The sequence below is a fragment of the Heptranchias perlo genome, chromosome 15 (genome assembly GCF_035084215.1).
Source record: "Heptranchias perlo isolate sHepPer1 chromosome 15, sHepPer1.hap1, whole genome shotgun sequence".
NCBI classification, from domain to species: Eukaryota; Metazoa; Chordata; class Chondrichthyes; order Hexanchiformes; family Hexanchidae; genus Heptranchias; species Heptranchias perlo.
Window position 1 is genome coordinate 45291781 of NC_090339.1, and position 144179 is coordinate 45435959.

General features: G+C 43.0%; 2 protein-coding genes across 2 annotated transcripts; one reads left to right on the forward strand and one right to left on the reverse strand.

Moving 5' to 3' along the window:
• Positions 1–14878: 14878 nt before the first annotated feature.
• On the reverse strand, positions 14879–36253 carry LOC137333044 (ras-like protein family member 11A-like). Its single transcript, XM_067997140.1, has 4 exons — positions 35870–36253; positions 29795–29851; positions 29623–29702; positions 14879–16630 (listed from the first exon to the last, which is right to left on the reverse strand). The coding sequence occupies exons 1-4, from the start codon at positions 36009–36011 to the stop codon at positions 16163–16165; spliced, it is 747 nt and encodes a 248-aa protein (XP_067853241.1). The 5' UTR covers positions 36012–36253; the 3' UTR covers positions 14879–16162.
• Positions 36254–40463: 4210 nt separating this feature from the next.
• LOC137333045 (ubiquitin carboxyl-terminal hydrolase 12) lies at positions 40464–101098 on the forward strand. Its single transcript, XM_067997141.1, has 9 exons — positions 40464–40607; positions 70861–70941; positions 72095–72308; positions 73313–73539; positions 79219–79295; positions 92248–92331; positions 92742–92939; positions 93855–93933; positions 95561–101098. The coding sequence occupies exons 1-9, from the start codon at positions 40560–40562 to the stop codon at positions 95660–95662; spliced, it is 1110 nt and encodes a 369-aa protein (XP_067853242.1). The 5' UTR covers positions 40464–40559; the 3' UTR covers positions 95663–101098.
• The last annotated feature ends 43081 nt before the right edge of the window (positions 101099–144179 follow it).

Sequence of the window (144179 nt, forward strand, 5' to 3'; positions counted from 1 at the left end):
TGTCTGTTTCCGCCTCTGCCTCAGCTCACCTGCAGCTGAAACCCTCATCCATGCCTTTGTTATCTCTAGACTCAACTATTCCAATGTTCCCCTAGCTGGCCTCGCATCTTCCACCCTCTGTAAACTTGAGCTCATCCAAAACTCTGCTGTCCGTATCCTAACTCGCACCAAGTCCCGTTCACCCATCACCCCTGAGCTTGCTGACCTACATTGGCTCCCGGTCTGGCAACTCTTCGACTTTAAAATTCTCATCCTTGTTTTCAAATTCCTCCAGGGCCTCACCCCTCCCTAACTCTGAAACCTCCTCCAGCGCTAGAGCCCTCAGAAATCTCTGTGCTCCTCCAATTCTGGCCTCTTGCGCATCCCCTATTTTTCTTTGCTCCACCATTGGCAGCCATGCCTTCAGCTCTGGAATTCCCTCCATAAACCTCTCTGCCATTTTACCTCTCTCTCCTCCTTTAAGACACTCCTTAAAACCTACCTCTTTGAGCAGTGGGTGCGGTAGCATAGTGGTTAGGTTACTGAACTAGTAATCCAGATGCCTAGACTAACAATCTGGAGATATGAGTACAAATCCTGCTTTGACAGCTGGGGAATTTAAATTCAGTTAATTGAATAAAAAGCTAGTATCAGTAATGGTGACCATAAAACTACTGGATTGTCATAAAACCCTATCTGGTTCACTAATGCCCTTTAGGGAAGGAAACCTGCTATCCTTGTCTGGTCTATAAGTGACTCCAGACCCACAGCAATGTGATTGATTCTGAAATGGCCTAGCAAGCCACTCCATTCAGGAAGTGTAGCTCACCTGATGGGCAATAAACACTGGCCTTGCTAGTGATGCCCACATCTAATGAATAAAAAATAGCTTTTGGTCACCTGTCCTAATACCTCCTTATGTGGCTTGATCTCAAATTTTGTTTGATAATTGCTCCTGTGAAGCGCCTTCAACGTATTTGAAGGTGCTATATAAATGCAAGTTGTTGTTATTGTTGTTGTTGCTAGCTTATGGGGGAAGTAACTCATGGGGAAAGTAAGACTTAAAATGAAAAGCATGACTCAATGATAAGAAACTGACAGAGTCTAAAGGAGCACAAGATAGATATGGTGGAGAGGTAAGTGGTTCCATCACCTCAGGTGCTGTCCCTCTCCCTTTCAAAACTGCCATCATCACATCACTCCTCAAAAAAAACACCCTCGATCCCTCCATTCTTGCAAACTTCTTTCTCACTTCCTTTTTTAAGCCACAAAACACAATATGGCCGATTTGCGGCTGTGTACCACTTTGCTCATGCTTACAAATGGGGCACTAGGTTGACGAAATGTTTTTTTTAATCTACTGCCCAAGGCCCACCTGAATCAACTTTTGAGTGGGCCTTGAAATGGGAAACCAATGCTCCCACCCAAAACAAGCAGGAGCCTTATTAAAATATTTAAATCAAGGTCCTACATCATTTGTAAGTTCCCAATACAATTTTGGTGTTCCACTGGACGAAGAGCCGCTTTTCCCAGCAGAACTGAGCGTTGAGCGGCTGAACTAATGGTCCTTAAAGGGACCACTGAGAGCCACACCAAAACACTCCCCCCAAAAAAGCTGCAACACTGATTTTCGTGGGGCCAAAAAAAAATGAATGCTCCTTTTAGCCCCATATAAATCTGTCCTCCTACTGCTAGTTGGTTGGTGCTCCCCCGGGGATTCCCCCCCCCTCACCCCCGCCAAAATCTTACTTCTGGCTCGGCTCAGCAGAAGAGCCATCGGATTTCTTGCCTCCCCGATCGGCTAGTTGCCTGTCAGTGCTCGTTGAGCTCCAGCAGCTTGCTGATCAATTTAAAATGAGGTCCAACCACAAAAATGCTTCTGGCTTCCCACTCATGCCATTGAGTGGATGTAGTGGATGCCCTGCCTACTTCAATTTGCACTGTTGTTGAAAATCAGCCACAATATTATTTCCTCTTTGCCTGTTACCAGAATAATTGGAATATTTTCATTAATGCACTATAGAGTTTTGGAATTCCATTATCTTGGAATGCTCTTGCTATGACTGTTTTTTTCTAACTCAACATTGAGTAACATGCATTGGATGTCCTCCCCATCCCCCCCAAACTTTGACCCTTTCTACTTCCTGCTTGTCTGTCGATTGTTTATACTACCAGTTAATTTATGCCAGTAACACACACTGGAATGCCTTCTTTCATTGCTTCTTGATCTTTTATAATGTATTTTCAACAATTTATTTTCCTAAATATATTCTATGAAGCCATGTTGTTTGCTTAGTTTTTACAGGAGGATTACGTTGATATATTAAGTTTTTTTGGCATGGTTGTGCTTGAGTTTGGAGCAATGCAGGTTTGAGGATTGAACTAATTTGTTTCTTCCAGCTCCTTGGGTTCAGTTGGGTTGAGGGACAAGGGTGGCCTGTCTACTAACGCTGCATGGATTTCACCCACATTCATTATAAATATCCAATAAATTAATCACACTTTTATCTTATGATTGTCTATTCATTAAAAATTCACTGTCTTGTCAGTTTGTAAGCTGAAGTACAAGAGGTAGCACATTAGTGGCATGGCCAAGGGTAGAATTTGAGCTCTTGCCCATAATTTCTCACATACTGAGTTCCTGCCCTTATCTATGCTGTAATGGGGAGATACCAGGCAGAGTCCAAGTGACACTCCATTGGGAGTAGAGGGACATTGGAGAACTAGTCACTTAGGGCTGCTCGTATTGAAGGATACCTGGGAGCAGGGCTCTGGACAGTCTTTCCTGCTGAGAAAAGGATGTGATGGAGGGAGCTTTAAGGAGGGAAGAAAGAGGGGGAAATGTATGTTATAGTCCTATTTAATGGCAGTCTTTTCACTAAATGCTGTATAAATATCATTGGTTTAGAAGTTACACCCTTATATTTAGGATGAATAAAGCATGTGCTAGAGGATAAAATAAACCCCTATAATGATTTTAAAAAGTAATGTTTTGAGATGGCAATCAAATTTTAGGCTTCAAACACTGTAAAGCAAGGCCGACATATAAAGTATCATTTGCAGCCAATCAGTAAGTAAGGTTAGCTGAATTCTGTATGCTCTAGCCATGGTTCTGTTTGACCACCAAGCCGAAGTCCATGATCAACTTGAATAATGCTCCTATTATCTGTTGAGCGTTCTTGGTCTTCTGTCACATTTCTGGGCAGAATATAAGAAAAAGCTTGCTGTCTGATAGGTGATTCTTTTCTAACCTTTAGCTTACAACTTTTCTCTTGCTCTGCATCACAACTTTTCTTGTTTCTCTCTATTTTATCTATACTATTATGGTCACTGTTCCCCTGAATTTTTCTCTATAGTTCCTGCAGAAGTCAAAAAAATCCATCCCACACACTCACCTGCCTTCCCTTGCATTTTCACTACATTGAAATCAAGACTCAATGCACTGTCGTGTATTCTAACTCATTATTTCCCAGGACCCTAAAACTGGGGAACTCTTATTTCTCAGTCCTGTGTCCCTCCTACAACATAAAGGCTTTTAAAACCCAAGCTAGTTGACAACTAACCACTACTTCTTGATTTAGCTTAGCTCGGAAATTAAGCTGAGCGGCAAACAAACCTCACCTGCCGCTGGTTAGTTATAAACTCACCCACAAACTATTCGCAGGGCTTCTGGGCCTCAACTTGCTTCAAAGGCGAGCTGCAAGAAGTGCAGCAGTCTTTCCCAGGCTTCTGTGAGCTGTGAGAGCAGGGAAAGGATCGCTCTATCCCCTCAAACAATCAGCTTTGAAGCATCCTTCACAAGCTGCGCAGACTAAGAACCAGGAAGTGTCAGATAGATTAGTAAATAAATTAGTAAATAAAAATGTTAAATTAATTTTCTTTTAAATGTCCAACAACAACCAATATCAGGAAGAAAGAGACTTCACATTTTTAAAAGTTAATTTTCAGTGCCAGAGAGATTGTTTTGCAGTCATTAGTACTTACCACACCGTTAAAAGTTAGTTTAGACCTAAAAAATTCAGCGTTCCATTTTTCTGGAGAGATTACTTAGTTTCCAGTTGGGCAGTGCAGCAAGTTTGCGCTGGTCCATTCATTCAGCCAGTGAGCTGTCCTTCCCGCGCAGCTTTCAAACGAGCAAGGCAAATGGTAGAGCAATTTCCGAGTTTCCACATTTGACAGTGCATGTGTGTTCACCAGAACTTGTTCTTCCATTTGCCCTGAAATAACGATGAGCCCTGTTAGCCTCGCCGTTATTTCATGAGCAATTTCCGGGCCCATGTCTTTTCTTTGATTCCTTTCCATCTTGATGGTATCCTACTCAATGAGCCTTAGTCATTCATCAAAGATTCTCAATAAAATAAAACAGTCGTGACATATATATATATATAGGCCAGAAGTTGCTTTCAAAATAACAGCGAGCCTAATGGCGCTCACCGTTATTAATGGTGAAATCGAACATCAAGTTCTGGTGAACATACATGCGCAGTCAAACGTGGAAACCCGGAACTTTCTCTTCCTCGTTCGTCGGTGATCTGAAAGCTTCGCATTAAAGGGACCTCGCCGGCTGCAATTAATAGACCAGCGCCAACTTGCTCTCCTGCCCTCTGGAAACAAACTAATCTCACCACGAAACAGGTACACTGAGTTTTTTAGGTCTAAACTAAGTTTTATCAGTGTGGTAAGTATTAATGACTGCCTCTATGGCACTAAAAATTAACTTTTTTAAAATGTGGAGTCTCATTACTCCCGATTTTAAAAATTAAAAAAAATCTTTTCTTTAAACTTTTTCTTTCTGTCTCTTCTTTTTGAGTCTTTTAATCTTACGCTCTCTTTGGCCCCGATATTACCAGGGAGGCGGGTTGGCAGCAGGGCGGGGGGGGGGGGGGGGGGGGTCGGCTGGGTGCGTGGGTAACCCGCCCAGTAAAATCCGTCCATTCCCCACGCGATCTCGAGCAAATTGAAGCCACTTAACGTGGCTTCCGAGTTTCCCGTCGGAAACGTGCACAGTGGGCGGACTGCGCACCCGTATCACAGGCTGTCAGCTGGAGGAGCCCTATTTAAAGGGGCACTCCTCCAATGACTGATCCTGCAGCAAAGATCCACACAGCATCATGGAGCAGCTGAGGGGAAAGGCTGCCCCCAGGTTTAATGATGGTTCACTCCAGGATTTACTGGATGGGGTGAGGAGGAGGAGGGAGATCTTCTACCCAGACGGGAGGAAGTGGCCTGCCTCTGCCACCAAAAAGGTGTGGCTCGATATGGCAGAGGTTAGCAGCAGCAGCAACGTCTCCCGCACCTGGATACAGTTCAGGAAGCGCTTCAATGACCTAACCAGGTCAGCCAAAGTGAGTACACTTACTCATTCTTCTACACTCCGTCTTCCACATCACCGCCCCCACCCCACACTCCTTCGGCACTGCCAACACTACTCTATCACATCACTCCTCACAGCCACTCAAACCTCATCCTCAACTTATCTGCACTTACTCACCTCCCCAGTACTCATCCCACCACTACCACTCAACCCAATCCTCATACAATGTCATGGCTCTGTCTCATACTCACCCTCTGATACATCTCTTTCAAGGTCAGCCTCACCCAAACCAATGCATTCAGCGGTTGGCCATGTCACCGTCCCTCAATCACGCCTCTCTACTTTCTTCCCTTATAGGAGAAGAGAGCCAAGAATGCACACGAGAGGGCAACATCAGGTCATCCTCACGGACGTGGAGCAGGAGGCTCTTGAATTGAGCCGCACCCTTGAGTGCCTGTCCGTCGGGGGCGCCGAGACTGCCACCCGACAAATGGCTGGTGACAGAACTTTAACATTCAGCACTCGCAATAGCAAATGATGTTAACATGCCTTGCCATCTTCAGCACCTCAACATCTGTCATCATGCTTAATCTTACAGGGCCTTCAGCGACCGCTGAGATGGCGGAGGGCAATTCCTCAGGGGACCTGCCGGCCTCTGAGGGGGCACCGTCACATCTGAGCGAGCCGTCCACCAGCGCAGATACACACACCTTGGTGGATCCCTGTCCTCAATTAGTTGGGGTTGCACATGGTGAGTCACCACACACATGTGAGCACGAGCAGACACTGGTGGCAGGGGCAGCTGTGGAGAGTCTGCCTCGGTGGGAGCATTCTTCTCCAGGCTCTGCTCAGCTGGACACAGAAGCTGAACCCTGGGAGCCATCCTTTAAAAGGAGAATTATTAAGGGGCAGCAGCACATTTGCGAGGTGCTGGAACAGGTACCACGCGCACTCTCCACAATTACGCAGAGGATGGAGGAGTCCAACTCCTGCATGAGTGGAATGGTGGCACAGGTACAGGAGGGGATCTCCGAGATACTGTCACAGGGACATGAGGGCATCTCTGAGATAGTGTCGCGGGTAAATGCGGGAATGTCTGCGATGGAGGGAAGGCTAGCCTCCATCGAGCTTCAAGCACGGCTCAACAATGAGTCCATTGAGGCCCTCACAACAGCCGTTCGGACTCAGGGTGAGCAACTTTCTGCCGCCTTAAACAGGCAGGCAGATACACTAGCACTGGCCTTACAAGGCTTCACACATGTCCTCCAAACTGTCGTTCAGCAGGGTGGTAGGAGTGATGTGGGCCTAGCCCAGGAGAGGGATGATGGCGAAAGGGGGCATTGAAATGGGGACGCCACTCAAAGCGCTTCCACGTCTCACCCGTTGCCCCCCTCTCAACCAGTACCCGCAATGCTGCCTCCTTTCCAGGTGGTCGAGTCTGCCCCTGCACAGGTGCAGGTGGAGCAGTCTTTGGAGGGGCCCTCACGGGCACCGGAACCCAGTGGGCGTCGGCCCAAAGCATCTAATCGGTCAAGGCATAAACAAGAGCAACCTGCCACTACCTCTGCTGCAGCCACAGAGGAATCACCACGTAGGAGTAGTCGGAAGCGTAAGGCAAAGGTTTTGTGAGCACAAACGGGATGCACAAGGGTGTTTGACGGTTTGTCATGTTTTTTACTTATATTTGATTTTTGTTCAACTCATATTAAATATTATATTGTTACTACTGCCACGTCTTGGCCATTCTTGACTGGCTTGTGTAATAAGTCCCTTTCATGAGGTTCACCATGAACACCCACACTTGATGCCACCCATTGGGTCACCCTACAGTGGGTGTATGTGTAGTTGCACAACTATTTTGTGCAGGTGCCTGTGGCACAGCACTGTGTTGTGGAGCTCCACGTGGCGGAGGTGGATGGCGTGCCTGGCGAGGCTGGTGATGTTGCTCGTCCTCGGATGAAGTGGTGAATGCAGCCATGGCGCCCCCCATCCTGAAGGTGTGAGTTTGAGGGGGTCCGCAAAGTAGGTAAATGTGTTTGCACAGCAGAGTTTCGGGTATAAATTAATAATTTTGAGTGGAAAGACAAAGGTGTTGCAGCCAAAACTTTGTCTGAAGTGACAGAGTGCCCTGCTGCAATAAATGAGGTATTCCCCCCAACTGTCAAAAAATCCTTTGCATCTCCCACTGGCTGCTGGCCAAAACACGTCTGCTCCAACAGGAAGTGTTTCCCACAGCATGGGAAACACGCTGAGGATCCTTCAAAATTGCACCCCTGCCAAAATCTCCTGTCAATGAGGTCTGTAAAGTACCTCAACTAGCTATTTAAGTATCTAAATGATCATCCCGCCGGCTTTAATTGCCGGTGGGAGTCCTGCATGCGGGAACTGCGCGCGCACCCGAACACGTCATTGGGGAACCCAGAAGTGAACGGGTTGGAGCCGGGCTCTGAACCCGCTCTGGGATTCCGCCATTTTCGGAGTCCCCCCATCCCCAACGCACCCGCTCGGCCATCTGAAAATCGGCCCCTTTATTTCACTTTCTCTATCTCATTTTACATTAAATTTACTAATCTTATCTAGCACTTCCTGGTTGTTAGTCTGCGCGGCTTGTGAATGAACTGCACTTCCTGGTTCTCACAGCGTGGCTTGCTTCAAACTGATTGGGGGAGGGAACATAGAGATCCTTCCCTCCTCTCACAGCTCAGAGAGGCCCAGTTGCCTCCTCTGCACCTCTTGCAGCTCTCAATTAAAGCAGAGTTGACGCCCAGAAGAGCATGAAAAGTTTGTGGCTGAGTTAGTTACTTATCAGCGGCAGGCGACATGTGTTCGCCGCTCAGAGCAATTTCCGGCCCATTGTGATAATCTGTGAAGCTGCCTATGAACTCACATCTAATAAACAATCTTTTAAACAAACCCTAAAACATTTAAATTCATACAAAAATAATAAAGATAACGTTCAGATAAAATCCTCATGGAAGTCTTAAGAACTCGTGTAGTACTCCAGGGCACTGTTGACTGGCCAAGTAGCCTAGCTTTTTGATGGGATCTGGAGGAACGGATTTGTTACTGGGGTTCCTTGCCACTCAGCTCCAGGTAACCATGCAAACCAATACCCTGATTCTAGTTGGGCAAGTAGCAGGATGCTTACCAGATTTCTGTGCTAATCGGCAGTTTTAGCCAGTTAAACTGTAGCAGTGCTCTGATGTACACTTGGGGTCCCTAAGCCATGGGTCTTGTCAACCTGCACCAACATTCTCTAGGACTAGGTAAATAAGGAGAGTATGTGCACTCTGGCAAATGAAAATTCTACTTTTGTGGATTTTTCAGTAATTTGGTTTGGTGACTCTTAAACATGTATTTCCATATGTCAGCCAATTGCCCAACCCAATCAAAAAATTCCTAAGAGAATAAGAAAGTGTGAAATGAGAAAAGGCCATTCAGTCGTCAAATTCTTATCCTCCACAAATAGTATAATAGTATCGTAGTATGTTACAGCACAGAAGGAGGCCATTCGGCTCATCGTACCTGTGCCGGCTCCTTGAAAGAGCTATCCAATTAATCCAACTCCCCTGCTTTGGCATTGTAGTATGATGTGTAACTGTGCTATCAAGGACTCTACTCAATCATCCAATTCTCCTGAGAAAAGGTTCTGCAAGTTTTTCCCTGCTCCCATCAAGGATAAATTGAACAAAACTCCCCAATGTATCGATCTAATTTTACGTCCTACATTAGTTATCTTAGATCCAGCACCTCAGAACCCATTGTGTTCCTGGAGACCAAATATGAAAAGTTTCCTGAAACTTTTTAGGAGGAAAATTGTGGAACTGGACATGCCATGGCATGGTAGGGCATGACTTCACACCCATATTTCTGGTTGGCGATCTTGTGGGATGTGCGTTTTTGGCCAATTAGCCCATGACGGCTCGTACTTTCTCAAAGAGTTTTCTAGAATTTTGACAGTCACCATCTTAAAGTTTTAGTTACTGATTCAAGTATGAAAAAATACCAGAATTGGGGACTTCCTGTAATTGACAGAGGCAAGTCAGAAATTCAAGAGTTTCTCCCCAAAAATTGGATTAATTGGTAATTATAACAAGCACAGTGTCTGGTGAAGAAGTTAAATATTTAGGGACTAAATTTATTCAGCACACTGGTGATTTATATCTCTTTAAAACTAAAGAAGACCTGCCAATTCCAGTGAGTGTGCATTAAATAGAATCAAGTGACCTGTTCGTTTTGGACCTTGGAGGAACTCACTGTTCAAATAGTTTTGCAGGTGGTTTTTATTTCAAAACCATTTGCTTTTTAACAGCTGTAAAAAGTCTGAAATATCAGAGGCCCTCAGCTGAGAGGCTGAAATTGGAATTGTGCAAGTTTGATAAACCATTGGAGGTTGAAAAAATATTTTAGAAGCCTATTAATAAACGGAATTATTTTACTATACTTGGATAAGATGTGTGACTAAAGAAAATGAGTTTATATGAAGCCTTCGCTAAAGTGGGATGAATTATTTTGTCTCTCAGAAACAATGCCAAAGTGCTTTACCTGCAAAGACATTACTTTTGTTGTCATGTGGGCAAATATAACATCCAATTTGCATACAGCAAAATCCGACAAACAGCAATTAGATGAATGAGCAGTCAGCAGGGGTAATTTTCACTTTTGGCAATAGTGTAAAATGGGCGATGGATTGACCGTCGATTATACATCTCTCCCGATTTTCATTTCCAGAGTGATGTATAACAGGTGGCCAATCCAATATCACCCGTTTTACACTATCGGCAAAAGTTAAAGTTACCCCCAATCTGTTTTTGGTGAAGGGAGAAATGTTGTTTCGAACATCTCCATGTTCTTCTTCAAATAGTGTCATGGGATCTTTAAAATCTACCTGAAAGTGCAGACAGTATTTTATCAGAAGGACACTTTCAACAATGCAGCATTTTCCCCAATATTCCACTGGAGTGTGACTTTAGTCTAATTTACTCAAGTCCGGGAGTGAGGCTTGAACGCACAGGCCAACGCAAGAGGTGAGAGTGCCACCAAAGGAGCTATGCTGACACTTAACAGTTGAACTGGTTAGAATTCTCTTGGTACTCAGGAACAGTCTGCCCTAAAAGTGCTGTCGGAATGTTGCTGTGTAGGCTGCCAGAGGAAGTTTGCTCTGAAACAGTTGTATCAATACAAGCTTTTTTCCATTTTTCCCTAATTTCTCTTCTAATTTTTAGGTGAAACTTTACAAAATGAAATCCACCCCCCCCCGCCCCCCCACCTCACCTCACACCTTCTAGCTACAAGATGCTGACTATTTCTGGGATACAATTCCAATGGATGTTATAGTAGTATGATCTTAGAACTGTACAGTGTAACTCCATTTTTTTCTGCCTGGGACACCTCACTGCACATTGCACTGAGGCCAGTGACAAAGAGCACTCCTCATGTATGCTTCAACACATGGACAGTTTTGCTACCTGGTGTTTAATTGGTAATGTTAGGAAAGCCTGCACACTTCTAATATGCAGCTTTGCACTAGTCTAATGTTATACTACACCTGATGCGGACTGATGGTCTGAGACTACCTGCTGGAGGAGATGTCACCTCCCAGATTAAGTACGCTCAAGTCAGATCAGGCCCTGGCTTTTGAGTTATGCTGCCATATTTGCATCGTTGCACATTCAAAACCATTTCACATGAACACAAGAAGTGGCAGTGTACCTGCACCCTAAAGTATGTCACCAAAATGAAGGCTTCCACCTAAAATTAACCCTCCCTTCTGTTTACAGATGCTGACCAACCTACTGTGATTTTCCATCTTTTTCTATTTTTTTTGGATTCCCAGCATATGTGGGTTTTTTTCATGTTCACTGGCACTAATAGTTATTCCTGTCTTGCAATGAAAATGGGCTTAGACTATCTCTACATTGCTGTTAAAACCAATATTAAACTCAGTTTCTGTATAGGTTTTGCAACAAAATATTTTATTTTTGGTAGGACTTACACCAGGAGGATTGAAAATCTACGTTGGGTTTTTTGCAGATGCAAACATCCATGGCAGGAGGGAATTTTAATCATGTGAGAACCCGTCCTGCATGGAAACTGGAAAAGATGCCAAGCAGACCAATGGGGCATTGCCAATGGATCCCTGGGAGTATTCTCAAAAGTTCATAGACTGCAAGAGAAAGTATGAGGAGGGTGGAACTGTCAAACTAAACCAGAGATTAAATTACTGCCTCAAAAATAACTCTGCTGTTACTTTTTCCTTGGATACTGTTTTTTTTAATCAGATAGTTTTATTGGGCCTGAATTTGCACCGTAGTAATAACTTATTAATGGTGCACGCCGTTGTTAATATGTAAAAGTTCCAGGAAATAATGGAGTGAGTTACACCATGAGTTGCGTTGCGCCCTTGTTTGCTGGCACATTTGCGCCGCTCTGCTGTTAGCCTTGCCAAAGTCAATAAAAGTCTGTTCTTGCCGCTCAGCGCTCCAATGTAGACAATGGCGATTAACAATTTGCTGGATTTACGCCATTAATAACACCGCAGCCAATTAGACTGAAAAAGAATTGAGTGAGTGACCTGGTAATGACATGATTTATGGCCAGCACATGACTGTCAGCCTGGGAGGCCAACAAAAGGATCATTAAAGCTGTGGAGCCTCACACCAGCAGTCTGAAAATTGTTCCAAGGCAATTCTTTATTAAAGCTCTCATTTCTGGCAGTTTATGCTTGCTGGCTTTGCCATCCAGAGTGCTATTAGTGTCTAAAGGCAATTACTTTCAGGGTCCCCACCTATTTCTATGTGTAAAGAAGGTGAAAGCATTGTAATGGCCTATCCACTGGGCAATACCCTGTTCCTGATTATTATGGATGACCTAGAGGAGGAGCATAGGAAGCAGGCGCACCATGGCTGGAGACTGAACCGATCTCACTACTATCCCCCACAGAGAGTGTGCAGAGGACAGATGTCATTTGAGGCACTAATTTGATCATCAATTCCCCAAAAGCTATCTCTTAAGTCACTCTTCCCCTGTCATCAAGGCATTCTCCCCTCCCTTCACAGAGACAATCTTCCCTTTCCTTACCTTCACAGAGGCACTTCTCACAGCTGGGCCTGCTTCAGCAACTAGCTGATGCTTTTGTTTCACTCTGGGATCAGTCTGTGCCATGCATTATGGCTGAGAATTCCTGATCTATCAGAAACTATCAACTAGGCGAGCGAAGTGGTGTTCCAAATCCATATCTATCTTGTGATCTTATGAAACAGAGAACAAGGAATGTCTGGGGATGTGTTCTAAGAGCATAACTCACTTTAGGGGCTCTGATGACATCGTGATCAATGTAATAGAACTTACAAAGTCATTCCATTACTGAGATTTTTACTCATTAACATTGATTATTTTTTAAGATGTGTACAGATTAGGATCAATTTCCCTTTTCAAAGCTTTCCTGTTGCTGATTTAATTTGTTTAGAAATTAGGTGATGGGTAAATACACAGCATCATGAAGTATTGAATGGTGCAGACTAGATCCCTAGTATGCGCTGAGATAGCACACCTCAGCCAGAATAGCAGTGCAGACACGGCAATTGGTCTTTCTCAACCAAGGAGAGGAAAATTTAGCCAGAGTTTTCACTCATAACTGCTATGCAGTGAATCCTGTCAGAAAATGCCTGTGTGTGGATGTCACATGAGGGCAGGATCAGGCTCAGCAGTGATGCTCCACACTTACTCTTCAGGTTCACACATTAATAATAGCCACTGACCTAAAGTAGCAAAGGACTTAGCGCACATAGTTCCATACTGAGCATGCGTAAGTGCCTTCAGGAGAAGAAGTGGAAATGAAGCCTAAAAATCACATTTCCATTTTAATGGGACTGACTAAGGGTTTGCTTGTGTTGGACTTTATTTTTTTGTACATTGGGTGACAAAACAGTGCAGGAAAACTCTGTTCCCAACCTCTCCAAAGGAGTACACGATGAAATTTCTGAACCACTACTAACTGGGGGAATTAAATTTACTGCTGTGGTTGTATTTTGATAAATAGTCTCAGCACTACAGAGCACAGCAGTAAGCTATGGAATTGGAATAAAATATCACTCAAGTTCTTTTTGATGGTTTACAATAATTAACTTAGCTGATTTCTGGGTTTTATTTTTTCCAGAATTCAGTTGAAAAATTGGCTGCGAGGTTTTCCGGGCAGAAATAAAAATTAATGTTTGAATAACAAAGCTTTAGGTGTGCATTGGCAAAATAATTTTGGAAGGAACAAATAAAACACGTTAATAATGAACACTTACAACTAACTGTCTTCTTAAGTATAGTGCTACAAGTAGCTATTGTGCATCATTAACTGCATCTTCTCCCCATGGAACTTTGTTCAGTAATCTGTACATAACATAGGTGACCAAAGGTATTGCTCTATGTCTATGATGCCTGTTGGTAATAGAGATGAAGTGCTCCCTGAGCCAAACGAGGAAAGTGGTTGCATGCGTCCTATCAGAACTGCAGTATGTCAATGTTGACATCACCATGTTTTACAGGACTCAATCTTTGGAATTCATATTTTGGAAGGTAATTATTTGGTGTAATCAGGTTCCCCAGGGCCACACTTGTGCAGCCTTCTCAGATACTGCCTATCCAGATAGGTCCTCTGTGGTCTGAAGACCCTGTGGCACGGATATCTGCATGTCAGGTGTTGCCTGCCTGTATGCTGCTGCACTTTCCTGGTTTTCATCTTTCCTGCTCCATGTCCTCATCCTCCTCCTCCTCCTCAAAGCACAAGAACAATGAAATCCCCATAGGGAAATCCATTATTTCACTTTGCAGAAGTCCCTATAAATTCTCAAAAAGTTTCACAAAGTATCTTCAAATGCTCAGAAAATGAAGCTTCAAAATAATGGAAGTGACTGCCAGCCAAAACAGCATTGCAGAATCACACACCTGTGTGATCTTTAATCTTCTCAAACTCTTCCTACCTCTGGGCCACCATGCAGATTCAGCATCACCACCTTTACAATGGTGGTGATTTTCAGGGGTGGTAAGTGGGCAGAAACACAGGAAAATCTCTGGCTGCACTTGACCATGCCCCCATGCTTCATTTAAATGCAGTCGGGCATGTTTCTGAGGGGCTGATCAGAGTCACAGTAGGGTCACAAGGGGGAAATCGCAGCTTCTCTGCCCCATTGCCCCAGTGCCATCTGTGCCCGTTGGGCAGAAAACCAAGACAGGTAGGAGGAGGACCTGGAACTTCTCTGATGAAGACCTACAACTTGCCATGATGGGATTTCAATTCCGGGTTGCTAGTCCATAACATAACCACTAAGCTACCATATCCTATTAGTACCAGTGGTTATAGGTCTGTCACTGGTGATGGCAATAGTGGGAAAAATTTGAGGTGATGAATTAAGAGTATCATATAAGAGAGGAACTTGAATAAGCTGTAGTGGTTTAAGTGTAATTTTTCTTATAGAGTATTCATACCAATATGCTAAATATGCCTAGTGACAACATTTAATGTTAATGTAAACAAACCAAATAAATGATTGACTCAGTATTCTTGCAGGTCAAATTCAAATAAAATAGCAAAGCTTCTGGTTAAAATAGCCAACATTCTTTTACGTATAAAACAAGTACGTAAAGTTAAACTTTATGGTTCAATGACGGCCAGTCTACCAAATCATTTTGAACACACAGTATCATGATAAACAGGCATCACGAGAAGGCATTTTCCATCTCCTATCCTGAAGTACATTTGATCTTGGGTCCTAAGTAAAGGCAATTATTTAAATTAAAACAATATTCATACGCATTGGTTTATCCAGTCCAATTTTTTTGTCTCTAATTTTTTTTTAAAATGACACCATTTTATTTTATTATTTGGGCTCAGATGTCCAAAACTTGGCCTTAAAAGAGTTTAAATTGTAGTTTTTAACAAATAGTCATTTTTTCCCCATAAATAATCTTTTTTTATATAACATTGTACTTATCAGCAGTTCATAATTGAATATCAATAAACAGTTTCTGTTGGGCAATTTTCTCTGCTCCTTTCCCTGGAGGTGTTGCCTTGTGCTGGGCTATCATTCCATATACATTGGTAACCCTTGTCCAAGTAACCATTATTCATGAGGGAACCTGGGCAGTAAGTGACATTGAGCTATTCAACTACTGGGGCAACACAGGCAAGCACAATCCTGTCGTGACCAGACATATACACATGCATACTTTTCAGCAGGAGTCACTGGATAGTGATCAGGAGTGGAGAATGTAGCTGATTTTTCCTTTTCCTAGCCCAAGAGCACTGAGGTCAATTGTAGAAGCTCTATAGCCGCTCCAGCTGAGGTCAGCTAAATAGGCACAAATAGAACCAGAAACTTTTCTGATCTGTATGGTTCAATTTCACATTTGGCAGTGTATTTACCACTTAAAGGCATCAGGGGAACCCCCAGTGGATACTTTAATAATAATGTAAAATTTTCCAGAATTTTAAATTGTTTCAGGCTCGAAATGATTTTTACTTGATGTAATGGAATCTTAACGTAATTTTGTTAAATTAGTGACGCAAAACAAGCTCCTACTGCAGGTGATTGTGTGCAGTTTGTACCGTAAACCTCACAACATGTGTAAACACAATTATGCATAATCTGGGAGAAAAAGGACTCACTTAACAGTAATTACAGCTAAAATTATGTAATTAAGAGTAAGGTGAGGATAGAAGCTGAAAATCCCATATTACTTTCTATTTACATTTGCTGGTCTTTAGAACATCTTGGAGTATTCATTTCAATGGGGTCATCTAAACTCAATTCTCATTCATCCCCAAGGTAAACAAGAAATGTTTGACATGAAGCTTGGAACTTGCCCAAAAAACTGATCTTAAACAGAAGTATTGGACTTTACTTTAGAAGAAAGAGCCTGTTTTAATCGTCTTCCAAGGTCTTGCATGTTTGGTGATTTGGGCCTAGCTAAAAGCAGACCTCTTCTCTTCTCTCCATTGCTGCTTCCAATTACTTTACTGGCTTCTTGACAGACTTGGTGGAAAGCGTCATAGACCTCATTATAATTTTCCCTGGCAGAAACTTCAAAATAAGCTCCTCCTATCTCATTTGCCAACTGGATCCCTTCATTGGTTTCCACTTGCCGTGCATGGGGTAAATCAGCCTTGTTTCCTATCAGCACAAATGGAAGCCTGGTGTTTGGATAGATTTTCCTGATTTGCTGATGCAGTGGACGGATAACTTTCCAGCTTTCAGGGTCCGTAAGTGAAAAGACGAAAACAAAACCATCTGCCCAGTGAAGTGAACGGGTTATAACATCTTGACTGCGAGGATCGTCTCCATCTCCCTGTCACAGGAACACAAGGATATTATTTAAAGGCAGCCCCTATTGTTTTTGGTTAACTAAATTCATATTGCAATTCTTGTGTCAAATCAAATCTGCACAACATATCTTTGAACGCACTTCTGCTTTCAGTAAAGGCTTCCAAAGCGTTTTCTTTCTCCAAATGTAACCCTTTGGATACTGAATTCTCTGTACCTCTCGTAATATTAGCAGGTTTTGTATCCTTTACCATCTACTTAACTCACTGAAAATTTCTAGCGATGAATATCAGAAAACAAAAAATTGTAGCAATGAAATATGATATTTTCTCTGTACGATTATTTTATGATTTTTTAAAATCAATTCTCTCTTTTACTGAAAGCACATACTCACGCTGGTATGGTTCCATCAGCACCAGCTCTATGGTATCTTGCCAATGGAACCCTGCCCCAAAGAGGAGAATCCCACCCCCACCCACCCCCAGATGTTGTCAAAACATATTATCAAGTCACTCTCAGTGATGACAAGGAAGCATGTATCTTCTCACTCCCCAAGCAAAACTAAGGTTTATCGAACACTTTGGGGTAGAAATTGGACTTCGTTGCGGGTGTAAAACGGGCGTAACAAGGCTCAATTTCAGCGACCAACATCCTACGCCCAGGGAAGCCTGAAAAACATCCGACCCGAAATTGGGTTGAGCCATTTTTCAGGCACCTGTGGTGGCTGCCTAAATCAGGCGTTAGGTCCCTTGCATATGCTAATGAAAGGCCGAATGCCTGTTTTAGGACCTCTTAGGGAAATTGGACTGCCCTGGAGGAGCAGGCATTGGCTCAGCTTTTCCAGGCATGGATGCAGCCGAGCAAGTCGGACCGCCACCAAAAAGGTAAGTTTAATATTTTCTTTTAAAATTCATGTGGAGCTGCTGCCAGCCACAATTGGTCCCCTTCTGGCAAGGCAGGCGGCCCGAAATTCACTTATTCAATTTGGCGAGCTGCCTGTGGAGGTGCAACAGGCACCAGCAGATCTCTGTGATCATTTAGGTAAGGCCCGAGGAACAATTTTTCGCAATCTTCAGGCCTCCATCTTCGAACAATCCCTGTGTCCATTTAGCATTTGAAAACTGGCCTAAATGAATTTCTAGGCCTTTTTCATAAGGATGACAGACGCTTAGAGAGAGAAAATACACATTAAAGTCTGAAGGAGATGAATATCTCTGAGTGCCGTACCACTGTTTCCATTGCTAAAGAGCCAGGATTATTGGACAACAGATATTGTGACTGTGTAGTAAGTACCATGCACAATCTTCTGCTTTCTCCATACAGGCTAAAATATGGTACTCATTTTGCCCAATTTAGATGAATCAAATGCTGAATGGACCATATTGGGATTCAAATCAGGACCTATTGGTCTTGCATCCAGTGTTTAGACTGGATTAGCATAACATGCCGCTGAATGCGCACTATACCGTTGGGTCATTGTTTACATCAAGTTACATTGAAGCCACAGCACAGAAATAGGCCATTCGACCCAACTGGTCTATGCCGGCATTTATGCTCCACACGAGCCTCCTCTCTCCCTACTTCATCTAGCCTTATCAGGATATCCTTCTATTCCTTTCTCCCTCATGTGGCTTGTCTAGCTTCCCCTTAAATGCATCTATTCTATTTGCCTCAACTACTCCTCCGTCGTAGCACATTCCACATTCTTACCACTCTTCGGGTAAAGAAGTTTCTCCTGAATTCCTTATGGATTTATTAGCAGCTAATTTATTTTTATTACCTCCAGTTTTGGACTCCCCACAAGTGGAAACATTTTCTCTACATCTACCCTATCATTATCTAAAAGACCTCTATTAAGTCACCCCTCAGCCTTCTCTTTTCTAGAGAAAAGAGTCCCAGCCTGTTCAACCTATCCTGATAAGGATATCCTCTCAATTCTGGTATCATTCTTGTGAATCTTTTTGCACTCTCTCCAATGCCTTTATATCCTTTCTATAATATGAAGACCAGAACTGTGCACAATACTCCAAATGCAGTCTAACCAAGGTTCTATACAAGTTTATCATAACTTCTTCACTTTTCAATTCTATTCCTCTAGAAATGAACCCTGGTGCTTGATTTGCCTTTTTTATGGCCTTATTAATAGCATCACTACTTTTAGTGATTTGTGTATCTGTAACCCTAGACTCCTTTGCTTTTCTATCCCGTTTAGACTCTTATTATCCAAGCAGTATGTGGCCTACCAAAATGCACCACCTCACACTTATCTATATTGAAATTCATTTGCCAATTACACACCCATTCTGCAAATTTATTAATGTCCTCTTGCATTTTGATGCATTCTTCCTTTGTATTAACTATACCCCCCAATTTGGTGTCATCCACAAATTTTGAAATTGTACTTCTGATTCCCAAATCCAAATTGTGAATATAAATTGTGAACAACAGTGGTCCCAGGACCAATCCCTGTGGAACACCACTTCCAAACTTTTGCCAGTCTGAGTAACTACCCTTAACCCCTACTTTCTGTTTTCCGCTTTGTAGCCAATTTGCTATCCATTCCGCTACTTGTCCCCTGACTCCACATGCTCTGAACTTAGCCATGAGTGTACAATGCGGTACCTTATCGAAGGCCTTTTGAAAATCCAAATATATTGGGCCCGATTTTAGCACCCGGTTCCGGGTGCGTTCTCGGCGGGGGGGCCTCTAAAATCCCGGTTTCGAGGAGCGGGACCGGATCGCGCCTCGATCCCGCCCACTTCCTGGTTGCGCGCTGACGTGCGGGGGTGCGTGCGTTGGCCCCGCTGGTGGGAATCCCGCAGGCAATTAAAGCCAGCGGGGTTCCACTTGAGTGTATTTATCTTGGTATTTCAGGTCATTAAATGACCTGATTGAGCTGTTTATTTAACAGGTGTCGGATTTTACAGTGAAATGAGACTGTTTCCCATACTGGGGGAAACACTCACACTCTCAACGGACGTGTTGCAGCCAGCAGCCTGTGGCAGCTGCCAAGGTGCATTCCACAGGTGGGGGGGGGGGGAGAGCCTTCACCAACGCAGGAGGACACTCCGTAACATTGGGCAACGCCTGCCCTCCACCACCCTCCTCCAAGCAAGAAGATTCACCGGCGTGGAAGTCCAACCCCTGTGCGAGGACACACTTTTCTAGCGTGCACAACCCCGCAAACCTAAACCTGCCAGATGGGTGCTGCGTTGACATCCTCGGAGGACGAACAGGATGACCAGCCTCAGCAGCCTCGCAGTCCACGCCGTCCGCCTCAGAGACATGCATCCCCACAACACGGTGCTGCGGCACATCCACCTGCACAGCAGGATGGAGGGCATCCGCAGAGAGAGATGCGTCGCAGGAGGCACTACCCTCCGCACAGGGTCTACAGACCGAGGCTCAGCTTCATGGACCTCTCTGAGCAGCAGTGCATACGGAGGCTCAGAGTCACTCGCCAGGTAGTCGCCGACATCTGCAGCCTCCTCAATGACGAGCTGCTCCCGGATGGACCAAGCAGCATCTTCTTACCCGTCGCCGTCAAAGTCACCACTGCCCTCAACTTCTTCGCCTCCGGATCCTTCCAGGGTGCCACGGGGGACATCACCGGGGTCTGTCAGTCGTCTGCACACAAGTGCATAAGGCAGGTCACCGATGGGTTGTTCCGCAGGGCCTCGACCTACATCAACTTCGCCATGGATGAGCGCAGCCAGACGGAGAGGGCGGTTGGATTCCATGCTGTGGCTGGCTTCCCACGGGTGCAGGGTGTAATCGATTGCACCCACATAGCAATACGGGCACCTCCACATGAGCCAGGGCTGTTTATCAACAGGAAAGGGTATCACTCCATGAACGCCCAGCTCATTTGTGACCACCGCCAGAGATTCCTACACGTGTGCGCCAGATACCCTGGCAGCTGCCACGATGCCTTCGTCCTCAGGGAGTCCACCGTCCCGCCCCTCTTCCACGCACCCAACGCCGGCAACGGCTGGCTCCTCGGCGACAAGGGATATCCCCTGCACACGTGGCTTATGACACCTCTGAGGAACCCCATTACCGAGCCACAGCGTCGGTATAATGACAGCCACATTGCTACCAGGTCTACAATTGAGCAGGCTATAGGGCTGCTCAAGATGCGCTTCAGGTGCCTTGATCGTTCCGGGGGAGCGCTCCAATACACGCCATTCAGAGTGGGACGAATTATAGTTGTCTGCTGTGCCCTGCATAACATGGCACTACAGAGAGGGGTGCCGCTGGAGGAGGCCCCATGCACACCCGCCACCCACATTGAGGACGACAATGAGGAGGAGGTGGAGGAGGAAGAGGAGGAGGAGGAAGAGGGAGAGGAGGAGGAACGACCCATGCGCCGAACACCGGCTCACCTGCGTGCTCGTCAGGCCAGGGAGGCACTCATATGCCAACGGTTCTCCTAACATCACACTGTGTGAGGCGTTCACATGTCATAACGTGCACAGACGAGGGTCCATACAGGCTCCCTCCACAGAAGAGTGGTGCCTGTACACCTGCACCCACTGGATTATGCTCAATGGGTGGGACGGGGTGGTCGTCGTCATGATGAGGCGCAGGGAAGGGACATATTGCACAAGCCGCAGAATTATGGACAAGAGGTGGCAGCATTGGTGAGAAAAAGTGAGTTTATTTTGTGGTGACATTCAAAGAGTAGAAAATTAAAAAAAAACGACAAACACCCTGTTGCAATCCCTGTGTGCTCACGGAACTTTAGGCGTTCGTTTTCGGGACCCCCTACGTGGTGCTACCCCTGTGGCTCCAGCAGAGGTGGTGGCAGGTTGCTCCTGTTCGTGCCCTGACCGGGTAGATGCTTTGGGCCGACGCCCCCTGGGTTTCGGTGCCCGTGAGGGCACCTCCACAGACTGCTCCTCCTGCACCTGTGCAGGGGCAGACTCGGCCACCTGGAGAGGATGGACTATTGCGGGCACTGGTTGAGAGGGGGGCAACGGGTGAGACTTGGGGGCGCCTTGAGTAGCGTCCACACTTCCATTTCCCCGTTCACCATCTTCCCTCTCATGGCCAAGGCCCACATCACCCCTTCCACCCTGCTGGACGGCAGTTTGGATGACGTGGGTGAGACCTTGCAAGGCCACCTCCAATGTATCTGTCAACCTGTTGATGGCGGCAGAATGTTGTTCACCCTGAATCCGAACAGCCGTTGTGAGGGCCTGGATGGACTCATTGGTGAGCTGTGCGTGACGCTCGAGGGAGGCTAGCCTGTCCTCCACCGCAGACGTTCCCACACCTACCCGCGACACTATCTCAGAGATGCCTTCACGTCCCTGCGACACTATCTCGGCGATACCCTCCTGCACCTGTGCCACCATTCCCCTCATGCAGGAGTTGGACTCCTCCATCCTCCGTGCGATTGTGGAGAGTGCGCGTGGCACCTCTCCCAGTACCTCAGCAATGTTCTGGTGCCCCTCGACGACTCTCCTTTTGACAGGTGGCCCCCTGGGTTCAGCATCTGGGTCCGGCTGAGCAAAGCCTGGAGAAGAGTGCTCCCACCGACGCGGACCCTCCGCGGCTGACCCTGCCACCAGGGTCTGCTCATGCTCATGTGTGCGCGGTGACTCACCATGTGCAATCCCAACTAGCTGAGGGGGGGGACCCACCGAGGTGTGTGTATCTGCGCTGGTGGATGCAAGGCTCATGTGTGACGATGCACCCTCAGAGACGGGCATGTCCTCTGAGGAATCGCCCTCAACCGAGACGTCGATCGCAGACGGTCCTGGAAGAGAACAGAGGGAAATATCAGGCATGTGACCAAATGTGGCGGTGCGGCATATGCCATGTGATGCTACGATCATTCACGATCATGAGTGATGAGTGCCAGCTTTCCCTTACCGGCCGTTTCGCCAGAACCAGACTCGCCATCCGCCATCGACAGGCAATGCAGCGTGCGGCTGATCTCCAGTGCCTCGACCTCGGCGTCTGTCAGGGCCATCTCGTGTGGCGGGCCCCCTCCGGTGCATGCCCTATCGCGTGCGTTCCTGGCCCTCTTCTCCTGTGAGGGCAAAACACAAAAACGTTATTGAGTGATGATTACAATGTGAGACGCTTCAAGCATTGGTGTGATTGGGTTGAACGTGTGCCAGATGGATGGGAGGATGCGTGTGCCACATGGCCATCCCATTGTATGGGCATTGGGGTGTGTGGTAGTGGTCGAGTGGGGACAGGGACGGTGGGTACGTGCAGGCACTGTGAGGATGATAGTTGGGTGGCTGTGAGGATTGGTGCGGGAGCGCAGTACTGTCAGTGGAGATGGGGTTGTGAGGTGTTTGAGGTGATGTGGAAGACGGAGTGATGCAGAATGCGTTAGTGTACTCACTTTTCCGGACCTGGTGAGGTCATTGAATCTCTTGCGGCACTGAATCCAAGTGCGGGTGGTGTTTCCCCTGCTTGTGACCTCCGCGGCCACCTCCTCCCATGCCCTCTTGGTGGCGCTGGCAGGGCACCTCCTTCCATCCGTGGGGAACAGCGTCTCCCTCCTCATGCGGACCCCGTCCAGCAGCACCTGGAGGGCGTGGTCCGTGAAACGGGGAGCAGCCTTACCCCTGTGCTCCTCCATCCTTGATGGAGTGTAGTTTGTGGCTGGAGGGGCTTTGGTGGACTGCCCCTTTAAATAGAGCGCAACCATCGCTCAGACGTCAATGCGCATGCGCAGGCCGCCGGCACGCAGCTGAGAAGCGCGGAACCCGTAACTGCCGGCTAATCACATCAATCATCCCGCGATCGCGTGCGCAACGCACTCAATTTGGCCGGCGCGTTTTCCTCGAGCCCGCCCGACCACCCGCTGCCAACCCGCACCCCTGGTAAAATCGGGCCCATTATATCTAAGGTATTTCCCTTTTCTATTTTTTCTGTTACTTCTTCAAAGAATTCAATAAGGTTGGTCAAGCATGACCTTCCCTTCTGAAATCCGTGCTGACTATTCTTTCCTATATTTTCGTTCTCTAGATGTCTTTCTCACATCTTTGAGTAAAGATTCCATTATCTTTCCTACCACCGACGTTAAGCTAACTGATCTATTATTCCCTGGACTTCTTCTATCTCCCTTTTTAAATATAGGAATAACACTAGCTGTCCTCCAATCCTCTGGCACTATTCCCCTTTCTAGTGAATTTTTAATCTCTGTGTAATAGTGCCTCTGCTATCTCTAGCCGTAACTTATTTTAATGTTCGGTGGTTGCAATCCATCTGGCCCAGGAATATTATCCTCCCTTAGTTTGATTAGTTTATCAATTATCTCCCCACCTTTCTATCTTAAATGTTTTAATATCTTTTTCAGTCTCTTCTTCTAATGTGCTGTCCACCTTGTTAGTCTCCCTGGTAAATATGGAGACAAAGTATCTATTCAATATTTTGTCACACTATATCACATCAGCACAAATCTGCCAGAAAATCAGATACTGTATAAACAGGAGCCAGAACATATCATTCAATGACTCACAAAGAGAAATCAACGTGTTACCACTTTGCAGATCTTCTAACTTGGTTGAGATCTTAATCTATGGTTTATTGTTGGGATTGGCTTTTGGGATCACTGTAGTCCAATGTCTCAGTCGATATAGACTGTCTTTCTGATGGCTTTCGGTGTATGTTGTTATGATCTATTGCGTGTATTGCAATTTGTGAGTTTCCCAACTCTAAAATCAATAGGTGTTCAGGGGACCGTGACAAGGACAGTAACCAAAGCTCCAATCAGTAAGACAGACTTGATGCTGTGCTCACAGTCAGATAGACATGCAAGCAAACAGAATGGTTTCATAGACTCTTGCTTATATTTACAGCTATTACTTTTAGGTTAACATTGAACTTAATGTTAATATATATTTTATAAAATAATAGAATTAAATGCAACAGGTTTCTGATCGATAGACTTGTCTACAATATAGGGTGCAGCTCCAGTTGGTGTCTAAATAACTCTGTTTGAAAATACCCTTGTGTGCATCTCAGTTCCCCCCCACGCTATAAGGAAAGTCACTGTATTTAATAAAAATTGGTTGAAAGTAGAAAATATTAATGGAACGTGCAGCTAAAACAAAACTGAAAATTAACTGCTATAACAAAGTAACAGATTCCAGCCTTTTTTGGCCAGTTTTTTCCCTTTCTTTCTTGAAAATACTAACTCGTTCTGGCATATGGTCCACAGGTGCTGGTAGCCTAACCCAATAACTAACCCAGGTGGTCATTCTTCATGTGTGACCTTTGACAGATGAGGCTGGAAATGACTGTTTAGGCATTGCTTAAGCTTTTCAACTATAAATAAGTGTGTCATGAACTCACAATTTTACTGCTAACTTGTCTACAATATAGCATGCACTATAATGAGCACACAACAGGGCTGTGATGAAATAGGATCTGTTCAGTTTCAAGTCATAAGAATTTCGATATTGTATAATTTTATATGAATTGTGTAACTAAGCTGAGGTACTGGGATTATAAAAATGGAAGCCATGGCTGTTACTGCAGCTGTTAAAAATTCCTTTGCTTTGATGTGAAGACCTGTGTGTAATATAATCTACACTGCCTGTCTGGAGGGGATTTCAATATTCGGAGGATGATATTCCTTTGGTTATGACTTTTATCTGTAAACAGTCCATCATTAGGTCAAAACTGGTTTCATTAATTCCTCAGGTGCATATAGTCGCTATTTGTATTCCTTAACAAGTATTAGAAAACCTACTCAGGTGATCGAAGTAATTAATATTGATCCTAGGCTTCTAGTCTATTGCGTTTCCCATTATTAAAAGCCTCTGAAATGCTAAATACAGACTCATATTGGTGCTTGATGTCTGTGTGTGATAAAACAAGCCATTGACTGTAATGGTTGTCCAACTAAGACTCTTACCTATTGTGACAGTTTTACATTGTTGTGTAGGTGTGAGAATTGCTTGAAGCAGATACCTGAGACGCAACCTTTGGCTCCTTGAAAGCTGACTTGATTGACAGTTCTGTATCCAGAGGCAATTCAGGCTCAGAATAAATATGACAAGCTTTCACTATTGCTTAGTTCACCTAGTTCACTGGTTGCCCCGCATGTCTGAGTCACTGTAGCAAGATGCAGGTCAGCAATGCCAACCTCCTCATCTTTTCCTGCTTCCCCATGCAAATCAGAATGTTAAACAGTGCAGTGCGGGTCTGAGAGAACCATACATGCATGAATTGGAATACTTATGAATGGAAAGATATAATTATGAAGTGTATATACTAACATGTGTACAATTCCAAAGAGTCACACAATGAGTGCTTGCAGGTAAACTTAGTAAAGTAATGTCTGTTAAATTAAAGCATTAAGCATGCCACTGAAACTGTGCAGTTGCATGACATTATCAGTGCTCTATGTACTGACATATCAATAATAATTCTAATTCTACTTTCAGTAAATAGATTGCCTTTAACTGGAGGGAGCAGTTCCAAACTGGTGGGGATTCTAAACTATAAAAGCCCCTGACCCCACTAAGGAAGCCACTTTAGACATTGTTGGGAGGAGAGCATCAATAGAGTGGGGGTTTCTCTTGAGCTTGTGGTTAGCACTATGATGTTCAAGTGATGTAATATTGTTCTATCGAGTAACTGTCATCATAGTGCGATCTCGTTGGAGGGCAAAATAAAGCAACATACAACATATGCTGATTATTCGTGAGACCATATAGTCTAGTTGTACTATAAAATGGCCCAGATCAGCCGAGACATCTGAAGCACTACTTCAGGATCCTATTGGTGTGTTCAATAGTCTAGCTGTAGCATGAGCTTTGTTGTACCTACGCTCTGGATCTGTCAATAGTTGCTGCAAGGGTGCCACTGCAATAACTGCAGAGGACACCCTTGGACTCCCAGTAGTCATCTTTACACTCTTCCATCCACTTCAAATAAGAATATCAGCAATGACTCCCTTAAAATGAAAGCATTACTTGAGCTCCAGGAGAAGCAGCACGAACCTGTGTTATTTTGTACTGATGTTAGCTACACATTGATGAAAAATACGCTCTTATAGTTTGTACAGAGTATTGCATTGGACAAAAGGGCCCAAATAACAGCATACATGCAGTCAATGACTCTCTAGATTCTCCAGCAGACTAGTGGAGATGTGCTGCCCTCTTATGCTGCTTTATCATTAGACAGCAGCAAAAGCTACTAAGTTGTTGGCCTTGCTGACTAATGCATCTGTGACACCCTTGATACATCCATGGCCTGGGAAGGAGCTTCCTTGGAAATAACGGACACATGGTAGCAGATTATGCTCTTTGGGGCTGAGTTCCAGTTTCCACCCAACCTCAACCTCGGTCAGGATTCATTGCATATGCACGGCAGGCTCCCGGCTCGAGTCCCCATCATGAAGGAGCCCGCAGGTGCAAACTTCAGCAGTGCCACAGCAGGGATGCCGTTGCAGCACCAGGATCAGCGGCAAGGGACCTTAAAGGCGCAAAAGTGCTCCAAAGATCAGAATTAAGGCTTCCACTGACGGCTACAAGACATCCTCCTTTCACAAGGAGAGCTCAGGGTTTTTACTGATGCTTCCCCGGCCTCCTGCCACTTTCCACATAACGGCAGTAATTCCCAGGGCTTCCTGCCACCTTCCACATAATGGCAGTAATTCCTAGAGCCTACTGCCACCTTTCACGTAATGGCAGCAATTCCCAGAGCCTATTGCCACCTTCCGCAGAAGCAGCAGTAATTGGGGTGGAAAGGAGGAAAATCCATTGGGAACCCAGACCACTCCCCCCACCCCGCCCACCCCCATTGCCATTTGCATGCGGTGGAGCAGGCGGTGGCAGGGACAACATGAGAGCAGGGATAATAAGGCGACAGTAGGCCTGAATTTTATGATATTCTCCACTGCGATTCCACCCAATTTCCGGTGGGATCACAGAGAATAATTCTCCTTATGGTGTCTTTCAGGATCACTGGCAATGCCTTACGGATGTTTGATCATGCTGTAGGTCTCCATTGAGGAAATGGTATAGCTAGGTCGCAGCCTCTCTGTTTAGCCTCCGCCTCCTAAGACAATGTTCTCCAGTCCTTTCTTTCTATATTTTTATTCCCATAGGAACAAACTTAACCCTGTTGTTCCCTATCTATCTCTTTTCTTTCAAACAGAATATTAATTGAAATATATAAGGAATTTGCAGCAAAGGATTTATGTTTATTCTACAGCATTGTTGCTCTCATGTTTTAACTCTTTATTGCTGATTCTCATTAACAATTTAAATTTGCTCAACAATTTATCAGATCCTCAAAGCACTTGATTCAATTGCTGCCCTGTAATTCCTTGTCTTTACTGGATGCAGGAATTCCTGGTAAACAGACTCAATGAATCCTGCAGTAAAATCATCATGAGTCATCAATTTACTTGGGCGATCATCACACATGAAAGACAGGGAGCATGCTCACAGACAGCATCTGTAAAGTCTCCATGCTCAGTCGGTATCTGTAAAGTCACCATGCTCGCAGTCAGCATCTGTAAAGTCGCCATGCTCACAGTCGGCATCTGTAAAGTCGCCATGCTCAGTTGGTATCTGTAAAGTCACCATGCTCGCAGTCAGCATCTGTAAAGTCGCCTTGCTCACAGTCGGCATCTGTAAAGTCACCATGCTCAGTCGGTATCTGTGAAGTCACCATGCTCGCAGTCAGCATCTGTAAAGTCACCATGCTCGCAGTCAGCATCTGTAATGTCGTTCTGCTCACAGTCAGCATCTGTAATTATGCCATTGCTTTCACAAAACTAATAATCAAAGAAAGCCCCACACAAGACTGAAATGGTTTATATTACAAGGAAAAAGAAATAGAATTCACAGTGACCTTCAAGCTATAATTTAATCTCTGGGTTCAAATGACAGAAGCTTAAAATTATTTATGCTTAAAGAGTGAGACATTGGGGAACTGCATTGGAAGGAGACACTGTAACTTCCACCTAATTTGTTATATCTAATGTATATTTAATATATCTAACTCCTTCAGCACCCTCCCATCCCGCCACCTGTCCCCCAAATGGTTGGTGCAGCAATCCAGCACTACTACTGCATACAGATTGATGGCAGGTGGGTTTTACTTCAATAATCCCACACATGATGGTTTCATGAAGGAAAAACTGGAGACATCCAACAGCTGCTCTCCTGTGGCAACTGGTCTATACTGGGGGTGCTTGCTGGAGATTGGAGTAAAGCACATTGTCAGAGAAGAGTAAAGGGAATTTTATTTTGCATCTTGTTATACTATTTCTGGCTTTGGAATGTTCAATGCTGATAATGGATAACAGAAGTAAGAAAAGTAGTTTTTAATAATGACATCCTTCAACAAGTTGAGTCCAAAAAATCTTTTTTAAAAAAGAGGAAAATATGGCCCTTTAACATTAATCACAATTCTTTGAAATTGTTTGATCTTCTTTAAGGATGACTAATGGCAAGATTCCATCTTTAAACAAGCCATTAATAATAAATTTATGACCAATCAAATAGTTGTTTTCTGGATGAAAGACACAAAAGGCCACAGGAGGATTAGCACAATGCCTTTTCTTTCATTATTATTCAATGCACCTCAATCCTTTGTCTACATAAAACCTGATATGAATTTTCTGCTCTGGTAATGGTTCAAATCCAGTTGAAGGAAAAAAAGGTTTCCTCTGTTCGCTGTGAGGGCTCCATATAAACTGAGTTTAGGTAATCTCAATCTAGTGGATATGCGCCATAAAACTGCCTCAGTTCATCACTAAATGGCACTCTCGTTAACAAAAGCCACAGATCGGCGGATGCGTGAAATGGAAAAAATATCATACTTGTGTTGTCTTTTGAGGTTGGGGCTGAGGCACATTGTGGGGGCAAAGTAGAGGGAGTTCTACTCTGCGTCTAATCTTGCTATACTTGACTGTAATGCTGCAACTGTATGCCTAAATGGAAAGTGTTACATTTCCAGTAATAATAACGCACATCTTGATGAGTGTAAAATTCACATAAAAGGGAAAAATACAGATATGGATTCTACCTGATTAGCATAGGGAGTGTCTTGCACTTGCAGTGAAATTTGATCTCCATCGATGCTAATCTGTCTTGAGTATAGAGCTCCTGAAATTTAAAGAATACGTTCAAGTAAGTACTAAAAAACAGCTACCATTGCTTTGATTTGACAACTAGAAAGCACCTAGTGTAACACTTACCTGTGTTTGGCTCATAATCCCCAATGAATCGTTTTGTGAGAAACCGTACAATCAAAGCTGCAAGGAATTTAGAAAAATATGAAATGCAACTTTTCATTCAAGTTTAGGAAAAAAGTAGGCTTTTCTGCTCAACATTCACAAGTTTATACCTCAGATCTATCCCTATATCTATTTATAGCTACATAATACTATCTATCTACCTATAATAAAGATTTGAGTCTTCCTGTTTGTGACACACTTCCACTGTCATGATTTTGGATGTCATGCTTGGATGTCATATTTACCTCTCGTTTATTCTGTTATACTTACGTTTCAGTACTCCCTAAAGTAGAACTACGCACCACAGTGCCACCCACTTTATGTTCTCTCTCCAATACAGCCTTGGCTGGATCCACTCCCAGAGATATGACCTGAAACTTGAGCCTCCGAGCACTGATCTGAGAAACCAACACTAACAATTGTAAAAAACTTAAAGTGGTTATATCATACAAATATATTGTATTAACTCCAAAAACTTTAAAAACTAAAAGCCTGTTTCCTAGTCCAGTGCTGGGAAATGGCTTTAAATCTATTCAACCTGCAAGTGTATAGGACATAGAATCGTAGAATCATAGAATGGTTACGGCACAGAAGGAGGCCATTCGGCCCATCGAGCCTGCGCCGGCTCTCTGCAAGAGCAATCCAGCTAGTCCCACTACTCCGCTCTTTCCCTATAGCCCTGCAACTTTTTCTCCTTCAGGTACCTATCTAATTCCTTTTTGAAAGCTACAATTGACCCTGCTTCCACCACCCTTTCAGGCACTGTATTCCAGATCGCAACCACTCACTGCATAAAAAAGGTTTTCCTCATGTCGTCATTGGTTCTTTTGTCAATCACCTTAAACCTATGTCCTCTGGTTCGTGACCCTTCCGCCAGTGGGAACAATTTTTCTTTATTTACTTTGTCTAGAACCTTCATGATTTTGAACACCTCTATCAAATCTCCTCTCAATCTTCTCTGCTCTAAGGAGAACAATCCCAGCCTTTCCAGTCCAACCATGTAACTGAGGTCCCTCAGCTCTGGAATCATTCTAGTAAATCTTTTCTGCACCCTCTCGAAGGCCTTCACATCCTTCCTAAAGTGCGGTGCCCAGAATTGGACACAATACTCCAATTGTGGCCATACCAGTGTTTTATAAAGGTTCAACATAACATCCTCGCTTTTGTACTCTATGCCTATATTTATAAAGCCCAGGATTCCATATGCTTTCTTAACTGCCTTCTCAACCTGTCCTGCCACCTTCAACGACCTGTGTACATATACCCCCAGGTCTCTCTGTTCTTGCACCCCCTTTAGAGTTGTACCCTTTAGTTTATACTGCCTCTCCTCGTTCTTCCTATCAAAATGTATCACCTCACACTTCTCAGCATTAAATTTCATCTGCTACATGTCCGCCCATTCCACCAGCCTGTCTATGTCCTCTTGAATTCTATCACTATCCTCCTCACTATTTACTACACTTCCAAGTTTTGTGTCATCCACAAATTTTGAAATTTTGTCCAGTACACCCAAGTTCAAATCATTAATATACATCAAGAAAAGCAGTGGTCCCAGTATCGACCCCTGGGGAACACCACTGCATACCTTCTTCCAGTCTGAAAAACAGCCGTTCACCACTACCCTCTGTTTCCTATTACCTAGCCAATTTCACATCCATGTTGCCACTGCCCCTTTTACTCCGTGGGCTCCAATTTTATTGACAAGCCGACTATGTGGCACTTTATCAAACATCTTTTGGAAGTCCAGATACACATCAACCGCATTGCCCTCATCAACCCTCTCTGTTACCTCATCAAAAAACTCAATCAAGTTAGTCAAACACGATTTGCCTTTAATAAATCATACGAACATACGAATTAAAAGCAGAGTAGGTCATTCAGCCCCTCAAGCCTGCTCTGCCATTTGATAAGATCATTGCTGATCTGATTGCGACCTCAACCCTACTTTCCCATCTACTTACTATAACCTTTGACTCCCTTGTTAGGAATCTATCTAACTCAGCCTTAAAAATATTTAATAACTCTGCCTCCACCGCTCTCTGGGGAAGGGAGTTCCACAGACTCATGGTCCTCTGAGAGAAAAAAAATTCTCCTCATCTCCGTCTTAAATGGGAGACCCCTTATTTTTAAACTGTGGCCCCTAGTTCTAGACTCTCCCACAAGGGGAAACATCCTCTCAGCATCTACTCCTTCTAGTCCCCTCAGAATCTTACATGTTTCAATAAGATCATCTCTCATCTGACTTATCTATTTTAAGTACAGTCAGCCTTTCTAGTACCTCCTCTGTATCAATTTTTATCCCATACAGTTTCTCAACTACCTCTTCTTTTACTGAGGCTTTGGCCGTATCTTCTTCCTTGGTAAAGACAGATGCAAAGTACTCAATTAGTGACTCTGACATGCCCTCTGCCTCCATGCGTGTATCCGCTTTTTGGTCCCTAATCGGCCTCACCCCTCCTCTTACTACCCATTTACTACTTATATGCCTATAGAAGACTTTTGGATTCCCTTTTATGTTTGCTGCCAGTCTATTCTCATACTCTCTCTTTGCCCCTCTTATTACTGACCCAATCTATATTAGGGTAGTTGAAGTCCCCCATTATCACTACTCTATGGTTCTTGCACCTCTCTGTAACTTCCCTGTAAATTTGTTCCTCTATATCCTTCCCACTAGTTGATGATCTATAGAACACACCCAGTAATGTAACGGCACCTCTATTGTTTCTTAACTCTAACCAAATAGATTCTGTCCTTGACCCCTCAAGGGCATCCTCTCTCTCCAGCACTGTAATATTCTCCTTAATCATTACTGCCACCCCCTCCTTTCTTTCCTTCCCTATCTTTCCTGAACACCTTGCATTCAGGGATATTTAGTACCCAATCCTGCCATTTTTTGAGCCAGGTCTCAGTTATTGCCACAACATCATATTCCCATGTGGCTATTTGCACCTGCAGCTCACCAACCTTATTTACCACACTTCGTACACACATGCACTGTAAGCCTATCTTAGACCTTCTCATATTCTCCCTTAGTCTGACCCCACTTAATACTAAACTATTTCTTACTCTAGTGCTATCTGTCTCTCCCAATCCTTTGTGCATCTTGTTTCTCCTTTCTAATGCTGCATCCTGGTGCCCATCCTCCTGCCAAATTAGTTTAAAACCTCCCCCACAGCACTAGTGAGCCTCCCCGCGAGGACATTGGTCCCAGCTCTGTTGAGGTGCAACCCGTCCGGCTTGTACAAATCCCACCTCCCCCAGGACTGGTCCTAATGCCCCAGGAATTTAAAGCCCTCCCTCCTACACCATCCCTGCAGTCACGCATTCATCTGCTCTATCCTTCTATTTCTAGACTCACTAGCGCATGGCACCAGGAGTAATCCTGAGATTACTACCCTTGAGGTCCTGTTCTTTAATCTTTTTCCTAGCTCCCTAAAATCTACCTATATCGTTGGTACTGATGTGGACCACAACCTCTGGCTGTTCACCATCCCCCTTTAGAATGTTCTGCAGCCACTCAGTGACATCCTTGACCTTGGCACCAGGGAGGCAACATACCATCCTGGAATGTCTGCGGCTGCAGAAACACCTGTCTGTTCCCCTAACTATTGAATCCTCTATCACTATGCTTTCTTGACCTTCCTCCTCCCCACGCCCCCCCCCCCCGCCCCCTGTTCAGGTGAGCCACCTGTGGTGCCCTGGATTTGGTTCTGGCTGTACTCCCCAGACATGGAACAAAATCCGACACAGGGAGATTGTGTACTTGATCTCGAGGGAGGAGGCACCCGTATATAAAATGCATAAGACTGTATGAATCATAGTTAATAACAACATAAGAAATAGGAGCAGGAGTAGGCCATCTGGCCCCTCGAGCCTGCTCCGCCATTCAACAAGATCATGGCTGATCTTCAACCTCAATGCCATTTTCCTGCACTATCCCCATATCCCTTGATGCCTTTAATATCTAGAAATCTATCGATCTCTGTTTTGAATGTACTCAATGACTGAGCCTCCACAGCCCTCTGGGGTAGAGAATTCCAAAGATTCACCACCCTCTGAGTGAAGAAATTTCTCCTCATCTCAGTCCTAAATAGCCTACCCCTTATTCTGAGACTGTGACCCCTGGTTCTAGACTCCCCAGCCAGGGGAAATATCCTCCCTTGCATCTACCCTGTTGAGCCCTGTAAGAATTTTGTATGTTTCAATGAGATCACCTCTCATTCTTCTAAACGCTAGAGAATACAGGCCTAGTCTACTCAATCTCTCTCATATGATAATCCCGCCATCCCAGGAATCAGTTTAGTGAACCTTTGTTGCACTCCTCCTATGGCAAGTATATCCTCTCTTAGGTAAGGAGACCAAAATTGTACACAATACTCCAGATGCGGTCTCACCAAGGCCCTATATAATTGCAGTAATGAGCAGACACCAGAAAGCACCTGCGCTGCTCATGGATGACATGGGGGACTAAGAAGGATGATATGCTTTGATGGGATGTGCAAGGTATGTGACTGAATACAGTGTTACATCTTTAAAAAAACATAAGTCCTGTATCCCAAGTCAGTGCTTGGAAAGAAGTTTTCATTATTTAAAACTACAATGTTCAGGTAGGGAAAATGTGCAGAGTGCCCAGCACAATCTATGAGGTGAGCAGCGTGGAGGCATCAATGCGGGAAGGTGTAGGTGTAGGCAGGGCAATAGGAGCAGAAAGCAGAGAAAAAATTGATAAAGGTGACAAGAGAGGAGACGGAGCAGAGAGGACAGTACAACGTGTGGAGTGACTTGTGAGATCAATATGTCTTGCTTCTAGTACGTATAGGGAGGGTAAGGAGCTAACAATGTGGGGATAGGGATAATAGGAAGAAGTTCTAATGCTGATCATGGTGCAAACTCTTCGATGGCTAAAATACCATCTCTTCCAACTCACCTTGCCATATGAGATCTCAACATGCCTTGCTTCTAGCACACATAGGTCACACTGTAACCATCATACTTTGTTACAAATGCAAAGCAATCTCAGAAATAAAGCCAGGCATTTCATCCTGGGTTCTTCCTATCTGAAGTCTGAAATACACAAGCAATTTACTGACCTCTAATTTACCTCTGGAATTTACAAGCTGCTACAATTACCTGGGTTCCCATGGGGAGCACTTGAAAAAGGGGCCTTAAATGGATGTGCCAGGTTAGCAGCTAAACATCACAACCCTATTACTGAGCCACTGGTATATATTTATTTTAAAATATTTGTCATTGGCAATGTGAGAATGTCGAGTTACTGTTTTGCTCTTTCCTAATGAAAAGATTGGATTTTTGACAGAAATGTAAAGTCCACTCTATGTTCTTATCTAATCATTTAACGTCAAGTTTATGTCCCCATCAATTTCACTGTCACAAAGTCAATGATGATCACACAGAGCTCTTTCTGTTGTCACCCTTGACAACATATTTGTGCTGAACCTAAGAAAATCAATTTTAAAATTGAAATTGCATCAATTTTCGAAGTGGGTATCAGTACAGCTGCTGTCTCAATGACATCGTAAAGTTAGTGCAAACAACGTTTTATGAGGTTAAGGTTAAGTTAAACGATAGATTTACTTTATGGTTTGGAAAAACGGCAGCTCAACTGTTAGGGGCAGTGTTTAGAGAAACAGCCCTCTAAATTTGGGGAAATCGGAAGTTTATTTTGCGGTTAGAGTTTGAGAAAATAGCAGCTTAATTTGTTAGGGTTCGCTACAACGGCAGTTCAAAGATTAGGGGAGAGGATAATTTCATCAATGTGGTTAGAGATTAAAGTTAACGGCAGGTTTTCTGTTAGTATCAGGGCAGCAGAGGTAGCAGCTTTACAATCAGTGCTGGGATTGAGGGAATATTGCAAAAAATACTCCCTTCTTCTCGGATCAGGATAAGTGGAATGGGGAAGTCTGGTCTATACTGCGAAGCCTATATTTGTGAGTACGAACATGAATTTCCGAGTGCTGGGAGGCGCTTGAAATGAACTATCCTGGGTTTTACCCGATTTTCCTTTCTCTTTCTTACCAGTCTTTCCAACGCTCCTTGCTCCTAGCACCACGATCTTCACGTATCTGTTATGCAGACAGTCGAGCACCGGGACCTCCGGTATGGGAACCAGTAGGAAGTTACTCGAATTGTTTGACATGGTGTTCTGGAGGAGACGCATTTATGACACTGCACACAATCCCCTTAAGACGAGCGAAAAAAGAAAACTGGCAAAATGGAAAGTTTAGGAACTGCCGCGACCCCCTGCTTTACGCCTTTGTGTAGAGTTGAACCCTTCTGATTGTATACGGACTTAGATCGCTCCTGGTTACCCCGGCGGGCTCCTCCCATGCCCTGAGCCACGATCGAAGTGGTATTTTCCCAGTTTTCATCAAGAATGAAACTTCCCCCCTCTCCTCTCAAACTTGCAGCAAATATTCTGGCTGCAGTAGCCAATGAGAAATTGAAACAAACAGCCAATCGCGTACTCATTTGAACTCTTCCAACACGGGTTGTTATGATCTGGAATGCACTCCCTGAAAGGGTGGAAGAAGCAGATTCAGTAAGAACAATTTTCAAAAGGGAATTGGATATATACTTGAAGGGGAAAAATTGCAGGGCTCAGGAGAAGGGGAATGGGACTAATCGGATAGCTCTTTGAAAGAGCAGGCACCAGCACGATGGGCCGAATGGCCTCTTTCTGTGCCGTATCATTCTATGATTCTATGAACAACTTCAACAAATGATGTCCTTTTTGAAACAGGAATGGGTGGAACGCAATCCCAGTCTGTGCACATTGATGTGGTTGACATATGCCAAGGGATTTATACTGAAGACTGGAAGGTGAAACGAATTGTGATAAGTGGGTTATGGTTTGTGAGGTAAAATCCAGAAAATACTGGAAATACATAGCAGGTTGGCCAGCACCCAAAAAAAGGAAAAGACAGGTTAAATTATGGGATGGAGATTCTTCCTCACAAATGGGCTTTCGGGGAAAAGTGAATTCTATCACTAAGTGGAATCACCAATACACCAGTAAACATCATGGAATCCCATGTCATAAAAAATGGAATTTGACTTATTCATTGATGTAAATCAGTGGCCCTAGTTAGGCTGACACTCTTCACATCTGTGACATTAGCTGTATCTGTGGTAAAAAAAAATGTATTGCAACTATGGACAATTAAATCTCAAGAATTTAAGAATAAAGCAATTAGAAAAGAATATTCAGCCCATTCAGCTGCCTCTGTCATTCAGAATCTGAGCTGACTATTTTCACCTTTTTTAAACTCATATTCCCCAATTTCCGACTGATTCAAGCATCCATTCAATTTCCCTTTGAATGCTTGTATTAAATCTGTACATTACAGTCTATTCCATCAGGAGCACTTGGTTAGATATTATTTTGAAAGAAAATTACAAGATTTGCAAATGTTATATTCAATAAAAAGTCAAGTAAATCAATATGTGGTCAACACCTCTTACTCCTGCCCACTTGTGCTCTGTGTGTTACCCAGTATATACAAATCTTCCTCACTATCTAACTTCTCCTTCCCTGGAGTGACTACCTGGGCTGGTGTTTGGGAGGGATAGTGTAAGTGAGGGTGCATGCTGCAAAGTGCTGGCATTGCTGTATTCGGAGGGGCCTGTTTCTTCATCATATTGCAGCATATCTAGAGGAGAGAAAAGAGGAAGAAAGATTAGAATGGTTTTCTGAGGAGTGCAGCTCATGTCATTTTCATTCAAGTGAGGGAAGAGGGTTTCATGATATGGTTCACTGTTAATTAATGAATGATACAATAAAAGGAAAATATCCTGACAAACCCTCAGTTGTCACATACCCTCCTACTGCCCCATCTCCACCACCACCACCCCCTCCCCCCCATGGATTCTCTCTCTGCAGGATCTGTAAAGCTTCCTTCTCATATGGGAAAGTTATCTCTTCTTTACAAAGTGAGAATTTCTTTTGGATACCACGACATATACTAAAATCCAGGTGTCTGTATGCAGCCATAAAGGTTGGGGTGGGGGGTAGGGGAGGATAGGTGAATGCAATAAGTAATTACAGTCCATGCAAGGATTTTTGTAGGATTTGAGTGAAGGAAATTTCCAGTTGAAAGTTGGGGTTGTAAAGGGCACCCTGCTGCTTCTTGGGCATTAATGATAAGCACTTCAACACATTTTAAGGGAAGATCATCGTAAGTGGCTAATCTGCTTAATATAGTGCGTTCTTAGAAGAAGTGGTTGACCTCTTTTAACTTGCTAACCTGTTGTGGTCATAACGCTTCGTCCCACACCAACTGACTGTCCTGGCCATTTCCCACCACTGGCCCTAAGCCACTCTATTTGGGGCCCTCCAATCTGCAAATCTGGGGGTGCTGTTTCCTGCTGCTGTCCTCTCTGACATTGCCAGATTAAGCAATTTTAGCTCTGCCTCCAAAATAAAGTTCTGGGCTATGGCTCCTTTAAGTTGCTTCAGGCCCTTACAACTTCAGCTGCATGCTAATTCCCACCCCAAGTTGATAAGTCTCCAAAGCGATATATTTTCAATATCTGAATTATGCAAATGATGCTGATCCCAGAAACTATGATAGGGTCATGATGTGGAGATGCCGGTGATGGACTGGGGTTGACAATTGTAAACAATTTTACAACACCAAGTTATAGTCCAGCAATTTTATTTTAAATTCACAAGCTTTCGGAGGCTTCCTCCTTCCTCAGGTGAACGTTGTTGGAAATGAAATCCTCGAAATGAAATCGCATTTATAAATCACAGAACAATGCTTGGTGATTACAGACAGTTCATTACAGACATTACAGACATTCAGCCACCGACCTTTGGGTAAGCGTACTCCAAGGCGGCCTTCAAGACACACGACAACGCAAAATCGTCGAGCAGAAACCGACAGCCAAGTTCCGCACCCATGAGGACGGCCTCAACCGGGATCTTGGGTTCATGTCACGCTACACATTACCCCACCAGCGAACCTTTATGGCTGAATGTCTGTAATGTCTGTAATGAACTGTCTGTAATCACCAAGCATTGTTCTGTGATTTATAAATGCGATTTCATTTCGAGGATTTCATTTCCAACAACGTTCACCTGAGGAAGGAGGAAGCCTCCGAAAGCTTGTGAATTTAAAATAAAATTGCTGGACTATAATTTGGTGTTGTTAAATTGTTTACAATTATGATAGGGTCAGCATTAGTGCCATTGGGCAGGTGGAAATCCTGCCCTGCCAAACTTCCAGCAGGGATTACACCCACGTGGAAAATCCAGGCAAGCCCTCACAAGTTCTGGAGAGTGTCCAGTGTCTATGGAACTGTATTCTCTTGTGTCCCAGCAAAAGTTTGTGTTTTCAGGACACAAAAGAGGGCAGCAAATATGTTGAAATTGTCAAAAAAGTTCTTAAAATACATATTTTAAAAATCTGGCTTTTACCTTGAGAAAGAGGAGTATGACAGTTATTGATGTTAAGATGTCATAGCAGATGATGCATTATTTATAAATGGGTCAGAGAAAATTATATCTGATGGGTGTTAACTCACGTCTAAACAATGTAACATATACACACATCAACTGTACAGATGTGAATATCCATAGAATAGTTCTGGAAAAGCCAAAACCATATCCTTTATAGCAGTAGCAGTTAATTAAGCAATTTTAGCTGCAAGGACAATAGTTTTCAAACTTTCCTTTGTGGGGAATTCCCTTCAAACATTGAACTAAAACTGCTGAGAGCATCAGCGACCCAAAGGCAGCCAGTGCTATTACAGCAGAAAGTGTATTTTATTAGTATATAAACAGAAACATTGTATCAGTGTTGAAATTGCAGGTGCATTGACAGAAATCCAGATTCCCCTGGCAACCCTTCACAGATCTCCAAATGCAGTCTTGTGTTAGGGGAATACTTTGGAACACAATTTGCCTCTGTGAAACATGTGACATAACGAGTTATTTCTACAATCTACTAAATTGCAGTAAATTGAAATTAATAGTACAAAGCAAGTGATATTTTGGAGTGGTTGCAGTACAGTCAGAGAAGTATGCTAGAAATTGTGCCATACACAATTCTTACTGTAAATTCCTAACAAAGAAATTAAAATGGTTAAATGGACTACCCTATTACTACAAGTAAACATACATATATAGGTGTTTCAATAAAAAGGCGATTGTGTGTACTTATATGAATTTAAGTGCATTTCAGATTACTGATTTCCATTCCCAGACCTGTCAAATCTCACTGATTATGACTGACATAGTTTGATTTTAAAACGTGATCTATTTTGATGAAATCTCTCTCACGACATAAAGCGTTTCATTTGTTCAAATGCTTTTACAATTAATGGTTCTCTTAGTGAGCATAATTTTTAAAAATATATCTTCTCGATGTTGACTGACCCCTGCATATGTAAATATTTGGACACGACCAGAATAATCAGCAAACACTGGCCGTTCGCACGGCTGGTGATGTATTTTTAGTACGCAGACAGAAATCTCCTCCCTCTCTCAGTGGCTTCCAGTGATAGTTTGTCCAGCGCAGTACAGTAGCAGAGGAACGCAGAGGAACGCATCTGCAGCGGAACAGCTGTCGGGGGCACGTGGTGTGCTGCCGGTGCTGTTTGGGCGGCGGCGGCGGCGACGACGACGACGGCGGCTGAGCCGGGGGGACGGTTGCGGAGCCGGTTCGGTTGCGGGGTACGGTTCGGGCAACATGGCGGCGGACGGATGGAAATACTGATGACTGTCAGAAAAATCGCCTCGATTTGTACGATGGTGAGTGCGAGCAGCCCCGCATCTCCTCCCCGTCTGCAGCCTATGGCCCACGCATCTGCTTGCTGTCCGGTGAACTGGGCCTCGGGGATGCGGCGGAGACACCCCGGGCTCAGGATAAGAATGATTAAATACAACGCTCTCTCCCCGCCGCCCCCCCCCCCCCCCATATCCAGGACCAGAGACATTTAGTTATTTGCTGCAAATAAAGCCAGGAAACATTTTAACAGAAAATGTTTCAAAAATTGTAAATGAAAAAAAAATCTGCGATAAAACGCTCGATGTGGATAAACGGGTCTGTGTTTATAATATCGCCCAATTCCAGGGTACCTGCATTTCTCATTTTAAAACTTTTTAATATTTATTTAAGAAAACATTCCAATCATAATTCGTTAGGATTTCAAATTTGGTTATTTTTTTGCTGAAGTGTTTCTGTCTGTATAAAATGGGTCCTTATTTGGGGTTAGTCTGTTTAAATTGGTCCTGCTGGTCGAATCTCCCAATTTTTTTTTGTATTCGTTCATTCCAGGGGAATAATTTGTCACTTCTCCCCGCTCCCCTCTTTCTCTTTTGGTTAAATGGAGGTCATGCATAGCTTTACGAAATACTTCAAGGACGTATGCTGCTAACCTGGAAGGAAAACAGTCGGCTAGACAGTCACCATGAATTAATGCAAGTATTCAAAATATTTATCTGTGCTCAACAATGTTTGCGCCTGTGCATTATACAGTACGATTATTCAGGAATTTGGAGAAATGGATGTTAGTAGTGGATCCAGCCAGAGCAGTGATGTGTGCAAATGACAATTGCATTTTATGAAATACATTTACCACCTCTAATGATAGGAACTTTTACCTGAGGATAGGTTCTTGACAAATTAGGTATTTTTTTGATATTCAACTGTACAATTTTTGCAACTGAACTTGAAATAATGTAATTTTGGTTGTAGTTTTGATTGAAGAATGATTGTGTTGCCTCAGTGATTACCTACTGCGAAAGCAATGGGTTGCAATCTTTTGTGGTTGCAGCATCTGTTTCCCAATTACATTATAAAAGTGTTAGTTAGGCTTAGTAGTTCTAGAATAATATTTTTAATGTAATTATGTTTTTGCACCCAGGATTTGTGCTGGAACATGCTGCAGATCTCACTTTAGCAACAAATTGCAGTTTGGGTTGACTTTAGTAGAAGATGGAGCAAATCCAGCTCATGTTTCTGCTTGTTTTTAAGCTCTGATTCTTATTGAGAGCTCCAGGGCATGTATATAGCAAAACCAAAGTATAATTAGCTACATTTTAAAATAAGATTTCTGCTGTTACCCATTTAAATAAATGGGATTCATCCAGCATAGTAAATTGTGATAATTTGGCCACTGCAGGGTCTTTCAACTAAAACACCTTTATGATATTAATTCTTATCTACAACAATTTGCATTATATAACACTGTTAACGTAGAAAATGCCTGAAGGCATCACAGGTGTGTGATGTTTCTGATTTCTGTATATATAATTTCTTTTCTTAATTCTAAATGTAACAGTGCAATGAAAGGTTTGACCCTTAGTCAACAGTTTTCTACTTATATTATGTGTTATGTATAGAACTTCCCAGCAATGAACTTCAGATTATTTCTTGATGAACTTGCAGTGATGAGGCCATAAATTTTGTCAAAATGGCATTTTAGGCCAAAGATGTATGGAACCTGCTGATCAGCATCCACAATTGTTGCAAATTGCACAAAAATAGAATAAAAGCCCACATAAAATTGGAATTCATACATATTCTAAATAACAGTTACCATTGGATCTAGCCACATGTGTAAATGTTCATTGGATGGCTGCTATTATTAGGAAGAATAAAAGGTGTCCAATTAAGTATTGGCTGTACAAAGGATACCTGGTTATAACACTGTACTGGGAATGGCTATGAGACAGTATTTTTAATCCTGCATAAAGAAAATGGTTATAAATTAATTAAGTTTCACTGTCACAGTTTAAGATGGATAAACTCCTAGGTAGATACTTTGTTTAACCAGTGGCAGAGCTCATTGTAACTGGAAGGGTTGCAAACTTGAATTTGACAGCAAGATGGAAAGTTCGTGAAAATCCTTGTGTCTTCAGTTCACTTCATTTTGTGACTGACTACTGGAGAGTTACATTGAACTGCATCTATTTGTACTGAATGTTACTGTGATGAATACAGTTGGCATTCAATCTATAAGTAATGTGCTGATTATTTTTGTTGTAAATGAAAGATGAAAGGCTTTTTTCATTTTCTTATAAATTTTACTTTGAAACTGAACTATACCCTCCTGTGAATCATATTATTCTGCAGTCGTGACCTTCTAAAAGTCTTAGTTATAGTTAAAATATTGAAAATATATTTAATACTTATTGTTTTATCTATAGCAAAGTACATATTTCTCATTTTTAGCAAACAACTTGTAGATGATGGTGAGAACAAGGCTTTAATTTAATCTTTGGGCTCAAATGATGCTCATTAACCATTTGAACTTTGCTTTTATTGGCTTATCGCATCCTTCAAATTCCTTGGGTAAATTATAGCCTTATTTCTTACAGCTTTCCACCCATAGATTTACATGCAATTGTTGCAGTACTTGATTTATATTTATAGTACAATTCTGGCACATGCATTAAATGGAGGAAGACTAAATGTTTATAACTAGGTACTGACCAAACCTGTTAAAGCCTGTTAAAAGGTTGCTCACACTGGATTTTTCTTGCACTCCTCTCATCCCTGCTATTGTTCCTTCCTGCTTATCTTGAAACATTTGCCTGAGGAAGGAGAAAATCTCCGAAAGCTTGTGAATTTAAAATAAAATTGCTGGACTATAACTTGGTGTTGTAAAATTGTTTACTATTTTCATGATAGAATGGAATAGAAGTCAGAGGAAGTCATCCAAGTGCTGGAGATAGTGCAGACAAGAGCCATGAGGCTGATCCCTAGGGGCTCGATTTTACCAGGCCTGCGGGTTTCCGGCGGGTTGGGTTTCGGGAGCGTGGTCAACACGCTCGGTGAAATTAGTGGGTTGCCCGCGCGATCGTAGCAGGCAACACACTGATTGGATCCACTTACCTGCTCTTCCGGGCTCCGCGCTGCTGGTCTGCGCGTCGGGCGGGCTGCGCATGTGCAGTACGATCTGTCAGCTGGAGGCTCTCTAGTTAAAGGGGCAGTCCTCCACTGACAGATGCTGCAACCAATAGAACAAATTACAGCATGGAGCAGCCCAGGGGGAAGGCTGCTCCGAGTTTAATGATGCCTCACCCCAGGTATCATCAGACGGGGTGAGGAGGAGGAGGAGGGGGAGGACAGAGCTCTTCCACCCGGCGGGCGGGAGGAAGCGGCCTGCCTCTACCACCAAGAAGGCCTGGCTCGAGGTGGCAGAGGAGGTCACCTGCACCACCAACATATCGCCCACCTGCACACAGTGCAGGAGGCACTCCAATGACCGCAGTAGGTCAGCCACAGTGAGAACACGTAGTCTTTCCCCTACACTCCGTCTGCCACAACGCTGCCCCCACCCCACATCTCCTTCGGCACCGCCAACACTACTCTGTCACATCACCCCTCATACCCACTCAAACCCCATCCTCATCTTACCTGCACCTACTCACCTCGTGAGTACTCACCCCGCCACTAACACGCAACCCAATCCTCATATAATCTCATGGCTCTATCCCATACTCACCCTCTCGTGCATCTCCCTCACGGCCAGCCTCACTCAACCTGCCACCACCTGTGCTGCAGCCACAGGGCATGCATCACACATGTGCAGTAGGCAGCGTAAGGCAAACGTGTCGTGAGCATGAAGGGGATGCACAAGGGTGTTTGAGGGTTTGTCATGGATGTTACCTATATTGAATTTCAGAACAACTCACATCACACATTATATTGGCACCACCACTGCCATGTCTCCGCGAATCCTGTCTGTTTTGTGCAATAATGCCCGCTCCTGGGTGTCACTATGAGGACCCACCACTGATGCCACCTATTGTGTTACTGCAGAGTAGGTGCAGGTGTATTTGCAGGGCTCCTCCGCGCAGACGACTGAGAGACATCGGCAGTGTACCCGGCTGCACCCTGGAAGGATGCGGAGGAGAAGTTGTGGAGGGCAGTGGTGACTTTGGCAGCGACAGGTAAGCAGATGGTGCTGGGGCCAGCCAGGAGCAGCTCGTCATGAAAGAGGCTGCAGACTACATGTCGAGTGAATCTGCGCCTCCATGTGCACTGCTGCTCAGAGAGGTCCGGGGAGCTGCGCCTCGGTCTGTGGACCCTGTGGCGAGGGTAGTGCCCTCTGCGACGCGTCTCTCTCTGCGGTAGCCCTCCCTCCTGCTGTACAGGTGGATGTGTCACAGCACTCTGTTGTGGAGCTCCACGTGTCAGAGGTGGACGGCGTGGATGGCGAGGCTGGCGATGTTGTGCGCCCTCCGAGGAGGTCATGACTGCAGCTACGGCGGCCCCCATCCGCAATATGTACATTTGAGGGGGTCCGCAAGGTAGGCACATGTCTCCGGACCCCGGGGTGAGTGTGCAGGTTGGTGACTTTGACCGTCAGGAGGTGGGTGGTGGAGGCCACACTTTGTCCCAAGTGACAGAGCGGCCTCCTGCAATGGGTGAGGGTCTCCCCCCTCCCACCTGTCAAATGGACCTTTGCAGCTGCCACAGGCTGACGGCTGCAACACGTCCAGTTCAACTAGGACTGTTTCCCCCAGTGTGTGAAACAGTCCCATGTTTCTCCAAAATCACACACAGTCCCTTAATCAGGTCAGTTAATGACCTGAACAAGCAAAATAAATACACTCAAGTGGCATCCCGCTGGCTTTAATTGCCTGCGGGATTCCCACCAGCGGGGGCTGCGCACGCACCCCCGCACGTCATCGGGGAACCCGGAAGTGGGCGGGATCGTGGCGCGATCTGGTCACGTGCCTGGATATCGGGATTTTCGGGGCCCCCCCGCTGGAAACGCACACGAAACCCGCTGGTAAAATCGAGCCCCTAGTGTCAGGGGTTTGAGTTATGAGGAAAGGTTGAAGAGACTTCGGCTTTTCACTTTAGTAAGGAGATGTCCTGAGAGTTGATCTTATAGATGTATGTAACACACTTAAGGGAATGGAAAAGGTAAATCAGAAAACTACTTTAAATTAAATTGCAAGAGTAGGGTAAGCAGAAACTGGTTCAAAGTAATAAAAGGTAAATTTAAGACTGATTTTAGGAAGTTCTTCACACAGAGTGATCGATACTTGGAATGGATTTCCAGATGGAGTAGAGGTGGGGAAAAACATCTTGGAATCATTTAAGAAATAATTAGATGCAGCAACATAGGAACTATATGGTCTTTCTGGATGGATGAATGGCACCATCATCCATAAATCATGTGATTTTTAAAATTCTAACTACCATACTTTTTTACGCGCATGTGCGCGCACACATGGTATACACATATTATGTTAAGTGTCACATTCATTATGTTGATCAGGTATTAAGTTGATCAAGTTTAACACAAATCTATTTACCTATTTGAATGTTTTTATGTCAAAGTCAATGAAACTTTCTTATTGAAAACACAAAATGACTGTCTCCTAAACTATCATAAGTCATTAGCTTTAAAGAACCATAGCTCTATGAACATACAAAAAGATGGGCAGGAAAAGACCTGCTGGTCCATCAGGCCTATCCCGTCCTGACATCGTGCAGTCTACACACGCCATTAAAACCATACCGCACCGCTTTTCCCCCATCCAGCAGTTGCACAACCTCCTAGGCGAGGCAAAACGCCAGAGAAAAAAAGTTTAAGTAAGTTATGTGAATTTTTCCATTTCCCACACCAATCACGTTACTAGTCTCTGAGACCAACAAATTGTGCTGAATCCTGGTCCTTAGTTTTAATGCTCAGAGATAAAAGGGACAGCGTGTTTAAAGTGATTTTTTTTGGTTGAGCGGAAGCAATTTTTAATTTCACAAGAGTACTCTGATGATTGTTGGTGCTTTATTTTATAATATACTAGTGGCTCTCCCATGGCATTGTTTATGGTTTGAACATAGGTGCACCAATGGGAAGTTTCAGTCATGCTCAACAGGCATCTCAGGAAGATTTGCCTGTTGAAGCAGTTGGTCTGCCAGTAAGGAATAAAATAAAGAAATGGACAGAGTTCTCTTTCGACCATCTCAGCGGGTGTGTATGAGACCTCCATTAGTGCTGTTGTGCACATCCAATCAGAACCTGTAGTCTGAGTTAAATTAAATTATCTATTTTAGTGAGACACTAGTGTTCGTGCCAGTAAATATAATGACTCCTTTTTTGGTTTTGTAATCTACTTGTTGCTAAGCATATGATCAATAATTAGAAAGCCATCAGGAACTCTTCATTCTTACAAATGCAACATTTGCATAAATGCAATATTTGTGTAGCGTGCTTTTGGGTGTCGGATGGTAATCCAATCCTTGAACCCCAGGCAACTCAGTCATTTGGGCTTATATTTCTTACTCTGTTGCTGTTTGAATATTGTGGGCCTGTAGGTTTGGCAAAGGCTATGCATAGTGCTGTTGTCTCATTGGTGGTTAAATTCAAAATCAAAACACCAAGCTATGTTGGTATTAGCAACTTGAAATATATACAAATTAATGGTAAAATTGATTTCAACTTTATAAGTGGCCCCTGTGGCTCCATGGTATGCAACTCTGCTGCACAACGACAAATAGCTTGGACATTCCTCACCTAAAGGGATTTGTGGAAGACACTAGCAGGGCAGATCACTGAAATGGTTAGTGTAAATGGAGTTCTCATTCTTGAGAGACAGGATCAAGGGATATGATGTGAAAAAGGGTTACAGAGGCTAACCTTTGGAAAAGGGCCAGGTTTGCTGGGCCTAATGTGGCCGTATCCTGTTTCTTAAAAGTCATGTGATTTATTCTGTTGTGATTTCATTGCTCATTAACTCCAGAAGCAAGAAAAGGCTCTAACTTAATATTAAATATATGTCATTGAAGGAAGATTTATTTGTTTAGTCTTGTGGGGTCTGTCAGAAAATGCACAAAACAACAATGAATAAAGAGCTCAAGACTTGGTTAACTTTGGGGTTTGTGTGTTTATAGGTTGTTTATAGCAGTCAGATGAATTCATTGGCAATCATGAAAAGGCAGTTTTTATGTTGCCAGTTTTCTCTTTCTCATTTTTCTCATTTCCTGGAACCATCGAGTTTTGCTGGAGTGCAGTCCACGAGCAAGTATTGTCCTCTACTAACTAGCCCAAATGATTGTTCTTCATAGACAGTTACATCACAGCTAGCCAAATCCATCCTTCCTTCATCTGATTTCCATCTTCCACTAAGGGGTCACTGGATAGCGATCAGGAGCAGGAATGCTTCCTTTACCAGTTCGGCGCACTGACGCTAATACGGTCACTGAGATCATCTGTCTCAGCACAGACTTGGGCTCTAACCTGGAATCCTCTCCCCTATATATGGTTCGGAAAAGACAAATTCATGACTCTTGGCCTGAATAAAAGGGGTTGTTGCAACATCTATAAATGTCCTGTAATGCAGTTTGCAGAAAAGCGCTATGTCAGTGATTCACTACGGATGGTTATGCAGCCATGTAAGCAGCAAGCTTCATCTGTGTTTTACTTCAATTGACTGATCACAGAGCGGTATGCACGATAATGGTGAAGTCCTGACTTGTGAGATATGAATTGGCAAGTGGTATTCAAAGGGAAGAATAGAAGAGCAGGGAGATTGTGATGCTGGAGAATATATATATGTAATGAGAATGACAGCAGGAGGGATGGGGTGGGAGGTAGAATTTCTTAATCATTTCCCTAACTGACCTGGAGAAGCTTGTGTTAATTAAAATAAATATGTAGCAGTGTATCTATTTTAAATAATACAAATTTTTTAGGTTACTGATGGAAGTGGGAATAAATTCTTCCCCCATTCATATCCCCGCTCATTTCAAGTGCCTGTACCTTCCTCCTCCCTCCCTATTACCACCACTGCCACCTTGAACACCTGAACCTTCCCCTCTTCTCCATTGCCTTGTGCCGCCTCTCGCCATTCCTCCACCCCACTCCGAGCTGTAACCCTTCCCTTCCCCATTCCCAGCTGCCTCAGAGAAAACTCCAATTGCTATGCGTTCGCCACCAAGAAAATCCCATGGACTTTTTCAAAATCCATTTTTTTCCATTCCTGACTGGATAAGTATAAGAGTAGCACCATTACAGGATTACTCATTTGATTTTAAAACCTGAATAAGGTTATTTTTGATACATAATTGCATTGTGATAGATCAAAAAAGCATTTCACTGGCTTGGATTGCATGATCTAGTGTTAGTTCAATGATTTTTTAAATTTCCTGAAAAGACTGACTATTGCTGTGTTGTCGGCTTTCGCTTACCTCAACCTGGCTGCCATTCTTCATTATATGCATACACAATGAATGTTAACTTACTGCGAGGCTCAGCTGAGCCAGTCCTTGTGCACTTCCTAGTGGAAGAGAAAAGGGATAAAGAGCTAAACCAAAAAGGACAAGCTAAAGTGGAATTTAGATCATTCAAACGTTTAAAATATGGGAGGAATCTTATATTGCTGGGAAAGACCAGATTAAAAGTCCAGTAATAGAATTCCACAAGAGTTGACATTAACCTAGGCTCATTTATACTTGTATTTATTAATATATCTATTCTTTCCCTGTCCCAAAATAAAACAAAATCAATCCCTTTTGGATCCTCAATCCCTTTTTTAAAAATCATTCTATCTCCTCCGCTCCCCAAAGTGTATGTGTTTAAATGAGTTGCAGTATGTTTTTGTCAAAGCAGCCTCATATTTACTTTGAGTCCTTTTGCTCCCTTTTGTTTTGATTCGCTCTTTTCCTAGATGCATTGTGTTGAGAAATCTCATTGCCTGTTGTCACAAATACCAACCTGCACTTTTGTAGACATTTCTTTATTAGAAATCATTTGTAAAAATAAAAATGAAAAAATCGTTAGTTACTCTTTCCAAGGAGATCGCGAGCCCCTGAATTACCATCTGTCCCCTCCAAGCTGCCATAAATATTCAGCTTTACATCTGACTTGTGTTGCCACAGTTCTGTGCAATCAGCAGGTATTTATATTTGAGTATAGTTTTTAATGGTTATTAGAGCTTTTTATTTTGAGGCTTACAGTCATGCCAGGCAATTACTAGGAAGTCCGCTGCCTATTTGTGTGATCGCTTCTCAATTTCTCTTCCCCCTGCTGAGCAGAGTTGCTTCTCTATAGTGATGAGGACAAACCAGCAACCGAGCCTGGTTTTGTGCACTTTAGTGATGCGTTACAGAGCTACACTGGGGGCATAATGAGAAATAGCAAAACACATTAAAAGGAATGTTCAATATTTTTTATGCTGGTTGCCTGCACCAGTTATCCTGTTGCCCTGTAAATTAATGTTAATTTTGGCTCTGTACTCAGAGGGGATTCTATGACACTTCTCCAAAGATCATTTTTAAATTTCAGATCTTAGTATTGACTACATAAGAAATAGGAGCAGGAGTAGGCCATGCGACCCCCCCGAGCCTGCTCCGCCATTCAGTAAAATCGTGGCTGATCATCTACCTCAACTCCACTTTCCTGCCCGATCCCCATATCCCTTGATTTCCTTTAGAGTCCAAAAATCTATCGATCTCAGCCTTGAATATACTCAACGACTGAGCATCCACAGCCCTCTGGGGTAGAGAATTCCAAATATTCACAACCCTTTGGGTGAAAAAAATTCTCCTCATCTCAGTCCTAAATGGCTAATCCCTTACCCTGAGACTATGCCCCCTGGTTCTAGACTCTCCAGCCAGGGGAAACAGCCTCTCAGTATCTACCCTGTCAAGCCCTCTCAGAATCTTATACGTTTCAATGAGATCACCTCTCGTTTTTCTAAACTCCAGAGAGGATGGGCCCATTCTACTCAATCTCTCCTCATAGGACAACCCTCTCATCCCAGGAATCAATCTAGTGAACCTTTGTTGCACTGCCTCTAAGTCAAATATATCCTTCCTTACAGTTCCAAAACTGTACATACTACTCCAGGTATGGTCTCACCAAAGCCTTGTATAATTTTTTTTTTATTCGTTCACGGGATGTGGGCGTCGCTGGCAAGGCCGGCATTTATTGCCCATCCTTAATTGCCCTCGAGAAGGTGGTGGTGAGCCGCCTTCTTGAACCGCTGCAGTCCGTGTGGTGACGGTTCTCCCACAGTGCTGTTAGGAAGGGAGTTCCAGGATTTTGACCCAGCGACAATGAAGGAACGGCGATATATTTCCAAGTCGGGATGGTGTGTGACTTGGAGGGGAACGTGCAGGTGGTGTTGTTCCCATGCTCCTGCTGCCCTTGTCCTTCTAGGTGGTAGAGGTCGTGGGTTTGGGAGCAAGACTTCCTTACTCTTGTACTCCAACCCCCTTGCAATAAAGGCCAACATACCATTTGCCTTCTGAATTGCTTGCTGTACCTGCATGTTAACTTTTTGTGATTGATGTACAAGGACACCTAAAATTCTCTGACTACCAACATTTAATAATTCCTCACCATTTAAAAAATACTCTTTTTTTCTATTCTTCCTACCAAAGTGAATAACCTCACATTTCTCCACATTATACACCATCTGCCATCTTCTTGCCCACTCACTTAACCTGTCTATATACCTTTGCAATCTATTTGTGTCCTCCTCACAACTTACTTTCCCACCTAGCTTTGTATTGTCAGCAAACGTAGATACATTACACTTGGTCCCTTCATCTCAGTCATTAATCTAGATTGTAAATAGCTGAGGCCCCAGCACTGATCCCTGCGGGACCCCACTAGTTACAGATTGCAATTTTGAAAATGACCCTTTTATCCTGTCTCTTTGTTTTCTGTTAATTAGCCAATCCTCTATCCGTGCCAGTATATTGCACCATGAGCTCTTGTGCAGTAACCTTTTATGTGGTACCTTATCGAATGCCTTTTGGAAATCCAAATATACTTCATCCGTTGGTTTCCCTTTATCCACCCTGCACGTTATTTCCTCAAAGAACTCTAATTAATTTGTCAGACATGATTTCCCCTTCATAAAACCATGTTGACTCTCTTTGATTGTATTATGAGTCTCCAAATGTCCTGCTACTACTTCCTTAATAATGGATTCTAGCATTTTCCTAATGACAGATGTTAGGCTAACTGGTCTATAGTTACTTGCTTTCTGTCTCACTCCCTTCTTGAATAGGGATATTACGTTTGCGGTTTTCCAATCCACTGGGACCTTTCCAGAATCTAGTGAATCCTGGAAGATTACAACCAATGCATCCACTATCTCTGAAGCCACTTCCTTTAAGACCCTCGGATGCGAGCCATCAGGTCCAGGGGACTTGTCAGCCTTTGGTCCCATAAGTTTACCTAGTACTTTTTCTCTAGTGATAGTGATTGTTTTTAGTTCCTCCCTCCCCTTTGCCCCTTGATTATCTACTGTTATTGGTCTCTTATTAGTGTCTTCTACTGTGAAGACAGATACAAAATATCTGTTCAATTCCTCTGCCATTTCCTTGTTTTCCATTATTATTTCCCCAGTCTCATCCTCTAAGGGACCAATGTTTACTTTAGCTACGCTCTTCCTTTTTATATACTTGTAGAAGCTTTTACTGTTAGTTTTTATATTTCTTGCTAGTTTACTCTCATAATTTATTTTTTTCCTTCTTTATTATTCTTTTAGTCATCCTTTGCTGGTTTTTAAAGTTTTCCCAATCTTCGGGCTTACCAGTAATCTTTGCCGCGTTGTATGCTTTTTCTTTTAACCTGATACCACCCTTGACTTCATTAGTTAACCATGGTTAATTCACTTTTTTTGTGGAGTCTTTCCTCCTCACAGGGATATATTTTTGTTGTGAGTCATAAAATATCTTTTTAAATGTTTGCCACTGCTTATCCACCATCATGCTGTAACCATAATGTGTTTACCCAGTCCACTTTAGCCAATTCCGCCCTCATTCCTTTGTAATTGCCCTTATTTAAGTTTAATACAGTAGTTTCAGACCCAAGATCCTTGCTCTCAAACTGGATGTGAAATTCTATCATGTTATGATCACTGCTTCCCAAGGGATCCTTTACTTTGAGATCATTAATTAATCTTGTTTCGTTACGCATTACCAGATCCAAAATGGACTGTTCTCTGTTTGGTTCCCCAACGTATTGGTCTAGGAAACAGTCCCTAATACACTCTATGAACTCCTCCTCAGGGCTGCTTTTGCCAATTTGATTTGTCCAATCTATGTGAAAGTTAAAATCGCCCATTATAAAATTCCACCTTCTAATTTCTCCTGCATCAGCCTTTAAGGGACCCTCGTTTACTTTCGCTACGCTCTTCCTTTTTACATACTTGTAGAAGCTCTTACAATCTGTTTTTATATTTCTTGCTAGTTTACTCACAATCTGTTTTCACCCTCTTTATCAATTTTCTGGTCATCCTTTGCTAGTTTCTAAAACTCTCCCAATCCTCAGGCTTACTACTCTTCTTGGCAACATTATAAGCCTCTTCTTTTAATCTAATACTATCCTTAACTTCTTTAGTTAGCCACAGATGGATAATTTTTCCCATGGAATTTTTATTTCTCAATGGAATGTATATTCATTGAAAATTTTGAGATATTTCTTTAAATGTTCACCATTGCTTATCTACCATCATATCTTTTAATCTAATTTCCCAATCTACTTTAGCCAGCTCGCCCCTCATCCCTATATAGTTGGCTCTGTTTAAGTTTAAGACTCTAGTTTCGGACTTAAGTACGTCACTCTTGAACTCAGTGTGAAATTCTATCATATGATCATTCTTCCCCAGAGGATCCCTTACTGTGACATTGATAATTAACCCTGTCTCATTACACGAGACAAGAGCTAAAATAGCCTGTTTCTTGGTTGTTCCACAACGTATTGTTCTAGGAAACTATCTCGAATGCATTTCATGAACTTGTCGTCCAAACTACTTTTGCCAATTTGATTTGCCCACTCTATATGAAGATTAAAGTCCCCCACGATTATTGCATTACCTTTGTTACAAGCTGCTCTTATTTCTTGATTAATACTCTGTCCAACAGTATAACTACTATTATGGAGCCTATAAACTACTCCGATCAGTGTTTTCTGCCTCTTGTTATTTCTCATCTCTACCCATACTGATTCTACTTCCTGATTTTCCAAGCCAAGATCCTTTCTCACTACTGTCCTTACGTCATCCTTTATTATCAGGGCTACCTCCCCCCCCCCCCCCCCCCAGTATTTTGAAATATTTTCTTTACCTTTTTGATCCTCGTGTTATTTGTCCCTTTTACAATTACTGTTGGTGTAATAATTAATGTTTGAGACACAAAAACGTGAGTATCATAAGTTTTAAATTTGGTTGAGTGTATCAAAATAGCTTTTTATCTTTCGTTTTAGTCTTCATTCCAGTAGACAATGCTCGTTTGCCATTAATGCAATGTACAGTTGACACTAAAATTGCAAGTGTCAAAGTGGATGCAGATGTAATCCTAGAAAGAAGGGGGTCTTAAATCCGATTGGGCTGCTGGTCCTGGTGCTCGAAGACATGGGAGCTGTGCTAAGTAAGCCCTTTGCTTATATACGTAACAGCTTGCTAGAGTCAGGGATTGTTCCCATTTACTGGAGGGAGGCAAATGTACCAATATTCAAAAAGGGCAACAAGTCAGAACCGGAGAATTACAGGCCATTAACTTGACTTCAGAATAGGTAAGTTGCTAAAAGGGGTCATTAGGGATACTCTGTATGACCACCTGGACAGAGAAGGGGTTGTCAGTGACACTTAACATGATTTCGAGAAAAGGAGGTCATGTCTCACCAACTTGGTTGAATTTTTTTAAGGAGATTACTGGGTTGGCGGATGAAGGTAGCCTGGTAGATATAGTATATTTGGATTTTCAAAAAACTTTTGACAAGGTGCCACACAATAGGTTAATTTATAAGGTAGAGACCTGTGGGATTGGAGGGTAGATCCTTGGGCGGATAAGGAATTGGTTGCAATCTTGTAGATAGATTGTTGTTATTAATGGTAGTGGTTCTATGTGGAGATAGGTTATTAGTGGATTCTCTCAGGGATCGTGTTAGGACCGTTAATCTTCAAAATCTATATTAATAATCTGGATGAAGGCATTGGAGGAACTGCCATTAAGTTTGCAGATGACACACAGATTTGTGCTGGTGTTAAAACCCTGGATGAGGAAAAAACTACCATCATACTTGGATGCGATTGGGAATAGGCCCGTGTCTTATACAAGACCTGAGTTTGGCCATAGTCTCAGGGAGATGGAGGTCCTGGAAAAACTTCAGAGGAAGGCCACTAGAATTAATTCTAGTTTAAGCACCCTTAGTTATCATGATAGGCCTAGAGAACTGGGTCTTTTTACTCCAGAAGAGCATAAACTTTGAGGGGATTTGATTGAGGTTATTTACAATAACAAAGGAATTAGCCTGTGTCTGGGTGGATAGACTATTTGAATTAGATAGGCTAAGAACCAAGGGACATGAGTATAAGATATGTAAATATAGAACTACATTAGATGCCAGGAAGTTTTTTATTTCACAGAGGGTCATTGACCTTTGTGACAAGTTGCCTTGCTTGTGCAGCGAGTGCGGATTTGCTGCAAACATTCAAAAGGGAGCTGGACGTGTTCCTGACTGAGGTCGATATCGTTGCATACAAAAGGCAGATGAGATGTTGGGTGATATGCTTTATGGTCACTGTGGTCTCCTGAACTACTCTTGATCACCGTCAGGGGTCAGAGAGGAATTTCCAAGAATTCTTTTTCCTTGAATTGGCTTAGGGTTTTTTCTGGGTTTTTTTGTCTACTATTACATGGCTGGTGGTGGGTGGGAGCATTTGGGGTTTAATGGTTAATTGCAAATGACTGTATATGTAGGCATGATGGACCAGCTGGTCTTTTTCTGTCCATTATTTTTGTATGTTCGTATGTTTTCCAAAATATTGTTTAGAACATCAAAATCAAAAATCAATGATGGTGGTCAAGAAGAGGGAAAGGTAGGGAGTAAACAGAGGACTATGGCTTAGGTAGCAAAAATCATCAGGGAAACTGCTGCAAAATAATTTAAAGAACAATGACTTTTTATAAAATGTTCTTAGGCTCTCCTCCTACACTTAAAGCAGGATGGGCTTTTAGGTTGTGACTGCTGTGAATGCTTTAGCAGATCTGGACAGTGACTTAGTGAAGGGAGTGTAAACATCTGTGTCATCCTTTATTACGTTAGCAACTTCCTGCTAAATAAGTGAAGGCTTCAGATAATTGGTGAATCAATTGCAGATTTAAATCTCATAATTTAGTTGTAAATGAACTTGTGAAAAGAGACCAAATGGTTTAGGAATGGAAATGTTACAAATTACATCGAATTTAAATGTGATAAGAGTGAAGCTTAGCTCCTGAGGCTCTTCGAGGGGTAATAGACATTTTAGCCTAGTATAGTTCTCTACCACAGAGACCAGAGATAGTAGTTCTGAGAGCTCTTAATATTAATTAGCTTTTGAGCTCATCTTAAAGGGACAGAATCTTTATTGAAAAGTGTTTGGCAGCTTTTTATTTCATTTACTGAAAGCTCAGGCTTCGTGATGCAATTTCTGTCACTGTAACAAAAACATTGCCATTGACTGATGGCCTGGGGAAAAGATCAATTCCTGATCTGTGCTTATCTCAGCCAGAATGATAGTAGGAGTGCTACAATTGACTTCAGTGCTTATAGATTAGTGAGTGGAAAATCAGCTGAGGGTTTTGCTCATTTTCACTATCCAGCTAGCTCTTCTGTGAAGTACATGTGTATGGCAACTAGGAAAGAACAGGATGGGGCGCAGATGTGATGTCCTTCAAGTGGAACTGCATACTGACAGTTATCCATAAAGACTTACCATTTAGGTTAGGCACTCGTGGAACAATATATGACAAAAATGAAGCAATTTTGTCTTTAATATTCATATTCTTTCTTGCTGGTCACGGTACACACAGGATTAATATTGTTTTTTGTGCTAGCTATTTTTACAAGCTACTGGAATTTACATCATGATCTAATTGGGCAAAGGCATTACTGTGCTTTGGAGACTTGGTTCTTGAACAAAAGGGAGTTTGATATGCTAATATTTGCAGAGTCATTGATGTCAATCTGCCAATTAGTGTCCTTCATAAGTGGTTGGACAATATGTTAACAGCTATCGCAGATCACGCAAAGCGGATTGGGACAAACATCCTATGAAGTTGTTACAGGTTTAGGGTCGTCGGTAGATATCTCCTTGTTTTAATAGTATCAGTTGCTCACGTTGTTGGATCCCACAACCCTTGTGTGCTGGAGTAGACTCTCTCTGCTCAAAATCTGCTTATGTGTAACCAGGACTGTAACAATAGTACCCCATAGCGATCTGAACTGGATGTTCATGTCTTTCGCACATGCCCCCATATGCATTTCCAATCTTTTCTAAGGTGGACCGAGAAAATACCTGGTAACACGAGGCCAGATACAAAACGTTAAGCTTTTTTATTTCACAGCGAGTGAACGTACTTACTTAAGTTATGACAGTTATGAACAGGCTCACTTAGTTCAATCAGTGTAACTTATAAGTGCATAATAATACAAAATGACGAACACGCTACAGTTTGCCATATCAGTGGGTCATCTTGCTTGACTTAAACAAAATTACACATGACTGCCCTCCTGCACTCTCCGTCTGTACCTAGCGAATGCATGCCCTTGTGGCTTTCTATTTAAAAACTTGACTGACTGACTGACTGTATCTCCATCTTTTTTTTATCTCCCTGTGTTCACAACTTGAGAGGAGTGCCTAGATCAGACAATGCTAGCCGAGTACCCAGAGCCACAGACCTTCCATCACAATGGGTGTGAAGTGTTTATTGATTGCTGAGACAGGCTAACGAATTGCTTATTGTTTAGTCTTTGGGAACGCATAATCAAAGCTTAGCTTATTAAGATTTTAACCACCTTTCGCCTCGGTCCCCTTTTTTTTGGGATAAACCTGAGTCGTTACACTATGTTTTAAAGTACAACCCTTAAATGTAACTTTTTACCCTCCAATTCTGAGAAAAAATGGTCAAAAAATTCTGAAACGTGGATCCTGGGGTCTGCTGGGTTAGTGATTTTTGTTGACAACTTTATGGGGAAGGATCAATGATTTTTTTGTGGTCCCTTTAACAGACAACTCTGCGGCTAGGTGTTTTTTATTGTGGGCTTCTATTGGCTGTATGCTCATTTGATCCCCAAAACATTGATTAAAAAATCCTGGAAACTCATGAACAGAATTTAATTTATTCCGTCACTGTAAACCAATGATCCTACTTACAAAGAGATGGAATCATGGAATACAATCCCTAAAACACTGGTAAAAATCTCATGTTTCCACTAATAAGAACAGAATTTGAATTGGGTTGTTACATATCTGTACCCGTGCAAATGAATGCTTGATGTTTTGTCTAATTTCAAGGTTTTAAATCATACTGTTTCTTATTCAAACAGCTTTGAAAGCAGTAACATGTAATCGTTTTCATATTTCTCAGTTCTGATATTTCAATACTGTGTGAGTCACTGATGCAAATACAGTATTTTTAATTGAATATGGCACCAAATGTCTGTATTGATTTAAAACTGTAGCATTCAAATACTAGCTGAATGCTTAAGCCTTATACTGCTAGCAGCTACAAGGAGTTCCAGGCTCATTGAGCTGCCTATTCTTTAGGTCTTCAACCCATGAACCATGACATTGAAACAAGCCCTAGATATTACAGCAACAAAACTACTTGCATTGTAAAAGTAAACCTGTAAAATTATTTTAAATACCAATAAATAGTTACTAGTTTTCTTACAGATAGCTACATCAAGAAAAAATTAGCAAGAATATATTATAAATATAGAAAATTGTTATTCATTCATTCCAAGATGGAGATATATTTGGATATTGAGAATGTTTGAATTCTTCTGTGCACCGTGTTTCCTTCCCTCCAAAAGCAATACATATTCTTAATGTTCGTTTTTGCTTTTCTTTGGTCCTCTTTCTAAGCCTTTAGCTCTTTTTATTTTTTGTAACATTTTTTCCAGTGGTTGGTTGCCTGATTTGTGACAACTTTTTTTTATTTCCCCATCCTACTTAGAGCCACTCTTTCGAAGTAGGCCTCATCAGTGAAGGCCACAAACCATTCTTTAATTGTTGAAGTATCGAAAACACTTGTTTCTTTAGACAGTCAAGTGCTTATATTACCTGTCTGGCTTCAGAAGTGCCTCTCAGTTTGTAATGTCAAAAACAAGGAATTTACTTACAAATACAATGAAAAGTTTCAGTTGCTTGCTTGAAGTCTTCATGTTATAGCGCAGTGTGCGGTTACACGTGGGTTGTTTGAGGATTGTTTGGAGTAACAATTTCCAATAGTTGCAATGCAGCTGGATAGACCTACAAAATGCATGTATCTCACACTTAATGCGCAGCTCCCTCATTGTCATTTAGAATCGAATTTATTGATTTCACTGTGCTCCAGCTCAAGTGTTGCCTCCTCACTGATAGTTTCAGTAATTCTTAACGTTAAGTCCCTATCTCTGTAACTTCCTCCAGCCCTACAACCCTCCGAGATCTCTGCGCTCCTCCAATTCTTGCCTCTTGCGCATCACCGATTTTAATCACTCCACCATTGGCGGTGGTGCCTTCAGCTGCCTAGATCCTAAGCTCTGGAATTCCCTCTCTAAACCTTTGCACCTCTCTACCCCTCTCTCCTTTAAGACACTCCTTAAAACCTACCTCTTTGACCACGCTTTTGGTCTCTTGACCTAATATCTCCTTATGTGGCTCGGTGTCAAATTTTGTTTGATGACGCTCCTGTGAAGCACCTTGGGAGGTTTTACTACGTTAAAGGTGCTATATAAATGCAAGTAGTTGTGTGTGTGAAGATGAGAAAGCTTGTGTATTTGTAGTGTTTAAGAACAGCGGTACTGTGTGAAGAGGGAATGCAACATTTCTGACTGGTAGTTTGCTATTACTACTGTTTCTAAGTATCATAGTAGATATAGTACAGGAAGAGGCTATTCGGCCCATCATGCCTCTGCCGGCTCTTTGACGGCGCTATCCAGTTAGTCCCATTCCTCTGCTTTTTCCCCCCATAGCCCTGTAAATTTTTTCCCTTCAAGTATTTATTCAATTCCCTTTTGAAAGTAACTAATGAATCTGTTTCTACCACGCTTTCAGGCAGTGCAGTCCAGACCATTACAACTCGCTGCCTAAAAAAATGTTTCCTTATGTCACCTCTGGCTCTTTTGCCGATCACCTTAAATCTGTGTCCTCTGGTTACTGACCCTTCTGCCACTGGAAACAGTTTCTTCTTCTTTGCTCTGTCAAGACCGTTCACGATCTTGAACACCTCTATCAAATCTCCTCTTAACCTTCTCTGTTCTAAGGAGAACAACCCTAATCCCTCCACATAACTGAAGTCCCTCGTCCCTGGCACCATTCTGCACCCTCTCTAAGGCCTAGACATCCTTCCTAAACTGTGGTGCCCAGAATTGAACACAGTACTCCAGCTGAGGCTTAACTAGTGTTTTATAAAGGTTTAGCTTATCTTCCTTGTTTTAGTACTCTATGCCTCTATTAATAAAGCCCAGGATCCCATATGTTTTTTTTAACAGCCTTCTCAACTTGTCCTGTCACCCTCAAAGATTTATGTATGTGCACCCCCAGGTCTCTGTTCCTGCACCCTCTTCAGAATTGTACCATTTAATTTATATTGCCTCTCCTCATTCTTCCTACCAAAATGCATCACTTTACACTTCTTTGCGTTAAATTTCATCTGCCATGTGTCTGCCCATTTTACCAGTCTGTCTGTCCTCCTAAAGTCTGTTACTATCCTCCACATTGTTCATTACATTTCCGAGTTTAGTGTCATCTGCAAACTTTGAAATTATACCCTCTGTACCCAAGTCCAGGTCATTAATATATATCAAAATCAGTGTTCTGTGTTAACGTTGCAATATATTCTTCAGGGTGGACTGAGTGCTGTAATAAAATAATATGCATTGATTTTTCTTTCCTCTTTTTCTATCCTTTCCCATTTTACATCTTTATTTTGTAAGGCACCTTTTCTAAGAGCACTACATTGTCAACTAGGACAGTGAACAGGCAAATTGGGCTTCTGTCCCCTTCTGTTACAGGAAGCATTTTCCATCCATTCATTGCCTCTATCCACAAACAGTCTGACTGTGGTTGGAAGCTCAATTTGTGGAAGTGAACCTGCATCCTTCCACTCTGGCACAGTGCATTGCTACATAAACGCACTGTGCACTAAACTACTTAAGTGAGAATTTTACTCATTAACACTCCGTTTCAAGATTTTGACCAAGCAGCTAGCCTGGTGAGCAGGTCTGAGTTGTCGGCATACATGTTTAACGTACAGATAGCCAAAATATTATTATATACCTGCAGGAACAATTGAATCCAATTTCCATATTGACCAGGCAACCACATCTGCAGCTCGAGGAACTTTAGCTCAGAGTTGTTAAGCTGAAGTCCGAGCTGCAGACATTGCGATGCATCCAGGAGGAGGAGAGTTACCTGGACACTTTGATCCTTAGGTTAGGTAGTAGTTTAGATTTGTTCACTGGTCAGGGACAGAAGAGTGTGACTGTGAGTCAGGCAAGTATGGGGACCCAGGATCTAGTGATGGAGGAGCCTCAGCCCTTGACCTTGTCCAACAGGTACGAGATACTTGCTACCTGTATGGATGAGAGCATAGACTGTAGGGAGGACAGGCAACCTGATCATGGCACTGTGGTAAAGGGGGCCTTTCAAATGGGGGGAGTAAAAAGGAATGTGGTAGTGGTAGAGGGTAGTATAGTCAAGGGGATAGACACTGTTCTCTGCAGCCACAACCGAGAGTCCCGAAGGCTGTGTTGCCTGCCCGGTGCCAGGGTTAAGGATATCTCTTCGTGGCTGGAAAAGAAATTGGAGCATGAGGGGGAGGATCCAGTTGTCGTGGTTCACGTAGGAACCAACGACATAATTAGAACTAAAAATGAGGTTTTGCTGAGACAGTTTGAGGAGCTACGGTCTAAATTAATAAGGAGAACCTTAAAAGTAATAATCTCTGGATTACTACCTGAGCCACGTGCAAATTGGCATAGGGACAAACAGATGAGAGGGTGGAATGCGTGGCTCAGAGAGTGGTGTGGGTGACAGTGTTTTCGATTCATGGGGCACTGACACCAGTACTGGGGAAAGAGGGAGTTCCGATGGGATGGGCTCCACTTAAGTGTCCTGGCAAATCGAATAACTAGGGCTGTAGATGGGGCTTCAAACTAAAAAGTGGGGGCGGGGGGGGGGGGGGGGGGGAGGGTCAGGTGAGGGGAAATTTAGAAATCTAATGAGAAAAGTTAACACAGTAGAACAGTGTAGTGACTAGGGTAAAGATAAGCAGAGTGTGGCAGGAAGGGACAGAGAGTTTGTAAATAATAGTGCAACAAGAAGTACGGTCAAAGCAGGAAAAAGTGGTTAAAAAGTCAAAATTAAAGGCTGTTTATCTGAATGCACGGAACATTCATAACAAGATAGATGAATTAATTGCACAAATAGAGATAAATGGGTTTGACCTAATAGCCATTACAGAGATATGGTTGCAAAGTGACCAAGGTTGGGAACTAAATATTTTAGGGTACATGACATTTAGAAAGGATAGGCAGAATGGAAAAGCAGGGGGTGCAGCCCTAATAATAAAGGATGACATTAGGACAGTGGTGAGAAAGGATCTTGGCTCGGAAGATCAGGAAGTAGAATCAATATGGGTGGAAATTAGAAATAACGAGGGGCAGAAAACACCAGTGGGAGTAGTTTATAGGCCCCCTAATAGTAGCAATACCATTGGACAGAGTATTAATCATGAACTAATGGAAGCTTGTAACAAAGGAAATGCAGTCATCATGGGGGACTTTAATCTGCATATAGACTGGGCAAATCAAATTGGCAAAGGTATTTGGAAGACGAGTTCATGGAATTTATTCGAGACAGTTTCCTACAGCAGTACGTCAGGGAACAGGCTATTTTAGATCTTGTATTATGTAATGAGATAGGGTTAATTAGTAATCTTGCAGTAAAAGAACCTCTGGGGAAGAGCGATCATAATATGATAGAATTTCACATTCAATTTGAAAGTAACGTATTTAAGTCAGAAACTAGAGTTACAGAGGTATGAGGGGCGTGTTGTCAAAGGTAGATTGGGAAATTAAATTGAAGGGCTTGACAGTTGAAAAGCAATGGCAAACATTTAAAAAAATATTTTAATATTTTCAACAAGTATACATTCCATTGAAAAATAAAAACTCCACGGGAAAAGTGAGCCACCCATGGCTAACTAAAGAAGTTAAAGTGAGTAGTAGGTTGAAAGAAGAGGCCTATAATGTTGCCAAGAAGAGAAATAAGACTAGGGATTGGGAGAGTTCTAGAAACCAACAAAGGACGACCAAAAAGCTCATAAGGGAGAAAATAGAATCTGAAAGTAAACTAGCAAGAAATATGAAAACGGATTGTAAGAGCTTCTACAAATATGTAAAAAGGAAGAGAGTAGCAAAAGTAAACGTTGGTCCCTTAGAGGTTGAGACAGGAGAAATTATAATGGGGAATCGAGAAATGCCAGATGCATTAAACAAATATTTTGTATCTATCTTCACAGTAGAAGACACAAAAAGCATACCAAAAACAGTGGGGAGCCAAGGGGTAAATGAGAGTGAGGAACTTAAAACAATTAATATCACTAGAGGAAAAGGTACTGGACAAACTAATGTGACTTTTTTTGTATTTGTTCATGGGATGAGGGCACCGCTGGTGAGGCCAGCATTTATTGCCCACCCCTAATTGTCCTTGAGCCGCCTTCTTGAACGGCAGCAGTCCGTGTGGTGAAGGTTCTCCCACAGTGCTGTTAGGTAGGGAGTTCCAGGATTTTGACCCAGCGACGATGAAGGAACGGCGATACAACGGGGATGGTGTGTGACTTGGAGGGGAACGTGCAGGTGGTGTTGTTCCCATGTGCCTGCTGCTCTTGTCCTTCTAGGTGGTAGAGGTCGCGGGTTTGGGAGATGCTGTCGAAGAAGCCTTGGCAAGTTGTTGCAGTGCATCCTGTGAATGGTACACACTGCAGCCGCAGTGCGCTGGTGGTGAAGGGAGTGAATGTTTAGCGTGGTGGATGGGGTACCAATCAAGCGGGCTGCTTTGTCCTGGATGGTGTCGCCCTTCTTGAGTGTTGTTGGAACTGCACTCATCCAGGCAAGTGGAGAGTATTCCATCACACTCCTGACTTGTGACCTGTAGATGGTGGAAAGGTTTTGGGGAGTCAGGAGGTGAGTCACTTGCCACAGAATGCCCAGCCTCTGACCTGCTCTTGTAGCCACAGTATTTATGTGGCTGGTCCAGTTAAGTTTCTGGTCAACGGTGACCCCCAGGATGTTGATGGTGGGGGATTCGGTGATGGTAATGCCGTTGAATGTCAAGGGGAGGTGGTTAGACTCTCTCTTGTTGGAGATAGTCATTGCCTGGCACTTGTCTGGTGCAAATGTTACTTGTCACTTATCAGCCCAAGCCTGGATGTTGTCCAGGTCTTGCATGCGAACTGCTTCATTATCTGAGGGGTTGTGAATGGAACTGAACACTGTGCAATCATCAGCGAACATGCCCATTTCTGACCTTATGATGGAGGGAAGGTCATTGATGAAGCAGCTGAAGATGGTTGGGCCTAGGACACTGCCCTGAGGAACTCCTGCAGCAGTTGCCCTGGGGCTGAAATGATTGGCCTCCAACAACCCCTACCATCTTCCTTTGTGCTAGGTATGACTCCAACCACTGGAGAGTTTTCCCCCTGATTCCCATTGACTTCAATTTTACTAGGGCTCCTTGGTGCCACACTCTGTCAAATGCTGCCTTGATGTCAAGGGCAGTCACTCTCGCCTCACCTCAGGAATTCAGCTCTTTTGTCCATGTTTGGACCAAGCTGTAATGAGGTCTGGAGCCGAGTGATCCTGGCGGAACCCAAACTGAGCATTGGTGAGCAGGTTATTGGTGAGTAAGTGCCGCTTGATAGCACTGTCGACGACACCTTCCATCACTTTGCTGCTGATTGAGAGTAGACTGATGGGGCAGTAATTGGCCGGATTGGATTTGTCCTGCTTTTTGTGGGCAGGAGATACCTGGGCAATTTTCCACATTGTTGGGTAGATGCCAGCGCGAAGCTGTACTGGAACAGTTTGGCTAGAAGCGCAGCTAGTTCTGGTGGAGCACAAGGCTTCAGCACTACAGCCAGGATGTTGTCGGAGCCCATAGCCTTTGCTGTATCCAGTGCACTCGGCCGTTTCTTGATATCACGTGGAGTGAATCGAATTGGCTGAAGACTGGCTTCTGTGATGGTGGGGATATCGGGAGGAGGCCGAGATGGATCATCCACTCAGCACTTCTGGCTGAAGATGGTTGCAAATGCTTTAGCCTTGCCTTTTGCACTCACGTGCTGGACTCCGCCATCATTGAGGATGGGGATGTTTACAGAGCCTCCTCCTCCCGTTAGCTGTTTAATTGTCCACCACCACTCACGACTGGATGTGGCAGGACTGCAGAGCTTTGATCTGATCCGTTGGTTGAGGAATCGCTTAGCTCTCTATATAGCATGTTGCTTCTGCTGTTTAGCATGCATGTAGTCCTGAGTTGTAGCTTCACCAAGTTGGCACCTCATTTTTAGGTACGCCTGGGGCTGCTCCTGGCATGCTCTTCTACACTCCTTATTGAACCACGGTTGATCCCCTGGCTTGTTGGTAATGGTAGAGTGAGGAATATGCCGGGCCATGAAGTTACAGATTGTGCTGGAATACAATTCTGCTGCTGATGGCCCACAGCACCTCATGGATGCCCAGTTTTGAGCTGCTAGATCTGTTCTGAATCTATCCCATTTAGCATGGTGGTAGTGCCACACAACACGTTGGATGGTGTCCTCAGTGCGAAGACGGGACTTCGTCTCCACGAGGACTGTGCGGTGGTTACTCCTACAAATACTGTTATGGACAGATGCATTTGCGACAGGTAGATTGGTGAGGACGAGGTCAAGTAAGTTTTTCCCTCGTGTTGGTTCGCTCACCATCTGCCGCAGGCCCAGTCTGGCAGCTATGTCCTTCAGGACTCGGCCAGTTCAGTCAGTAGTGGTGCTACCGAGCGACTTTTGGTGATGGACATTGAAGTCCCCCATCCAGAGTACATTTTATGCCCTTGCTACCCTCAGTGCTTCCTCCAGGTGGTGTTCAACATGGAGGAGGATTGATTCATCAGCTGAGGGAGGGTGGTAGGTGGTTATCAGCAGGAGGTTTCCTTGCCCATGTTTGACCTGATGCCATGAGGTTTCATGGGGTCCAGAGTCAATGTTGAGGACTCCCAGGGCCACTCCCTCCTGACTGTATATCACCTCTGGTGGGTCTGTCCTGCTGGTGGGACAGGACATACCCAAGGATGGTGATGGAAGCATCTGGGACGTTGGCTGAAAGGTATGATTCCGTGAGTATGGCTATATCAGGCTGTTGCTTGACTAGTCTGTGTAACAGCTCTCCCAATTTTGGCACGAATCCCCAGATGTTAGTGAGGAGGACTTTGCAGGGTCGACTGGGCTTGGTTTGCCTTTGTCATGTCCGGTGCCTAGTGGTCTGATGCCGGGTGGTCCGTCCGGTTTCATTCTTCTTATGACTTTTTTTAGCGAGATTGTACAACTGAGTGGCTTGCTAGGCTATTTCAGAGGGCAATTAAGAATCAACCACATTGCTGTGGGTCTGGAGTCACATATAGGCCAGACTAAAAGCCGACAAATCCCCTGGACCTGATGGCCTACATCCTAGGGTTCTAAAAGAGGTGGTTGCAGAGATAGTGGATGTATTGGTTATGATCTTCCAAAATTCTCTAGATTCTGGAACGGTCCCAGTGGACTGGAAGGTAGTAAATGTTACCCCGCTATTCAATAAGGGAGGGAGAAAGAAAACAGGCAACTACAGGTCAGTTAGCCTGACATCGGTTGTCGGGAAAATGCTGGAATCCATTATTAAGGAAGTGGTAACAGGGCATTGAGAAAATCATAATATGATTAGGCAGAATCAGCATGGTTTTATGAAAGGGAAATCATGTTTGACAAATTTATTAGAGTTTTTTGACGTGTAACTAGTAGGGTAGATAAAGGAACCAGTGGATGTAGTATATTTGGATTTTCAAAAGGCATTCGATAAGGTGCCACATAAAAGGTTGTTACACAAGGTAAGGGCACATGGGGTTGGTGGTAATATATTAGCATGGATAGAGGATTGGTTAAAGGACAGAAACCAGAGAGTAGGGATAAATGGGTCATTCTCAGGTTGGCAGGCTGTAACTAGTGGGGTGCCGCAAGGATCGGTGCTTGTGCCTCAGCTATTTACAATCTATATTAATGACTGAGATGAAGGGACCGAGTGTAATGTCTCCAAGTTTGCTGACGATACAAAGCTAGGTGGGAAAGTAAGCTGTGAGGAGGACACAAAGAGCCTGCAAAGGGATATAGATTGATTAAGTGAGTGGGCAAGAAGGTGGCAAATGGAGTATAATGTCGGGAAATGTGAGGTTATTCACTTTGGTAGGAAGAATAGAAAAACAGAATATTTTTTATATAGTGAGAAACTACTAAATGTTGATGCTCAGAGAGACTTGGGTGTCCTCGTACAAGAAACACAAAAAGTTAGTATGTGTATCCAGCAGGCAATTAGGAAAGCAAATGGCGTGTTGGCCTTTATTACAAGGGAGTCGGAGTACAAGAGTAAGGAAGTCTTACTACAGTTGTACAGGACTTTAGTGAGAGCTCACCCGGAGTACTGCATACAGTTTTGGGCTCCTTATCTAAGGAAGGATATACTTGCCTAGGAGGCGGTGCAATGAAGGGTCACTAGATTAATTCTTAGGATGAGAGGGTTGTCCTATGAGGAGAGGTTCAGTAGAATGGGCCTCTGCTCTCTGGAGTTTAGAAGAATGAGAGGTGATCTCATTGAAACAAGTAAGATTATGAGGGGGCTTGACAGGGTAGATGCTGAGAGTCTAGAACCAGGGGACATAGTCGCAGGATAAGGGATCGGCCATTCAAGACTGAGATGAGGAGGAATTTCTTCACGCAGAGGGTTGTGAATCTTTGGAATTCTCTACCCCAGAGGGCTGTGGATGCTGAGTCATTGAATATATTCAAGGCTGGGATAGATAACTTTTTGGACTCTTGGGGAATCAAGGGATATGGAGATCGAAGATCAGCCATGATCTGATTGAATAGCGGAGCAGGCTCAAGGGGCCGTATGGCCTACTCCTGCTCCTATTTCTTATGTTCTTATGTTGACCACTGTTTGGATGATCTGGTTGAAGTCTCAAAGATAGCCTTGGTGCCAATGTGGACTGTACTTTATTTTTATCAAACATTTTTTATGACAAAGAACAATAAATTTCACTCACAATATTGAAGTAAATTCCCCTACTCTACTAGCTCTTTGTGGGGTCTTGACTCCTGATTTGAACTGTTGCAGTATTTGTTACTGATGGTTTTAAAATAAACTATTAATCCTATTTCAGTGTTTTTCAAATTTCTCTCTGTGGGAGATCCCTGCAAATATTGAGACACTTTGGGGATCCACCTGTCCTCACCACTGAAAGATGATGTCGGCTATCCCAAGGGAAACTGTGCTATTGGTTCAGAAAGCATTTTTATTGGTATGCAGCAATAGTGATAATGACTTAGTAAGTCAATAAATACTGAAATCTGTTAGTGGATGGACAGAAATTTGATTACCGCAGAGATTCCCTGTGACCTTGCCTTCTAGGAGCCCAAGTTTAAAAACCTTTGCCCTAGTGGGTTACATGGTTGAATTTTTATTGAGAAATGTTGTAGTCTTTTGAAAGAAATAATTTAGCCTTAAAGGAACATTCATCCTTTTGCAATAAAGATAGATATCTATCTATTAATATACTAGCAGATCTCCCACGGTATTACTTGAGGTGAGTCAGAAGTGTGAGATGGGGAAACCATTATAGGATGTAAGTGGAATTTGCGGGAAGTGCATGCTAGGCACAAGACATACGTGTGTGTGTGTGTATATATATATATATATATAAAATCTTGCATATGGCAAGTACTTGTCCACAAAATGTAACTTCCAGTTGTCAAGATTTTGAGTCACGCCTTTTACATTTGCATTTAATATTGAAAATCCCTATGTAAACATTTATAGTAGAAAACTCAATTTAAAGATATAAAATTTGCTAGACCTGTCGCACATGTAGTTTCAACTTTCTGTTACTTGGTGCTATAGAGTGACTTTCTGAAGCGCTCTCCCAACTCCTTCGCCAATTTTTGTGTGTTTTGCTCTTTTCCCACTCAAGTAAGTAAAGTTTTTTTTTCTATTTAAAATTTAATATTTTTCTTCTTACTACCCTTGATTCTCCCATCTCCTCCTCCATTTGCTCATGGGCTTCCAGGTGCTGTTCCAGTGCGCCTGCCTCAATGTTAGCCGCTTTCAATTCTCAGCAGCCTAATAGTTTATTTCCTTTCTACCCCATAGGCTGATTTCACCACCTAGCTACTCCTCTTTCCGTCAGCCCACCCTGCTCCCAGGCCCTGCTGCTCCTTCTGCACCCGCCCCTCCTCCCCCCCCCCCCCCCCCCCCCCCATACCTCATAACAATCTTTCTTGCAGGCTACCCCCCACTATTTTTCCTGCTTGCTGTATCCTAAAGCCAATTCCTTTCTTTCTGTTTCATATTTTAAAGCTGATAAGTACAGTTTTAAAAAAAACTGCTGGGATATCCTAATCATAACATACCAACTTAAAACTAAATAATTTTGAAAGCTTCCATGACTTGCTGCTGACAATTTAAATAAATCATTCTATGCTACAAATAAATGAAATAATATTCTAATTCTTGTGGTAACTGCATAATTTCTCTCTCAAATTTGTGAAGTGCAAATATAAAATTTCATTATGGCCCCACTATACGGTACTTGCACTAAAATAATTTATTCATCCAGTACCCCAACCCACTGACTGAAAATTTAATAAGTATATGGTTTTGTTAGATTTGCAAGTTCATTCATCAAATCTTCCACATTATTCTAGCCAACCTAAAAATAAATATTCGACTGACACTGCCCAAACTACTAGCACAAAATTAAATATAATTCATTCTCTACAAGCTTCAAGTTAGTTGAACAAATCTTACCAGTTTATTTTGTGTGCTGCCTCAAACGTCAGTGTGTCTATCAGTCACACAGGCCAGCATCCAGATCAAATATTTTAAGCAAAGAAATGAGAGTTCTGACTCCCCGTGGGCAATGCCATGCGCCTGTGTCCAAGATATCCATGTTGGACAGCTAATTAATTAAATAAAAATCAAATTTGGTACAGCATTATTTTGACTTTGGCAAATTTATGAAAATGCTGCTTACAAAGCATACTAAGATACTTAACAGCAGGACATCACTACTGCAACAAGTGGTTCTCTCTAACTCCTTTCATTCAATAGTCAACATGAAACTTTGAATGGACTTAGAGTAACTGAAATTTATATTGCCACTTTTGTGTCACTGAAATAGTTTTCAATGCAAAAGTAGTAGTATAACCCTGGAATTATCTTTGCATTCTGACTCAGTACTGCATTTGAGTAAAAGTTAACCTCCTTGCAGCTGATAGAGGAATTTGATTGCATTATTGGATGTCTGTTGACATACTGCTTAAGTGTTCATCGTGGGATTGAGAGCTGGCTTTGGTATCTTAAAATAAAATTGAAGAAAGCAAAGTGAGACTATATCTTAAGCTTTTGGGACTGCTGCACACTTGAAGAATCTGCTTTCAGGTGTGATGGAAGTTGCAAAATTTCCCTTGCCCCACATTTTTCCATTCTGAAATTGGTCCTGGCAGTGACGAAGAGTTGCTCTATTACTCCTGTCTACACTCAATTTTTGTATCAAAAAATTTTGTCTGCCTTTGCTGCAGCAATAACATGACTGACTAATTTATTTAATTCTTTCTTTCAGATGTTGTAGTGTCCTATAATGTGAATAGGAAGGTTTTTTTAATGTGAAAATGTCTCTACTAGTTTCAGAAGTATTATGTGAATGTTACACAAGAATGTAGTTCTTTGCTATGTGACTATTTCAGATGACCTCTCCTTTGTCTTTGTGTTTTTAGGGCGCCAATGCCTCTGCTTTGGAGAAAGAGATTGGGCCGGAACAGTTTCCTGTAAATGAACATTACTTTGGCTTGGTCAATGTGAGTTACTGCTAATATCTTCTGATGCGGTCTTGAGACTAACTTCTCCTTTATCCATTTTGAAATGAGTTCCAGGCCTTTTTTATGGGTATTTTTCCTTTTAAAACATTGGAATTGTATTGGAAAGGGTGGCGCCTACTTCACAAGAGTGGAAGCAAACTGGTAAAACTATAAAAACTAATTTTTTTTAAATGCCAAATATGGAAAATCACGGTAGCTGAAGGCATGGCCGCCAATGGTGGAGCAATTAAAATCGAGGCTGCACAAGAGGCAAGAATTGGAGAAGCGCAGAAATCTCGGAGAGTTGTCGAGCTGGAGGAGGTGACCGAGATAGGGAGGGGCGAGGTGATGGAGGGATTTGAAAACCAGGATGAGAATTTTTTTAAATCAAGGCGTTAGCGGATCGGGAGCCAATGTAGGTCAGCAAGCACAGGGGTGATGGGTGATTGGAAAAATAGGAGACAGGAAGGATAGAAAAGCAAAGTCAATTAAACCTATAATGCTATCATCCACAGACTGTACCAGAAGTCTGAGAAACCCCTTGCAAAACTGTAGTAATCTGCCAACCTTCCTGGGGCAATGAAACCCTAGAGAACTTGTCCAGATTAATAGAGACTGAGTACATAATTTACTCTTCTTGCATTGATCCTTCGCATTGTTTGAATTCATATAGCCCATGGTAGGGGGGGCAACTCCTCAACCCATGTGCCCTGGCTGCCTTCAAGCGATGGCTTTTCAAACTAGCCATCTATGGCCACAGGGAAACTTGAAACAGTCAAAGCGGACGAAGCATGTTAGGTGCAGTTCCAGTGTAATAACAGACTTTTTAAAAAATGCATTTTTAATTTTTTTTTTAATATAGACTTCAAAGCTCATTAAAAATCATATCCTGGTGTTGTTTGCCATACCTTGTTTTAAATTCAAACTGTTGTGACTTAAAGATGTTAATCTCGGTATTTCTGTTGATTTAAAAAATTACATTTTTGTTTAAACAGCAAATGCTGATCTCTTTTGAGCTCTACTGTTCCTGAGCTCAGTAGTGTGAACCTGATTTAATATAACTTGAAAGAGTTATTAACTCACTATTACTGAGAGAGGCAGATGTTATTTCATATTCCTTACTGTGTATTTTTGACATTTTTTATCTTGCTAGTTCGGCAATACTTGTTATTGCAATTCCGTTTTACAAGCACTTTACTTCTGTCGGCCGTTTCGAGAAAAGGTTCTAGCTTACAAGGTGCAGCCCAGGAAGAAGGAAAATCTGCTCACGTGCCTATCTGACCTCTTTAATAGTATAGCAACACAGAAAAAGAAAGTTGGTGTGATACCACCCAAGAAATTCATATCAAGATTAAGAAAAGAAAATGGTAATGTGGACATTTTCTACTGTTTGTGTTTGTAATGCAAAGCCTATGTTGTAACTAAATGTTGACATTATTACATGCTAGTTTAACATCACACCCATGTAAGTTGAAGTGAATCTGAGTGTAAAATGGAAATCATTGTAAAAATATTTTGCTCCAAATTTTGAATTTGGGCTGGATAGTGATCAGAAGTAGGAATCCTGGTTTATTTTAGGGCACTGAGACCAGTTGTAGTGTTCCTACAGGGCTGAGAGCTTTTTGTTTCATAATGTCCTTGTTTTTATTTTTTTAGAATATTGAGACAGGGTAGAAACTATAATGTAACTATAATGTCATCTTCTATGATTCTATTGGGCCAAGTGCAGGCAATTGGGACTAGCTTAGTGGTATAAACTGGGCGACATGGACATGTTGGGCCGAAGGGCCTGTTTCCATGTTGTAACTTCTAACTTCTAACCTAATTTAATTTTGCGTGAATTCCAGAATAGTGCTTGCCAATTAGAATGGCTGAAAAGGGGATTGCTAATAAGATAGAAGTTGGTTAAAGAAACGTTCGAAAGGCTGCACTTGGAAATATAAATGGCCCAACTTACCTTGTTCTAATGGAGGCATAGACCTACTTTTCCATGGGTCTTGTGAACTTTGCTTCGGACAGTGTATAGCACGGTTTGAAAAAGTTAATGAGAAGTGGCACTGGCAATGCAACTTAAATCCAAGTGACTGAGTTCCTCAATTTACTTAGTCAGGCTTTCTATCTTCATTATGATGGCTTGTGTGACACTTCAACTCTGTGTGATTGCTGACTTATTCTTTGGGCTAATTGAAACCTGGCTTTGAAGAACTGTGTATGAAGACCCCCTTTTTTGAAAAATGGAAAAATATCACTTTTCCTTACTGAAACTAAAAAGGCAAATCCTCAGAATATTGGGGAGGAAATCAGGTGCTAATCAAAATGAAGTCCCTACTGATAATGCAAATCACTGAAAACTTTTTTTTGGTATTTCCAGAATTGTTTGATAATTATATGCAGCAAGATGCACACGAGTTCCTGAACTACCTTTTAAATACGATTGCTGATTTATTACAAGAAGAAAAGAAACAGGAGAAGCAGAACGGGAAGCTGCAGAACGGCAACATGGAAAGTGAGGAAAGTGATAAAACGGAACCAACCTGGGTGCACGAAATATTTCAAGGAACGCTAACAAATGAAACGAGGTGTCTTAACTGTGAAACTGTGAGTTCCAAAGGAAAGTGATGAAATCTATTAGTTAAGGTGTACTGCATTTGTTAACTGAGGAAGGAGGGCCTTTCATACCCCGTTTGTTACAGAAAATTCCATAATTGTACTGGTTCTCTCGTAGCCAAATCTGCCCCAATTATACTGGGCATTTGCAACTTTATCATTCTGGCTGGGACTTTCCATGATACTAGGGAGGATCTGTAGAACCATGATTTAGAGAAAGTAGCCAGAGATAAGATGGCCAATCCATCACAAGTGCCGCAGATGGGACTTCACCATCGGAGGCACCCAGCGACAGACCCTTCCAAGGAGGATTTCAATGCCTCCAACAGTACCAAAACAGAAAATGCTGGAAATACTCAGCAGGCAGGCAGCATCTATGGAGAGAGAAACAGTGTTAACCTTTTAGATCGATGACCTTTCATCAGAACTGGAAGAAGTTAGAGATTTGTAAGCAGTGTAGATGAAAACATAAAATTACAAAGCGATATTGATAGATTAGGTGAATGGGCAAAACTGTGGCAAATGGAATTCAATGTAGACAAATGTGAGGTCATCCACTTTAGATCAAAAAAGAATAGAACAGGGTACTTTCTAAATGGTAAAAAGTTAAAAACAGTGGATGTCCAAAGGGACTTAGGGGTTCAGGTACATAAATCATTGAAGTGTCATGAACAGGTGCAGAAAATAATCAAGAAGGCAAATGGAATGTTGGCCTTTATATCTAGAGGACTAGAGTACAAGGGGGCAGAAGTTATGCTGCAGCTATACAAAACCCTGGTTAGACCGCACCTTGAGTACTGTGAGCAGTTCTGGGCACCGTACCTTCGGAAGGACCTATTTGCCTTGGAGGAAGTGCATCGTAGGTTTACTAGAATGATACCCGGACTTCAAGGGTTAAGTTACGAGGAGAGATTACACAAATTGGGGTTGTATTCTCTAGAGTGTCGAAGGTTAAGGGGTGATCTGATCGAAGTTTATAAGATATTAAGGGGAACAGATAGGGTGGATAGAGAGAAACTATTTCCGCTGGTTGGGGATTATAGGAGTAGGGGGCACAGTCTAAAAATGAGAGCCAGATCTTTCAGAAGCGAGATTAGAAAACATTTCTACACAAAGGGTTGTAGAAGTTTGGAACTCTCTTCCGCAAACGGCAATTGATACTAGCTCAATTGCTAAATTTAAATCTGAGATAGATAGCTTTTTGGCAACCAAAGGTATTAAGGGATATGGGCCAAAGGCAGGTATATGGGGCTCGAATTTGCCAGGCCTGCGGGTTTCCAGCGGGTTGGGTTTCGGGAGCGCGGTCAACACGCTCGGCGAAATTAGTGGGTTGCCCGCGCGATCGTAGCAGGGAATCAATTACCTGCTCCTCCGGGGTCCGCGGCGCTGGCCTGCGCGTTGGGCGGGCTGCGCATGCGCAGTACGATCTGTCAGCTGGAGGCTCTCCAGTTAAAGGGGCAGTCCTCCACTGACAGATGCTGCAACCAATGGCACAAATTGCAGCATGGAGCAGCCCAGGGGGAAGGCTGCTCCCAGTTTAATGATGCCTCACCCCAGGTATCATCAGATGGGGTGAGGAGGAGGGGGAGGACACAGATCTTCCCCCTGGCGGGCGGGAGGAAGCGGCCTGCCTCTGCCACCAAGAAGGCCTGGCTCGAGGTGGCAGAGGGGGGTCACCTGCGCCACCAACATATCACCCACCTGCATACAGTGCAGGAGGCGCTGCAATGACCGCAGTAGGTCAGCCACAGTGAGAACACGAAGTCTTTCCCCTACACTCCGTCTGCCACAACACTGCCCCCACCCCACATCTCCTTCGGCACCGCCAACACTACTCTGTCACATCACCCTTCATACCCACTCAAACCCCATCCTCATCTTGCCTCCACCTACTCACCTCGCCAGTACTCATCCTGCCACTAACACGCAACCCAATCCTCATACAATCTCATTGCTCCATCCCATACTCACCCTCTCGTGCATCTCCCTCACGGCCAGCCTCACTCAACCTGCCACCACCTGTGCTGCAGCCACAGGGCATGCATCACATATGTGCAGTAGGCAGCGTAAGGCAAACGTGTCGTGAGCATGAAGGGGGTGCACAAGGGTGTCTGAGGGTTTGTCCTGGGTGTTACCTATATTGAATTTCAGAGCAACAAACAGCACACATTATATTGACACCACCACTGCCATGTCTCCGCGAATCCTGTCCGTTGTGTCCAATAATGCCCGCTCCTGGGTATCACTATGAGGACCCACCACTGATGCCACCCATCGTGTTACTGCAGAGTAGGTGCAGGTGTATTTGCAGGGCTCTTCCGCGCAGACGACTGAGACATCGGCGGTGTAGCCGGCTGCACCCTGGAAGGATGCGGAGGAGAAGTTGTGGAGGGCAGTGGTGACTTTGACAGCGACAGGTAAGCAGTTGGTGCTGGGGCCAGCCAGGAGCAGCTCGGCATGAAAGAGCCTGCAGATCTCCACGACTACATGTCGAGCGAATCTGCGCCTCCCTGTGCACTGCTGCTCGGAGAGGTCCGGGGAGCTGCGCCTCGGTCTGTGGACCCTGCGGCGAGGGTAGTGCCCTCTGCGATGCGTCTCTCCCTGCGGCAGCCCTCCCTCCTGCTGTGCAGGTGGGCGTGCAACAACACCGTGTTGGGGGGCTCCACGTCTCTGCGGCGGACGGCGTGGACTGCGAGGCTGCTGGGGCTGGTCATGCTGTTCGTCCTCCGAGGGTGTCCACGCACCACCCATCTGGCAGGTGTTGGTCTGAGGGGTTGTGCAGGGTAGGTGGGTGGTTCCTCGGACTGGGGCTGCGGTTTCGTGTCGGTCTGTCCTCTGGCTTGGCGGGGGGTGGTGGAGGGCAGGGGTTGCCCTATGTGACGCGGTGGCCTCCTGCGTGGGTGAGGGCTCTCCCCCGTGGAGTGCACCTTGGCACCTGCCACAGGCTGCTGGCTGCAACACGCCTGGTTGGAGAGAGACTGTTTCCCCCAGTGTGTGAAACTCACTGCCTTGAACCTAAAATCCCACACTTCCTCTTTTGACAGCTGCTTCAGCTCATTAAATGACCTCAACAAGCAAGGTAAGTACTCTCAAGTGGAACCCCGCTGGCTTTAATTGCCTGCGGGATTCCCACCAGCGGGGCTTGCGCGCGCAGCCCCGCACGTCAGCGCGGTACCCGGAAGTGGCCGGGATTTCGTCGCGATCCGGTCACGTGACCGGATATCGGGATTTTCGGGACCCCCGCTGGAAACCCGCAGGAAACCCGACGCGAAAATCGAGCCCATGGAGTTAGATCACAGATCAGCCATGATTTTACCAAATGGCGGAGCAGGCACGAGGGGCTGAATGGCCTACTCCTGTTCCTATGTTCCTATTTAACAGTTTATAAGCAAATACAGAGATAGGGAAAAGGATTGGATGGGGGGAGGGGGAATGAACAAAGGGGAAGGCCTGTGAGAGGTTGGAGGGCAGGAGTAATTAATTGACAAAAGGGATGATGATGCAAGGTGCCAGTTTAATTTTCTGTCCCACTCCCATTCTGACCTCTCTGTCCTAGCCTCTTACACTGTTCCAGTGAAGCTCAATGCAACCTCGAGGAGCAGTACCTCATCTTTCGATTAAGCACTTTACAGTCTTCCGGCTTCAACATTGAGGTCAACAACTTTAGATCGTAGTCCATTTTTTCGGACAGCAGGTGCTGGTAATAGTTCTGCAGTAACCATTTACACCTCCTCTGGACCCATCTTTTGATCTTTACTGTCCCATTACCACCCCCTTTTGCTTTACACTATCATCTCTTTTGTCATTTAATCACTCCTGTCCTCCACCCTATCACAGACCTTCCCCTTTGTTCTTTCCTATTTCCCCACCCCATCCCCCCCCCCCTTTCCCCTGGCTCTGTAGTTAGTTGTAAACTGTTAAATCTCTAACTTCTTCCAGTTCTGATGAAAGTTCAACGACCTGAAACATTAACTCTGTTTCTCTCTCCACAGATGCTGCCTGACCTGCTGAGTATTTCCCGCATTTTCTGTTCTTCTTTCAGATTTCCAGCATCCGCAATATTTTGCTTTTGTTTTAGTACCGAAACAGAGTTGTTTACGTTGCAGGGTTGACCCATCGGCACTTTAGCCACCAGAGACTATCTTTTTAAAATAAACAGGATATAACCCTTTGAGGACTATGTTTACATTGGAGATTTTGTACTGATTAAAGTTTAGTTTTCACGTTTCCAGTACAACCCCTCCTGATTATAGTACTCAGATGAAAAGTAGTATTTAAGAAAGCGTAAAAATCAGACCCTGGAAATTGTAAACCCATGAGTTTAATTTCTAGAGTCGGGAATTTGTTTGAAAGCATTATATGTGATATGATATATGATCACTTAAAAAGTTTATTGGTTTAACAATTGTAAGTTCTAACTCAGTAAGTTGATTGAGTTCTTTGTGGAAGTGACCAGAATGGTGGATCAAGATTAACAATAAATTCTGGAGACCCTCAAGGGGTCAGGCAACATCTGTGGAGAGAATGGACGAGACATCAGAATTGGAAGATATCACAGAAGAACAGCACTTAAAAAGGAGTAGAACTAGGGGGGAAGGGAATGAGGGGAAAGCATAACCACACATGCAGGAAAAGAAATAGAATGACTTATAACATGCTTAAGTGGAGAACAGGTGATGCTTAAATGGCAGAAATGATACGTGTATGAGACATTAGGAGACATAATTAAAGCAACCAAAGAAATAAAAGACATTATGAGGCACAAAATATGAATAGCTCATGGGATGGGGATGGAGAGGTAGAAATGGAAGCATGAAAAACTGGCAAAGCAGAGCAGGCTCCAGTGGCCCAGGAGCCTGGTAGAAGAAAAAAGTAAGTCGACCCGCCTTTTTTTCTTGTGTTTGATCATTTCATAGAATCTTAGAACACAGAAGGAAACTGTTCAGCACATCCCCCAACCGATGCTGGACCCCCGATCTTCAAGGCCCACCTGCTGCTGGACCTCACCCCCCCCGCCCCGATCTTCAAGGTCCACCCAATGGTGGACCTGTGCCGTTGCTGGCCCCCCCCAATCTTCAAAGCCCGTCCGATGTTGTACACCTCCCCCCACCCCCCCCCCCCACCTCCGATTTATTCCAAGGCCCATGGTCGGTCTCGCCATCCCTCTCGCCTCCCCCCCCCCCCCCCCCTCTGATTCGTGGCTCATTTTCCTTCCGACAGGCAGCCAGCCTGTCAATCTGGCTGCCTGGCGCATGGGAAGCCCAGAAACACAAATACCTAACTTCAGTTGAGTTGCGATTGCTTTGGGTTCTCGACTCTGAGCTAAAATCATACCCAGAGTGTCAGCAAGCTATTTGAGCACATGAGAGTTGTTTTTTTTTCCCCCCTTCCCAGCTCAGGCTTGCTGAGGTTAATTGTAGAACTTCAACTATTGCCCTGGCAAAAATCAGACCAGAAACTGAACCTGGCACCTTCTGATCTCTCTGATGTAGTGTTACACCAGGTAGTAACTTTAGCCTCTAGGCAGGGAAAGCTTGCCTTTTGTATATTGCATGGATCACCATCTATCCCAATCTCAAAAAGAAAATAAACTACAGAAAAAAAACTCATGTCATGACAGAATTCCAACTATCATTTTGTGGTTAACTGTCATGTTTTCTATCTCCACAGGTTAGTAGCAAAGATGAAGATTTTTTGGATCTTTCAGTTGATGTCGAACAAAACACTTCAATAACTCATTGTTTAAGGTAGGTTGGTATGTAAAGGTTTCTAATGACATATTATTAGAGATAATATATATTCAACTTGACGTATGTTTGAACTGAAAGTCTAGAGATATGGAAGGGTTATTTAGACATTTCTGAAAGGCATATTACCCACGCTCTTAAACTGAGTTTCTCAAACTTTAATTTTTCAGAGCTGCAAATCTATTATTCAGATTGAACTAGTTTTTGAGTTGTCTAGTTTTAGTTCACATGGTTTGAGTGTGGGTGATTGGTCAATGCAGCTGATCCAAATGAATATAGCATAGTGACCAAACGAAGGTGAGCATTGTCACATCTACTCCATTAGTAATAGTAGTAACAGTTCACATCAAAATTAGGTTGCATTTTAACATCATCTTACCTTAAAGGATGAAAATTGGTAGAAAGACCGATTTTTCCTCTTTGCTTTGGTTTCCTTTTGTAAATAAACAAACTTCATTGGGGGCTATCGATATGCAGCTAGCAGAGTGAGTTACATCAAATGTCTTATTCCTTGCTAAATAAATCATTACTGATCTGTAATTTGGTGCTTGACATTTTCTCCATTTCGCAGCTTGCAGGATTTATAAAATATTGCCATAGAGATTCTTTGTTTATGTGTTGAGGTATCCCAATATTACATAGAATTACATAGTACAGCACAGAAACAGACCATTCGGTAGGTCCATGCCTCCTCCCACCCTTCTTCATCTAACGCCATAAACATACCCATCTATTCTTTTCTCCCTCATGTGTTTATGTAGCTTCCCCTTAAATGCATCTATGCTAGTCGCCTCAACTACTTGTGGTAACACGTTCCACATTCTAACCATTCTCTGGGTAAAGAAGTTTATCCTGAATTCCCTATTGGATTTATTAGTGACTGTCTTATATTTATGGCCCCTAGTTCTGGTCTTCCCTGCAAACATCATCTCTGCGTCTAACCTATCAAACCCTTTCAGGATCTTAAAGACCTCTATCAGGTCACCCCTCGGTCTTATCTTTTCAATCTTTCCTGATAGGTATAACCGCTCAGTTCTGGTATCATCCTGATAAATCTTTTTTGCACCTTCTCTAGTGTCTGTATATCCTTTTGATAATGGAGACCAGAACTGGTCAAAGTACTCCAAGTGTGGTCTAACCAAGGTTCTATACAAGTTTAACATAACTTCTCTGCTTTTTAATTCTATCCTTCTCGAAATGCACCCCAGTGCTTTGTTTGCTTTTTTATGGCCTTATTAACCTGTGTCGCTACTTTTAGTGATTTGTGTATCTGTACCCCCAGATCCCTCTGCTCCTCTACTCCATTTAGACTCTTATTTTCCAAGGAGTATGTGGCCTCCTTATTCTTCCTACCAAAATATACCACTTCACACTTATCTATATTGAAATTCATTTGCCAATTACACGCCCATTCTGCAAGTTCATTAATGTCTTCCTGTATTTTGTCGCAGTCCTCCTCAGTATTAACTACATCCCCCAATTTGGTGTCGTCCGTAAATTTTGAAATTGTACTTCCAATTCGTGAGTCCATATCGTTTATGTAAATGGTGAACAGTAGTGGTCCCAGTACTGATCCTTATGGAACACCACTTCCTACCTTTTGCAAGTCTGAGTAACTACCTTTAACCCCTACTCTCTATTTTGTAACCAGCTTGCTATCCATTCTGCTATTTGTCCCCTGACACCACGTGCTTTGACCTTAGTCATGAGTCAACTATGCGGTACCTTATCGAAGGCCTTTTGAAAATCCAAATATATTACATCGACAACATTACCCTTGTCTACCCTTTCTGTTACTTCTTCAAAGAATTCAGTAAGGTTGTTCAAGCATGACCTTCCCTTTTGAAATTTGTGTGGACTATTCTCTTATATTTTTAGTTTCTAGATGTTTTTCTATTACACATTTGAGTAAAGATTCCATTATCTTTCCTACCACCGACATTAAGCTAATTGATCTGTAGTTCCCCGGACTTGCTGCATCTCCCTTTTTAAATATAGGAATCACATTAGCTGTCCGCCAGTACTCTGGCACTATTCCTTTTTCTAATGAATTTTTATATATATGTAATAATGCCTCTGCTATCTCCTCCCTAACTTCTTTTAATCTGCGTGGATGCAATCCATCCAGACTAAGGGTTATATCCTCTCTAAGTTTGATTAGTTTATCAGTATTTTCCCCCCTTTCTATCTTAAATGTCTTTATATCTTTTTTGATCTCTTCTTCTAATGTCATGCCCACCTTATTAGTCTCCCTGGTAAATACTGAGGCAAAATAACTCTTCAATATTTCTGCCATTTCATTGTCATTATTGAGAGTTTATCATGTGTATCCCTTAGTAGCCCTATCCCTATTCTGATTTTTCTTTTGTTATTTATGTGTCTGTAGAATACTTCACTCTTTCTTTTTATATTCCTTGATAATTTAATTTCGTAGTTTTTCTTTGCCTTCCTAATTGTTTTTTTGACTTGTTTCCTAACTGTTTCATAGTCCTCTTGTTATCCTCTCCTTTGTTGTCTATGTACTTAGTGTATGTCTTTTTCTTTAGTTTCAGTTTTGTCCTTATTTCTTTATTTATCCATTACTGGCTAGTTTGTACTTGCTTTTTAGTGGGATATATTTTTCCTGGACACTCTCGATCACTGTTTTAAATGTTTCCCACTGCTGTTCTATTTTTTTTTTGTTCGTCAGTAAATTTTTCCAGTTTATTTTCCCTACTTCCATTCTCATTCCATTAAAATCAGCTTTTTTCCAATTTATTACTTTGGGCTTTGTCTTAACTTCTGCCCTATATTATGATATAAGTGTAATGATTTTTCACCTCCATTAATCCAAATCTGAACAACAGAAATAGTGGTAGGACACATTTATTTATAATAAGACAATTCGGCCCATCATGCTTACTCCATCCAAACTCCAGCATTTTTCTCATATCACTTGTTCTCCTACTTTAAAGAATACTAAATTCCTTTCCATATGTCCCTTGTGAAAAAATCAAGCAATGTTATTTATATCTCCATAGCCCTCAAATCCTTGTCAACTGATAGTGATCCAGCTTTTTTTTAAAAAAAATGTTCTTTGACCCCGAATTAGTTGCCTTCTCTGGAAGTTCACATGTCCAATACTCTGTGGAAGGGAAAAAAGCCTTTCCTAATTTCTAAAAATGCTTGCGGCTTATGAATTTTAGATAAATGTAGCTCCATTACATGAAAAAAAAGTTTGCACAATTGCCATTTTTATTTATTTTTTAAACCTTAACTATACCATCGCAGGTGATATAGTATCATTTTTTTTATACAACACTTTATATAGTTTGTATTCAAAAGCAAAGAAACCAGCAAATATTGTAAGTTTTCCAGGTGGTTATTTATTTTTTTATTCAGAGATTCAGAGTACAACTAGAGGAGTAGGAAGATAGGGATGTATAGTACCGGGGAATGCCTTTGAAGTCCATCTAACCATCTACAAAGTTCAAAAAATGGCATGCTATTATATCTCTCTCACCCCTAAATTGCTCGCTCTGCATATCTTTCCAGCTCGTGTTAGCCTTGGCTCAGTGTTAGCACTCTCACCACTGAGTCAGAAGGTTGTGAGTTCAAGCCCCCACTCCAGAGACTAAGGGCTCGATTATCGGACCTCCGAGCCGGCAGGTTCGTGGCGGGGGGGGCTCCGAAAATCGGGGATTCCTGGGGCGGGTCCGGAGCCCGGCTCCAACCCGCCCATTTCCAGGTTCCCCAGTGACGCGCTTAGATGCGCATGCAGTCCCCGTATGCAGGACTCCCGCCGGCTTTAATTGCCACTTAAACCATTTAAGTAGGTACTTAGGTCGTTTGCAGACCTGATTGACGTGATATTTTAGGAGGGGTGGGATTTTCATATCAACTGAGACTGTTTCCCGTACTGGGGGAAACACTCCCAGTTGAAATGGATGTGTTGCAGTCACCAGCCTGTGGCAGCTGCAAAGGTCCATTTGACAGGTGGTGGGGAGAGGGCGGGGAGACCCTCATTCATTGCAGGAGGCCACTCTGTCACTTTGGACAAAGTTTGGCCTCCACCACCCTCCTCCTAACAATAAAATTCACAACCTTGCAACCTCAATCCCGGTGTGCAGACACATTTACCTACCTTGCGGGCCCCCTCAAACGTACATCTTGCGGATGGGGGCTGCCATATTTGCAGTCATGACCTCCTCAGAGGACGAACAGCATCACGAGCCACGCCGTCCACCTCTGACACGTGGAGCTCCACAACACAGTGCTGGGACACATCCACCTGCACAGCAGGAGGGAGGGCAACCGCAGAGAGAGATGCGTCACAGAAGGCACTACCCTCGCCACAGGGTTTACAGACCGAGACTCAGCTTCCTGGACCTCTCTGAGCAGCAGTGCACACGGAGACTCGGAGTCACTCGACATGTAGTCGTGGACATCTGCAGCCTCCTTGATGCCGAGCTGCTCCCGGCTGGCCCGAGCACCATCTTCTTACCTGTCATTGTCAAAGTCACCACTGCCCTCAACAACTTCTCCTCCGCATCCTTTCAGTGTGCCACTGGGGACATGGCCAGCGTCTCTCAGTCATCTGCACAAAAGAGCCCTGCAAATACACCTACATCCACTCTGCAGTGACACAATGGATGGCATCAGGTGTGGGTCTTCATGGTGATCCTCAGGAAAGGGCATTATTGCGCAAACCAGACAAGATTTTCAAAGACGTGGCAGTAGTGGTGAGAACAATTTTTGATTTTTTGCAAAACAAAGGAAAATGAATGAAAAACATGACATTTCGTCTTTCAACCCTGTGCATCCCCTTTGTGCTCACAAATCCTTTGCCTTACGTTTACGGGAACCCCTACGTGGTGCTACCCCTGTGGCTTCAGCAGAGATAGTGGCAGGTTGCTCTTGTCCATGCCCTGACCGATGAGATGCTTTGCGCGGACGCCCTCTGGGGTTCGGTGCCCGTGACGGCCCCTCCAAAGACTGCTCCACCTGCACCTGTGCAGGGGCAGACTCGGCCACCTGACGAGGGGGCAGCATTGCGGGTACTGGTTGAGAGGGGGGCAATGGGTGAGACGTGGGAGCCCTTTGAGTGGTGTCCCCACTTCCATGTCCCCTTTCACCATCATCCCCCTCCTGGCCCAGGCCCACATCACTCCTTCCACCTTGCTGGACGACAGTTTGGAGGACTTGTGTGAAGCCTTGGAAGGCCAGTTGTAAGGTATCTGTCAGCCTGTTTAAGGCGGCAGAATGTTGCTCACCCTGAATCCGAACGGCCGTTGTCAGGGCCTGAATGGACTCATTGTTGAGCCGTGCTCGACGCTCGATGGAGGCTAGCCTTTCCTTCATCGCAGACATTCCTGCACCTGCCTGCGAGACTATCTCAGAGATGCCTTCACGTCCCTGTGACAGTATTCCACGCATGCAGGAGTTGGACTCCTCCATCCTCTGCGCAATTGTGGAGAGTGCGTGTGGCAACTGTTCCAGTCCCTCGGCAATGTGCTGCTGCCCCTTGATGACTCTTCTTTTCACGGCTGGCCCCCAGGGTTCAGCATCTGGGTCCAGCTGAGCAGAGCCTGGAGAAGAGTGCTCCCACTGACGTGGACTCTCCACGGCTGCCCCTGCCACCAGGGTCTGCTCGTGCTCACATGTACGTGGTGACTCACCACGTGCAAGCCCAACTAATTGAGGACGGGGACCCACCGAGGTGTGTGTATCTCCACTGGTGGATGGATGGCTCAGATGTGACGATGGACCCTCAGTGGCCGGCAGGTCCTCTGAGGAATTGCCCTCCACAGTCACGGCGGTCGCAGATGGGCCTGCAAGAGAACAGAAAGCAATATTAAGCATGTGGACAGATGTTGAGGTGCTGCAGATGCCAAGTGATGCTAAGATCATTCGCTATCATGAGTGCTGAGTGTTAGATTTCTGTCACCGCCGCTTGTGCAATCCCAGTCTCAGCATCCGCCATGGACAGGCACTCCAACGTGCGGCTTATCTCGAGTGCCTGCTGCTCCGCGTCTGTTAATGCCACCTGGTGTGGCGGGCCCCCTCCGGTCCTTGCCCTCTCCCGGGCATTCTGGCATCTCTTCTATCAAGGCAAAACACAGAGGCGTGATTGAGTGATGGTTGCATGGTGAGCCACTGCATGCATTGGTGTGGGTGGGGTTGAGCATGAGGGAGATGCATGGGAGGGTGCGTGTGAGACATAGCCATGAGATTGTATGAGGATTGGGTTGCGTGGTAGTGTTCGAATGGGAACTGGGGCAGTGAGTACGTGCAGGCAAGGTGAGGATGATAGTTGAGTGGATGTGAGGAGTGATGCGAGAGCGTTGTGGTGGCAGTGCAGAAGGAGTTATGTGGTGGTGGAGGTGATGTGGAAGACTGAGTGTGCGAGAATGCGTAAGTATCCTCACTTTGGCTGACCTGGTTAGGTCATTAAATCTCTTCCTGCACTGCACCCAGGTTCTGGACACATTGCCACTGCTGGTGACCTCCTCGGCCATCTCCAGCCAGGCCTCCTTGGTGGTGGAGGGGGGGCACTTCCTCCCATCCGATGGGAAAAACATTTCCCTCCTACTCCTCACCCCATTGAGCAGCACTTGGAGTGAGGAGTCAGAGAACCTTGGAGCAGCCTTGCCTCTGGCCTGCTCTATGCTCCTAAATTGATTGTTTGCTGCAGGAGGAGCATTGGAGGACTGCCCCTTTAAATAGGGCTCCTCCTGCCGACAGCCTTTGATGCGGGTGCGCAGTGTGCCCGCTGCGCAGGTCTAGGACGGGAAACCCGGAAGCCAAGGTAAGTGCCTTCAATTAGGCTGCGATTGCGTGCAGAGCAACCCGAATTCACTGGGGGCGTTACCCACGTGCCCAGTCGACCCCCCCATTGCCAACCCGCCTCCCTCCTAAAATCAGGTCCTAAAACACAAAATCTAGGCTGACACTCCAGTGCAGTACTATGGAGTACTGCACTGTTGGAGATATAATCTTTCGGATGCGATGTTAAACTGAGGCCCCATCTGCCCTCAGGTGGACATAAAAGATCCCATGGCATTTTTCGAAGAAGAGCAGGGGAGTTCTCCCAGTTTCCTGGCCAACATTTATCCCTCAGCCAACATCGCTAAAACAGATTATCTAGTCATTTATCTCATTGCTGTTTGTGGGACCTTGCTATACGCAAATTAGCTGTTACGTTTCCATACACTAACAATAGTGACTACAGGTCAAAAGTACTTCATTGGCTGTGAAGTGCTTTGGGATGTCCACAGGTCGTAAAAGGTGCTATATTAATGCAAGTTTGATCTTTTCTTGTCGCCTTCTTGTGAATTTTCTATTGGTATCCACTTCCACTGCTTCTGTGGGCAATCTAATCAATACATTCACTACCCTCTGTATAAAATAGATCAGTCTAAACTGGAGCCATCTCTCAAAGACTTTCTCTCGGAGTTGGAGTCCATGTCACCTTTAGTATAAATTGAATTGAATTGAATTGGAAGTGAGTAAAAATGATACATGAATCCAGACTGATATTTAATTTTTATTTGAATGAGATGAACCCCATGTAATATACATTGAGATTAGGCATAACACTGTGATTTCATTAAAGAACTGTGCTTATTGAGAATGGGATATTTGATTATGTGGTGCTCCTCGAGTGGAAACGGAGTTCTGATTACTGTTCAAATTATTGCTATTTTGAACTGATTTTATCTAGAAGAATTGGTTCTCCGTGATTTAAATTTGAAAGTGTTAAATGTTAAGGACAATGTTTATAAACAGGAGAATTTCCATATTTTGTAACGATGTTAATAAAAGCTTTTTTTTGCTGACTGGTGATTGGCCACCCTGATCACTGTATAAAAGTACAAGGGACAAGTCAGATGAGACATAGATGAAGGTAATGTTTGTCACTCACTATAGTACAGTTCCAATAGATGGTTGGAATAAGTGAAAGGACACTTAACGCCTATGAAACTTTCCTTGCCTATTTGGATTGCAGCTCAACTCTCTGAATTCCTCTTATAGTCTTGAGACGCCTGCTTGCAACTCCTTGCCTAGCTGCTTGCCAAGCACCTCTTGGTTCCTGCCACTTGTTTTCCCTGCTACTTCTCCTTGGTTGTGAGACTGACCGACCCCATGGTACAACTTTCATAATCCCGTAGTCAGGCTCTGATCTTGCATTGGACATCCTTGTGCTGAACCTGCTTTCTCCCCCTCTCTCCATTTGATTTCAGTCCCTTCTTTACTCACATGGGATTCTTCTGCCAAAACTGTCCGGTTTCCCCAACTGTGGCATTTATGGGTCTCACAGCCTCCACTCCAATGCCTCCCCTCCCCTTCCCCTCTCCCTCTATCTCTCCCTTCCACTCTCGCTTGCTCGCTCTCTTCACCTCTCCCTTCCACGCTCGCTCGCTCCCTCCCTCCGCCTCTCCGTTCCACTCTCGCGCGCTCCCTCCGCCTCTCCTTTCCACGCTCGTTCGCTCGCGCGCTCCCTCCGCCGCTCCCTCCGCCTCTCCCTTCCACGCTCGCGCGCTCCCTCCGCCTCTCCCTTCCACGCTCGCGCGCTCCCTCCGCCTCTCCCTTCCACGCTCGCGCGCTCCCTCCGCCTCTCCCTTCCACGCTCGCGCGCTCCCTCCGCCTCTCCCTTCCACGCTCACGCGCTCCCTCTGCCTCTCCCTTCCACGCTCACGCGCTCCCTCCGCCTCTCCCTTCCACTCATACACATGCACACAATCTTCTAAATTGCTTTCCATCTGAATTTCTCACTAAGATAACAAGCTACAGCATACTGACTGCTCCAAGTTCCAGTGGGGCTGCTGTGTGGTTGAGTCCATGATTGCCATCAGTGGGAGCTGTTCAGGGGAACCCATCTCCCTAATGAAAGATTTGTATGCCTAAGCCCACCAACAGAACTTCGCTGCCAGACTCTGAGACCCACAATCTCCATGCATCTCCTTTACATGGAGTTACATATTGTGGTTTGGCAGTTTTATTGAAAGTGCTTTCATTAGAGTTTGGCATTTGTAAAGTGAAGGCAGAGAATTCTGTCCATGATGTCTGAGCAGGCATTTTAATGGGCAGTTTTTCTGCAAATTACAGAATGAATGTAATGCATTGAGACTTTCTACATTTTATTTAGAGTTGTCTCTAAGGAGCTCCTCAGTTGGCTTAGTGTGTTAAGGCAGCATCTATGTGGTACTAAACTATACAAACCAGAAGTTTCCAGATTTGATTATTAGTCTTTGCTGAATTAGCTGATCTTGTTTGGGGTGTTACAGTTGGCCATACAGGGCTATGCCAGACCAGAGATGGAAAACATCAACCTTTCTCAATCTCTATCCAGTGATTCCTGCTTGAATGCGTGGATATTGGATGAAGCTAGGATTGGGCTCCACTTTGATGCTGTCCAAGGCTAAATCATCTGCTTGTTAAGAATAGCAGCCAGGGTGATGTATTGGATAGATGCTGATACCATGGAACCATACCTCAGAATGAGAGACTTAAGTTACATGAAGAGACTGGAGAAGCTTGGGTTGTTCTCCATGGAGCAGAGAACGTTAAGAGGAGATTTAATAGAAGTATTCAAAATCATGAAGGGTTTTGATAGAGTAAATAAGGAGAAACTGTTTCCAGAAGGGTCGGTAATCACAGGACACCGATTTAAGGTAATTGGCAAAAGAACCGGGGGGGAATGAGAATATTTTTGCGCAGCGAGTTGTCATGATCTGGAATGCACTGCCTGAAAGGGTGGTGGAAGCAGATTCAGTAATAACTTTCAAAAAAGAATTGGATAAATACTTGAAGGGGAAAAATTTATAGGGCTATGGGGAAAAAGCAGGGAGTGGGACTAATTGGATAGCTCTTTTAAAGAGCTGGCACGGGCATGATGGGCTGAATGGCCTCCTGTGGTGTATGGTACTAATGTATTATGCATAGGACTGCAGCAACAATTTGCAAGCATGCATATGTTTGTTCTGCCATGTTATGTTTTAATTTTCTTATTGGTACAATAAACAGCTTGCTTGATTTGACTGGCACAAAATGTGGCTGCAATAAGCAAATGAATTCAGAATTCAAAATTGTAAATAACTTGGAAAGGAAAAAAATTGATGCAGGATTGAAGATGTGCTGTTCAAGTCTGGATGATTATCTGGACTACAGACCTTTCTTGAGGTGTCATATAGTGTTACAATCTATATAATTGAATATCTTTACAAGAGAGAGATAAAGGACTGAAACAAACAAATTACATTGTGAATTGCAAATATTAAATAGTGGCAGTGCAGAGTTTTCGGATGACTTGGTGTTGCTTAAGTATATTGTGATTTTATTGTTCTTTGTAGCTGTATTTAGTGCTACTTATTGTTACACTTTAAAAAGACAGTTATGTTTTTCCCTGCTGACATGCTTTTGCAAAAATCAAAATATCTAGCTGGTTCTAAGTTACTGAAGGCCAAAATGTAAGGTTTTGGCAAGGAAAAAAATAGGTGTGTTTTTCATTTTCAAACCCTTTTTAGGGGGAGGTTAAGCATCTTTAGAAAATATCAGCGTGAAACCTGAGATATCAATTTACTAAATTTAAAACTGAGAAGTACTCATTTTCAGTCACCGTAAAGTGAACATGAAAGCATGGAATGAGAAAAACCTTTTGGCCCACTGACCCTGCTCCTTCCACAGAGTGCAGAATTGATCCTATCATGGACTTTAATTTGCCCAGCGTGTATTAACCTTTACTCAGCCTACGGGGAAGGTCTCAGTTGAAACTGGAACACTGCTATTATAGTCATGGGAGGCTTACCTACTAAAGCTATTTTTTGTATGTGCTCATCTGTGGAAAAATAAACACTGCTCAAGGTGAGGCCATGATCATTCACCTTTGTTTCTTGATAAGAAGTGAGACTAAGGAGACGTAATTGTGTCATAAATATTTCCAAAGTTTTCATTTTTCTAAGTGAATGCTACTTTATCTAATTTTACTTTAGGAAACAGGACATTTTCTGTGTTTTTCCACTGCTGGGTGCATACCTGTGGTAGCAACATCAGGTAAGCTTTTTATTACTGAGATGATGGCAATTCAGTTTCAGTTAAACTGAAGTTCCCTAGTGCTTTTCCATCCCTTCAGTAATTTCTGTGTGACACAGAGCCTTGCAAAATTCCAAAAGGCCTGAAAATCTTCGATGTGACATGTTCTGAATCAGTATGCCTGCAAGATTATTTCAATATTTTCATTCTTTCCCTTCCCCTGTTACCTGCAAAAAGCCAATAATGAAGACTGCAGAGGTTTTTTTGGGGAGGGAGTAGTAGGGATGAATTTTGCATTTCAAGGTGAGCACTATCACTGCTAGGTAATGAGTTACTTTACCACTTCTTACAATCACTGACTGCTTTATGCACATCTGAATCAGGTGTTGCAGTTGTGTGGGGCAATTTTTTCATCGGTTTTCCTTAATCTTAACCTCTGATGGGTAAACCCACTGCACCAACAGATAGGATTTTTCTACACAGCAGGAACAGTCAGAAGCTTTATTATTTCTTGCTATGTACCACCTCTGCTTATCTAACCCAATGCACTCTTTTTGCTTAATGATTTCACTGCATTCATAACTTCCTTCAGATTGTACACATCCATTGTTCCTATTGCAGTGCAATTGTTAAATTCTCTATGCCCTTTGAAGAGGTGTTGAAAATATTGTTTTATTCATTCCTTTGTAGAGTATTTACTTGCATCTCTTGAAAGTCCAACCAACAGCTTGCAAGATAAGTTTGGCTGAAAGACAGCCCTTCATTCATTTAGTCTGATTCTTCCAGAATGCCAAACCATTACAATACCTAACTATTTCTTAAATTAATCCAGTACAAGGTCACAAGATAGCTTTAGATGAAGAAGCTGTCACCTCTTTATCCTTCATTTGCTGACCTTCTTGGATTCGCTATCTCTTCTGAGCTCAGATGGAACTCACATCTCCATTGCTAAATTTTCCTACGAATAGATCAATTTCCTCTTTCTTTTCTCCAACAGCTCACTTCTCTGAAAAGGCCAAGTCTGTCCAAGACTTGAGTATTGCTCCTATATGTGGGAAGGCGCTTCGAGCACTCTGTCACTACAAACAGGAAAAGCCTTGGGCTCTGATGGGCAATTTTTCTTGCACCTCAAACACTGTGTTCCTGTTTTAACCTTTTTATCTATTTTCCCCTCTATTTTGTCAGTTCTAATATGGTCATTGCTACTCTGACCTTTCCTCTATTATCTTTAAAGCTTAAAATATGCCCTCCTACATGCTCTTCCTACTCCACACATGATCTTCCCACACCCCTATTGTGCTGAGTTAAGACTTATTGCAAGCTTTTCTACTCAAATTCGTTCTTTTCCAGGAACTGAGAACTGTGGAACTCTTCATTTCCCTCACTCTTTCCATCCAACATTATATGGGCTTTTAAATCCTAAGCTTGATATCACCAAGACACTACTTCTTGATTTACTAAAATATCTTTGCTATTGTTTTCAGCCTGAGTGTGACATGTACACATGGGCCTTGGCCACTTGTCTAGGTCTCTCAAAAACAACATTTGCGAGCTCTTCAGGGAAATAGATTGGAAAAATGAAAAAGTGAAATTTATTTTAAGAGTAATTTAGGTTGAAAGTGCAAATATATATGGACATTAGGCAAGGTCAGGATTGAGCTTAGCTGTGATGTCTCCCAAATTCAAATAAGCTGCCAACACCCACTGTCCAGGCACAATATAGAAGATTGACCTTTCATCTAGGTTTCTGAAAAAAAGAAAATTAACAAGATGGAATAAGTGACCCAGAAACAACTACAGCAGCCAGTCATGCACCCAGGCTCACAGTTTCGAAGTGATAAATATATTTCTTACTAGTTTACTGTTAAAGCATATTTAATAACTTAAAAAATCTTTTGATGATCTGTTAATATTTGACAATTTTACCTTTTTTATTCTATAGAGGATTCAGTAACACTGAGACACTGTGCAGTGAATATAAGTACTACTGTGAGCAATGTCGCAGTAAACAGGAAGCACAAAAGAGGTGAGCACTTCCATTTTGTAAAACCAAAAACAAATATGGCTTTAGTTTACCAAATTTAAAGCTGCTTGAAAAAAATGATCTTCTTTGAACAGTAATAAGAATATGATTTTTTTTTTGTATATGCTGTAGCTAAATAAAACCACTTGTGTGCCTCAGTTTCTTCCATTAGTATTTATACATCCTGGCCTTACTGTATCATGTCCATAGCACCTAACTTGATTATGAAAGTGCTATGGATTAATTAGTGATGTAAGATATATGAAAGAGTCTGATTATTGTTAAAATAGATTTAGGTACACCAAACTTCTGAATTTCCAAAGTGTTGCTGTTTCATATCTTGCTGCGAATTGAATGTGTGCAAACTGGTAAAACAATGTTATTTTATTTCTTCTCCACTCTTCCTTTTGCAGAATGAGGGTGAAGAAACTTCCAATGATTCTTGCTTTGCATTTGAAAAGGTTCAAATACATGGATCAGCTCCATCGATACACTAAACTCTCTTACAGGGTAGTTTTTCCCCTGGAGTTGAGACTCTTCAACACATCAGGGGATGCCACCAATCCAGACCGAATGTATGATCTTGTAGCTGTAGTTGTTCATTGCGGCAGGTAATTTGACTGCTGTGTTCTCTCCAGAATATTTTCTTTTGTAAAGCCTATTGTTGTATTTATCTGATATGCTATGCATGCAAAAGCTATTTTTGAAGTTCAAGTTCAAGAAATCCTCCACCACACCTTCCTGCTCTGACCAGATATCTCACCATTCTTTGCTCCCTTCTCATGGTCATCTGGCCACCTGGAAATCAGCTATCACTGTGCATTTTTATTAGCGCTCCGCAACTACCTCCCAGTACTTCCACCCCACTGCTGTTTCCACCGCTTCCAAACCCTACTACTGCCATCCTGTACTGCCACCTTCCCACTACTGCCACAGCCAGCACTCCCTTCCATGTTCCAAACCCTAGGATTCATCTCCCACCCTCTTCTCCCCAAATTTTGCTGTTTCCAGACACCTCTTCTCCCCCTGCTACCAGACCTTGTTCTTGCTTTCCTAAAGTTCTAAATCCCCTGAGCCACCACTCCCCAATGCTTCATTAAATCTATCGCAACACTGCTAACCCATCCACCACATCCCATGTCCCCAGTACTGCTATAGGGAGTTCCGACAACTTGCCTACTACTTCCCTGCAACTTGAAAAATCTTTCCTACCATTTTTCTCTGTATCCTGGGCTTTAAAATAAGGCTAGTTCACTGCATAGTTAAACTAACTTGAACACCATCAATACCACAGATTTATATTTCCATGCAAATATGCACGTAATCATAGAATTTGAGCCAGGAGTTATCACTAACACTTCTGCAATGCTTTGTAATAAAAACACAATTTGACTTCTCAATTTATTGTAAATTAATAACTTTCATATGTTATACATTATATAACATAAAACAACATATCCTCTGACTCATTGTGAATAACAGCATGGAAGATCTTGGCTAGTAATGTATAATTCTTTTCCTTGCAGTGGTCCTAATCGTGGACATTATATCACCATTGTAAAGAGCCATGGTTTCTGGTTGCTCTTTGACGACGATATTGTGGAGGTAATTGCTTTTGCTTATGACCACTGTTGGAAGGATCCTTTCTGATTCTTTTTTTTTTGGTATGCAAGCTGAGAGTGAAATAATGCTGCTGTCACCTCATATGGAAAAATCCAAAAATACTAAAAGGACAGTGAATATTCCACTTTTGGGCAGAAGGCGCCCAAATGCTTCAGTAGCTGCCGCCAGGTTTATTTAAAAAAGGGTTCCATCTGCACTGTAAAGAAATTAAAGAAAGAAAAACTCCAGAGTCATTGCTCACTATGGGGGGAAAAAAAATCTACATTTGGTTGTGTAACAGGATCTGTGCCTCCATGTTGCCACTTATAACTCTGATTCACATAATATTTTCTTTGAACAAGAAAGTAACTAATTCCCCAGTGATCATTTGCTAATTGTATTCATCTCTGGTTTTAGACTAGTAGGATAATAAATTAAAGTTCTTAAATTTCCTGGAATTTGAGTGCGGTTTAAGAGAAAACAGATGGAAAATAAACTAGACATGGCTGACACAATTACCATATTGTTTAACAATCCCCTGTTTATGAAACATCATTGTCATTTGACGAGGTTGCTCCTGTACCGATTTAAGGGCTACTTCCAAGTCCATTTAGTAACCTTGCTTTGTTAAAGGAATGACACAAAAATAAGAAATGTACCATTTAATACTATAAATACAGAAAATGCACTGTAGGTTCATCAGCATTTGATAGGTCAAGAAGGGTTTGCTGAGGAACAGTTTCCATACATAACATCAAATGAAGTTCTGCAAAGTGTCTCAACTTGAAATATCAGATGCTGATAGAGCGATTGCATTTTCTGTTTTTATTTTAGATTTCCAACATTCACATTTTTTTTTCCTTTTATCACTTTCTAGATATTAATGTACATAATGTTTGTCTTCAATTTTTTGGTGATTTTTATTGATTAAATTGCGTTGGAAGTATTTTTTCCTTGCCCGCCGTAAAGCATCTTGGGATGTTTTTCTACGTTAAAAGTACTCTATAAATGCAAGTTTTTGAGCATTTACGCTGTTGGTGAGTCCTACTGAAAGAATGATTCAGAACAACACATATTTCACAACTAAGGCAGTAGCCCTTTATGATTGTCATTCATCACAATTCAAAAGTAAAGTTGGAAATCCTACATATATTCAGCAATTTTTTTTAAAAAAACAAAAAAGCAGCTTGCTGTATTTAGATTGTAGCAATGATGTTGAACATCTGGTTCCTGATAAACTTGCTAAAATGTGCCAGATCCACAAATTTAGCTGTGAGGATGGGAAGAATTTTTTAAAAAATGCATTGAGAGTATATCTACCAGATAAATTGCTGTAAATTTAAACATATTTTATGGTATCTATTTTATTTACCTGAAGTCTGGTATGTGCCTTGTATTGAGTTTGCATATTACCTGCCTTTTTGATTTGGAAAGGTTTCTGAGTATATGTTGTTTCTCCCTGCCCTCCCCCTGGCTCCTTCCTCCAATACTTCTCTTACCTCCTCAAATAGCTAACAAAAAATGATATGTTTTTAATTTTTGTGATACTGTATACCTGTGGAGCAGACAAGTTTATCATATTTTAATAAAGTATTTAATATTAAAGCTATATGTACCTTTCCAATTGCAGAAAATAGATGCCCAAGCTATTGAAGAATTCTATGGGTTAACATCAGACATCTCCAAAAACTCTGAATCAGGTTATATTCTTTTCTACCAATCAAGGGACTAAGAAATTTGAAGTAGGAATTACTTGTCATCCTAAAGGAAGCTGGTGCTCAGTGGCATTTCCCACAGAGGCCGTGGGACAGGACCTAGCTGAAGAAAACGATGAACGCCAAGGGTTTTTTTTTTGGTATGCAAGCTGAGAGTGAAATAATGCTGACAGCATGACGGCACAAGAGATTTGTGTTCCTTACCACATTCTTCCTGTTGCTATCTTCCAAAATCATTGTATGCTATTTGGGGGAAGGAAAAAAAGACTTACAAGTTGGTCTAACTGCTTTTTTTGTAACAGAAATTTCTTTTTAATGCTGATTTTCAGTAATCATTTGACTTTTTAAAGTTTTTTTTAACGTGTTTGACATTACTGTAAATTATTTAGTTGAATATTATTGATGTATTAAGTCGACTGATTTCAGTGTTAAAAGCATTCTGATATGCAAAAAGATTGATGATTTTTTTAAAAACTCTAATTCTGACAGTTTTTTTAAGATATCATTTTCTTTTTAAAGAATGCATTCTTTTATTTTTTCTCCCACCAAATCCACGGGGGTTAAATTAAATTATGATTACTGTTAAATTTTTATGCTTATGAAGTACAGCGAGGCTTATTGGCTTGCAGTAGAACTAGTGTGATCAGGGCTATATTTGACAACAGGTGCTGCTGAATCTTTACTTTTTTGCAACAAAATTATGCATGTATAGAAGGTTATGGGAGTGGAAAGGAAGTTTAAAACCTGTGATAGTTTCTTTTAATTTTAAGGTGTTGTTCAATTTTTATTTTACCTCACCTCGACTCCAACTAGCTTAAACCCCTCCCCACCTTCCCTACACGTTGGTTTTTGAACACTCCATTGTTGACTAGTGGGCCAAACACAGTGTTAATGATGGCACTGTGAACGCAAGCTCCAGCTTCTGTAATAGAAAGTTATTCAGGTCACCAGAGACATGTATTTTGTATATTGGGTTCAACATTTTTACGAACAAAAAGTGTGAGATTTAAAAACTTACAAGATATACTATTGTGAGAGTTGTACTATAGATTGAAAACCTGTTACAAAGTGCACTTTTGATACAGATTTATAAGTATCTGAACAGGCATAAATTATGGGGTGTGTCTTGACACAGCCTTGTATTCCAAGGACCCTGCCTGTGTTGAATAAAGGTAACACATGGTCCAAAAGAAATTGCTGTAGTGCTTCTGTGAGTTGCAATCTAATGTATAAAATTGACCAAATGAGGCTCTGGTTTAATGAGTGCACTTCCATTAGTAGTGGGTAATGATTTGATGTTTAGTTTGTATGTTGTATCTTCCTGTTTCTGTTCTATTCTTTTAGCCTTTCTGTGCCTTGCACCATACCCAACAACAGAGCTAGCTGGCTGTCAAGTATCTGCTGCTGTAACTTGAGAACTGGTTTCTTGGAAGGGTAAGGGAGCAGCTCTGAAAGACTGATGGTTTTCCTTCCCACAATGGACCTGGCTTTCATTCACTGCCTCCCTATGTGGGCACAGCTGTCAGCAGATACTTGTCATGTGGGAAACATGTTGCAAACCTTGACCATGCCACTATGTTGGAGACTGTTGAAGTTCCAGCACACTCTCACTGAATTATTTTATTGATAAATTCTTATGTTAGCCTGTGAAGTGTCCAGTTCACCGAACTGTGATGTGAATTGTTTCTGAATGTGTCTTTCTTTGTAACAGGTAACAATTGTGATGGTGCTAACAAAGAAACAAAACAGATCGATGTAGAATGAACATTCGGTGACTAGGACTGCTTCCAGTTGTACCTAGGCAGGATAAAATGCACTATGCTTATCTTAGCTTACTTACATCATATAATGGAAACAAATAGACAATATATCGCAGTACTGGGTACAGCAGGTTTAAAAGAATTTGCTGTGATACTGTTTTACATACGGAAATGTTTGATAAAAAATTGGTCTAGGATAAGAATTGGAATTAGGATATTTTATCTAAACCATTTTTTGCAGTTGATCAGAAAAATGAGTTTTGATGGAATTAACAGTCGCACATTAAGATAGCTTAACCACAGGACTCTTTAAAAGCTGTGACATTAAATTAGTACTACTTGATGTATCACCCTTCACTAGAGGAAAATAGCTTCCATTATTTTTATATTCTAAAATGAATGAATAAATCTAAGCAGACACTGGATAGTGGATATTATGCTTTTAACACCCAGCTAGGTCTGTAATAATTGCTGTCACCACAATTTTAATTTTAATGTAATTCTTAAGTGATTTTGTCTCATCAGATCCTGGTCCTATTTAGAAAATGGTACTTCAGATCCCTCATTTGCTTGTCTGCAAAAATTTGTTCTTGCATTTGTTTTTTTGTAAATACTTCAGTAAATTCAAGAATATTGCATAAGCAATTCCTCAAAACTATGCACTGTTCCACAGTGTATCTCTAAGTAGCGTATGAATGTTATTTGCCACCTCAGTAACCTTAAAAATGTTTTATTGAATTTTCATCAAATGTGATTAGTCACTTCCTCAATTGGTTCTCAAAAATAAGTAGTGGTAATCATATCTATATCAGTAAATATGATTTGTCATCTTGATCAATTGCTTCCTATTGTCACACTCTTGAGCTGCTCTCAAAATAGGTACGTTTTATCAAATGCTAAAGTGACAGCTACAGCTCCCAATCAGTTGGACTGGAAACAGAGCTAGAAAACTTCAACTTGCAGCAAAGCGTCAAAATTGTTGAATTAGTGAACTAGTTTTGAGCTCCAGTATGATCCTGAGTGTTAACTTGAAAAAATGGAATGCAATGTTCTTGAGTACATTTTTCTGTTAAGTTCACAGTGACATGTACATTTGTGTTTACTTTTCTGTTATCACATTTGGATGCCTTTTTGAGCGATTTCCCAAATCCTTGCAGTCAGCATACCACTGGCAACAGGATTTCTGTGAGCAGTGCTCACATTTTGAGGTGGCTGTGTCCACTCATCTACCTTAATAGTTCTTTTTGACAATTTGTTAATGGAAATCTAAGGATCAATTTTGTTGGCTCCGGGTTGAGATTCTGAGAATTTAGATTAACATAATGGGTGTACTCCAATGAAAGCAGTGCAGCTTGCAGATTTAGTTAAGCTTTTCTTTGACTGTACAGTTGTGTGAGTATTCAGAAATGTATCACTTCCCCATTTATTTGGGCTCATGAAGGTGTGGGTTCTTGTGATTGGGAGTACAGCATCTCGATGCCCAGTGTCAACATCAAGCAGAGTGAAGAGTATTAAATGTTTTAGATGGCATGCATGGAGTACTAACGTGACTAGCATATGTGCAAAGAGCTAAAGGCTATTAGTGTGGCTGTTGGATTTCAGCAAAATTTGGTGCTGTAAGCATTTACTGATTGTGCAGTTAATTTATTTTGATGGGAGTAGCAGTAGGGGAAGGGTCTTTAGACCTGACACATCGACTGACCAACTTCTGTTTCTCCACAGATGCTACCTGACCTGAGTATTTCGAGATTTCTAGCTTTCGGTATATTGCTTTCAGGAAATTACACATTTGTCTGCCCTATCACACCAGGTTGAATTCAATTGACAGACATCTCAGAACAGAGTGTTCTTAATGAAAATAACAGTGACCACATTGATTAGTCATCCACAGACTAAGTTTACAACAGAAGAAAAGAAAATACCCAGAAATGTAGCTGAGGATCACAAATTTAAACTGGGTTACTTCTGGTAACTAAAACCTACCTAGTGCTTCAGTGTGACATTTTTCTATTTCTCACACCAGCCATTGTATGATCTGAGTCAGATTGCCAGTTGGTGCTTAATTATGGGCAGTTTTGTACTGTGGGGCCCATGCCCAGTGGGAGCTGGAATAAGATTGCCTAAACTAGTTTAAAGCAGACAGAAGAGACTTTCAATCCATCATTCTAGACTATATTTGAACCAGTTCCCAGAGGTAAAAGGCCAGCAATACACCAACAATCCTCCATTATGTGTTTTGTTTAAGCATATTTTTTTTAAATGCTATTAGAATTTGTTTCATTTCTGGGGAAACAACTGATGGCATTGGGGCCCGTATACATTGTGGAAGGAAGAGTCAAGTGGCCAATCTTGAAAATCCCTTAAGGGGCTATTGCATTTGCAATTCTCGCTCATGGTGACCTGAACCTACTTCTAGAGGTACGTGGAAGATGTTTCCAACTAAAAAATGAATTAGATCCTACAGGCAATCTCACTTTGAGTGTGCACCAGGCATTTTACAGAGCTATGACAGCCAAAGCTAATATTGGTACTGAGTCCATTCTATTAAATGCAACTCCATTCTATCAAATGCAATTGTACAATTTAAATCAATTATCCACAAACTTCTTGATATGATCACTCTTGTCTGTCTTTACTGGAGGGGTGTTAAGCTAAAGTGGGATTTCTACTTTTCCCACAAAACATACTGTATATGTAAATGTTTCTATTCCAAGTTCTTGGATTCCAATCATAGAGATCATATCTATAAATAAAGAGTTTATCTTTGCGTATACAAGTGCTATAGTTCTTGAAATGATTTTCTGATGTATTTATGGCAGTACAAAGCTCAGTGGAAGTGTTTTGTTTGCCTATTTTCCATCATTCTCCTTCCAAGGTTAAAAATCAATAATGTGCCTGTTGAAAGACTTTATTACCTTGAAAAGCTGCAGTTCACAGTAGCTATTTTTTTAAAACTTTGTTGTGCTGTTTAATGTCTCTTAAATTGATTTTTAAAAATTATTCACAAAACTAGCTGAGGGATTTTTGTATATATTTTCTGAATCTAGTAGACCTAAGTGTTTGTATCTAGGTGTTATGAGATATATAAGTGTCCACACATGCAACATGCTGTAAAATGCTCAGTCATGACTCTTAGGAATTCTAGAAATCCCAGTGCTACACAAAATCATGTAGTCTGGTTTGAAGCTATAGTAAGTTGCATGTGTGTCACTGAAATAGGACCATGTGAGAGACTGCACATCCGTTTCCCAGTACATACTTCCTTCAGGGACTCTTCACTACCTTTTTGTTGGTTGCTGGCCAGATGTCAGGCATTGTTTACAGCTCGAGGTTATGAGATAAAATAACAAACCAATACCAGTATATTTTAATTGCCAAAAGCATCAAATAGGAATAAATATAAAATTAGCTTTATGTATGTTCTACTCAAATAAAATGTTGAAGAATGCTTCTTTGACACACAGTACATTCTATCATTTTGAATCTTGCAGTCTTTAGCCAAAAGTTTGGACTAAGAGGAAAAACTCAAAAAAATGGATTAATAAAGTATCAGCCCCTTGGCACCACTGAGGGAAAAATGACCTCTTTTGTTGCAGGAAGGTATGCAATCTTTCCATTTCTATGCCAGAAAGTTCAGCTTGTACAGATTTGTCTCATCAAGTGTCTGTCTAGATTTTTAATAAAATTATATGTAACAGCAAATTATTTGAATATTTTTTTTACAGCTGAAACAGACCTCAACGTAAACTGAAATCTGAGGAAAATATAGCAGCAGAACTTTTGGAATTTTTTCCCAGCTCAATCAAAAATGGTTTAACCTCAGCCAATTTTTTTTTAAAAAGCTTTGAGTAGTTTACATGCATCATTAGCAAGAATCTGGCCCTGTTCTAAGAGATTTTGTGAGTTCTTCTATTTTCTTTTAATTGATTAGGTGATTTATTAGAGTTTTGAGATACTTTGTAAATGTTATTTTATAATTATAATTTATGTGGCAAAAATCTACTGTTTGGTCAAACTAGTTTAAAGAGTAAATAAATGACCTCAATCTGACAGTAAATCAGTAACTTGATGAGTAAGCTGCAGTATTGCCTCAGATTTCAGTAAAGTGCATTCTGGGCATGTAAAATTTTTATACTTATCCACTTAAACTATGGAAAATGCTTAGCAGTACAATTATAGATTGTGTTTTTCCAAACTTAGTTTGTATCTAAAGAGAGAATTCTGAGCTATGTATCACTAGCATGAAGTACTGGCAGTTATAGATCAGTTTAATAGTGGGATCAACTTGGGGTGACAAATTAAGAGAATCATACAAGAAACATATTGGCACAACATTAAAATGTAATTTTTCCTATAGTACATAGTACTAATACCCTAAATAAGTCTAGTGACAACACTGCTAGAATACAAGGTCTGGCTGGGAGGTTGTTGGAAGCTTTTTCAGTTTTGCCAACTAAGAATTTACCTGACCACCTCAGAAGACATCCCAGTCTTTTAAAATTTATTTCAAGAGCATACTATGAAGGGTGAATTTTGAGAGGCTGCATCAGTGGTCCAGAGCATAAAATCAGGCCTGTAAGGACATGTCCGATTGGCTGAATGCTGTCTTTTGTGAAGTGCATAAGGAGGTTGTACTACAGGCATGATGGATCCTAAATTAAACAGTATAATTAATAAAATGAGGCCTGATGCGAGAACTTCTGGTAAGGCTCCACTCTAAGTGCACACCTCATACATACAAATAGATGCTTCAGGCGTCCTAGGATCTGGCATGCTCAAGGAGGCTTTTTAAAGGAAGATCACAATTTGAGTTTTGGTAAAATGCTGAAGAGTTGAATGTCCTGCTGCAGGACCTGCACAAATGGAGGGTGGAAAATGTAGAGGGAGGTCCCTGACTGAGCCAATGCTGTCACCCAGGCCACGTACCTGGCTGCGGATGAGTAAGAAGTTTGCTGCTGTCACGAGGATGGCAACGGTAAGTATGCTCACTTGCACACATTTCTTGAGCCCGTCAAGCAAAGTTGGGAACGTCTGCACCCTGTGGGACGTACCATTTAAAGCATTGTACGCATCATTGCTCTTTACACACAATTTTCTGCCAAAGCTGGACAGCACACTTTCAGGGTGGCAACTGAGGAACAGAAAACAAGTGCTCAGGCTTCCAGCCAGATGTGCTTCTCTACTTTTAGGGGCTACCTCAGTGGGGTTCAGGATCCATAGGTACAAAGGCTAGCCCTCGTCTAAATAGCCAAACCTCAATGTTTCTATTTCAAAAAGTGCAGACTCCATGCTGTATAATGAAGGCATCATGGCTGCTTCCTAGATAATGGTCATTGATATTTATAATTATGTATTTGTAGTTGGACACTACCTGAACATTAATTAAATGCAACCCTTTCTGTTCATGTCGGCCATGGGGTTAATTTGTATTTTGCATTGTAGACTCATGATTAAGGTCAGAGCATGTGGAGTCAGGGGACGGGTAGCAGAATGGATAGCAAGCTGGCTGCTAAACAGAAAACAGAGTAGGGGTTAAGATAGCTACTTAGACTGGCAAAAGATGGGAAGTGATGTTCCACGGGGATCGGTGCTTGGACCACTGTTGTTCACAATTTACATTAACGATTTGGACTCGAGAGTGGAAATACAATTTCAAAATTTGCGGATGACACCAAATTTGGGGGGATGTAGTTAATACAAAGGAAGAATGCATCAAAATGCAATAAGACATTAATAAACTTGTAGATAAGTATGAGGTGGTGCATTTTGGTAGGAAGAGAAAGAGGCCATATACTGCTTGGATAATAAGTCTCTAAATGGGGTAGAGGGGCAAAGGGATCTAGGAGTACAGATTTACCAATCACTAAAAGTACCGATGCTATTATTAAGGCCGTAAAAAAGACAAACCAAGCACTGGGGTTCATTTCTGGAGAGATAGAATTGAAAGCAGAGAAGTTATGTTAAATGTATAGAAGCTTGATTAGACCACATTTGGAGTACTGTGCACAGTTCTGGTCTCTATATTATAGAAAGTATATAGAGGCATTGGAGAAGGTACAAAAAAAATTCACAAGGTTGATACCAGAACTGAGGATGTACTTATCAGGGAAGGCTGAACAGGCTGGGGCTCTTTTCTCTAGAAAAGAGAAGGCTGAGAGGGACCTGATGGAGATCTTTAAGATAATGAAAGGGTTTGATAGGGTAGACATAGAGAAAATGTTTCTACTTGTGGGGGAGTCCAAAACTCGAGGTCATAAATATAAGATTGTCACTAATAAATCCAATAGGGAATTCAGGAGAAACTTCTTTGCCCAGAGAGTGATAAGAATGTGGAACTGACTACCACAAGGAGCAGCTGAGGCAAATAACATAGATGCATTTAAGGGGAAGCTAGATAAGCACGAGGGAGAAAGGAATAGAAGGGTATGCTGATAGGGTTAGATGAAGTAGGGAGGGAGGAAGCTTGAGTGGAGCATAAACGGCAGCATAGACCAATTGGCCTGAATCTGTGCTGTAGATTCGATGTAACTCAATATAATTTAAGGAGCCCTAATGCCCATGTGGGTGCCATAATCAACCCCGTTCACTGGAGGCAAACCTGGCATCTGGTGAAAGCTTTACATCCCGTGCAGTTGATGCTTGCTTTCCACAGGAAAAGTGGTGAAGGTGATACCCTTTGTACATAAGAAATAGGAGCAGGAGTAGGCCACATGGCCCCTCGAGCCTGCTCCACCATTCAATCAGATTATGGCTGATCTTCGACCTTGACTCCACTTTTCTGCCCGATCCCCATATCCCTTGATTCCCTTACATTGCAAAAATCTATCTATCTCAGCCTTGCGTATACTCAACTACTCGGCATCCACAGCCCTCTGGGGTAGAGAATTCCAAAGATTCACAACCCTCTGTGAAGAAATTCCTCCTCATCTCAATCTTAAATGGCTAACCCCTTATCCTGTGACTATGCCCTCTAGTTCTAGACTCCAGCCAGGGGAAACAACCCCTCAGCCATCCCTATTCCAAATGATGTCTGCAGTCATCCAACAGTAGATATGACAGCTCTGAGCCTGTCTTGTGATGTGGAGGTGGCAAAGTCAGGACTTCTCTAACATGACCAAGTACATTTGGATGGGACTATGAAAGCAGGTCCCAGGGTAGCAATGGGACAAAATGCCTCAGATAATGTTGGCCCTGCATTTGTTTTGTCATTCACGTTGTAGGAATTCCCATCATTACCACTTTATATAGTGCTATTTAAATGGCAACATCAACCAAGAACAATGAAGGAAAGCATTAGCTGGAAAAAAAAAATCAAAAATGCAAAATGGCCTAGCACCCAACAAAACCAACTAATGCTTAGGCCTAATTCAATAAAATGTAATTTAAAAGTGAAACTACAAATGCAAACAAAAACACCATTGCCAGAAACTGAAACTGTCATCTCAGTCTGCTCTAACAGAAGCCTGTTAGAGCAGACCAGACTCCAGGACTCCCATATGCCGTTTTATATGGGAAACTTGCAGGCTGTGGGTGGAGCCTCGCCTGAGGTTGAAAGATTTGGCGTGGGAACCAGTTTTAAATAATTAATCACTTTAAATGAGGCCCATGTATGCCGATTAGCATGCAGCAAATCAAGAGTGTGAGATACCTAATTTTACCACCAGTGATGCCCTGTACCATTGGTGGGGCCTCGCCTCCACAATAGGCCCTCTCCTCTCTCCACTTTCTGCTGCCAATATTGGCTGGAATTGTTATCAGAAGCTTAAATGTTATAGCTGATTTTGTGTGAGGCTGGAAAAATCTCGAACGTTTCCTCTGTGGTCCAGTAGTGAGGTTTTGACCTGTAAACATCACTGTTTCCTGTATAGACAATTTGACAGCTGCTATAAAGAGGGATCAAATCTTCAAGCAATTTCTTCACAATAAATTGTACAAACATGCCCAGAATAATTCAAGGGCTTAAAACATAGGAAATAATAGTGACCTTCAGTCAAGAAAAAACATGCACAGAGAGTTCAGCTTTAGTCTGGCAGTGAATGACAATAACATCTGGCATTGCCCTGTTTGCTGGACCTATAGAAAGCTCATTTTTAAACTTTATACATTGGTAAATAATTATTTACAATAGTATTTGTTCTCTAATTTTCTTTCTCTTTTCTTCCCACAGCTCCTGAAGGCAATAGCCTAGATTTTCCACTTGGGCAAATGCCGAGTGGAAGTAGGGTGTTGTGTGATTCACCCCTGCTCAACGTAGTGGGCTGACCCTGACACAATTTTCAGGGTCAGCATAACTTAAGTAATTGGGGTGAGCTCTCGATGTCAGGAATGCAATTCATTGAGAACTTGCTCATTGTGGGAAGTGGGGTGGTGGAAACTAGAATGCTGCTGCAGAATTTAAAGGCCTGCAGCAACATAAAGGGGCAATCATTCTAGTAAATGATTGAGGAGCACAGAAGAAAGTTACTGGGAAAATAATGTCTATCAGGTCTGCAGGAGAGCAGAAAGTGCCTAGATTCAAAGAAGGAAGTGTTGAAGGTTGAAATAAAACAGATGAGGAAGCCGTGTTCAGCGTGGGATGAAGCAGACCTGCAAAGGGAGCTGCTCTGGGGCAATGGAAGGAGTTCCAATACCAAGACCTTACCTCATGGCAACTCAACTGTTGGGGGAAAAAAAATTAGTGATTTACCAGGTCAGACGCGGCAAGAGGGAGACAGAGAGGAATGACATTCGTGGTCTAAACTCACATGAAAAGTGTCACTTTGACAAGGTAGTGTCCATGAAAAATCGGGAGAAATAGAAAATTAACAGTCATGAGGACCATATAGTAATTGTAAGTAGATATCAAGACATTAAAATTCTTGTATTTCAGTTCTTAGCAAAGTATCATTATGCAATTTTCCATAGTTTAGTGAATAGGACTGAAATAAATATGTAATGTCTTTACTTCAGTAACACCACAGGTACAGCATACCCAGATAACAATAAGCACTGTATTTCAAAGTAATTAATTGTGTGAAGTGATTTAAAACATTTTGGCATTTGGTGCTATATAAATGCAAGTATATGAATGGATTGTGGTCAGTCTATTTATGTGTTGTACTTAAAAATTTAATTTATAAACAAAGTGTGGAAGAAAATATGAAAACTATTTTAACAGTTTGCAGACAACACGAACCAGTTCATGTATCTGCAGCAATGTCACCACATGTTTACCATTTACAGATGTACAATTCTATTGGCAGTGAAGTTACTTTCATCTTACTTACCACAAGCCCACATTTTTCAATGTTGATTTAAATCCTGATGCATGCATCAACACACAATGACTCAAACAACATGTTAACCAATTACTGGGGGTGGGGGAGTGGAGCTGACTAAAGTAAGCCAACTGCCACTTTGTACATGTGTTGAACACGTGTGCTACATTTGAAGTAGTGCTTCATACCTTCTGTTCATAAATCTTCAATATATTGGCTAAAATAGGAATCTGCTATGATTTATACAATGGCAGGGAATCATTATCATTTGTTATCACACAATCTCAGAAGGCATTTAGTCTCAGAAAGCAATTCCTGATTCCTGATGTGTCCTTTCATTTTTGTTAGCGCTTTGATGGATGTCCTATCATTTGGCCCTCTAGTGCTAGAAATGCCTGTCCTCTCCTTTTCTTCTGTGTTATCTTTATCATCCCTTTTATCCTCATGTGATAATAGAGGACAGTAAGGTTGATTTTGGGTTTTGGGAAAATAATTGGCGGAGCGACAACCAGTCGCCTACAACTCAAAGTGAAGAAGCTGCACTGATTTCAAGCTGCAGCCACATTAACATTGGGTCAACACTGGCGATGTACCAAACAGACACCCCAGTGCAGCCTACCAACATGGGGCCGGCCCATCTGGCAGAAAGGTGAGTGCGGGGGAGGATCGTAATTGCAGAGACCATTTCCAATCTAAAATGGCAATCATGGCCCTAGGACCCTGATTTGCATATTGAAATGGGCTGACTGCCGGAAACAGACAGGTTGCTTCAGGCGCCCAACGGTAGGCCTCTTTCAACATGGTGCCAGCTGCATAATTGGGGCTAACATGGCAGTAAGCCTACCAACCCCATTATGAGGCTGTTACCGTTCCATTAACACCAGATGAAATAAGTTCAAATCGACCCCAGTGGTTTTAAAATAAGCCACTGCAATCACTTGTGGTCTATTTCCCCTTGTCTAAGGCTGTCAATTTACATGCTGTTTGATTTGCATCCATCTTAGAGGGCAGTTGCCAGAGATAAAAATCAGCAATATTCCCTCTCTTCTTGCTCGCCCATAACAGAAAGCAAGGGAATCTTAAGAGGCTGGGCTATTCCAAAATGCATAAGACAAGTCAAAGAACCACCCAGAAGTTCCACGCTGTAACACATTTGAATCAGGAGCTCATGTGAGGAATTATCAATGTAAACCAAAGTCTCAGCACCTTCCAGTACAGCCTCTTGGAGCATTCTTGAGAGTGTCACTTTCTTGCTGCAGCTTAAGATTGTGACCTTTGACAAAAAAATTAGTAACACTATGATAGGGGTGTGACAAAAATGAAGCACTTTTTATGGTGTATTACTGTATTTCTCTTGGCTCGCATTACTCAGAATTAAAATTGGAGACTGCCAGCTGACGTTTCAGAGAATGTGTTACAGTCTGGATTGCAAATGGCATTAATATGTATCTGTAACTTGTTCTTGTTGAACATAAGGGGTTAATATATCAATATCTGTTGAATGCAAAATCATTGGTGTAAATTAGCTGACAGGACAAATGTGTTCATTTCCAGGAATCTCAGATCATTCAAATTGGATGGGACAAAAATCTTATGTCATTGAAACTATGGGGGCCTTTTGGGAGTATTCTTAAATCATTCTCTGGATGTGTGTGTTGCTGGAAGGCTAGCATTTATTGCCCATCCCTAGTTGCCCTGAAAAGGTGGTGGTGGGCCGCCGCCTTGAATCACTGCAGGCCATTGGGTACGGTAGCATAGTGGTTATGTTACTGGGCTAGTAATCCAGAGGCCTGGACTAAAAATGTCATGAGTTCAAATCCCACCACGGCAGCTGGCGAATTTAAATTCAATTAATTAATTAAAAATTCAATTAATTAAATAAAAATCTGGAATTAAAATACTAGTATCAGTAATGATGGCCATGAAACTACTGGATTGTCGTAAAAACCCATCTGGTTCACTAATGTCCTTTAGGGAAGGAAGCCTGCCGCCCTTACCCGGTCTGGCCTATATGTGACTCCAGACCCACAGCAATGTGGTTGATTCTTAATTGCCCTCTGAAATGGCCTAGCAAGCCACTCAGTTGTAAAATCTCGCTACGAAAAGTCATAAGAATAAAACCGGACGGACCACCCGGCATCGGACCACGAGGCACCGGACACGACAACGGCAAAACACCAAGCCCAGTCGACCCTGCAAGGTCCTCCTTACTAACATCTGGGGACTTGTGCCAAAATTGGGAGAGCTGTCCCACAGACTAGTCAAGCAAAACAGCCTGACATAGCCATACTCTCAGAATCATATCTGTCAGCCAACGTCCCAGACTCTTCCATCACCATCCCTGGGTATGTCCTGTCCCACCGGCAGGACAGACCCACCAGAGGTGGCGGTACAGTGATATACAGTCAGGAGGGAGTCCTCAACATTGACTCTGGACCCCATGAAATCTCATGGCATCAGGTCAAACATGGGCAAGGCAACCTCCTGCTGATTACCACCGACCATCCTCCCTCAGCTGATGAATCAGTCCTCCTCCATGTTGAGCACCACTTGGAGGAAGCACTGAGGGTAGCAAGGGCACAAAATGTACTCTGGGTGGGGGACTTCAATGTCCATCACCAAAAGTGGCTCGGTAGCACCATTACTGACCGAGCTGGCCGAGTCCTGAAGGACATAGCTGCTAGACTGGGCCTGCAGCAGATGGTGAGCGAACCAACACGAGGGAAAAACTTACTTGACCTCGTCCTCACCAATCTACCTGTCGCAAATGCATCTGTCCATGACAATATTGGTAGGAGTGACCACCGCACAGTCCTCGTGGAGATGAAGTCCCGTCTTCGCACTGAGGACACCATCCAACGTGTTGTGTGGCACTACCACCGTGCTAAATGGGATAGATTCAGAACAGATCTAGCAGCTCAAAACTGGGCATCCATGAGGCGCTGTGGGCCAGCAGCAGCAGAATTGTATTCCAGCACAATCTGTAACCTCATGGCCCGGCATATTCCTCACTCTACCATTACCAACAAGCCAGGGGATCAACCCTGGTTCAATGAGGAGTGTAGAAGAGCATGCCAGGAGCAGCACCAGGCGTACCTAAAAATGAGGTGCCAACCTGGTGAAGCTACAACTCAGGACTACATGCATGCTAAACAGCGGAAGCAACATGCTATGGACAGAGCTAAGTGATTCCACAACCAACGGATCAGATCAAAGCTCTGCAGTCCTGCCACATCCAGTCGTGAATGGTGGTGGACAATTAAACAACTAACGGGAGGAGGAGGCTCTGCAAACATCCCCATTCTCAATGATGGCGGAGTCCAGCACGTGAGTGCAAAAGACAAGGCTGAAGCGTTTGCAACCATCTTCAGCCAGAAGTGCCGAGTTGCCAATTCGATTCACTCCACGTGATATCAAGAAACGGCTGAGTGCACTGGATACAGCAAAGGCTATGGGCCCCGACAACATCCCAGCTGTAGTGCTGACGTCTTGTGCTCCAGAACTAGCTGCGCCTCTAGCCAAGCTGTTCCAGTACAGCTACAACACTGGCATCTACCCGACAATGTGGAAAATTGCCCAGGTATGTCCTGTCCACAAAAAGCAGGACAAATCCAATCCGGCCAATTACCGCCCCATCAGTCTACTCTCAATCATCAGCAAAGTGATGGAAGGTTTCGTCGACAGCGCTATCAAGCGGCACTTACTCAACAATAACCTGCTCACCGATGCTCAGTTTGGGTTCCGCCAGGACCACTCGGCTCCAGACCTCATTACAGCCTTGGTCCAAACATGGACAAAAGAGCTGAATTCCAGAGGTGAGGTGAGAGTGACTGCCCTTGACATCAAGGCAGCATTTGACCGAGTGTGGCACCAAGGAGCCCTAGTAAAAGTGAAGTCAATGGGAATCAGGGGGAAAGCTCTCCAGTGGCTGGAGTCATACCTAGCACAAAGGAAGATGGTAGTGGTTGTTGGAGGCCAATCATCTCAGCCCCAGGGCATTGCTGCAGGAGTTCCTCAGGGCAGTGTCCTAGGCCCCACCATCTTCAGCTGCTTCATCAATGACCTTCCCTCCATCATAAGGTCAGAAATGGGGATGTTCGCTGATGACTGCACAGTGTTCAGTTCCATTCGCAACCCCTCAGATAATGAAGCAGTCCGAGCCTGCATGCAGCAAGACCTGGACAACATCCAGGCTTGGGCTCATAAGTGGCAAGTAACATTCGCGCCAGATAAGTGCCAGGCAATGACCATCTCCAACAAGAGAGAGTCTAACCACCTCCCCTTGACATTCAACGGCATTACTATCGCCGAATCCCCCACCATCAACATCCTGGTGGTCACCATTGACCAGAAACTGAACTGGACCAGCCATATAAATACTGTGGCTACGAGAGCAGGTCAGAGGCTGGGTATTCTGCGGCGAGTGACTCACCTCCTGACTCCCCAAAGCCTTTCCACCATCTACAAGGCACAAGTCAGGAGTGTGATGGAATACTCTCCACTTGCCTGGATGAGTGCAGCTCCAACAACACTCAAGAAGCTCGACACCATCCAAGATAAAGCAGCCCACTTGATTGGCACCCAATCCACCACCCTAAACATTCACTCCCTTCACCACCGGCGCACTGTGGCTGCAGTGTGCACCATCCACAGGATGCACTGCAGCAACTCGCCAAGGCTTCTTCGACAGCACCTCCCAAACCCGTGACCTCTACCACCTAGAAGGACAAGAGCAGCAGGCGCATGGGAACAACACCACCTGCACATTCCCCTCCAAGTCGCACACCATCCCGACTTGGAAGTATATCGCCGTTCCTTTATTGTCGCTGGGTCAAAATCCTGGAACTCCCTACCTAACAGCACTGTGGGAGAACCGTCACCACACGGACTGCAGCGGTTCAAGAAGGCGGCTCACCACCACCTTCTCGAGGGCAATTAGGGATGGGCAATAAATGCCGGCCTTGCCAGCGACGCCCACATCCCGTGAACGAATAAAAAAAAATAAAAAAAAATTCTTTGTAGCAGTTTGATACAACTGATTGGCTTGCTATAATAAAAACAGAAAATGTTGGAGAAGCTCAGCAAGTCAGACAGCTTCTGTGGAGAAAGAAACAGAGTTAACCTTTCAAGTCAAAGACTGTTCATCAGAACTGGAAGGTGTTAAAAGAGTTAATGTTTTTGAGCAAGTACAGAGCCAGGGAAAGGAGGGAGGGAGGGGAGAGAGGAAAGAACAAAAGGGAAGGTCTTTGATAGGGTAGAGGGCACGAGTGATTAAATGACAAAAGGGATGATCGTGCAAGGCAAGGAAGGTGGTAATGGGACAGGTTAAAAAACAAAAGATTGATCAGGAGTAGCTGTAAATGGCAGCAGCAGAACCATTACCAATACTAGCTGACTGAAAAAATGCGAGCAGTGGTTATGATCTGAAGTTATTGAAATCAGTGTTGAGTCCAGAAGGTTGTAAAGTGCCTAAACAAAAGATGAGGTGCTGTTCCTCGAGCTTACGTTGAGCTTCATTGGAACAGTGCAAGAAGCCGAGGACAGAGAAGTCAGAGTAGGTTTGGGAAGGGGAATTAAAATGGCAAGCGACTGGCAGGTCAGGGTCACGCATATAAACAGAGTGAAGGTGTTCAGGAAAGCGATCACCTAGTCTGCGTTTGGTCTCCCCAATATAGAGGAGACCGCATTGTATGCAGCGGATACAGTATACTAAATTGAAAGAAGCACAAGTAAACCACTGTTTCACCTGGAAGGAATGTTTGGGACCCTGGACAGTTGTTTCTTAACCTGTCCCATTACCACCTTGCCTTGCACCATCATCCCTTTTGTCATTTAATCACTCGTGCTTTTACCCTATCACAGACCTTCCCTTTTGTTCTTTGCTCCCCTCCCCCTCCCCTCCTTTTTTCCCTGGCTCTGTACTTGCTGTTTAACTGTTTTAACATCTTCCAGTTCTGACGAACGGTCTTCGACCTGAAACATTAACTCTGTTTCTTTCTCCACAGATGCTGCCTGACTTGCTGAGCTTCTCCAGCATTTTCTGTTTTGATTTCAGATTTCCAGCATCCGCAGTATTTTGCTTTTGATTGAGTGGTTTGCTAGGCCACTTTGGAGGGCAATTAAGAGTCAACCACATTGGTGTGGGTCTGGAGTCAAATTTAGATCCCACCGGGTAATGACAGCAGGTTTCTTTTCCTAAAGGACGCTAGTGAATCAAATGGGTTTTTAAGACAGCATCATGGTTATTTTTTTTTTACTGATACTAGCTTTTTATTTACAGAATTTTAAAACTGAATTCAAATTCTCAAACAGCATGGTGGGATTTTAACTCCCGTTCTCTGAATTACTAGTCCAGTAACATAACCATTACTCTATCACACCCACAGGTTTGGCTTGAATGACAGCCGTATTTGGGGTGAAGATGTGGGTCGGGTCTATGAGAAGGACAGAATAAATGGTTCTTTGTAGTGTGTTTGATGGACAGCTTGGTAGCCAGGAGCTTTCAATTGTAAGCTTCTAATTGTCTGCACTTTGCTCACCATTCATTCTAAGGCCATAATGGGTACAAAGTTATTCAGAGGCTCAACGGTAGCATTTTGCCATGTAATAAGTGGATAACTGAAGGATCAATTTTATGTTGCGAGTTAGCACAGGAGAAACACCTATTGTTTTGATATTTGGAGGGAAAGTAACGTTTGTGACTACTGTAAATGTACTCTTTATACTGTTCATTTACTGTTTAATGTTAAATAAATTTATCTGTTGGTTTATAGCTTGAGCCTTATCTAATAGTGTATATTCTTCCACCTAGCAAAGATCAGAAGATCCAGTAAACTGGAATGCAGTAGAAGGGTCAACTCCTGGGTCTTGCTACATTTACCTAGATATTGGGCAGGTAAAGGCACACTCTGGTTCATTGGGGTCTCCTTATAGGAATGGCCAGTGATGCTGAGTCCAAGGACACAAAAAACAAAAAACTCAACAGATTGAAATCAGTGGCTCGCCACATGAGGAATCAACACAAATCAAAATCTCAGTACCTTCCAGTACAGCCTCTTGGGACTTTCCTGAGAGTGGCATTATCTTGCTGCTCTCTCGAGATTGTAACATTTGACAAAACAATTAGTCACAATATAATAGGGCATTCACCTAAAGACTCTGCTCTGATGGAGAGGTACCTTAATCATCTATGTAGATATAAATGTAGAATTTGTGAACATATGACTTTAGATTGCACTCCAAGATAAAACAGATAACGCTGAGTAATTTAATACCTGTAAAATAGAACTGGAAGCATATCAGGTTAGCAGAAGGATTGAGGGTTATAAAGATATAACCAGATAGAGATAATAAAATGTGTGTGGAATATTATCCTTCCTGAGCTGTGTGGTCCATGAAAATCTCATGCCAAGGAAAACAACTTGTCCAGGATGTATAATAAAAGACATAAGATTAGATAGTTAATAAAAGCAGAACATCCTTGAAATACACAGCAGTTCTGTGTGTTAAATGGTCTTTTCTCATTCTCTGCTTTTGTATGTTCTTATGACTGTACCATCTGAGATGGTTCCCCACCACACCCCCCCACACCCCCATCCTTGTTAACTCTTATTGGGTCACATGCAAGTTTTTTTTTATTCGTTCATGGGATGTGAGCGTCGCTGGTGAGGCCAGTATTTATTGCCCATCCCTAATTGCCCTCGAGAAGGTGACGGTGAGCCGCCTTCTTGAACCGCTGCAGTCCATGTGGTGAAGGTTCTCCCACAGTGCTGTTAGGAAGGGAGTTCGCTGGGACAAAATCCTGGAACTCCCTTCCTAACAGCACTGTGGGAGAACCTTCACCACACGGACTGAAGCGGTTCAAGAAGGCGGCTCACCACCACCTTCTCAAGGGCGATTAGAGATGGGCAATAAATGCCGGCCTCGCCAGTGATGCCCACATCCCATGAACGAATAAAAAAAAGTTATTTCCTCTGGGTGCAATCCGGCACTATGGCAGTGAAGAACGCATCCCATTGCAATCCTCCCTGGTGTGATGTATAAAGAATGTGCCAAGAAATGACCTGGTCCTAGCAGACACAACCAGTTACGTGTTAGATCTGTGGTACTGGAGTGGCTGAAAACTGACTTTGGACATGGTTTTGAAACCATCTGAGGTAAATTCCTTGGATCATGTACCTATCTAGAAAATCGATAAGAAGATACAGAGAAACAGCAAGAAAAGTATTATAACTTATTTTTTAAAAAAAGAAAATAGGTTAGAATAAATAGAATAAAGTGCATTAGGTAGAAATAGAAATAAAAACAAAAAAGTGAGATTGAGCCCTTGCGATCCCTGAACCAATACTTGCCTCAATGCCAGAAAGCAAGCTGGGTCAGACTGCCCCAGCAACCGGCAGGCGCCGAGTTGTTCCAGTCTGCAGTTGGGCCCACTCAAGCCTGAACTCCTACAGTTGTCAGACATGAGCCCTTGATTGAGCCAAAGCGGCCTACCGTCTCCCATGTTTCAGCCACTGGGGGAGCAACTCATAAAAACACTAGAGTAGGTAAAAGGGCAATTCAGCATAGATCTGATTGTGAGGAAGTTGTACTGTTGAGTGTGGGCTCCTAAGAATTGTCGTTAGCCGGGTGTGCAGGGGAAAGCCCTCGTCTCCAAGGAGCCAGGCTTTAACTTGCTATGCAGGGTCAAACAATGGGGAATGGTAGACTGATGCAATATAAGAGCATCATAGCAGCTGCCAGGAAAGCAGGAACAGATCTGCATGATGTGTTGCTGTTCATCACGCATAATTATAGTTGAACGTTTATAGAGCGGTACCCCTTATGATTCATGAAGCCAGTAGCATTGTGAGAAGGAGCATGCACTGCGATATGGATGCAGTCAATGATGCACTGGACTTGAGAATTCTGCAATCTTTATTAACCTCAGGAGTCTATTGCACAGAAGGAGGCCATTCGTCCTATCATAACTATGTCTGCTCTTTGCTAGAGCAATTCAGAACTAATTCTAGTTTCTCCCCATGGACTTTTATCTTTCTTTTCAAAAATTAATTACTTTTCTCTTAAAAGAAGCAAAGGTAGGTAAATGAAGTTGAGGTACAGATCAGCCATGATCTATTTGAATGGCAGAACAGGTTAGAGGGGTTGAATGGCCTACTCCTGTCCCTAAGCTCCTGTGTTCCTAGATACATTTCAGAATCACAATAAATCTTATAATATCAACACATTGTATAAGGAGAGAGGAATCAATAGTATAATACTGTGATAAATATATTTCAACCATAGATTGTTCCAAAGTTGATAATCATCAAAAATTTGAGTTTAATGTAGGTACGAAAAATATAAGGTGCAGCAGTGTCACAAATCTACATTTATAAGCAAATGGTGTTAGCTCTTTAGAATCTTTAATTGATTCTTGTCCTTTGCATGACGTGTAATGAGCTGGCTCTGCAGAGGTTAGCGTATAGATCAATGTATACTCATAATTTATTAATCCAGCGGTATAAATACCAGTGTAATACAGTGTGAAACACCAAACCCACTCAATAGGATTTGGCCTCTATAAACCTGCAACTGCTGATTGAGCACGATCAGCCACGATCCAGAATACACTGGACATTGGAAGCCAACTTCTGGTAGGTGGAAAGAAAAAAAATCAGCTTTGGGAAAGAAGCATAAATCCCACAAAACAACATTAATCTTTTAATCAAAATAACAACACTTCAGCCTTGAAAATGGGGCAAAGATAATGGGTGTGATTTGCCATTATAAGGTAATGCTTTAAAATCTTTATTCCACTGTTCTCCGCCCCCCCACCCCCTGCTTTTGAAGGTGTTAATTCGTACTGGATCAAGGACATTAGATGCGCCTTCCAGTAAATTGTGCCTTTCCTCATGTGTGAGCCTAGTGACATGCCATTCAACTGTGCTCACCTGATGGGTACACACATGTCATTTTGAAAAGGTGCCGCTGGGTAGTAATTAGGAATTGAAACCGTGGCTGATTTTGCCCCTCCCTTCCCTGGAAACAAACTGCATTCATGGCTATCTATTTTTTAACTTGGAAATGGATCTTAAATGTATCTTTTGACAAAAAATATAAATAGGGGAGAAGTATTTAATGTACAAATACTGAAGGATATGGTCATTGTAACGTTTCATTATTCCTTTAATCAGACTTTGAATAAAATCACTTGTTCAATACCAGTTGAGCAGTGTTATTTTGTAAAATGTTAGCAGCATCTGGGGATACCATGCAATGGGATCAGTGCAATTGATTAAATGCTCCCCAGGGTGGTTTCCTTCTGTTGCTGTTGCCATGGTGACTGAACATGCCTGAATTGGCTGGTCTAGCTTTGTCTCACTACTGTGGCATTAAATCACCACATATTCAACTGAAGGTTTTCTTTTAGCCCATTCACAACTAGCAGTAATATTCTTTACCTTAAATCTAAAAGAAGCCTAATTGTTATCAACAGCAAGGATAAATTTAATTAACTCTCAGTTAGGTCTCAGACAGTTACTGTTGATTAATACAATCACATTTATATAAAGCTGCCAATGATCTAAAACATGTACTGTGGGTATTGTGACAGGCTTGGCATAATGCATGCATGTTAGCAGTTCTCGAACATGTTGCCATATAACCATTGTAAACAATTTTACAACACAAAGTTATAGTCCAACAAGTTTATTTTAAATTTCACAAGCTTTCGGAGGCTTCCTCCTTCCTCAGGTGAATGTTGTGGAAATGAAATCTTCGAATCCTACGCATTTATAAATCACAGAACAATGCCTGATGATTACTGCCCGTTGCCAAGGCAATCACAGTGAGCAGACAGAGAGGTGTCACCTACTAGGCCACCGAATATACAAACCCCCCCCCCCCCAAAAAAAGAGAGAGATAGGCAGAGACATAGAGACATCCGGAAGGAAGACAGCAAATGACCACACATGGCGTGCTCAGCATTTATTGTTTAGCAATTTCTCGTTGCAGGCAACAGAAACAGCAAAGGAAAAGTCTTTAAGAAGGAAATAAATTAAGGAAGAGTATGTCCCTGAATTCTGTCCCTTCTTGTTTTGAGCTCATGGTGTTTAATTAAACACCGAGGAGGAGAATTTCCATGTGGTGAGTGTGTTGATGTTACAACATTAAAAAAAATTGTGCCCACCTGTTGTCAGAGAATGTATTTACACAAGTGTTTGCATACCTGTTGGAGTAACGGTTAGCGTAAATCCCGTGTAAAATGGGTGCAAGTGTTCTGGTCAATGTTTATCCTGCAACCAACATCACTATAAACAGATTATCTGGTCTTTATCGCATTGCTGTTTGTGGGACCTTGCTGTGCGCAAATTGGCTGCTGCGTTTCCTACATTACAAAAGCGATTACTCTTCAAATGTACTTTATTGGCTGTAAAATGCTTTGGGGCATCCTGAAGTTGAGAAAGGCGCTATATAAATGCAAGTCTTTCTTTATTTAAGCTGTTGCAGGGCATGGAATGTGCAGTGCAGCCTTTAAAAAGACAGTTCAGCGTGAATACGTTAATCGCAGACCAAGGGACAATAATGTAAGGCTGGAGCAGTGCTTAGTTCATTCACTTGACTCTAAGATAAGTTCACTGTGTGTCTCATCAATCTTTTTATTCATACTTTTCAAAAATGTCTACAGCAGGACCCTCTGGAACAAGCAGCCAAATAAGTCAGCAACGTATGCCACCCTGGCACAGAAGAAGTACACAGAATGTTTCTGACACGCACCTCCAAGCCTTCCTCAAGGAAATTGAATTGAGACACAGACTCTTGGGTGTCCATGTCAGCAAGCCTGCCAGGAGGTCACTTGTACCACTTAACGGGAGCTGGCACTGTGCCAACTCTCTCACCCCAACTAGTGCCACAAGAAGTACAACAACCTCACTAGGGCAGGCAAGATAACACTCAGGGCACTCTTCCTGTTCTTTCTTAGCAACTCTGGGCATCAGCACACTCTTCACCTTCTAAAAGGAACACTTGTGCAACTAATACTTAGGGCTACAGCATGTGCCAGGCTTCCGGCCTTCCCATTCACAGTACCATGCCAGTGGAATTACCAAGCTGTCCAAGAGAAAACTACAGGAATACAGCCAGCAGCCTCTCCCTGAAACAGGTGTTAGGCCCTTTGCGTATGTCCATAGGGTTCCTAATTACTGTTTGAGGCCCCCTTCCTTTTTTTTTTATTTGTTCACGGGATGTGGGCGTCGCTGGCGAGGCCAGCATTTTATTGCCCATCCCTAATTGCCCTCGAGAAGATGGTGGTGAGCCGCCTTCTTGAACTGCTGCAGTCCGTGTGGTGACGGTTCTCCCACCGTGCTGTTAGGAAGGGAGTTCCAGGATTTTGACCCAGCGACAATGAAGGAACGGCGATATATTTCCAAGTCGGGATGGTGTGTGACTTGGAGGGGAACGTGCAGGTGGTGTTGTTCCCATGCTCCTGCTGCTCTTGTCCTTCTAGGTGGTAGAGGTCGCGGGTTTGGGAGGTGCTGTCGAAGAAGCCTTGGCGAGTTGCTGCAGTGCATCCTGTGGATGGTGCACACTGCAGCCACAGTGCGCCGGTGGTGAAGGGAGTGAATGTTTAGGGTGGTGGATGGGGTGCCAATCAAGCGGGCTGCTTTATCTTGGATGGTGTCGAGCTTCTTGAGTGTTGTTGGAGCTGCACTCATCCAGGCAAGTGGAGAGTATTCCATCACACTCCTGACTTGTGCCTTGTGGATGGTGGAAAGGCTTTGGGGAGTCAGGAGGTGAGTCACTCGCCACAGAATACCCAGCCTCTGACCTGCTCTCGTAGCCACAGTATTTATATGGCTGGTCCAGTTCAGTTTCTGGTCAATGGTGACCACCAGGATGTTGATGGTGGGGGATTCGGCGATGGTAATGCCGTTGAATGTCAAGGGGAGGTGGTTAGACTCTCTCTTGTTGGAGATGGTCATTGCCTGGCACTTATCTGGCGCGAATGTTACTTGCCACTTATGAGCCCAAGCCTGGATGTTGTCCAGGTCTTGCTGCATGCGGGCTCGGACTGCTTCATTATCTGAGGGGTTGCGAATGGAACTGAACACTGTGCAATCATCAGCGAACATCCCCATTTCTGACCTTATGATGGAGGCAAGGTCATTGATGAAGCAGCTGAAGATGGTTGGGCCTAGGACACTGCCCTGAGGAACTCCTGCAGCAATGCCCTGGGGCTGAGATGATTGGCCTCCAACAACCACTACCATCTTCCTTTGTGCTAGGTATGACTCCAGCCACTGGAGAGTTTTCCCCCTGATTCCCATGGACTTCAATTTTACTAGGGCTCCTTGGTGCCACACTCGGTCAAATGCTGCCTTGATGTCAAGGGCAGTCACTCTCACCTCACCTCTGGAATTCAGCTCTTTTGTCCATGTTTGGACCAAGGCTGTAATGAGGTCTGGAGCCGAGTGGTCCTGGCGGAACCCAAACTGAGCATCGGTGAGCAGGTTATTGGTGAGTAAGTGCCGCTTGATAGCACTGTCGACGACACCTTCCATCACTTTGCTGATGATTGAGAGTAGACTGATGGGGCGGTAATTGGCCGGATTGGATTTGTCCTGCTTTTTGTGGACAGGACATACCTGGGCAATTTTCCACATTGTCGGGTAGATGCCAGTGTTGTAGCTGTACTGGAACAGCTTGGCTAGAGGCGCAGCTAGTTCTGGAGCACAAGACTTCAGCACTACAGCTGGGATGTTGTCGGGGCCCATAGCCTTTGCTGTATCCAGTGCACTCAGCCGTTTCTTGATATCACGTGGAGTGAATCGAATTGGCCGAAGACTGGCTTCCGTGATGGTGGGGATATTGGGAGGAGGCTGAGATGGCTCATCCACTCGGCACTTCCGACTGAAGATGGTTGCAAACGCTTCAGCCTTGTCTTTTGCACTCACGTGCTGGACTCCGCCATCATTGAGAATGGGGATGTTTGCAGAGCCTCCTCCTCCCGTTAGTTGTTTAATTGTCCACCACCATTCACGACTGGATGTGGCAGGACTGCAGAGCTTTGATCTGATCCGTTGGTTGTGGAATCGCTTAGCTCTGTCTATAGCATGTTGCTTCCGCTGTTTAGCATGCATGTAGTCCTGAGTTGTAGCTTCACCAGGTTGGTACCTCATTTTTAGGTACGCCTGGTACTGCTCCTGGCATGCTCTTCTACACTCCTCATTGAACCAGGGTTGATCCCCTGGCTTGTTGGTAATGGTAGAGTGAGGAATATGCCGGGCCATGAAGTTACAGATTGTGCTGGAATACAATTCTGCTGCTGCTGATGGCCCACAGCGCCTCATGGATGCCCAATTTTGAGCTGCTATGTCCGTTCTGAATCTATCCCATTTAGCACGGTGGTAGTGCCACACAACACGTTGGATGGTGTCCTCAGTGCGAAGACGGGACTTCATCTCCACGAGGACTGTGCGGTGGTCACTCCTACCAATACTGTCATGGACAGATGCATTTGCGACAGGTAGATTGGTGAGGACGAGGTCAAGTAAGTTTTTCCCTCGTGTTGGTTCGCTCACCATCTGCCGCAGGCCCAGTCTAGCAGCTATGTCCTTCAGGACTCGGCCAGCTCGGTCAGTAGTGGTGCTACCGAGCCACTTTTGGTGATGGACATTGAAGTCCCCCACCCAGAGTACATTTTGTGCCCTTGCTACCCTCAGTGCTTCCTCCAAGTGGTGTTCAACATGGAGGAGGACTGATTCATCAGCTGAGGGAGGACGGTAGGTGGTAATCAGCAGGAGGTTTCCTTGCCCATGTTTGACCTGATGCCATGAGATTTCATGGGGTCCAGAGTCAATGTTGAGGACTCCCAGGGCCACTCCCTCCTGACTGTATATCACTGTACCGCCACCTCTGGTGGGTCTGTCCTGCCGGTGGGACAGGACATACCCAGGGATGGTGATGGAAGAGTCTGGGACGTTGGCTGAAAGATATGATTCTGTGAGTATGACTATGTCAGGCTGTTGCTTGACTAGTCTGTGGGACAGCTCTCCCAATTTTGGCACAAGTCCCCAGATGTTAGTAAGGAGGACCTTGCAGGGTCGACTGGGCTTGGTGTTTTGCCGTTGTCGTGTCCGGTGCCGAGTGGTCCAATGCCGGTTTTATTCTTATTATGACTTTTCGTAGCGAGATTTTACAACTGAGTGGCTTGCTCGGCCATTTCAGAGGGCAATTAAGAATCAACCACATTGCTGTGGGTCTGGAGTCACATATAGGCCAGACCGGGTAAGGACGGCAGGTTTCCTTCCCTAAAGGACATTAGTGAACCAGATGGGTTTTTACGACAATCCGGTAGTTTCATGGCCATCATTACTGATACTAGTATTTTAATTCCAGATTTTTTTATTTAATTAATTGAATTTAATTAATTGAATTTAAATTCGCCAGCTGCCGTGGTGGGATTTGAACTCATGACTCTGGATTTTAGTCCAGGCCTCTGGATTACTAGCCCAGTAACATAACCACTATGCTACGGTATCCTGAAATTGGGCTGCCCTGAATGCAGCCCTTGCCGGGCCTGCTGTGTTCAGTATAACCAAGTCTACATGCGGCCTAACCAGCGGTCTTTAAAAGAGGCTGCCACCTCTTGATCGCTTCCCCCACCTCCAGATTGCCTTCCCTCCCCCACCTCCCAGGACCTACCTGAGGGCCACTGCCAGCGACACTGCGGCCCAAAATTTAAATCCGCTTCACCAGCAAGTTGCCTGGGGACGGGCAGCAGATGTCCGCAGCTCACTGGTTTAATTTAAATGAGGCCCGAGGCCCAATACTGAGTGTGCCTTGGGCCTACCAGTTCCAGAGCAGGGATTGTTCCCTGTGCCCAGTTCAGACCAGTAGGTCGGCACTATCCAACTTCAAACCCCCCCAAACCCCCAAATCAATTGATTTTGAATGTAGAGCACTGTCAGTCAGTCAGACAGGTATGTTTTCACACCTTGCGATTTTATTGCTGATGCTGTAGTGCTGGGAAAGTGCAGGCAGTATCCTTGCACATTTAATTTTTTTTGTAGTTAAGCACCTTAATCGCAGAGTCTAAGGCACAATGAGGATTATCAAGTGCGTCCTATATCAAGGGAGGGACTAGATATGATTGAAAGATTAGAGACAGCAATAGATTGGTCTTGCAGAAGTTGGTCTTATTGAGTATGCCTCTAATCTGTTTCCATTTTCAAACAGCTGGTAAAAATTACAAGTATCTATAGCAAATATGCTCATCCTCTGCAGTGTGCTGTTTTCTCCCCACAACTTAAGAAATGTTATTCATTTTACCCAGCTCAGAAGGATGAAAAGGCGAGTTGACCCCACAAGGATTTGAACCTATGGCTTTCTGGTCTCAAATGACTGAGCAACTTGTAACAAATGTTTTCTTACATCTGCAAAACACCATTCTGAAACAAATACAAAATAAAAGATCAAGTTTCGATGAATATTAACCTATCTTTCTGACTTGCTGTGTATTTCCAGCATTTCCTGGTTTTATTTCAGATTTCCAACATTCCGTTTTTTTATCTTTACAATTCTGACAGATTGGATTCACAGCAGAGAGGCTCTTTGCAATGGGCATGTTCTAATACCTGCCAAGATCGGGGTATTTTCCGGCCTTCAGTCACACAGCAATGAGTCTACACTGTACTGCAAATCCAAAAAAGGGTATGGTGGTGTAACCATTGCAGAGTTTTATTGTAATCAAACTGAGCCAACACTGGACTGCTGTATTAGTCAGTGTGAGTGCCACCACATGTTCAGAAATAGAAATTGCACTGGTCACACATTTCTAGGTGGTTAATGTAGCTTAGAATAAAGAATATATTACCGTTAACAATTTAGGACACCAAGGTGCTATAGAAATTGCACAGGTATGGATAGTATTATCAGGTGACCAAATGATTTACAGATTGACCAGGGCAGCACAAAATCTCTGCAAAAATTGTCATTTTCCTTTTCTGCAGAATTCTGTTGACCAGAAAAATTTATAATGAGAAAAGTGATGTTTCCGCACAGAAGCACGACTAGTGTCCTTTGTTGGTCCTTAATTACCTCCTTTCTGCACACAGTGCTATTCCCAGTTCCATGACGATATTTCATTCTGTAACAACCACAGCCATCAACAAATAATGAACGCTGTAATAGAAAATGATGCTCTCATTTTTTAAATTTTGGTTGGCCAGGTGTCTATCATGCACAGAAACCCAGCATCATATTTAAGAGTTTCTGTTTGCCCAATGTGGAGTACACGCATTCTCCTCATGGTGACACATCCTGGTTACTTAAGTCTGTAGAGCTTAGATGCAGATTGGCAGACCCCAGGCTTAAAGACCTCCCCTCCCACCCTTCAAGTGTTGTTAGGGTACTGCTGGAGTTTAACCGGCTAAAATTATCCAGCCTACCAGCACAGAGTACAGGTAAGGTTCATTCTACTTATCCAGCCAGGATCAGCTTACAGTTTTGGGCATTGGTGACCAGGGTTATCTGAAGCTGAGTAGGAAAATTCCAGTCTCTATTGACAGATCTACTATTTCAGGTTCCATTAGTGAGCCATGCTGGGCTGGCTGGATTATTATCAACAGCGCCTTTGAGTATCTTGACCTGGCTCAGGTATTGGATTACGGCACCATGTCTTCTTTACAGGATAGGCTATATGGGTCTGCATTGTGAAACTCACTAGTGCGTAGGAACATGGGCAGAGGCTTAGGATGGCCCAGGAAGCAGCTTGGCAGAGGGAGAGCTTACATATTTCCCCTGATGCAAAGGGCACAGATGAAGAGCTCAAAGGCACAGCCTGCATAAAAAGACTGATTGTTATACACCAGGACTTTCTAAATGCACTGGGCAGCTGGCCAGCAAGCTTGCACACAATGGCACAGAGTACATAGGAATGTAGGACATAGGAACAGGAATCGGCCATTCAGCCCCTTGAGCTTGTTCCGCCATTCAATGAGATCATGGCTGATCTCTATCGTAACTCCATCCACCTGCCTTGGCTCCATATCACTTAATACCCTTGGCTAGTAAAAATCTATTGATCTCCGATTTAAAATTATTAATTGAGCTAGCATCTACTGCTTTTTGTGGGAGAAAGTTGCACACTTCTACCACCCTTTGTGTGAAGAAGTGTTTATTAACTTCTCTCCTGAATGGCCTGGCTCTGATTTTAAGGTTATGTCCCTTTTGTCCTAGACTCCCCCACCATTGCATAATCGACCCTTACATCTGAAATTTTTCTTTCAATAGTTACTTTTGTCTTTAACAACTGGCAACCAGTAGGTGGCACTCTTGTTTTCTTCAAGCAGTGTGATGTGACTCTCACTTCTGAGTAAATACTATCCCTTCAGAAATTAAATCCCTATCACTAATTAAAAGATGTTATTTTTCATCAGATGCATAACGTATGTTCTTTATTCTATTACTAACTGTGGTCAAATTAAGACATTTTAGGAATATTCTAATTTTAGTTGTATGATAGTAGACACGAATGGTGCAGTGAGCCCTCTTAAAGGGTGATTGTCTTCATGCAAAATGTTTGCCAATTTTTTTATTGTCTGTGGAGGATAAAGATCCAATCATCATGTTTGTTACAATAGTATCACATGTGAATGATGCAATAATGTGTTTCAACACAATTTACACCATTGTTAATTCTGGTTGATCACTAGGAAGATGGATACATCTCAAGTCAGCTTCCACAGTGAAGAAAACATCAAAAGACAGCTAGGCATAAGGACAAAGGAATTTGCCAGATTGACTCCATCAAAAACTGTCATTATTTCAGCTTTAATATGGATAAGTGTAAGGTACACCATATTGGCAGCAAAAAAATGGACAGTACATATACTCTACCAATGAACTAACTCAGAAGGAAGTTGACAGAATGATGAAAGATCTATCTATCTAAAAGTCTTGTGCCTAGTGCATGTCCATCACAAACTAAATGCCATAAACTGAATATCATACTTCAAAGATGCAAAACACATTTTAAAAATGAAGAAAGCAAGCCAGTAATTATCTTGGAACTTGAAATTTACTCACCTATAATCAACCTCAGCTACAATCAATTAGAATTACAAGAAGGCACAATTTATTCCACAGGGAGTACTTGAACTGTGACCTTAAAGAGACAGATGAGCTGCTAAACATCACAATTCTGCTCCAGACTATATGTGAGCAACGCCGCAGGATGTCTGCTGGTATTTCTAAATCAGTAGAATATAAATCAGAGGATGTCATGATATAACTATATAGTGTTCTGGTCAGACTGCACCTTGTCCAGTTTTGGTCAACAAGGTAAAAGAGAAGTAGTGCAGAGAACATGAAGCTGATCCCTAGGGGGTAATTTTAACCTAGCATCCCGGGCAGGAAATGGACGGTTTCAGGTCAGACACCCATTTTACACCCCACTGATTTTACTCTCCATTGACAATCCCTCCGGTAATTAGGGGCTGTTAAAGATTTTGAGAGAAATATTTTATGATGATCTAGTTCTAAATGAACAAGAGTTTCACAATCAAAATTGCCTTGAGTTCACTACTAATTGGCACAAATGTAACAATTTCATTAGAGAAAAATGTTGAGGGAAAAGTCTTTTGAAAATGGAATTATTATAATTTTCGAGTAGGGGGTGTTCTGAGGTAAGGGTTGAAGTAAATTTTCAATGTAATACAGATTGAGCTCTGAAATATACTTAGCCCCTGCTATGCCTGTATTAAAAAGATTTACACTATTAATGGATTCAAAGGGGAAAATCTTAACATTCCCATGATCCCTTCTCCCCTCAATGAGCATATGTGCAAGATAGAATGAAAATAAGTTAAAAAGTTAAATCAAACAAATTACAATTAGTATTTTGCTAGTACTAGTAAACTAGCAAGAAATATAAAAACAGATTGTAAGAGCTTCTACAAGTATGTAAAAAGGGAGAGATTATTGAAAGTAAACATGGGTGCCTTAGAGGCAGAGACAGGAGAAATTATAATGGGGAATAAGAAAATGTCAGAGACATTAAACAAATATTTTGTATCTGTCTTCACAATAGAAGATATAAAAAACATAATGGGGAATATGATAATGGGGAACCAAGGCTCTAATGAGAGTGAGGAGCTTAAAGTAATTAAGATTAGTAAAGAAAAAGTACTGGAGAAATTAATAGGACTAAAAGCTAACAAATCCCCTGGACCTGATGGCCTACATCCTAGGGTTTTAAAAGAGGTGGCTACAGAGATAGTGGATGCATTGGTTTTGATCTTCCAGAATTCCCTAGATTCTAGAATGGTCCCCGTGGATTGGAAGGTAACAAATATAACCCTGCTATTCAAGAAAGGAGGGAGAGAGAAAACAGTGAACTATAGGTCAGTTAGCCTGACATCAGTAGTAGGGAAAATGCTAGAATCTATCATTAAGGACATAGTAACAGGGCACTTAGAAAATCATAATATGATTAGGCAGAGTCAATATGGTTTTATGAAAGAGAATCGTGTTTGACAAATCTATTACAGTTTTTTGAGGGTGTAACTAGCAATGTAGATAAGGGGAAACCAGTGGGATGTAGTATATTTGGATTTTCAAAAGGCATTTGATAAGGTGCCACACAAGAGGTTGTTAGACAAGATTTGGGCTCATAGGATTAAGGGTAATATATTAGCATGGATTGAGGATTGGTTAACGGACAGAAAGCAGAGAGTAGGAACAAACGGGTCATTTTCGGGTTGGCAGGTTTTAACTAGTGGGGTGCCGCAAGGATCAGTGCTTGGGCCTCAGCTGCTTACAATATATATCAGAGTTAGATGATGGGACCGAGTGTAATGTATCTAAGTTTGCTGATGATACAAAGCTAGGTGGGAAAGTAAGCTGTGAGGCGGATGCAAAGAGGCTGCAAAGGGATATAGACCGGTTAAGCGATTGGGCAAGAAAGAGTATGATGTGGGGAAATGTGAAATTATCCACTTTGGTAGGAAGAATAGAAAAGTAGAATATTTTTTAAAAAGTGAGAGACTAAGAAATGTTGGTAGTCAGAGGGATTTGGGTGTCCTTGTACATGAATCACAAAAGGTTAACATGCAGGTACAGCAAGCTATTAGGAAGGCAAATGGTATCTTGGCCTTTAATGCAAGGTGTTGGAGTATAAGAGTAAGGAGGTCTTGCTGCAATTATATAGGGCTCTGGTGAGACTACACCTGGAGCACTGTGTACAGTTTTGGTCTCCTTACCTAAGGAAGGATGCATTTGCCTTAGAGGGGGTACAACAAAGGTTCACTAGATTGATTCCTGGGATGAGAGGGTCGTCCTGTGAGGAGCGATTGAGTAGAATGAGCCTATATTCTCTGGAGTTTAGAAGAATGAGAGGTGATCGCATTGAAATGTATAAAATTCTTAGAGGGCTTGGCAGAGTAGATGCTGAGAGTCTAGAACTATGGGTTGTAGTCTCAAGGTAAGAGGTCGGCCATTTAGGACCAAGATGAGGAAAAATTTCTTCACTCAGAGGGTTGTGAATCTTTGGAATTCTTTACCCCAGAGGGCTGTGAATGCTCAGTCGTTGAGTATATTCAAGATTGAGATTGATAGATTTTTGGATACTAAGGGAATCAAGAGATATGGGGATAAGGTGAGAAAGTAGAGTTGAGGTACAAGATCAGCCGTGATCTTATTGAATGGTGGAGCAGGCTCGAGGGGCCATATGGCCTACTCCTGCTCCTATTTCTTAACTTCTTTTAAATAATGCCAGTGTGGCCAGTACTTAGTTGATATAATGTATCATATGTCATATATCTCCATGATATTCAGCATTCCTCAAAACATCTCTCATGATATAACATATTGAACTTTGGTGCTGAAATGCATTATTTTGTTGTCCTTAAAGGAGCACTATCTTTATGAAAAGGTGTCCATCAAAACCTTTGCTTATCAGTAAGGGCCAGCAACCAGAGGAGCCTTGAGGTATTTTCCTTTATATCACTTGCACTGATATATTTAGATGTGATATATGTCATCTTGTGTGTTTGTAAACAAATGAAAATTGTTTACTAGATAGTTTTTCATGAAGCTAGTGCCCATTTAAAGATTTTTCATGTCATTATTTAAATTAAAATTATTAATGATATACTTTTCATAATATTATGTAAGTCAATGTGTTGCTGTGTAAAGTAAATGAGCATAATTATGGTTGTATCTCTCATCATTCTAAGGCTTCTTCCTCTACTAATTGTCTTTTGATCCTTTGGCATTCTCATTGTATTTGCATGACCAAGGAAAATCAATTTTCAGAAGCAGAACAGAAATGTCCATAATAAATTGGCGCTGAAGTATTACCTGAGGTCTACAGAAATGTTGTGAGATTTTGTTATTTTGTCTGTGTATGTTTTTTTAAACATTTGTTCTCAGGATGTGGACATTATTGGCAAGGTCATATTTATTGCCCATCCCTAGTTGCTTTGAGATGGTAATAGTGGCCCTTTTCCTTGAACTGCTGCAGTCCTTGTGCTGATGGTGTTCCCACGATGGTGTCAGGTCAGGAACTCCAGGATTTTGACCGTGTGTCAGACACTACTGCATTTGAGTAGTGGATGAGCTTTGATATTTTGGGTATCATTGGTAGACTTGTCAATATTCCAATTGTGCCTCAGTTATTATGGATTGCAGTTAAGGATGTCAGCAGGTATAAGTGTTGTATGCAGTTCTGTACAGTTGATGACAAACCAGGCAACCTGGTCTCCATTTAACCTTTGGCCCTAGGTTCCATGTGTCTCCACTGGTGTCAGGCAAGAGAACACTATTTGAATAGAGAGCTGCCCCAACATTCAAGTGACATAGCTCTGTTAAGACTATAGGTCCTGCAGTTTCAATAGTCTTTTGCCGTACAATTTTGATAAATGGTTAACTAGAGATTTCCCATGTGAACTTCAGAAACAAAACATTTGACTTCTGGTAAACTCTGAAGAGAAATATGAGTTGATGACATTTTTCTCTGCTCTCACTGTTCTGTCAAGGGTTTACGACCTGGGTTACCATAGCAACTAAATATTGTAGTCTTAGGCTCTTATGAAGAAATACTAGAATCAAATCATTGTTTTGAGAGCAGTTGTCGCCTGGGGTTAGTTACAAAAAGTAAAGTCCACTGGCCTGAGGAATGATTAGCCCTTTTGCAGTTCTTAGTTCGGAATCAGTTAAAAGGTTACGTAAGCACCAAGGCAAAAATAACAAATCAGATTATAGTGTAATTTTAAGACTGATTAGTTCCTTGCACTTGAGAATATTACTGCAGTTACTGTGCTATTTGCTGACCAGGTCAGTTCACTAAAATCATTTTTTATGGCAATGTGGATTGGATGAGGAAAGAACCACAATTTATTGTCTTGGTCAAGATCACTCATTCTTTGTGAAGATCACTTTTTATTTTTTATGTTGAGCTGGATTCTCAGTTGAGCAGTAGTCCAACACCCAGGACCAAGTCACCTCGATCTATAAATGTCAGTTGCGCTGCTCCAATAGTTTATTCTAATGGCAGGGGAGCAGTACAACTATTTATTTTGTAAAATAAATGATTATTACAGAGATTAATTTTGTCAGTATTACAGAAATAAATTGTGACAATGGCATAAAAAATTATTTGTTTTGGAGATCTCCCAAACAATGGTGGGTTTCGTCCCCCACTCCCTTTCAGCACAAGCTAGAGGATTGGAGCAGCCCTTCAGAATAAAATTTTGCCTCCAGTGTACTGCATGAAAATCAAGGGAATTAGGTAACAGTACACTGACATACTCAGTCCCTTAGTAAATACATTCCTGATGTAAAACACTTTGGAACATCTTGTACATGAAAATATTATCTAAAGCAAATTGTTATTGTGGTTGATTTAGAATCAATGGCAACAGAGGGACACCACGTGCTGTGCTGTGGAGTGATAGTTGATGAAACCTCCTCCAGCCCTACAACCCTCCGAGATCTCTGCGCTCCTCCAATTCTGGTCTCTTGCGCATCCCCGATTTTAATCACTCCACCATTGGCGGCCGTGCCTTCAGTTGCCTAGGCCCTAAGCTCTGGAACTCCCTCCCTAAACCTTTCCGCCTCTCTACCTCCCTCTCCAGCTTTAAGATGCTCTTTAAAACCTACCTCTTTGTCCAAGCTTTTGGTCACCCATCCTAATATCTCCTTATGTGGCTTGGTGTCAAATTTTGTTTGATGATGCTCCTGTGAAGTACCATGGGAGGTTTTACAATGTTAAAGGTGCTATATAAAATACAAGTTGTTGTTGTTGTTGTTGTTGTTGTATCTGCGACCCCACTGTGTCCAGCTCCAAATGTCAATCATTCCTCACAGTGCAGGATGGAAATTCATTGGATAAGCCTCTTCAAATAGGCCTACCAGATATCCTAGCCGTCAGCAGGGCAGGGGTCTAGGAGTAGGTTCTTTGCTTGTATTGATGGTTTGGGAATAGGGAATTTCATGAGAGGAACTATATAGGTGCAGGTTAAAATAAATGAAAAATGGCATAAAATTACAATCAACAGGTCAAAAGTGATTGAGTTTGAGTACTGAATACTAGAAGTTCCTCTATTAATTCTGGAGCCTTACCTCCCATGTCTAACTTTTGACTTCCCTTTTTTATAAAAATACTGGGGGTGAAACTGGTCTTCGGTGATAGCGCAAATCAGCAATAGCGAATCAGCTGCTTGTTTTACATCCGGTCCAATTTTCTTTTCCATTGACTTCAATGGAATAGGAAATCAGGCGGGGTGTAAAATGAGCAGCCGATTCCCTATCACTCGTTTTGCACTCTAGCCGAAGAGCAATTTCATTTCCACTAGGAGACTTTAAATGTGGTAGTGTTTTCTGGTACTTGAATCCCAAGACAATGGCTGAAGAATAATCTACAAGAGACTTCAGCCTTGGCTTCTTCAGATACAATGCAGCATCCTGCAAAACAAAATCATATTATAGCTCAATTCAACATTCATCGTCTTACCTGGGTTGGGATGGGGATTGCTTTTACTAGGATATTATAAGTATGTGCTGGTAAAACAGCTCTTTGCAGCAACTGCAGCCTCAGGTATATGTGTTTGAACATATAAGTGGTTATTGCTGTGCATAGAGTGGTAAGTGGTGAGAGACATGTGAGAATGGACTGAGTGACGAGAAGGTGTGGGAGGGTGGGATGAATGGTGATCATCACTAATGCAACACTACAGCAGGCCTCAGAGGAATTCAGCAGCAACCCTCAAGCCCCTCCTCCAGGTGGAGTCTCTAGCAGAGGCTGAGGAGCCTACCGTAATTATGCTGATGACACGGAGACTGCGAAACTAGCCAGAATCAGGATGAAGGAAAAAAAAGTAAGGCTTGGATTTATATAGCGCCTTTCACAATCTCAAAATGTCCCAAAGTGCTTTACAGCCAATAAAGTACTTTTGAAGCTCAGTTACTGTTATAATGTAGGAAACACGCAGCCAATTTGCCCGAGCAAGGTCCCACAGTCAGCAACTGTGGCACCCATAAGCCTAGCCATGCTGAAAATGCATCATACTCCTCAAAGCAAAATATCATGTTATTTTACAACATTGAAATAAGGTCAAATGGCTCTATATGAAAGGAAAAAAACAGCATTTAAAATAAAGAAGAAAAACTCCATCAGCACTCCAAGCGTTAACGATATGAAAACAACCAAAAATTAAATTAATAGAGCTTTTTTTTTAGAATATCAATTTAATAACAATTGATAGCTTAATGTTGTATTTTTTAAGCTTTCTTAAAATCATGTGTGATTTGATAACACAGCTCTGAGTAAAGTACATATTTCATTTTGGATAGATTTTGAAATCTAGTTCAATGAGAAGACTTCCCCTGTAGAAACTAGGCAGCCACTGCATTCATTCGCTACGTGACTAGGCTATAAAGGGAAAATAAAAACTTTGAATGATTGTTGCTATGGAGACTAGATATAATACTGAGACAGAGCTAAAGCATATGGTCTGTGGACAGTGGAAAGTCAAAAATAAATTAACACCAAGCTTACATAATGTCACGGGTTATCTCCAACATGCATGGATGGATTAATTATGTCTTTCCAACAAGGTATCAGAAGAGAATAAGGCAAGGCATGATCAAAACTTCATAAAAGCTTTCGAATAAGATTTGTACTAAATTTATTTCCTTTCTTCCCCCTCTTCTTCTCCCTCCCTGTTTTCCTTCTTTCCTTTCTGCATCTCTCCCTTCCTTCTTTCCTCCTACAACTTGCATGTCAAGTGCATCTTGGACCAGGAAAGCAAGTCTGCAGGTTCCTCCATGGCTTTAGCATCAGTGGTGTTTCATGAGTCAGATTGCCTCACTTTCCAGCTGGATTGTTATCAAACAGCATGTAATGTTGGAACAATAGAGTTTATACCACAAGCATGAAACAATTATTGATCCACATAAGATCACTATGAATAGATTCTAAATATCTTATTCTCAAATGAAATAACTTTAATGTTTCATTAATTCTAGCCTGTATTTTACTAATGTCACAATTTCTAATTTAGAGGTGAATCTTAATATTTAATCATTTATTAAAATAATAACAATTGGTATTACATGAACTTAGGACTGTAATTCACCAGGCCCTTGCTCCCCACTTTCCCTGGCACCCATATGGTGCATTCCTGATCTCATCCTGCCATTTGGCAGCACAGCAGAGATAAAGCACTTTCCTAAAGGGAGGGAAGGAAAATCGGTGGGCAAGTTATCCTCCTGACAGCCAGTTACAGGGAGTATTGGAAGATGTTTGTCAGCTGGTTGCCTTCTCACAGTTTCCTGGGGAAGGATATGTCTTCATGGAACTCTAAAAATGGGGCAAAAACAAAGCTGCTTTTTCAAAATGGGGCTGTTATGTCTGTTTCGACATATTTTCGCACCAGTCTTCGGCCACATCAGTGTTGAATCTCCTGCTTTGCAACTGAGTTTTTAAAAAATAATCTTTGGAGTGGTTTTTAATTAATAAGAACCCGAGGTTTTGTAATTTGCTTCCTCCTCTAAAGTGGGATGTGAAAGCCAAGAGAAAGAAAAAAATACAGTGAAGAAAGGAATTAGAAGTTAGTGTTTAAAAGAAAGAAAGATCAAGATTATGAACATACAAAAAAAAAGACTAGAGGCCCATCACTATCCTATCAACTGGACATGCAACCTTGTTTTCTGCTGGCCCCAGCTGTTAGTAACGCTAACTCCTAGATGAAGACAAAACGAAACAGAAGGGAACAAACTGACTAAGTTGAGGAAAAAACTCTAGGATATTCTCGCTTGACTCTGAAAGGCAAGCAAGCTCCAGGAGCTCATGGTTGTCCATGACTAGAGACAACACTAGGTGAGCTTATGTACTCCCCCACCTTGATGCACCCCAATATTCCTCTCCTTCAGGAACTTGTCAAGTCCCTTCTTCAAGATTGTAGCATACCCATATTTTCCACAAAGGTTTGTTTAGGCAGGGAAAAGTAAAATTAATTTTCAAATAATAAAAACAGGAGTGAATCGGGTAAATGGGAAGACACAACAAGCAGATGTAAATGTGTTTAAAAATTTTATTTTTCATAAAGAATATATTTTAAGTGTTTATCTTAGTTGAATAGGATTAATATTATGGTAATAAATTTCTCTGGACATTTCAGCAGCATTGTTACAGTAATATTAATGTCTGTTTTGGGCATCATGGGCCCGAATTTAGCAGGCCTGCGGGTTCCCAGCGGGTGGTCCTCCGGGAGCGTGGTCAACACGCTCGGCGAAATTAGTGGGTTGCCCACGCGATCGTAGCAGGCAACCCACTAATAGGAATCAATTACCTGCTCCTCCGGGGTCCATGGCGCTGGCCTGCGCGTCGGTCGGGCTGCGCATGCGCAGTACGATCTGTCAGCTGGAGGCTCTCTAGTTAAAGGGGCAGTCCTCCACTGACACATGCTGCAACCAATGGGACAAATTGCAGCATGGAGCAGCCCAGGGGGAAGGCTGCTCTCAGTTTAATGATGCCTCACCCCAGGTATCATCAGATGGGGTGAGGAGGAGGGGGAGGACACAGATCTTCCCCCCGGCGGGCGGGAGGAAGCGGTCTGCCTCTGCCACCAAGAAGGCCTAGGTGGCAGAGGGGGTCACCTGCGGCACCAACATATCGCCCACCTGCATACAGTGCAGGAGGCGCTGCAATGACCGCAGTAGGTCAGCCGCAGTGAGAACACGAAGTCTTTCCCCTACACTCCGTCTGCCACAACACTGCCCCCACCCCACATCTCCTTCGGCACCGCCAACACTATTCTGTCACATCACCCTTCATACCCACTCACACCCCATCCTCATCTTACCTCCACCTACTCACCTCGCCAGTACTCACCCTGCCACTAACACGCAACCCACTCCTCATACAATCTCATTGCTCCATCCCATACTCACCCTCTCGTGCATCTCCCTCACGGCCAGCCTCACTCAACCTGCCACCACCTGTGCTGCAGCCACAGGGCATGCATCACATATGTGCAGTAGGCAGCGTAAGGCAAACGTCTCGTCAGCATGAAGGGGGTGCACAAGGGTGTCTGAGGGTTTGTCATGGGTGTTACCTATATTGAATTTCAGAGCAACAAACAGCACACATTATATTGACACCACCACTGCCATGTCTCCGCGAATCCTGTCCATTGTGTCCAATAATGCCCGCTCCTGGGTATCACTATGAGGACCCACCACTGATGCCACCCATCGTGTTACTGCAGAGTAGGTGCAGGTGTATTTGCAGGGCTCGTCCGCGCAGACGACTGAGAGACATCGGCGGTGTAGCCGGCTGCACCCTGGAAGGATGCGGAGGAGAAGTTGTGGAGGGCAGTGGTGACTTTGCCAGCGACAGGTAAGCAGTTGGTGCTGGGGCCAGCCAGGAGCAGCTCGGCATGAAAGAGGCTGCAGATCTCCACGACGACATGTCGAGTGAATCTGCGCCTCCCTGTGCACTGCTGCTCGGAGAGGTCCGGGGAGCTGCGCCTCGGTCTGTGGACCCTGTGGCGAGGGTAGTGCCCTCTGCGACGTGTCTCTCTCTGCGGTAGCCCTCCCTCCTGCTCTGCAGGTGGGCGTGCAACAACACTGTGTTGGGGGGATCCACGTCTCTGCGGCGGACGGCGTGGACTGCGAGGCTGCTGGTGCTGGTCATGCTCTTCGTCCTCCGAGGGTGTCCACACACCACCCAACTGGCAGGTGTTGGTCTGAGGGGTTGTGCAGGGTAGGTGTGTGGTTCCTCGGACTGGGGCTGCGGTTTCGTGTCGGTCTGTCCTCTGGCTTGGCGGGGGGTGGTGGAGGGCAGTGATTGCCCTATGTGACGCGGTGGCCTCCTGCGTAGGTGAGGGCTCTCCCCCGTGGAGCGCACCTTGGCACCTGCCACAGGCTGCTGGCTGCAACACGCCTGGTTGGAGGGAGACTGTTTCCCCCAGTGTGGGAAACTCACTGCCTTGAACCGAAAATCCCACACTTCCTCTTTTGACAGCTGCTTCAGCTCATTAAGTGACCACAACGAGCAAGGTAAGTACTCTCAAGTGGAACCCCGCTGGCTTTAATTGCCTGCGGGATTCCCACCAGCGGGGCTTGCGCGCGCAGCCCCGCACATCAGCGCGGTACCCGGAAGTGGCCGGGATTTCGTCGCGATCCGGTCACGTGACTGGAGATCGGGATTTTCGGGGCCACCCCGCTGGGAACCCGCCGGAAACACGATCCTAAAATCGAGCCGCATGTGTTTGTGCTAAAATTGACTGGTCCATAGAAACTGGAATTTTTCTGGATTGGCTGGCATATTGCGGCTCAAAATGCATAAGTACTTGACCATTGGTATTAGTTAACCTTTTTTATGATTTGATAAAGAGGCTGTAATAATATCATAGTGTTATTGCATTAATTCATGTGTTGAAAGATAAGCCTAACATGGCCCAAATTGAATCACTTGGGTGCTCAGCTTCATTGATCCTGAGAATCTTGATGGTATCAACTCATACAAAATGGAAGATGTTCCAACCATGAACATGTGGGTCCTTGCCTTAGTGAGCATAAATCAATGTTAAATCAATTCCTTTGGATATGCACAATGGTCATTTATTTGGAATGTTTGTCTCTGTTTAAATCAGCAGTTTTTCCTCCTTGTTTGCTTTATTGCTCATTAATGTTGCCAGTTTACCAGATTATAACGGGCATGCTGTAGACACTAAATACATCATGGCAAAACAGTAGCTATCGCCTTCTATTTTGTGAACGCGGCTTCATTTTGTATTAACTCAACAGTAGAACTTTTGTTCATTTCTTCAATATGAAGACGAATTCTTCAGTGTCACTTACAATTAGCCAAAATATCTTGTTTTTGAGCTTTGTTAGCAATGTGTCAGTGCTTATTCAGCTTTAAGTATGTCTCAATAGCTGTATTTTTATATGGCTACCTGCATTTAACAATTGCCCTAGTTGAGATAATTCTAGTGATGATGCTTTGTGACAACAGATTGAAAATAACTGTACCAGAAATGAAAGAGGAATTATATCAATATGTGCTCTACAAAGAGAGTCAATTAAACAACCAATGTCAGGCCAAATTAATGTCTGTTTTCCCCAATGATTTTTTTAAAATCTAGTTATTTTTATCTGTTTTCTTTCTTCTAGGTTTGTAAAATTGTTCCATTTTTTGCTTCATGCCACTGTGTATCATTGTCTAGCCAATGCGGGTGAGATGGTTTTGGCTCTAGGGGATGAAAGCTCTTTAGTGACTAGCTGGGATCGGGCACACTCCGAGTAGAATGAGCTGGACAGCACTAAATTGTCTTCTACCTTTCCCTACCGACGTGGAACATTTCATTTTCATATGTTACACTATCTAGTACCATGAACCGACAGGACTTCCTCTCTTCCCCCCCACCAACCCCCAACCCCCAACAAACACACAGGTAACTATAAATGACAGGCAGCCTTGGTATTCTACATGAGCTTCTGGCTGCCTCAACTATCAGCTTCCATTTGTAAATCTTTCTTCTTCCATCACTATCATCCTTTTCCTTGCTTCTTAATTCTATTAAGAGGGTTGCTATTTGGATAGCAATTCCACCACGGTTTCCTGTGTCCATGTTGTTCAGTGGTCCTGCCAACAGGAGGCACTCTTACTAGAGACAGAGATGAACGGAAAATGCAAGTGGCCCATTTCCACATATGTTTCTCAAAATGTAAACAGGTAGGGGCGGTAGGTTCAAGAGGCAGGCACTGATGCCTTTCGAACACCTGCTACAACGGTGTAGACTTAGTACAATGACACAGAATTTAAAATTGCTCCAGTTAATCTGTGCTGTGATGCTGATAATTAAAATTGGTGGTGTTGGTGCTTTTCTAATTAGTACGATCCAAATGAGCTACAAGACCCTAAAAAGAGAAAACAAAGTCAACTGTTGCTTCAAAATTAAATAAAAATGTTAACTGATTCTAGCTTTTTACCTTTGTAATTCCTTTCTGAATATGCAATGACTTGCTATAACTCTTACTTGCATCATGGGGGGAATTTTAATCCCCAAGAACGGGTAGGTTGGGGGCGGGTTGGAAGTTAAAACAATAGAATTTTACGGCGTGACCGCAACCCAGCTCCAACGCATCCACTTCCAGGTTTAACGGAGGTAGGTCGGGAGGGGCGAGCGACCAACCCGCTCTCAGGAGGCTGCGTGCCTCCATTTTGCCAAAATTTTTATTTTTAACCCATGGAGGCCAGGTTTCCGGGCCACAGGATTCTCAGCAGGTAAAAGGAGGCGAGAAGGGCTGGATCCATGAGGTAAGTGTATTAACATCATGGCTTGTGGGCCAGGAGGAGCAGGAGTGCTTCCCCCGCCACCCCCGCCCAAGCTAACCTCTCTACACACCCCGCGATTGGACCCCGCGATCTCCGACTGCTCACCCCCCAATAATGTCCGACTGCTCACCAAGCAACCCCCCACCCCGAAACGAACATCCACATCCAAACCGTGAAGACCCCGATCGCTCCCGGACCCCCCATCAAAACGCCTTCCATCAGCTGCTTTCCCACCTGACGGATAACTAGCTTGTCAATGAAGCTGGCTATCGGGCGGGAAACCTTTTAAAACATTTTAAAACAGGTTCTACTGTTAAATTTGGTGGGACCTGTGGGAAACCCTTACTTGCGGATTTCCCATCTGCAAACCCCCTTCACCCCGCTCTCTTCCAGGCTCCAAGTTAATATCGGGGCCCATATAGCTCAATAAATGTTTCAGCTGTGATATAAGTTACACACGCATTTTGTAAGTAGTGGGGGTGATGGCTTTGAAAGCTGACCAAATGATATCGAAAATATCAACGGGATTAGACAAAGTCAACATGGATTTATGAAAAGGAAATTATGTTTGACAAACCTACTGGAATTTTTGAGGATGTAACTGGTAGAATAGATAAGGGAGAACCAGTGGATGTGGTTTATTTGGATTTTCAGAAGGCCTTTGATAAAGTCCCACTAAGAGGTTAGTGTGCAAAATTAAAGCACATGGGATTGGGGGGAATATACTGGCATGGATTGAAAATTGGTTAACAGACAGGAAACAGAGGGTAGGAATAAATGGGTCTTTTTCGGGGTGGCAGGCAGTGACTAGTGGGGTACCACAGGGATCAGTACTTGGGCCCCAGCTATTCACAATATATATCAATGATTTGGATGAGGGAACCAAATGTAATATTTCCAAGTTTGCTGATGACACAAAACTAGGTGGGATCGTGAGTTGTGAGGAGGATGCAAAGAGGCTTCAAGGTGATTTAGACAAGGTGAGTGAGTGGGCAAATACATGGCAGATGCAGTATAATGTGGATAAATGTGAAGTTATCCACTTCGGAAGGAAAATTAGAAGGCAGAGTATTATTTAAATGGTGATCGATTGGGGAATGTTGATGTACAAAGAGACCTGGGTATCCTTGTACACCAGTCACTGAAAGCAAACATGCAGGTGCAGCAAGCAGTTAGGAAAGGCAAATGGTATGTTGACCTTCATTGCAAGAGAATTTGAGTTGAGGAGCAAGGATGTCTTACTGCAGTTATACAGGGCCTTGGTGAGACCACACCTGGAGTACTGTGTACAGTTTTGGTCTCCTTACCTAAGAAAGGATATACTTACCATAGAGGGAGTGCAGCAAAGGTTCACCAGACTGATTCCTGGGATGGCAGGACTGTCGTATGAGGAGAGTTTGGGTCGACTCGGCCTGTATTCACTCGAGTTTAGAAGAATGAGAGGGGATCTCGTTGAAACATATAAAATTCTGACAGGGCTAGACAGACTGGATGCAGAGAGGATGTTTCCCCTGGCTGGGGGGGTCCAGAACGAAAGGTTACAGTCTCAGGATACAGGGTAGGACATTTAGGACTGAGATGAAGAGAAATTTCTTCACTCAGAGAGTGGTGATCCTGTGGAATTCTCTACCACAGAAGGCTGTGGAGGCCAAGTCACTGAATATATTTAAGAAGGAGCTAGATAGATTTCTAGACACAAAAGGCATCAAGGGGTATGGGGAGAGAGTGGGACTATGGTATTGAGATATTGAGATAGTGGATCAGCCATGATCATATTGAATGGCGGAGCAGGCTCGTAGGGCCGAATGGCCTACTACTCCTCCTATTTTCTATGTTTTTATGTTTCTATGATACTTTCCTATACCTTTTTGAGTGGAAGTATTGGGATGGGGGAATTGCTCTCCAGCAAACATTGAGCTGAGTTATAGAATCATTGAATATTACAGCACAGAAACAGACGATTGGGGTGTTTTTCTCCACAGGAGCCACCTAGTCAAATCTCACTCTCCTGTTTGCTCCCAATACCCTTTCATATTGATCTTTCTTAAGTAACTGCCACAAGCCACAATTTTAACCTGGAGCAGATATTAGGCGGGTAGTGGGTGGGGCGAGCACCAAATGCAAGGTTGCATTCCCTGCTTTCAGATTTCGTGGCTAAACTGTGGGCACAATTCTCATAGCGGCAAAAAGTTAGAGGGCTGTCCCCAGGTTTTCTGATACCTCCCTGGAGGTTCTGTGGAGGAGGTCAGAGCAAGAAGGGAAATACTGTTCCCCAACACTTATAGGATGATAGCCAGGACTAATATTCAACAGGCGTGGAGAGAGGTGGCTGAGAAGGTTAGTGCCAGGAGCATCATCCCCAGCACCTGGGTTCAATGTAGGACGAGGTTCAATGACCTGAAGAGAGCTCTTCATCTCTCCATCTCTCTCAAGAACACCTGCCAACAGTCCTTACATTCCCTCAGCACTCTCATCCATCTTCATCAATCACAAGGGCATATTGGTCCACCTCTCTTTCTCATTCTAAACACATTCATCTCTTCCTTTGCTGTCTTCACACCAGGCACTATCAGCATTCTCTTCTTACATGGTAGCACTTGCAGAACCAGCAAGTCCTCTCAGGACTCCTCCTTCACTTCACATTCCAGACAATTGACCTTCCATTCAACACCTCCCCATCCTGACTTCCATCTGGCTTCTTCTCCAGTTCTCAGCAGATGCACGACGTGCAAAAATCCGACACATGTCCACTTTCCTTTTCAATAGCCATCACTAATTCTCTTTCTACTGGACAAAACAGCACACAATGCAAGTGAGAGCGCAACACCAGGAGAGGAGCATCTGACATCATAACCCTTACCCAAATGGAGCAGGAAGCCCTGAACATTAGTGGCCCACCAAAAGCCTTGAGCATCAGGGAAAGTGAGGCTGGTGATATATCTAAGCCGTGTATCTGCCTATTACTTGTAACCTATCATTCACCTCAGCAATAGTGCATTCATCCAGCTTGAAAACTTCGAGCTACATACTGAAGGCTGTCAGCTGCTAACGTCCAGCTTGTCAGTGCCATTACACCTCTTGTCCCTCCTGAAGAAGACCCTCAGAGGATAACAACCCTCCTGAAGATGCACCATCACATGTTCCATCCCTCCTGAGCACCAGCACAGAGATTGGCATTGCATGTGGGTTAGAGAGTGAGTTAGAGGGGTGTGCATGTAGCAAAGCCCCCAGTTCAAGTGCGCACAAGCAGGTACTGATGCCAGGACAGCCCAGGAGATGGCTTACCAGCGGGTAAGGTCATCTCCCAGCTGCACTGATCAGGACTGAGATGTGACGTCAGGGGCCCAGATTTGAAAAGACGACTCCTTGAGGTGCATAGGCAATTATACGAGGCATTGGAAGGCCTGCTAAGGAGTTGTCATATCATGGCTGAAAGTATGGTGGAATCCACACCCAGCTGGGTGGTGTCATTTCGCACGGCATCAGCACTCTGCAGTCTACCATGGAGCATGTGGCCATCTCATAACTATTTACGAAGGCCGCTGGTTTTCTGGTCCCTGTGGTAACTTTGACAGCCACTGGCAAAGCATGGCCACCTACTCCAGCAAGGCACAGGTCTTGTTGCAGGAGGCTGCAGAGGTCTGCACCAGCCTGCCTGGAGAAGCGCAGCTTCCTGATACACTACTACTCAGATAGATCCAGAAAACTAACTCTTGGCCTATAGACCATGTGGGCTGGGTAAGGCCTTCTATGAGCAGCCCCCCAACCCCACCCATTGTCTTCTAATAGGCCCAGATGCTGCTACTGCTGCGCCTCTTGCTCCACCTCTTCCTCCATCCATATCAAAGTGGCTACAATGGCACCCATGATAAACTGTGAGGGCTTAATGAGAGTAAGTGAGGCAAAATATCTCAGAAAGTAACAATCAGGAAGCTGGAAACTCTACTAGCAATCCAGACAACACAATGGTAAACGGGTTCCTATGATTCAATTACCTACAGCTAGGTTTTACTTGTGGGTTGGGCGCTGGATGGGACTTTTGCGATTTCCTGTTAAAATTGTGTTGGGGTCCTAATGACATCATAGGATCCCAATTTGGATGCATTCATGCCTCTGGCAGGCGCCCACGCTGACTAAAAAATGTGCGCTGTTAAAATGGCGGTCGGCAGGACAGCAACAGGAACAGGGCAGTAAGTACTTAGAAGCAATTTTAACATATGCATGCCCCATTCTCACTGGGTGCTGTGAGTTAAAATTGCCCCGATAATTCTTTTTTAAAAGAATCTTCTGGATTTGTCCTGGCCTTTGTGATCATCCTGAATTCTATCTACAATTTCTGAATGAAGGAGCGTGGCTGTAATATGTGTCGGATGTTGTCCTGGATGCAGCACCCCCACAAACTTGTAAAGTTTGTTTGGTGTGTAGTATGTACTATATGGTCACAGTCCTATTACCAGCCCCTTTCAGATTCCCTGCATTGCTATCATCTATCATGGAAATGAACATTGCGCACAGTGTGGAGATGTCTCTGCAGTGTTCTATTGGAGGAAAAGTTCCAGGAGGATTTGCCTGCGCTAGAGACTACACAGTATTGCTGGGTCCTGCAGGTATGGTTTGGTTGTGTTGAATGAGGTGAAATTTTGGCAGCTAATTGGTAAAAGAGTGTGGTTTGGCCTATTGAAGCATTTGGCCTCGCTTGATGACCTTCTTCTCATGCCAGACTCTGAATCCACTTGAAGCGAGTGCTGTTTTCATGAAATATTCTAATTAAAAAGCCATCCTGACATTTATAGTTTCTCACTGCAGTTTAGCCAGCAGTAAGATGTCATTATTTAGTAGCAGAAGACTGCTCTTTATAAATTAAAACCTTCATCTTAAAATATTCTTTTCATGTGTTGACAAAAAACGAATTAGTGCTTGGAACTAGATAGTGGAGTGATGCTCTGTGTATTAACTAGATAGCGGACTGATGCTCCGTGTATTAACTAGATAGCGGACCGATGCTCCATGTATTAACTAGATAGCGGACCGATGCTCCGTGTATTAACTAGATAGCGGACCGATGCTCTGTATTAACTAGAAGTTCTACAGAACCTGTGGTTTATATGTTGAAAAAAAAATTTCAATTGTGAACTGTCTGGTTTAGGATTCAGAACTTTCACAACTATACCAGTAGTTTTAATGGGGTTTTGTCAAATATATTATGAGCATGTGTGTAGGCAACACACTAATTCGGGCTGCTTCATTTCTCCAATTTTTTTTCCTCTTTTTAAGATATTAGCTGGAATTTTTGGCTCAAAATGGGTCAGAGATCACTTACATCAGATCTCAACCCATAATATGCACTTGTTGCACATTTCTGTGGGTGGGTGGGGGGGTTTTGAATAGCGCAGAAAGAAATGGGAGCTTCATTTCAATATTGTAGTAAAGGGGGTTATGTTGTATAGACATCCTTGCTATCTGCTCTTTTTGATGTATATTAATGACCTGGACTTGGATATAGAGGGTATAATTTCAAAGTTTACAGATGACACGGAAGTGGTGAAATGGGCAGACACATGGCAGATGAAATTTAATGCAGAGAAGTGTGAAGTGATGCATTTTGGTAGGAAGATTGAGGAGAGGTAATATAAACTAAATGGTACAATTTTAAAGGGGGTGCAGGAACAGAGAGACCTGGGAATGCACA

What these genes read in the sequence shown, in the direction of transcription:
- LOC137333044 (XM_067997140.1), bottom strand. Translation starts at nt 36,011, where the DNA reads ATGCGTCTCCTCCAGAACACCATGTCAAACAATTCGAGTAACTTCCTA. An exon ending in AAGGAGCGTTGGAAAGACTG is followed by an intron (nt 29,852 to 35,869) that starts GTAAGAAAGAGA and finishes AATTCCTTGCAG; the next exon opens with CTTTGATTGTACGGTTTCTC. An exon ending in ACACTCCCTATGCTAATCAG is followed by an intron (nt 16,631 to 29,622) that starts GTAGAATCCATA and finishes TTCCTGTGACAG; the next exon opens with GGAGATGGAGACGATCCTCG.
- LOC137333045 (XM_067997141.1), top strand. Translation starts at nt 40,560, where the DNA reads ATGGAAATACTGATGACTGTCAGAAAAATCGCCTCGATTTGTACGATG. An exon ending in TCGCCTCGATTTGTACGATG is followed by an intron (nt 40,608 to 70,860) that starts GTGAGTGCGAGC and finishes TTGTGTTTTTAG; the next exon opens with GGCGCCAATGCCTCTGCTTT. An exon ending in TTGACGACGATATTGTGGAG is followed by an intron (nt 93,934 to 95,560) that starts GTAATTGCTTTT and finishes TTCCAATTGCAG; the next exon opens with AAAATAGATGCCCAAGCTAT.